The sequence below is a fragment of the Sorex araneus genome, chromosome 6 (assembly GCF_027595985.1).
Source record: "Sorex araneus isolate mSorAra2 chromosome 6, mSorAra2.pri, whole genome shotgun sequence".
Lineage (NCBI taxonomy): Eukaryota > Metazoa > Chordata > Mammalia > Eulipotyphla > Soricidae > Sorex > Sorex araneus.
The window spans coordinates 29,119,914-29,264,092 of record NC_073307.1 but is presented as its reverse complement, the minus strand read 5'-3'; the positions used below and the strand labels follow the sequence as shown (position 1 = coordinate 29,264,092).

General features: G+C 42.3%; 2 protein-coding genes across 12 annotated transcripts in view; both read left to right on the top strand.

Annotated features, from left to right (window-relative positions):
* LYRM7 (LYR motif containing 7) overlaps positions 1–38,634 on the top strand; it is a 63,164-nt gene extending 24,530 nt beyond the window's left edge. For 4 of the 5 annotated variants that reach the window (XM_055141963.1, XM_004609833.2, XM_055141965.1 and 1 more), the window contains exon 5: positions 1,182–3,358. In XM_055141963.1, coding sequence (XP_054997938.1) covers positions 1,182–1,252 — 71 coding nt within the window. In that variant the 3' untranslated portion in view covers positions 1,253–3,358. Of the gene's footprint in view, positions 1–1,181; positions 3,359–38,061 lie in introns of those variants that run through there. The other variant, XM_055141962.1, reaches the window with a different exon arrangement.
* A 15,619-nt stretch (positions 38,635–54,253) lies between these two features.
* CDC42SE2 (CDC42 small effector 2) lies at positions 54,254–143,296 on the top strand. Of its 7 annotated transcripts, none has more exons than XM_055142896.1 (7): positions 54,854–55,010; positions 85,622–85,708; positions 95,393–95,505; positions 114,975–115,309; positions 138,037–138,138; positions 140,411–140,530; positions 141,030–143,296. In XM_055142896.1, exons 4-6 carry the CDS (start codon positions 115,256–115,258, stop codon positions 140,507–140,509), a joined length of 255 nt encoding a protein of 84 aa, XP_054998871.1. In that variant the 5' UTR covers positions 54,854–55,010; positions 85,622–85,708; positions 95,393–95,505; positions 114,975–115,255; the 3' UTR covers positions 140,510–140,530; positions 141,030–143,296. The 7 variants fall into 7 exon arrangements, with proteins under 7 accessions (XP_054998872.1, XP_054998873.1, XP_054998874.1 ...); XM_055142895.1 differs by having other exon boundaries at positions 85,622–85,790; XM_055142897.1 differs by lacking the exons at positions 54,854–55,010; positions 95,393–95,505 and adding an exon at positions 54,254–54,371.
* The last annotated feature ends 883 nt before the right edge of the window (positions 143,297–144,179 follow it).

Here is a 144,179-nt window from a genome sequence, read left to right as displayed (position 1 = left end):
CCTTGAGCTAGAGCAGCTCCTCGGACTTTAATCATCTTTCACAACTATAATTGTTGTCTTAGGAATATTAGCAAGAGATTATTAAGAATTTTATTTCATATCACTGCAGTTCTCCTAGATATAGCTCGTCTATGAGAAGAAATATTGTCTCTCCTCCCAAGTTTTCTATCTTGAACTTTATCTCATTTGACACCAGCAAGTAATCTTATGTAGGACTAAACTTTCTTTTCTTTTGTCATGTGGTGGTTGCTCAACAATATTCCTCAGTGAGGCAATTTTGGCATTTTGAATAGAAAAATTCTTCACTCACCAGAACCATTCCATAGATCCCTGGTTTCTGCTCACTGAATTCCAGCATTATTCTTCATTTAGTGCAAGGACCCAAAATACTCCAAAGTGATAACAGTTGTTATGTGAAATTTGAGATTTTTATATAGAAAAGCCTTTTTACACAGTTGGTAGAATAAATTTTTCACTTGATGGCTTTCATTATCACGGGCCTGCCATTAGATGACTGATAATATGCTTTATCTGAATTTTGTTAAGTTCCTTAAGTATATTTTAGAAGTAAATGATAGCACTGTAGCACTATCGTCCCGTTGTTCATTGATTTGCTCGAGTGGGCACCAGTAATGTCTATTGTGAGACTTGTTACTGTTTTTGGCATATGGAATATGCTACAGATAGCTTGTCAGGCTCTGTGGGCGGAATACTTTCAGTAGCTTGCCAGACTCTCTGAGAGAGACAGAGGAATCGAACCGGGGTTGGCTGTGTGCGAGGCAAACGCCCTATCCACTATGCTATCACTCCAGTCCAGCAGTAAATGATAAAAGGTTAAACTGGTTATCTATGTTTTTATATAATCTGGAATGAGAATTATGTTAACTGTCTTCTTTTAAAATCATGGACCCCACATTGAAAGTTCACTGAAATAAGGTATACCTGGAAGACCAGGGCAATAATTTAAATGGTAGAGTACATGCCTAGCTTGTGTGAGGCCCTGTGTTCGATCCCTGCCACTGCATGACCTCCTGAGCATTGCCAGGAGTGACCCTATAAAATACAGAGATCTGGAAAATTTACCTTAAAATTAGCTCTTTTACTATAACTTCAGGGGAAATGAGTGTATTTGCATTCTTTTAATTTTAATGATGTTAATCATTCTTTTGTTTTCCTTTCAGAATTGGTTCCTAGGAAAGACCTTCTTGTAGAAAACGTGCCGTACTGTGATTCGCCAACTCAGAAACAGTGACTTTTCTAGGATAAAAGCAAGTCTTTGTACTTTTAATTTAAAAATACATAACTCTGGCAAAAGTCCTGGAAATGTGGAATTTTTTTCTAAGCTGACATACTGAAATGAGTGAATTAAAGAGTAGTTTTACAGTTAAATTTTACGTTTAAAAAGACATTGCTAAGAAATATAGTACTTAATGATTCTAAGGGACAGTAGATAAGAAGGCCACCTATTTTTATTGAAATTCAAACTTAAAAGTAAACTAAGTGCTCGGAGCTGGAGAGTAAAGTGGGTATGGCCTTGCCTTATACACAGTTGACCCAGATTCTATCCCCGACACCTCCTATTGTGGCCCAAGCCCCAACAAGAGTGATCACTGAGCTCAGAGCCAGAAGTAAGCCCTGAGCACCAAGGAGTATAGCCCAAAACCCAAAAACAAATAAATAAATAAATAAATAAAGTAAACTAAGTGCTCCAGGAAGTATAGTATAATCACTTTTCTTTGATGTTGGTTTTACCCTATTTGGTAATGCAGTGATTTCACAAATTAGTCAGTTTTCTTCCCTTGTGAAATTAATTATATTAAAATTATGATTAAATTGTTTATTCCCAAAACATTAAATTGGGTCAAAAATAAGTTCTCCACAGAAGATAGAGAGTGCTTTGTTTCTTAAAACAAGCACAAAAGTTGTTTCTGTAGCTAACAAGTAAAACTACACAGTATCCTTGTAAAGAAAGAAAAGGTCTTTGTGTTCCTGTAAAGATTTATCTTTGTGTTCCTGTAAAGACTGATTTTTAAATCAGTCTTCTGAGAAAAATATCAAAATGATTCAGGATATCTGTGGAGTAATTAAATCCTCATTTTTGTTTGCATGATTATTTTTGCTTTGGGGTCACAGTAGTGCTTTAGTGTGCAGGTCACTCTTGGAGGTGCTCAGAAAACCAGGTGATATAAGGGATTGAACTCAGATCTCCTCTCTGCAAAGAAGCATGTTAGTCCATTAAACTAGCTTTCTGACCCCAAATCCTAATTTTTTTAAAGGTATAGCCATATTACATAAAAAGTCTTCTTTGATTTAGTTCTACTTAGGTCACAGCTAGACATTATTGTACGGATGCAATTTATAGCTTTGTTCCCTTAGTTTAGACAAACTTAAATAGCTTTTCTTCTTGCATAAAACCCATCTCTGATGAGAGTGGCAATATCACAAACTTCTTGGCATTCTACCATCTAATGCTATGAGCTATAACAGTGTATTTAATAACTTCTGTTCCTCTTATCTATGCAACTTTGTCATTTTCTTAGTGAACAGCATATTCTTTCTCAATCACTTATCAGTTTCTCCATTTAATGATGACACAGGGTTTTTAATTCCTGTGGTTGTCAATGCATGCTCTGTTGGCAGAAATGTTTCTGTGCCCAGACTATCTACAATGTGTCATCTAAAAATATTTTTAAAAGATAAAAAATTTTCAAAATTATTTAGGAAAGTAAACATAACTGGAGACTGTGCTCAATGCCTCCCAATATTGTTGAGATTATTTAGTAGTCTATGAGATGTATTATGTGTGTTCAAAATTTTGTTAACTTTTCATTTCCCATGTATATTTCTTATCAAGGCATAATGAATGTATAAATTTTTAAACTTACTGTTTCAGTTAGTGTCTGTATTATAATGTTTTGAGAAATACTTTAGGCTGATTTCTTTTTAGTTTTTTTATATACATATGGAGGGTGGATACAAGAATTATCCAGAGCCTCATCCATGTGAAAACATGTCCTCTGCCACTAAGCTCTGCTGTGTGTATATGTATGTATGTATGTTAGTTTCCGTAGCTTTTTCCCTTTAATTTGAATTTTTCTTATAGCATTCTCTCTTCACGTTAATTTGAATATTTTACCAGACTTATTTTTTAACAAACTATAATTAGGAGCAGTTCAGATAATCCACATGTTTATCTCTGTCGCACTATATTCACAACCATGTTCATACTATAATACAATGGAATAAAGTTTCTGTGTGACATTTGAATAGCATATTTGACTATCAGAAAATTTTATAAACTATGGCGCCCTGTCCTGCTATTGTATGCATTTGTATTTTAAATGAATTTTTAAGTAACTGAGTGCAACAATTCATTTAAGTTTGAATACAACAATTACTTAAAACATTTCAGAAGTTCTTGACCCATTGCAAAACAAAGGCTTCGTGTCACTATTCTAGAGCGTGTGGCAAGTTGCTAATACTGCCTAGGGTTTATTTTGTAAACTACTTATAAAAGTTTTGAGAGTGATGATTATCTAGATAACTTCTCTCTGGAGCAATGTCAATATTAAGACTTTTTTATTTTATTTACTTGTTTATTTATTTTGGGGTTCCTGTAGGGCATTGCCCCAATCTAACATTTCACTTTGACTATGAAATCCAGTGAAAGTGGATTTTACAAATTCTAATTGCAGATATATGAGCTTAGAGGCCCAGCAAAACTTTATAAAACAATCTTTTGGCAGAAGTTAAGAGAGGGTATATGGCAGGAGAATCAGATTTGGCAGGCGTGTGTGGAAAAGGATTCTTCACTGAAGATTTGAAGCAAGAAAGAATATGACAGTTTACATGACACATAATTTAGAACAATTTAAGAGTTGAATTAAATTGTGCTAACTCAAATCTGAACTTGTATAAGTTAAACACAAGCAAACTTGTGTTTAATGGATATAAGAAATAAAACTAGGAGGGATCAGAGTGATAGTATAGCAGGTAGAGTGTTTGTCTTGCATGTGGCCGACCTAGATTCAATCCTCAGCATCCCATATGGTCCCCTGAGCATTACCAGGAGTAATTCTTTTTTTTGAATTTTTTTTTTTTTTTTTTTGCTTTTTGCACAGGGGTTACTCCTGGCTCTGCACTCAGGAATTACCCCTGGCGGTGCTCAGGGGACCATATGGGATGCTGGGATTCGAACCCGGGTTGACCGAGTGCAAGGTAAACGCCCTACCCGCTGTGCTATCACTCCAGCCCCAACCAGGAGTAATTCTTGAGTGCAGAGACAGGAGTAACTCCTGAGCATTGCTGGGTGTGACCCAAAAAAGGATTTAAAAAAAAAAAGAAAAGAAAAGAAAAGAAAAGAAAGGAAGGGAAGGGAAGGAAAGGAAGGAGGGAAGGAGGGAAGGAGGGAAGGAGGGAAGGAGGGAAGGAGGGAAGGAGGGAAGGAGGGAAGGAGGGAAGGAGGGAAGGAGGGAAGGAGGGAAGGAAGGAAGGAAGGAAGGAAGGAAGGAAGGAAGGAAGGAAGGAAGGAAGGAAGGAAGGAAGGAAACTAAGGAAGGAAACTAAGGACTGGAGAGATATCACAACCAGTTGTACACGCAGTAGACCCAAGTTCAACCCCAGCATCCCATATGGTTTGTCCCCGATCCACCCCCAGGAATAACCCCTGAGCATCATTGGGTGTAGCCTGAAAACTGAAAATAGAGAGAGAAAACTCTAGGTTCTTAACTGTTGGCAAAGTTTTACTGTGGTTGTTTTACTACAGTTATGTCTCATGCAACTATAAACATCTATGTAAGCATCAATGTTGCATTCAAAACATATGATAATGAGAATAGGTGGCAGAATTTCCATAGACAACAAAATTATTTAAGTGTAAACACAATGGCCATAGATCAATAAAGAAATGAAAATTCCAGATCATAAAACCCGGGTTGGCCACATGCAAGGCAAGTGCCCTTCCTGCTATATCATCACTCTGGCCCCAACACCCCTTAAGCCTTAATCTTTTTTTTTTTTTTAATTTTTTATTGAGTCACCATGTGGAAAGTTACAAAGTTTTCAGGTTTAAATCTCAGTTATACAGTGCTCGAGTACCCATCCCTTCACCAGTGCTCATATTCCACCACCAAGAATCCCAGTATAGCTCCACCCCACCCCCTCACACCCCTAACCCCCCCACGCCCCTAGCCCCCCCACCCTAAGCCCCCCCCCGCCTGTGTAACTAATAAATTTCACTTTACTTTCACTTTGATTGCATACAATATTTCAACAAAACTCACTATTATTGTTTGGAGAGTCTCTCCCCTAAAGTCAGACCTGCTGAAAAGGAAGCATTAGATAATTTGTTTTCCATTGCTGAGGATGAAGAGGTATGAGGTCGAGTGACCACACTTATCGGCCTCTCAGTTTTGGGTTTCTGTAATTTAGTATTTTAGTAACTAAGTCCAAAGAGATATCTGCCAGAAGTTGCATCGTTGCCAACTTGTACTTCTCAGTTACATTATATTCCACATATGAGTGCAATCTTTCTATGTCTGTCTCTTTCTTTCTGACTCATTTCACTCAACATGATACTTTCCATGTTGATCCATTTATATGCAAATTTCATGACTTCATGTTTTCTGACAGCTACATAGTATTCCATTGTGTAGATGTACCAGGGTTTCTTTAACCAGTCATCTGTTTTGGGGCACTCTGGTTTTTTCCAGATTCTGTTAAGCCTTAATCTTAAGGCTGCTATCTGGAGTACCTTATATTATAACAACAGTAATCATTATGACAGGGACTATTTGATCCAGAAGTTTCATATACTAACTTGTTCTTTACATAAAAATTTTGCCAACCTCTAAAGACAAATGAATTTACTGATATTAACTATACTGGCAATCTAGAGTGTTCAAAATTTGCCACATGATAATTATATAATTTTTTTGAAGATAGTTGTCCTTATGTACCTAGACTTAAAAGCATCACTTAGAAGTTTATCATCATCATCATCATCCTGTCGATCATTGAATTTTTTGAGCAGTCATAGTAACGTCTCCATTCGTCCTAGCCCTGAGATTTTAGACGCCTCTCTGTACTCATCCTTCCCAACGATGCCACATTGGAGGCTCTTTCAGGGTCAGGGGAATGAGACCCAGCTTGTTACTGGTTTTGGCATATTAATACACCATGGGGACCTTGTGAGACTCTCCCATGTGGGCAGGGAACTCCCGGTAGTTTGCCAGGTTCTTCCAGAGGGAGAAGTAGGCTATAAGATATCACGAGGCCACGAAGTAGCCACGCACTTCTGAGAGCTTGCTCTTAAGTCTCTGGATGCTGGCTGTTGATGGGATTCCATGGTGCTGGGGCAGTCCCTGGGTGTGACCGCCTAGCTATTGGGAAATGGGAAATCTGGGTGGAGGAGACCCAGTCCCAATCCGAGCAGGCTTGGAGGTCTCAGCCCCGGCTCCCACACACCTGGGTTCCTCTGCCAGTACCTTCATGCGTGAGGCTCGTCTGAACATGTGGAGAGAGGCCTTGAGCATGGCCGTGGCTAGGCTCTGGAGGTCTGCCAGGAGCGCTGCTCTGGGGGGGAGGGAAGCTGGAGCCCATCATTCCGAGGGGCTCTGGGGAAGACAGCCAGGCGCTCGGGCAAGAGTCTCTCTCACTTAGAAGTTATATTAACTCTCTCACTTAGAAGTTATTTACAACAAGTGGTGGTCAGTGAATAACAGCAATATGAAAAATTTCCCAGGGTCAGAATGTGACTCAGGTGGTAAATCACATACTTTGCATGTGTCAGATCCTGGCTTGGAGCCTCAGTACTTGTGTGGGTCAGGCATTGCTAGGGTGGTCCTGGTGATGACCTCCAGCGCTTCCAGGAATAGCCCCCCAAACAACTTTTCAATACCTTGGACTAAATCTTACATTCCATACTAAAGAAATCCATTTTGAAAATTGTATGGATAACACATAAAAGAGAAAACATTAAATCTCTTAAAGAAAACATTGAAGAATATTTTCATTATTTCTTATAACACAAAAAAAGTGTTATCAGTAAGGAAATTTTTTTTCTTTTTGGTTTTTGGGCCATACACTGTGGTGCTCAAGGGTTACTCCTGGCTCTCCCTCAGGGATTACTCCAGCAGTGCTCAGGGGACCATATGGGATGCTGGAGACTAAACCTGGGTTGGCCACATGCAAGGCAAACACCCTCCCCAGTGTACTATCTCTCTAGCCCCAAGGAATGATAGTCTTTTTTTTTCACTCCAGGCAGACTCAAGGGACCATATGGGATGCCAGGATTTGAACCCAAGTTGGCCGCATACAAGGCAAATGCTGTACTATCTCTCTAGCCCCAAGGGGAAAATATTAGTTGGTTGAACTGCATTAAATTTAAGAAGCTCTATTATGGCTAGGGAGATTGCTCAAAGGTTGTACACATGGTTTGCATGCAGAGAGTACTGCCAGGTGTCAGCAGAGCAGTTCAAATAAACCAAAAGAACCTCTGTTTTCCAGAGATAATTTTAAAAATGAGTATGTTGTGACTCAGTAATAGAGTGCATGCTTCATGTGTGAGGCTTCGGATACAGTCTCAGCACTAATGAAATCATGAGATAATAATTTTTGCTATACATTTCTAATTCATACCTAGAGTCTACAAATAATTCTTACAGAATATTAAATATATCAAGAATCAAATGTCCAAAATACTTGTATTAGGAGAGTGGGTATAAATTACATCAAGAGGGAATTTATAAAATTAAAAAAAAACTATGCAAAAACTTTTCAATGAGGGGCTGGATTAATAGCACAGCAGGTAGGGCGGCCGACCCAGGTTCGATTCCCAGCATCCCATATGGTCCCCTGAGCCCTGCCAGGAGTAACTCTTAAGTGCAGAGCCAGGAGTAATCCCTGTGCAGTGATGGGTGTGACCCAAAAAGAAAAAAAAAAACTTTTCAGTGAGAGTAGAAAAAGTACAAGACCATTTCAGCTGGAATTGCCGAAATAACCTCCACAAATGCAAAGAGGAAATGAATTAGAACTCTGTGTTCCCTAAGCATTTTAGAAACATGGAGTTGTTCCTTTGGCCACAGACATGGGGATCTAGAAGAAAGGTGATTCCGTAGATGTCATCAAGGGAATAGGCACAGTTCACAAAGGAATGCCCCAGGAGCGTTGCCATGGCAAAACTGGAAGGGTCTCTAGTGTTCCCAAGCATGCTGTTGGCTTTGTTGTAGACAGACAAGAAAAGGGCAAGACTCCTGCCAAGAGAAGCACTCTTAAGAGTCCCGGTAGCTTCCTGAGACGTGTGAAGAAAAATGATCACAGAAGGAAGGAGGTCAAAAAGAAAAGTCAGGGGGATCCAGTGAAGCACTAGCCTGCCCCACCTGGAGGAGCACACTGTGTGAGAAGCAGTGCAAGGAGCCTGAGCTCCTGGAACCCACTTTGCAGGAATTTCTAACATAGTCATGTGAAAATTTCCAAATAAAACACCTTTGAATTATAAAGAAAGAAAGAAACATCCCACAACTGCTGCCATGTAAACTCACTGGCCCAGATTCACAGACTCACCACAAATCTCAGATGAGATGGAAGCCAAGCCACTAAAATTTACAGGTATACTGGCCTTCAGATCAAAACTCTGGGGCACCCTTGGGAAGGGATTGAGCTGAGTCCCCGCCCTACCAAAGCCCCAGCAGCCGCACCCACACCCCAGGTCTGCCGCCGTGCCAACATCCCACCTCCACTGCTTCACCACGAATCTGTGCAGACATTCCAAAAGGACAAAAATTCCAGGTATACATTCAGCACTCGTATTGCAATCCATAATGCTCAAATGCGCAAAAGGAGAATGAGAGAGAGAGAGAGAGAGAGAGAGAGAGAGAGAGAGAGAGAGAGAGAGAGAGAGAGAGAGAGAGAGAGAGAGAGAGAGAGAGAGAGAGAGAGAGAGAGAGAGTGCCTGTCACAGAACAGAGGCAGGCAGTGAGGAAATTAGAAGGGAAACTGGGGACATTGGTGGTGGGAAATGTACACTGGTGAGGGTATGGGTGTTGGAACATTATATAACTGAAACCGAATCATGAACAACTGGGGCTGGAGCAATAGTACAGTGGGTAGGGCATTTGCTTTGCATGCAGCTGACCAGCATCCCATATGGTTCCCCGAGCACTGCCAGGAGTGATTCCTGAGTGCAGAGCCAGGAGTAACAAAAAGCAAAAGATAAATAATTTTTTTCAAGTGATTGAGTATAAATTATTTTGCAAAAAGAAAAATGCAAGTTTCCATAACAAGTATATGACATAGTTATGGAAACTTGGCTTGTGTCCTGAGTTTGCATTTTTTTTCTTTTGCTTTTGGGTCACACCCAGCGATGCACAGGGGTCACTCCTAGCTCTGCACTCAGGAATTACCCTGGTGGTGCTCAGGGGACCATATGGGATGCTGGGAATCGAACCGGGGTCAGCCGCATGCAAGGCAAATGCCCTACCCACTGTGCTATCGCTCCAGCCCCTGAGTTTGCATTCTTAACATTTGTGCTATTCTGCCTATTGAAAAAATGCCCCAAGATAAATGAAAAACCCCAGAAGGTTCTTCTAGCAACAAACAGCTTATATCCCCTAATGAGATATAACAATTTTCAAAAATTTTCTTTTACTGAAGTATTTTTGGACAATTCCATTATTCATTTTCTTGTAACAAGCAATATAAAATAAATTATTTTATGCCTGCTAAGGGGGCAGACTTGGGGGATGGGTGGGAAACTGGCAACAGTGGTGGAGGCAAGGCCACACTGGACATGGGATTGGTGTTGGAACATTGAATGCCTATAACAAGTATATTATGAGCAACTTTGGAAACCACGGTGGAGGGAGAGAAAAAGGGGGGAGGGGGAGGGAAGGCAACCTAGTAGCACACGCACACCAGAATAACTGAAATGTAAATGATAGATACCGAGGTCTGACAAAGTTTGTATGAAATATATGGAACTCCCGTTGAGTACTGACAGTAATGCCAAGTGGCTCAACTCTGGAAAGTTGTTTGGTAGTGTCTACTAGATAGGCACTTTGATCCAGAATTTGCATTCCATGGAATGGAACTATAGCGAAAGACATGCTCAAAGTTACGTAATAGTTGGGTTGGCGAAAAGGGCTGTTTTGCATGCTCTGCATGATGGAGGACCAGGTTTCAATCCCCAGTACATCAACATCTCACAGTAGCCCCCTATTAGGTATGGCCAAAAAATACCACAAACACATACGGGGCTAGAAAGATTATAGCAGCTAAGGTGCTTGCCTTGCACATGGCCAACTCAGGTTTGACCCCTGACACTGTAAATGGCCCTGCCAGGAGGGATCCCTGAACTCAGAGACAGGAATAAGCCCTGAGAACTACAGGTATGACCTCTCCAAAATAAAACAACTCCCCTTCCCCCAACACACACATATACAATGCCACAGCATTATTATTTGTATTACTCCAAACTGGAAATAAACTACGAGCATATTAATAATGTTCTGTATTTTGGGGAGGGGAGCCCACACCAGTCAGTGCTCAGGGCTTAGTCTTGGCTCCACACTCAGGGATCACTCTTGGCAGTCTCAGGGGACCGTATGGGATGCAGGGGATTGAATCCTGGTCAGTACGTGCAAGGCAAGTGCCTTGCTGGCTGCACTATCACTGTGTTCTGTATTGTTATGTAAGTGGAGATTGAACAGTCAAGTTTACTTTGTAAATATTCATTGATATTACATTGTGATTTGTGTGCCATTCTGTATGTATATTACACCACAATAAAAGTTTTATTTAGGAAAAAGCATTTATTAGAGTGTAATTTATATGAGGTATTAATCCCAGTGATTTTTACACCACCACATAACCCAGCTACACTTACTTGAAAAACAAGTCAAAAAAAAAAGAGCAGAAAAATTTTGTTATTGATAGTGGTGGATATAGTTTATGCCCATTTATTTGGTAAACCCATAAGCCTGTTATGTTTAAAATCTTAAGAAGCATTCTTAGCATTTAATTAATCTGGTTCCCTGACACATCTTACACATACACCCACATTTACTACTTATTCTTAATGTTCCCTCAACATTCTTTTTCTGAAGAATAAAGTTCTGGCCCTTTCATATATTTTGACAATAAAAAAAAACAACTGTCCTTTTTTTTCTTCCAGGGACTAGTGATTTGTTATTTTCCTCAACAGTAGTGAACAAATAAGACTGAAAAGTACAACCCAGTGAGGTGGATCATTATTGTCCTTAGAAGTTGGGTTGCAATCGTATCATTTGCAAAAAACATTTATGGCTTTTATATACATAGGTACAGGAAAAGAAAAATTGTGGGTTGGTAATTGCAGCTGTTATCTAGGTATCTATGGGAATATGTTTTTAATTGTTTCTTCTTTTGGTTCTCTGATTCCTCTCTACTTTAAATCAATATAGCTGAGTAATGGTTGATACAGGAATTACTTAGAGGTATTGAATTTCTGTAAATGTAAAATTTCAGCACATAATGCTCTGGTCTTGCATTTAATTATGTCATTTGTTTTGGGAATAACCCTATTTCTAGAATATTCTTGGCTTTTCCCTCAAAATATTTCCAAGCACTTATTTCCATTTACAGTTGCACATTTAGCTAATGTGTGGCTTTATGGCACCTTGACAGAATATCCTATTATAGAAGTACAAAACTAGGTAGAATGATAAGAGATAATAAATTATTTAAGATCAGAAAGCAAATCAGGGCAGAATGATTGCTGAAATTTGCTAGGATGAGCCATTTGCCAGATGGTATTTTGGTAAATTGTGTGTGATGGTCTGATTTTAGATCACAGTTCTTTACTCTTGTGCCCCTGCATGTCTGAACATTAATATCCGAGTTATATCCACTTGTTTGTGTATGTCTCCAAGACTGAATTGTCTCCATGAGCACCTACAATGAGACTGTGAAGGATCTATTCATTCTATCACCCAATGTATTTTGATTCTCCAGAGAACTAGAACTAATATATAAATAAGACATATATGCATATGTACATTTCTCTTTGGAATTAGAGGTCTTTTATGGAGACCAAGGAGTCCCATAGTCAACCACATGCAAACTGAAACATTGGGAAAGTGGTTGGTTCCATTCAGTCCCTGTTGGAAGGCATAAGAGAACGGTGTTAGGGTTGGGGAGTCTGCTAGTGTCAGTTCTGATCTGAATCGTGGAGACCAGGAGCATCCCTGTCCGAGTGCACGGGGAGGTAGATATTTCAACTCCAGGGAAGAACAAATTCACCTTTCCTCCACTTTTCTGCTCAGTGGATTGACTGGAGCCTCTCTACATTTATAAGGTGCTAAGTCTGATTCTAAGACTAATCTCTTTCAAAGACATCTCACAGACACACCCAGAAGTAATGTTTTCCCAGATATCTAGGCATCCTTTTGCCCAGTCAACTTGACACATTTACCAGCACACCCAGTCAAACCAATATTATCAGTACCCTCCTATATGTAAATAACAGCACTAGATAGTCTACAAAATACAAAATAAGTGAGAAATGTGACTCCTAGCCTCAGAGTCTATGATTAAATGCTCTCGTATGAGCACAGGAGTGTGTCTATATGTGGGGGAAAAGATATACACCCCCGAAAATGCCCACACTCCTTACCCAGAGGTTGATGTTTCATGGACTGCTTCTGTTACAGAGTGGAGAAACCTCATCCCTAATAGAATAGCCTCTGATTTCTTGGTTTTATACTTCTCCTCCTCTACAGTTTCTAGGGTAAAGAGGAAAATGTTTCTACTTACCTGCAAAAATGAATTATCTTAATTTTAAATCTATATGCATTCCCGTTTTTCTTACCTCCTGTCTTTTGTCCCATAGAGGTGAATTGCATAAATTTAATATTTCACCATTGCTATTAAAAAGTGTAGCAAATCACTGTTAATTCACATGAATAAGAAGGGAGCAGTCATTTAAATCAGTGGTAGTTCAATTGCTGGAGCAGGTCCACAAGTGTAAATGGTTATGAACCACTGCTTTAAATAACTCTATCTAAAGGAATTCACAACAACAATTGTGTAAAGTTATAATTTTAACGTGATAAGACAATTAGCAGTGTGGATAAGATTTCACACTCCAAACCTTCTAAACAGTTCTGACTCATAATAATTACCTAATGCTCACATGGATAAGTGCTCCCAGAAATTGCTTGAGTTCACAAGAAAGAGTAGCTAAGTTTTTCTGCTTGAATAGTTCCACAAAGACAAGAAATTCCCACTCAGTCAAATTTTACTTTGGGATAAAAAGGGATTGAATTTCATCATACAGGGCCAGAGAGATAGCACAGCGGGTAGGGTTCTTACCTTCCCTCCTAATTCAATCTCCTATGCTGCATATGGTCCCCTGAGCCTGCAAGGAGTGATCTTTGACAACAGAGTCAGGAGTAAGCCCTGAACACTGCCAGTGTGGCCCCTGAACAAAAATCTTCTCTTTTGTTTTTGTTGCAAATTTGGGAGTTGGGGAATACAAGTGTCATACATGCTGATTGTGGGACTCTCAAGGGTTGTATACTCTAGTTGAGTAAGTTTTTAGAAACCTGAAGCCCCTGAGTCTCGAGATAGAGTGTGAATAAGAATGTACTTTGCAGGGGCTGGAGCGATAGCGCAGCGGATAGGGTGTTTGCCTCTTTTTTTTTTTTTTTTTTTTTTTGAAGTAAATAGATTTTATTCAGAAGTTTCTGAGGGAGGGAGGAAGGGATAAGTGGGAGAGAGAATAGTAAGAATAACGCACTCAAGAGAGACCTCGGGCTTCTCCAAGGGTGGAGGAAGCTTTACACACATCCTAGCACTGGACACAAAAGCATGAAAGTACACATCTCAAGGCGGGAGATGCGGGCGACACATTTGCTCGGGCACCACATGTGCTCGGCCACATGGGCACAAGCAGCACATGGGCTCAGGCAGCATATGTGCCAGGGTGTTTGCCTTGAACGCGGCCGACCCAGTTTCAATTCCCAGCATCCCATTTGGTTCCCTGAGCACCGCCAGGAGTAATTCCTGAGTGCAGAGCCAGGAGTAACCCCTGTGCATTGCTGGGTGTGACACCCCCCCAAAAAAAGAATATACTTTGCAGGGGCCAGAGATAGTGCAGCATGCCTTGTCAATCCCTGGCACCCCATATGGTCCCCAGGCCTGCCAGGAGTGATCCCTGAGTGCAGGCAGGAGTAAGCCTTGAGCACTGCTGCGTGTGCTCTGCCAAGTATACATATTTGTGTGTACAGAAGGGTCACCTAAACACTCAGTGCCTAAATTTCCTGTGTAAAGAGGGAATAATTATCTCTACTTGTAATTAATGCCTTGTAATTTAGAACAGATGCTGATATGTTGTAAGTACCTTATATGTGGCTCTTATTGCATTATTGATGTAGCATTGTCATCCCGTTATTCATCAATTTGCTTGAGTGGGCACCAGTAACATCTCCATTGTGAGACTTGTTGTTACTGTTTTTGGCATATCAAATACGCCACAGGTAGCTTGCCAGGCTCTGCCGTTCGGGCGGGTTACTCTCGGTAGCTTGCCAGGCACTCCAAGAAGGACGGAGGAATCAAATCCAGGTCGGCCACGGGCAAGGCAAACGCCCTACCTGCTATTAAATCAAGAAGCAGTCTATTGCTAAAGAAAATATAAAAAGAACGGAAGCAGCAACACATCTGTGTGCTTGTCTGTACCTTCCCTCCGTGTGTATAACTGCAGACGAGGACCCTGCAGTCCTATTGTAGCCTCAGATCACACATTACCTCCTTCAGTCTGAGTGTTTTATCTCTGAAGCCTTCTTAACAAAATGATGTGTTTACTGATGTGGACAGAGAAAAACACAGGAGTACATGAGTACCCTAAACTTCTTATTTCCATCCCTAGCTTTTCCCTCAGGTAGACAGAAAGGACAGCCTGCCCGGCCTTTATCTGACAACTCAACTGATCACTGATTTTTACACTTTTTGCCAAGCTCTAAGTTTGTCCTAGATTCAAGTCTTCAGACTTCTCACCCTGACAGGTATGAGAAGTGTAAGCACTCAGTGATTTCTTAGCTAATGTAATTAAATAATTGTCACCCCATCCATTTGCTTAAAATAGATTATTTTCTCTTCTTCCTAGCACTGTTTCTTAGCTAATTTTATTGACTCATCCTTACCCTATCCACATACTTAAAATAGAAAGTTGTGTCTTCTTCCCTTCTAGTCTAAATGTAATTCAACTGACTGTAAAATGTAATTGCTTATTTTTTCCTTTTTTTCCCTTCTATTTCCACCTATCGACTTAATCAAATCCAAAGCATCTTCAAATCAGAGCTAAATGCCAGCGACCACGAGAAGACCCCATGGTTGGCCTTCCCTAAATATGTCCAGGACACACTTTCAGTCAAGACTCGGCAGCCTCCCTCCTGTGAACATGCAAGTGTCTGTAGGATATGGAATGACAAAAGGTGTCTCATAGCATCGGTAGCACCTTCAAAAGCTGAGTTCCCATGGATCTGACTTTCCATACTTTGTGAGCTGTGTGATGAAGCAGGTCAAACAAGCAATTTATCAGTAAGATATAAACCCCCCGCTACCTCCTGCCAGGTGCTTATTACCATAGATGAGCAATTTGTACTCAGCTTAAAGTCAGTCCCTCATTTCATACGCTGGATCCTAATCCCCCCTGCAGGAGTGCCTGCTTGCTACTCCACAAAATAATTTCTGTCAGTCTACAAGCATGATATTTGGGCATACTTTTTTTTTCCATTCTGAGAATTTCTTTTTGGGGTGGGGGGTAGATCATACCCAGTGGTGCTCAGGGTACCATATGGTGCCAGGAATCAAAATTGGGCTTCCTGCATACAAAGTATGCTCCAGCCCTTTGCACTCTGACCTTGCCTTCTAAAAATCCTTTACAGTTAACCCCCTTAACTTCTTAATAGCCATCTGTAAATTCTGTCTCCAGTGTTTGCCTTCCCATGCTCTTTTGAACCTCCTCCAGTAATGCTCTCTTTTTTTTTCTTTTTGGGTCATACCCAGCAATGCACAGGTTACTCCTGGCTCTGCACTCAGGAATTACTCCTGGCAGTGCTTGGGGGACCATATGGGATGCTGGGAATCGAACCCGGGTCAGCCGCGTGCAAGGCAAACTCCCTACCCGCTGTGCTGTTGCTCCAGCCCCAATGCTCATTTTTTAAGAGGGGGTGGTGTGGTGATAGTGTGGAGAGAACCTGGGGTGCTCAGGACTTACTAAGGACTTACTTATTCTGTGCTCATGGGTCATTCCTGATGTCCTTAGGGGACCATATGTGGAGCCAGGGATCAAACTGGAGTCGGTTGTATACAAGGCAAGCACCTTACTCCCTGTACTCTCTCTTTCTCTCTCTCTCTCTCTCTCTCTCTCTCTCTCTCTCTCTCACACACACACACACACACACACACACACCAGTAATACTGATTTTTGCTTATACCATCCACCAGAATTGTTCCTGTCATGTCTATCTTTCTGATGGTCAGTTCTCAGTTCTCGTCTTACCTGATACAGAATTTCTGACTTTGATCACTCTCTCCTTTTTGATGTGCTTTTCGTTTCCAAGACACCATACTCCTACTTCCCTGGGGTTCTTCTCAGTGTTTGACTAACTTGGTCTCTCCTCTCTTGGTTGGGGTTCCCCAGTTTCAGCCCTGGGTCCTCTCTCCTATCATTGATCACTTCATTAATATCTTCATCAATAATCTCATCTGTTCATTGGGCTGTGAATGTCTCTAATCTGACAACCCCAAGTATAGCTCTCAACTCATCTTCCCCTTGCATTCCTTACACAAATATCCGACTCCATTTATCCTCCGCTTTACAGATCTTGCTCTTCAGGATGGACCTGCTCCATCTTCGGACATTCTCATCTTAGCACCCTGAGTTGATGATATCTTTGTCCTCTCATCTGCTCTGGTTAAAAAAAATAAAATCTCAAAGTTAACTTTGACTCATCTCTATCTCTCACATCCAATTTATCAGAAAATTGTATTTGTCTCTCCTTTCATACATTCTTGAAGCTGACTCTTACCACCTACTCAGTTACTGCTCTGTACCGAGCCACTGGCCCCTCTCCTCCATCCCAGTAAACTCATTATCTTTATTCTTCTAAATTAAATTCTATAGTCAGTAGTCAGTGAGCTTTTATTTTTTTCTTTTTGGTTCACACAGAGTGATGCACAGGGGTTACTCCTGGCTCATGCACTCAGGAATTACTCCTGGCAGTGCTCGGTGGACCATATGGGATGCTGGAATTGAACCCGGATCGGCCACATGCAAGGCAAATGTCCTACCTGCTGTGCTATAACTCTAGCCCCAGAGTAAGCTTTTAAAATATAACACAGAGAGTTTTTGTTTGCTCAAAATCCTCTAGTACCTTCCTATTTTGCTCCAGGTAAATGGCAGGACTCTGAGATACGAAGTCTTTTGTATCTTGGTATCCCGTCATCTCTGCCTCCACCCACCTTGACTCACTGGCCTTGCTCTTCTAGCCCAGCATGCTCTCAAGGGACGACTTTGCTCTAGCTCTGCCTTGTGCCTGAAATTCACTTTCTCTTCCTTCTCTCTCCCTTCATGTCTGTCCTTGATGCTGGGGAAAACACCACTGCTCTCCTCGTGTATGGGGCCCTTGCACACACCCACTTGTCCTTACTCTTCTGCTCCCCGTTTTCACGGTCATCACCTCCATCTATAATTCACTGACATTTACGGTCCATTTCCCTGCTAAAATGCAAGCTGCTTCAGGACAAAGATTTATGATCACAGATGTGCTTGCAGCATCTGTCATAATGTACTTATTTGGTAAGTGGTTATTGATTTTACATCTCCTTTACTCTGATAAAGCCTTCTTAAGTCCTGTGATGGAAGAACTATCCTCCGTATTTTAGCATGAAGTGAGTCCCACACCTGCCACTGAACCTAATTTCACTGATTGAAATACACATTAAAGCATCTTCTAGGACTAATATTTTGGACTTTGATAGGGATTCAAATGGGTTGGAAAACTGGGTCAAAAAGAAGTGACTTATGTAGCTCCTGGAAGAAGCTCAGCATGGTAAACAAAATTCAATTTTCTAAGGGCTGAGATTTCAAGATTTCTGGGTACTGTACAATGCGTCATCCCTGCCTTCACACCACCTATGTGACCATCCTTATAGCTAGCACATATGCAAATGACTCGAGAGTGTGTGGCTAGTACTAAAGACTCCTTAAACTCTGTGGCACCTCCCTGCAAGCATGGACAAGATGTGAACAAGAGGATACTGGTTCTTTTTTTTTTTTTCTTTTTCTTTTTGGGTCAAACCCGGAGATGCTCAGAGGTTACTCCTGACTCTGCACTCAGGAATTACTCCTGGTAGTGCTCGGGGGACCATATGGGATGCTGGGAATCAAACCTGGGTCAGCCACATACAAGGAAAACACCCTACCTGCTGTACTATTGCTCCAGCCCTGAGGATACTGGTTCTTTTTTTTTTTTTCTGGTTTGTTTGTTTTGTTTTTTGGGGTTTTTTTTGCTTTTTGGGTCACACCTGGCGATGCACAGGGGTTTCTCCTGGCTCTGCACTCAGGGATTACTCCTGGCGGTGCTCAGGGGACCATATGGGATGCTGGGAATCAAACCCGGGTCAGCCGCATGCAAGGCAAACGCCCTACCCACTGTGCTATCACTCCAGCCCCGGGATACTGGTTCTTGATGCATTTCAGAAAATAAAGGTGAGTGGCCCCTTCAGGCCATGTGATGGGGCTGGGCCACGGCAGCCTGGCTGCACGGAATAGAGTGACTGTTGCAGGAGTAGGGGGAAGCATGAGGCTGGCACTGGGGCAGAACAGAGCAGAAGGCACCCAGGAGGATAGAAACTCAATGTAAGTCCAGTGACAGCATCTGGGCGAGCGGCAGCTAATGTGGAGGGACCAAAGGCGGGTGAGGGAGGTAGAGCTGTAATGCCCACCTAAGCCTGATGGAGAGGAGCAGGGTCCCAGTGTAACAACTTGGACAGACATTTAGAGTTTCTGATTGTTTGTTACTGTCCCAAAACATATGCCAGTAAAAGAATGGATATTTCTCAGAGGCAAACACAGAGTCTGTGGAATAGCAGGCATCAACTTCTCTCCACAGGTTAGTGCTGGGCCGCAGGGGAGAAAGACTGAAGAACTCTCCTGTAGGGGGATTTAATTACAAGGCAAATTGGATTTAAGGCCCTACTGGTCCTCTTATATTCAAGTTAGGGCATTGATGGGGAAAAGAGGGACTTGGAAAATTGGTGTGGGGGCTCTGTGGGCAGATTTAAATGAAATAGATTTTCGTGAAGTTTGTCCTTGACCTTTAAATTGTAAGAAGTTTTCTTCACTGTAGCAACTTTCCTTTTCTCTCTCCGAGGTTGGTCTCCTTGTGCCCAAATTGTCCCAAAGTATCTTTGCAGGAGACAGCAGAGTCCCCTTAGCATCTGTCCTGATCACCTGTCATGGTTGCTGGACCAATCACCAAATTTAAACTTGGCAGGTCTTAGGAAGTAGTTAGAGGAGGACCAAGAGAAGGAAAGACACACCGAAGGGCAAGATTCCTGCTGGCAGAAATGTGGGGCCTGACCAGAAGGACTGTACAGTAGAATTAATTCAGTGTGTCCATATGGGTGCACAAAGCAGAACTTGTGGATCCAAAGTGTTACATCAAGACACAAGAGCGGCTTCTCTGGAGCCAAAGAATGATAAGCTCCTAAGGTGGCGAGTTTCCAAGTGGCAGTGAATCACCAAAGACAAGCTGGGTGTAGTGCGTGTCATGGAACGCAAAACCCAAGTTGTAATAAAAATGAATTAATCTGTGACCTTTGATGTTTGGCTAGTTGCTTCTGGTTCCACTGGGTCTGAATTAGACGGGTCAGAAATCTTGTATAGCACAATTTGCACACGTAGGAAAACTCCAGGTCGTCTGAAGATCAGAAGTCTCATCATTATCACACAGAGGAGAGCCTGGGCCCCCCATCAATACCCAGACTGGAGCCAATGCATAGACTTAGTCCCCGAATAAAGCTGGTGTGTGTGTGGGGGGGGGGGGTCAGGTTCCCTGGTACACAGCCAAAAACGTGTCCTGTAAATGTGCCTCCTGAACATCCCCAAAGGTAACTGCACTCATTTACCAGGCTGATGTGCAGTTGGGGAGGCTGGAATATCCTAACGTTTGTGGTTTTAGGATTCTGGCTCAGAGAGAAGTCCCTAATTTCTAGAGGCCCTAAACACTGCAGTGGGGCAGCACCAGAGCAAGGACTTGTGGAGGTCAGGCATTGTTTTGGCGACTGAACTCGTTACTGAATAGCAAGCTCTATAGGTTTCTGAACTCACCCGTGGTATTTCTCCTGTTCTGACTTGCGTAATTGCAATAGACAGATACGGCAGCTGGCAGTAGCCCCACATTGGTTTCCGCCCTCAGAATAAAGGCTGTTACATAGAAACACCCAAATGGAAGTCACCACAATTGCCACTTCTGATGACTTTGACCATTTGACCCTACTATATTTCATTTTTTTAAAATCTCATGTTTTGAATAGATCTCGGTGTCTCTCCTCTCTCTCTCTCTCTCTCTCTCTCTCTCTCTCTCACACACACACACACACATACACACACACACACACACCATTTTTGTCTTAGATGAATAGAGCTAAACTCCCGAAAACAACCGTCACTTCTTAACAAATAAATACTTTGGTTTACATCTCTGATCAAATCCTGATGGACAGAATTACTAACTCAGACTATTTTAAAGCTTACCAGGACTAGTAACATGATTCTAGCTAAATATAGTTTGAAATATGAAATACGGCTGATGATTAAGTCAGCTCAGCAGCAGGTCAATCCAAAGGGAACACTCTGACCATCAGTCATATTCCTTTTTGTTTTTCCCAAGAAGATCCCTTTATAAGGTATGGACTCATAACAGAAGTAGGACCTTAAAGTTATAAAATGTAACTTCTCTATTTCATAGCTTATGATTGAGTGATTTTGTTTTATAAAATCAAATTCATGGAATTTAATGTTATTTGGGTATTTACTATTTCAGTCTCCACCAACATAAAGCACCTCTCCCTCTTCATCTCCTTCCTCTGCCTCCTACTCCCCATTTCCCTCTCCAAGTCCTTGTTCTGGGGTGGGGTCATGTGAGGATATAGCAAGAACATGACCATCTGCAAGCCAGGAAGAGAGCCTTCCCAGAACCATGTCAATTTGGAGCCTTGACCTTAGGATTTCAAACTCCAGAACTCTGAGAAACTGTAAGAAAATAAATGTCTGGGGGTAGGATGATGACTCAAAGGACTGGAGCACGTGCTTTTTAATGCGGGAGCCCTGGACTCATTCCTCTGCACCACATGGTCCCCTAAGCACCATTGGATGTACAGAGAGAGACAGACAGACAGACAGACACACAGAGACACAGAGAGAATACTAGTTGTTAAGTTATCTAGTCAATGGCATTTGCCTCCTTTTAATTCCTTCTAATTCATTTTCTCAGCTTAGCCTATTGCTCAGAGACTGTTAGTATAATGTACACTGGAAAACCGTGAGGAGATGCCTCAGTCCTATTTTTGTCTTCACAGGAAAACCTTCAAATATCTCATTAAAGTCAACATGATGTTTGCTGCAGTCTGTTGGATATCTTATATCTGTTATTGAACAGAGAGGCAAAAACTATGTACATCAAAAATAATTGATAATGTGAAGGAGCAAAAAAGATGCAAGTGCTCTTATTCAAAGCCCAGGAATGCCCTTCTTCGAGGCAGCGAGCTGGGCATATCTAGTGCAGCTGCTACTGCTTGTAAAGCCAGAAACAGAAGGGAAAAATGGTTTCTCTCCCTGTGATACCTTTTAAATCCTCACACTTGTTTTCCCTTCTAACCAGTCCCAGGGAAGGACACAGGAAGTAGAGCTGTCAGGCTTCTAGCCCTCATCCCTACCCCCATTATTAGAGAAGGGAATACAAGCACAGAAATGAAGCTGACAACTAAAATTTAAACAGACCTATACAGTATCCTTTAGATTAGTAAAGTATCTGTCACTTCGTAGTCTTCTAAGTGGTTTTTTCATGTTATTTGTTGAATCGAATGAGTAGCATTCTATTGAGTCTATAGACCCCAATTTCTTCATCTGTTCATCTATTGTTGGGTTGTTTCTAGGTGGACAATATGAGATGAACAGAAGTGTACATATATCCTTGCAGATTTGTGTTTTCGTGTTCTAGGGGTAGATGCCACAGAGGGAAATCCTGGGTCATATGGAAGGTCTATTCCTAATATTTGTTCTAAACCCTGTTCCTAAGATTATTCCTAAATTCTATTCCTCAATACCACTTTCCATTTTGTGGACTTATTATTCTTGTTCTGTCATTTAAAAAATTTTGTACCTTAAGAGAGTTTGGCATTTTGGGTTCTGAATTTTGAGTGCAAAGCTCAGGTGACTCTTGTGGAAGAAGCATCCTTATAGAGCAGTTAGATTTGCTCTGCCTGGCACCCATGGTGTTTTTATTGGGATTCAACAAGGACTTTAATATTCATGTATCAGCTGGAATTTCCCTCACCATAGGAGTAGAAGAAAATCAGATTCCACGTTGGAGAGACATTTAACTTTAAGTTTTGTTATCTCAGTAGGGGGGAGTTAGGGTCTCCATTCCACACAGAATAGCACTTAGGGCAAAATTCTTGGACTCAGTCTAATCTGACAAGAGTTTTTTATTCCCTTGCCCAGGGGATGAAATTCTTCCATGGATGATTGCTTTTTATGGGAAATATCAGTTCCATATCTTTGAAAGAGCCAACCAGTACAATATGTTATCCTGTAGTTAGAAAGACCCAGTTTCTGGTGATTATGGCCAACGTTTAGAAACAAATCCATCTTAGCTAGTACATTTTTTCCCTATGTAGGATTATCTTTTATTTCTAACAGCTGGGAATTTCTTATATGTTATTATTTTTAAATATTTCTCTGTTCTATGCAATATTTTTCTAAATTTAAAAATCCATGCTATAAATTGTTAGCTCAGCATCTATACTACTTTTCCATTCCATTTAGTCATTCATAAATATAGTAGTGTTGGCTTTATCTATTCCTAACATTACTTTGTCTGTTTATTTTGATCTGGTTATTCCCTTATAACCTTTCTCACCTCCATCTATCGTTTCTTTCCCTTTATGTTCTGTTTCTTCATACCCATAAATACATTTACAGCTCTCATTACCTGAACACTTTCCAAGCACTTCCACAAATATCTTCTCACTGAAATCTGACTACCACCCCTTTAAAATTTCAACCCTTTGGGGGCTGGAGAAAGAGTACAGGAGTTAACATACTAACTTTGCATGCAATGGACTGTGGTTCTTTCTCTGGCACTGCATGTGGTCTCCTGAGCACCATCAGGAATGATCCATGAGCACAGAGCCAGGAGTAAGCCCAGAGGACAGTAGGCTGTGACTCACACTTCCCTCCCCACAAATTTCACCCTTTGCTTTCCTATTCCTATTTACTTTCCCCCCCTACTTTAGCACTCATCTTTATTAAGCAAATTAACACTATTTATGTAGTTTTTTAAACTTTAGCTTTACCTAACATACTACATTCAATAACCGAGGTTGGGGGCAGGTGCTCAACCACCATTAAAGGATGGGCAGTAGCTTTAGAAAAATATTCAGAAAATAGAATTAAGGCTCCAGAGGGTAAGTACAACAGGTAGGCTCTTGCATGTGGCCAATCCTTGTTCAATCCTTGGTGTCACATATGCTCTTCTGAGTCCTGCCAGGAGTGACCCCTAAGCACAGAGCCAATAATAAACCCTTAGAACAGTAAAGGTGCCCCCCAAACCAAAAACCAAACAATAAAATCAAGCAAACAAAAGGAAAAACAATTAAATTCTGGATTCTCTTTTCTTTTGGCATCAATAACACTACCTTCTAAGTGGCAATAGTTGTGACAAATGGGCAAGTGTACAGCACTGTTGGGCACGTGTACAGCACGTGTTGGGCATGTGGAGAGCACGTGTTGGGCACGTGTACAGCACATTGTGGGCAAGTGTACAGCACTGTTGAACACGTGTACAGCACGTGTTGGGCATGTGTAAAACACGTGTGGAGCACTTGCACAGCACGTGTTGAGCACGTGTACAGCACATGTTAGGAAGTGCTTGGCACGTGTTAAGCACGTGTAGAGCACGTGAACAGCACATGTTGGGCACGTGAACAGCACATGCTGGGCACGTGTACAACATGTGTTGAGCATGTGTAAAGCACGTGTTGGGCACATGTTGAGCACGTGTACAGCACGTGTTGGGCACACGTTGAGCATGTGTACAGTACATGTCGGGCACATGCCAGGCACGTGTAGAGCATGTGTACAGCACGTGTTCAACGCATGTTGAGCACGTGTACCGCACGTGTTCGGCACGTGCTTAGCACATGTTGAGCATGTGTACAGCACATGTTGGGCACGTCCTGGGCACATGTAGAGCACGTGTACAGCATGTGTTGAGCACGTGTAGAGCACATGTACAGCATGTGTTGAGCACGTGTAGAGCACATGTACAGCATGTGTTGGGCACGTGTACGGCACGTGTTGGGCACGTATTGAGCATGTATTCAGCACGTGTACAACACGTTTTCAGCACGTGTTCAGCACGTGCCATACACGTGCTTGGCACGTGTTGAGCACATGTAAAGCACTGTTGAGCACGTGTACGGCACGTGTTGGGCACGTATTGAGCATGTATTCAGCACGTGTACAACACGTTTTCAGCACGTGTTCAGCACGTGCCATACACGTGCTTGGCACGTGTTGAGCACGTGTACAGCACGTGTTCGGCACGTGCTTGGCACATGTTGAGCACATGTAAAGCACTGTTGAGCACGTGTACGGCACGTGTTGGGCACATGTTGGGAACGTGCTGGGCACGTGCTTGGCACATGCTGGGCACGTGTACAGCAAGTGTTTGACACGTGCTGGCTCTTGCTTGGCACGTATTGGGCACGTGGTGGGCACGTGTTTGACACGTGACGGTCACGTGTTGGGCACGTGTTGAGCACGTGTACAGCACATGTCAGGGAGTGCTTGGCACGTGTCGAGTACGTGTACAGAACGTGTTGTGCACGTGTACAGCACGTGTTTCGCACGTGTACAGCACATGTTGAGCACATATACAGCACGTGTTGAGCACGTGTACAGCACGTGTTCGGCACGTGTTGAGCATGGGTACGGCACTTGTTGGGCACGGGTACGGCACGTGTTCGGCACGTGTACGGCACGTGTTCGGCACGTGTACGGCACGTGCTTGGCACGTGTTCGGCACGTGTTCGGCACGTGTACGGCACGTGCTTGGCGTGTTTTCAGCACGTGTACGGCACGTGTTGAGCACGTGTACAGCACGTGTTGGGCACGTGTTGAGCATGTGTATAGTACCTGTCGGGCACGTGCTGGGCACATGCTGGGCACGTAGTACAGCACATGTTCGGCATGTGTACAGCACGTGCTCGGCGCGTGTTGAGCACATGTTCAGCACGCGTTCGGCATGTGCTTTGCACGTGTTGAGCACGTGTACGGCACGTGTTCGGCACGTTTATGGCACGTGTTCGGGTGTTCGGCACGTGCTTGGCACGTGTTGAGCACTGTGTACAGCACGTGTTGGGCACGTGTTGAGCACGTGTACAGCACGTGCTTGGCACATATTGAGCACGTGTACAGCACGTGTTGAGCACATGTACGGCACGTGTTGAGCACGTGTACAGCACATGTTGGGCACGTGTACTGCACATGTTCGGCACGTGTACAGCACGTGCTCGGCGCGTGTTGAGCACTGTGTTCGGCACGCGTTCGGCACGTGCTTGGCACGTGTTTAGCACGTGTACGGCACCTGTTGGGCACGTGCTTGTCACATGTTGAGCATGTGTACGGCACGTGTTGGGCACGTGTATGGTACGTGTTTGGCACGTTTACGGCACGTGTTCTGCATGTGCTCGGCACGTGTACAGCACGTGCTCCGCGCCTGTTCAGCACGTGTACAGCACGTGTTCGGCACGTGTACGGCACATGTTCGGCACGTTTACGGTACGTGTTCGGCATGTGTTCAGAACGTGTACAGCACGTGCTCGGCGCGATTTAGAGCACGTGTATAGCACCTGTTGGGCACGTGTGCAGCACATGTTGGGCACGTGTACAGCACGTGTTTGGCACGTGTTGAGCACATGTACAGCACGTGTTCGGCACATGCTTGGCACGTGTTGAGCACGTGAACAGCACGTGTTGGGCACATGCAGGGCACGTGCACAGCAAGTGTCGGACACGTGCCGGGCTCGTGCTTGGCACGTGTTGGGCACGAGGTGGGCACTTGCTGGGCTCCTGCTGGGCACGTGTAGAGCAGGTCGTGGAAACGTGCTGGGCATGTGTTGGGCACGTGACAGTCACGTGTTGGGCACGTGCTGAGTACGTGTACAGCACATGTTAGGACCTGCTTGGCACGTGTTGAGCACGTGTACTGCACGTGTCCAGAACATGCTGGGAACGTGTAGAGCATGTGTACAGCACTTGTTGGGCACGTGTACATCATGTGTTGAGCACGTGTAAAGCACTTGTTGGGCACGTGTTGAGCACATGTACGGCACGTGTTGAGCACGTGTACAGCACGTGTTGGGCATGTGTTGAGCACGTGTACAGTATGTGTCGGGCACGTGCCTGGCATGTGTAGAGCACGTGTATAGTACGTGTTTGGCACATGTTGAGCACGTGTACCGCACGTGTTCGGCACATGCTTGGCATGTGTTGAACACGTGTACAGCACGTGTTGAGCACATTTACAGCACGTTTGGGGCACATGTACAGCACTTGCTGGGCACGTGTACAGCATGTGTACAGCATACGTTGTACGTGCTGGGCACGTGTTGGGCACGTGTACAGTAATATATTTTGCATTGTCTGTTATGAAGAACTGCTGAATACGCTTACAAAAAAAGTGTTCATATGGGAAGCAGTGTGAAGATTTTTCTATTTTGTAGGAGTCTTAAGACAGTCTATAGGAAATCTAACATGTTTTTGAAGTTTGGGTGATGTGAGCTTTGGTATATATGTCTGTATATATGAATATATGTATATATACATATATATTTTTCTCTATGATTTATTGTCTATTGTCTAAACCCCATCAAATATGGTGTGGTAATTATGGAGAATGGGTAGGGAGTGTCTTATGATGTGTCACGTGGCCACTTTTGCAGCTTTTGCGGCCGTGTGGCCCAGGAATATGCTCACTCATGTGAGGCTCCACCCAAGCATGTGGAAAGTGGCCTGGAGCGTGGCAGCGGTTGGGTTGTGAAGGTCAGCTGCCAGGTTTGGTCCCTTAGGGCGGGGAGGGCTCTCACCCACCCCCCTCTGGAGCAGAGTCCGGTGGTATGGCTATGGGGGCCTCATTTTATGCTCCCTTCTGGGAGAAGCAGCCGTGTGATCCAGAATTAGATTTTTTAAAATGATAATTGTGGGTAACATTAATGTCTTTCAATATTGATAGATAATTAGAAAGGAGAATTAGTTAAGCAATGTAATTAGCAAGTTTTGACTTAATGGTTATATGGAGAACACTGTACCCATAAATGCACAAAACACCATCATCTGGGGCTGGAGAGATAGTACAGCAGGTAAGGTGCTTGCCTTGCATGTGCCATACCCAAGTTCAATCCCCAGCATCTCATATGGTCTCCTGAGCACTGCCAGAAGCGATTCCTGAGTGCTGAGCCAGGAATAACCCCAAACCTAAACAATACAAAACACAGTCATCTTACACACACAACAAGCATTTCCAAAAATTTAAATGAGCAGGGCCGGGGTGTGTGATGCACCTGAGTAGGCAGGAAGCCTACTCAGATTGTCTCCTAACCCAGTAGAGAGGGGGTGGCTACAGGTTTCCTTATCCAGGAGGATGAGGGGCTGAGGACTATGCTCCCTGCCCTGAGGGTCTGGGTAGTAGCAACAATATCTACCAGACTTCAAAATCTCAATGTACACGAATCACTATGAAAAGGAAGGACTGGGTGATTTTCTTACCTAAAAAGCAAACATGTGAATGCGTATTTTGGGTGAGGGGCACAGGGTCACACCTACTCAGAGGCTCAGGGGTTACTCAGCTGGTTTCTGGTGACACTCTGTGACCATGCAATACTGGAAATCAGGCCTGGGCCTCTGTTTATGCATTTATTCCTTTGAGCCATCTCTCTTGTCTCTGAATATGTATTCTTGTTTGGATAAAGGTGGGGACTCAGAATTACAGTAGGGGGACCAGGCTAAGGAACAGGTGGAGCTGGTCCTACAATAGGAAACACAAACAGATTTTGGCTACCAAAGACATGGAATTATAGCCAGCTGATGGGATGATACAAATATCTGGAATGGCTTTTGCTGCTTGCATAAATGACCCAAGGAGAAAACCCAGACTGTATTAAGAAAATTATGGGAACAAGGAAGGAAGGACAAGACTATATTTCTTTCTAGATCTTTTCTCAAGGAGGAGGTTCCAAACTTTCTTGAAATTTCTGGGTACGAGTTTATTGTGGTTAACTCTTGGGGGTTGGTTATTTTATAATTTATTCATTTTTGGAATGTACTGTGCTAACTTTTCTTTACCAGTATCCATAACTGATAGGGATGTTCTGAGTACAGGACATATACATATATATATATATTTTTTTGCTTTTTTTGGGGGTCACACCTGGGGATTCACAGGGGTTACTTCTGGCTCAGCACTCAGGAATCTCTCCTGGTGGTGCTCAGGGGACCATATGGGATGCTGGGAATCGAACCTGGGTTGGCTGCGTGCAAGGCAAACGCCCTACCCGTTGGGCTATCGCTCCAGCCCGGTACAGGACATATTGAATAAATCTAGATTTATTCAGTGTAACTCTTGTTGGTGACTTCAGTAACAGTTGGTCAGGTTCATAGTCAAGAACCATTCCTCACAGGATGGTAAGTTAAAACAATATTTCATACCAAGAGGAAAAAGCAGTCCACAATTTTCTCAAATAAATTGATTATATGAGGTCTGAGCAATAGTAAAACAGGCATGGCACTTGCCTTGCATGCAGCTTACCTGGGTTCAATCCCTGGCACCCCACAGGGTCCCCGTTCCTGCCACCGCAGGGTGTGGCCCAAAGGCAAACAAAAAATATTGATTATATAAATTATTACATACATCTCTCTGTTAGTTCAACATAGGTAAAAGTTAGAATTGTTTGGGGTATTTATCACGGACCATGTAGACTTAAACAAGAGAGAAACTAATTGTTTATTTCCAAGTATAGTGGCTTCTAAATTTCTCTACATATTGTAATGACAAGAAGAATTATAAACAGCTCCAATTCTGGAGAACTGTTCTTAAATATAGTACTTGGAACTTTATCATTTTTTTCTGTCCCAACTATTAAAAGAATTTTTTTAATTGAATCACTGTGAGATGCAGTTACACAGCTTTCATGATTGAGTTTCAGTCATACAATGATCCAACACCCATCCCTCCATCAGTGTGCATTTTCCACCATCAATGTCCCCAGTATCCCTTCCGCCACCCCCACCCCACATCCCACCCCCTGCCTCTGTGGCAGGTACCTTCTTATTCTCTCTCTACTTTGAGCATCATGGTTTGCAGTATAGATACTGAGAGGCCATCATGTTTGGTCCTTAGTCTACTTTCAGTACACATGTCCCATCCCAAGCGATCCCACCAACCATCATTGACTTAGTGATCCCTTCTCCATCCCAGCTGTCTTCTCCCCCAGCACATGAGGCAGGTTTCCAAACTGTCCTGTCCCAACTTTTGTTGAAAGAAAAATTCCTTCAGGCAGGGATGGGACTCACGTGAGAGAGTATGTCTTGTAAGAATCAAGCCCTGGGAACAATCCCTGGCTCCCCACCCCACCCCACCAAACAGCACCAGGTCATCACTGGGAGTGACCTGAGCACAACCAGGAGTGTCCCCCAAATAAATATTCATTAACATAAGAATACATGGGGAGCTCAATCTCGCATGTGTAAGAACTTGGGTTGACTCCTGGTTCCCACCCATAGTCCCACCTCCAAAGAAGTGTATTATTTACTTTTTTTCTTTAATTAAAAATCTCATCTTCATTGTAATCTATCTTCACATTCAAATGACTTCAATATTATATATTTCACCTTTATTATACTGTACTCTCAGCTGGGTGAACGTATATCTGCAAAAATTTTGTCTAAGGGGCTGGAGTGATAGTACAGCAGGTAGGTTGCCTTGCATGCAGCTGTCTTGTGTTTGATCCCCGACATCCCTTATGGTCCTATAAGCCTGCCAGGAGTAACCCCTGAGCACTTCTGGATGTGGCTTCCGAAAACCACAGACCAAAAAATATTACTTTATTCAAGTACTCTTTGGTTTTATATTCCCATATTTGATTTCTGTTGTTTATTAGTGTTTCGACCATACTTACTCCTGACTCTGTGCTTAGGGGAGCCTGGGGATACACTTTAAGACTTATACTATTTCTACAGCCTTCTATTGCTTGCTTTTATATCTGAAAAGTGGGTTCAGATAGAAATCCCTTTATATCTCACTGGACATAAGATGTTTTTTAAAAAAAATCCTCTCACTTTCCCTTTGCCTTTGTTATTATCATGATTAAGAGTCACATGCACTTAGTTGTGGTTCTTTGTTTTTTTTTTTTCCCTTGGTCACACCCGGCAATGCTCAGGAGTGCTGTGGGGTCGGGGGTTGAACCTGGATCTACCTCGTGCAAGGCAAATGCCTACCCTCTGGACTATTGCTCCAGCTCCCTAGGTTGTGGTTCATGACTGAGGTTACACACTTAATTGTGGTGTCTGCACACATGCTTACCAGGGGCTGCTCTCTCAAGCTGTGCTCACACATGTGCAGTGCTTGCTGGGAGAGGTGACACACCTATCTCTGTGCATGCACATGTGTGCATAACAGTTTTATGTATGTATTATCATGTTTTACCGTAGGGGGAGAGGTTGTTTTGCTTGGTCTGGGTTTTAGGCCACACCTGGCAGTGGTCAGGATCTACTCCTGGTTCTGTGCTCAGGAGTGACTGCAGTGGCTCCCAGGAGGCCATATGCGGTGCCAGGGATCAAATCAAGGTCCGAAGCTTAAGAGAAGAGCCTTAATTCCTGTACTATCTCTCCGGCTCTGCCTCAGTGATTTTAATATTCATGTTTTTTGGATTACAGTGTTCTGTCACTGCACTCACAACCCTTTGTCACTCAAGAGTGCTCCCCCCACCCATCTTCCTCTCCCATCCCCACCCATCCCTGCCAGCCTCAGTTCTGTTGGTAGTAGCTTAGGGTTTATTTCCTTACTCAGTTCCCTTTGTTTCTTTATGCTCCACAGAAGAGTGAGATCACTCAGTATTTGTCTTTCTCCTGTCTCACTTTACTTAGCATGACCCTCTCCAGTTCCATCTAAATTGTAATAAATTATGAGATTTGCTCTGTATTCCATTATATATCTATAGCACAACTTCCTTATTTATTCATTTTTGTCTTGAGCAATTCAAACAACTTGGGTTGTTTCCAAATTTAAACTATTATAAATAGAATAGAAGAATTTCTTTAAAAAAAAATAGGAATGAGGGGTCAGAGCGATAGTACAGTGGGTAGGATGCTTGCCCAGCAGGCAGCCCACCCAGGTTCAATTTCTGGCACCTAATGATCCCCCAAGCTCCCCCAAGAGTGTTCTCAGTGCAGAGCAAGGAGCAAGCCCTAAGCACTTCCAGGTGTGGCTAAAAACAAAACAAAGTAGAAATGAGGTACCATGGTTCAGGGACAGATGCCTTTATGCACAAAGACCCCAAATTGATTCCTGACAATGCATAGTCCCCCTGAGCACCTCTGGGTATGGCTGGCCCCCAGCACCACTGTGCCAGAACAGGGACATATTGGTGGGATCAAGCATTGAACTGTCTTCTCTGAATATCACTGGGAGTAACCTGAGGGTCCCCTGAGCCTACTTGGAAGATCTACTCAGACCTCTCAAAATAAAAAAACTAGGACTTAGATAACAGTTCCCTACTAGTTTTTTTTTTGTTTTCCCCCTCATTTGGGGGTCACATCCAGAAGTTCTCAGGGCGTACACCTGGCTCTGAGCTCAGGGATCACTCCTGGCAGGGCTCCGGGGACCTTGGGTATACTGGGCATCAAATCCAGGCTGGCCTTGTGCAAGGCATGCACCCTACTTGTCTCTCCGACTCTCTTTCCTACTCTCTTTTTTCATTAATCCATATAAAGGAGGAGCTAATCAGTGTAGAAGCATAAGAACTGATGAGGGAATAAATAGTATGTAGAGTAGGTATTATGAATTCCATAGAAAATCCAAGATAATTTACCAGTCAACTCAATATCTGATATAAGACAAATATCAGTTGCTTTTTTGAAAAGAAAAAAATGTGTCACACTCAGTGGTACTGGGTGGTCTGGGGGCCAGTCCTGAGTTGCCCAGCCCAGCATACAGGCCTGCTGACTCAGTGCCCAGGCCCTGTATTGGGAGAACGAACTGGGGTGGGCATGCAGTGCTGGGGGTCGACCTAGGCATGCACTGTACTCCTTGAGCTAGCTCCCTGAACCATCAGTTGCATTCTTATAATAGCGCCAAACAAATAAAAGCAAACTTAGGAGAATAAGTCATGTGCAGAAATATCAGAAGGAGATAAAGTTTCTAGGAAATAAACAAAAGATATCCAAGAACAAGGAGTAAGCCCTGGGCACTGCCAGAGGTGGACCAGCCCCAACCCGCAAAAGAAACCCTTTATTTATTCATAGGGTTCTTTCCCATGGATGCTGTCTTCCTAGCCAAGCCTGAATTTTTTAAAAGAGGAAAACATCATTTAGAAAAAAAGCCATAGAGGGTGAGAAGGAGGAAGGGGACATTAAGACTCTGGGGGAAGGACTCTGACACTGGTGCTGGGTGTGGTGCTAAAGCATTGTGTGCCTGAAACTTTATCACTAATAATATTGTAAGTTATGGTGCCAGGGATACAAATTAAAATTTTAAGCAGAGCTGTGGGATAGGTGGTGGAATTGTGTAGTGTAAGACACTGGGAAAGAAAAGGCAGTATGAATTTATGAAAAATCATAAAGGAATCTTAAGTAAGTGAACAAAACTAGACTGTAAGCATTCTAGAAAAGGCAAAACTATGGGTACTGTGACAAAGATAAGGAGTTGACAGGGTTCAGGGAAGAAATAGAGGGAGGGGGGAATGAGTAGGTAGATCATGAGATTTTTTTTTAATGGGTGGCAGGAATCAGTGCTTAGGACTTAATACTGGATTTTTAATATCTTTTATCACTCATGGTGGGACTTGGGGGTCCATATGTAGTGAATTGGCTGTGTGTGCAAGAACAAGCATCTTAACCCCTGCACCATATCACCATCCCAGAACACGGGATTTTTAAGGTGTGGAAACTTCTGTATTAGAGTATGATGTTGGATTCATATCATTATACATTGGTCAAAAACCAAAGAATTCACAGTACAAAGGGTGAGTCTAATATAGACTGTGAACTTAAGTCAATAATATGTCACTGTCCACTCATCAGTCATGACACATGTCCCACACTAACACAAGATGCCACTAAAGATGGAGACTGCAAGATTGGGGCAGTCGCTGAATGGGAACTCTGTACTTTCTTCTCAACTTTTCTGTAAACCTAAAACTACTTTAAAAATTCCATTGGGTAGGAATGTGGTTCAATGGTTAAGTGGAGTTTATCAAGAAAAAAAAGTGAAAATAAGGCCAGACATAAGAAGATGGCTCAAAGATCATAAGTAAATGCTTTGCATGCAGAACCCCTAAATTAAGTCCCTGGCACCACATGATTCCTGGAGCACTGAACCAGGAGTAACTTAAGCACTGCCAGATGTAGCCCCCAAACCAAAAAGTTCAAAGATTGTGTTTTTGGGTTTTTTGTTTGTTTGTTTTTGGGTCACACCTGGCATTGCACAGGGGTTACTCCTGGCTCATGCATTCAGGAATCACTCCTGGTGGTGCTTGGGGGACCATATGGGATGCTGGGAATTGAACCCGGGTCAGCCTCGTGCAAGGCAAATGCCCTATCCACTGTGCTATCACTCCAGCCCCGTTTTTGGTTTTTGTTTGGTGCCTGGGGTTGTACCATAGTCAATGCTGCTCAGATACCCGGCATAATTGTAAATCATATGCAGTGAGGAGGATGCAAGGCAGGCACCTTAACCCTATGTTCTCTCTCTGGCTCTCAACAACTTTGCCTTTTGTTCAAATAAAAGTTTAATTATTTATTTAATTATTGTGTTGTCAGAGAATGAACCTTAGGACTTCATTCTTAGGAGGCAAGTGCTCTACTATCCAGCTGTATCTCTGGCCCTTTTCAACTTGGTTCTTCTTAATGTATATCTGCTTGTTTATCTGTGGGCCACACCCAGTAGTGTTAAGTGCTTACTCCCGGCTCTGCAGTCAGGGATCACTCCTGGCAGTGCTCAGGAGACCATATATGGTGCTGGGGAATGAACTTGAGTCAGTCACATGCAAGGCAAGAGCCCTATCCATGATACTATCTCTCCAGCCCAACCTACCCAAGTTTTTTAAAAAACTTTTCTCAAAATTTTGGACCATACCCAGAGTTGCTCAAGGACGACTCCCTGCTCAGTGCTCTGAAATGGCTTCTAGTTGTGCTTAGGAACCATATGGTACCAGGGCTTGAACCCTGGTCTACAAAGAATGCACTCCAGCCCATCGAGCTATCTCTCCAGTCACAAACTACGTTCTTAAAGCAACATGATTAGTGCAGTTTGTCTTGCTGCCCTGCTTACTATTATCTTCTAAGTAAAGCCAAACTCCTGCTTCCGACCTTGCCTCTTTCAGCAGAAGCAGAGTCATTTCCTCTCCTTGCCCACAGGCGCACTTCTCTAACCCTCCCCCCATCCTCTGCACCCTATGGGCCTTAATCTCATAGTCTTGATTTCATGCTTCTTCTTTCTGTCTCCAAACCTCATCTTTTTCATTCTCTTGATAATCCCTCTCAAGCATCTGCATTTAAAAAAAATCCTTCTTGAATCCTCATGAGTCAAAGGCCCTCCATGAGCATGATCTGAACTAGGCCGACTCGTTCCACTTCCGCTTCACACTAGACTGTTAGTGCTGGAGCCCAAGGTTGTGGGGGCAGCTTCTTGATTCAGCAGCTTCCTGACTAGCTTGAGAGCCAGAGTCGTAGGAGTTTGCCTGTGGCTGCAGAGCAGAAGTCACAGGCTGGCCTGAGGACAAGATAAGACCAAGAGTCTTACGCTGAAAGGAAGGTCCAAAACAGAGGCAATGAAGTTGCTTGTGGGCACAACAGGGAACGCCTGGGATGACTTTGGGGGCAGAAGGATGTCCATGTGGTGGCAGGTGTGTGGAGCCAGAGCCCAGGCACAGAGCGTTGCTGTTGTTCCTTGTCTCTCAGCCCAACCCCACCCCAACAGAAGTACAGCCTTTCCCACCAAACAACACTGGCTGTCTAGAGCAGGTTGGGAAGCAAATTCCCACTGAATTGAATCGAATCTATAGGTAGCCAGCAGCCCCTACACCCCCCCCTCCTCCACACACACACCCCAAGCCGGGCAAATGCCAGTGATGTGACTTGGGTATCATCTAGTTTCTTTTAATGCTTCACTTTATACTACATACCTGAGGGGATCCTACTTTTTTTCTATCTCGAATATACCTACTCTCAGGGCAAGATCTCTTGTCAGAATCAGTCAAAGAAGAGTCCAAAAATGTCACAGAATTGGTGGGAATTTTCAAGTGACTGCGGTGAATCCCGCTGATTTCCCACTAGTTCTGGTTTGCTCACATAAAGGAGATAGTGATTTGGGAAAGAAAATGAAAACATCATGTCAGATCCCAACAGTCTAATCCAAGGTCGTCAAAGGAAAAACAAAGTAAGTCTATCATTCTGTAGTGGCTACTTTTACAACCACCATGTTTTCTTTTGTGCGAGATGGGTTTTTGTTTTAACCTAGCTATGGAGATAAGTTTGTGTTTTAACCTAGCTGTGGTGGTTGCCCAGGATTATTGCTTTACTCTGACCATGTAGCACTGATTAGTGGTATGTTTGGGAATTTGAAATTAGAAACCCATGTACCACTACTACCCTGATTGAAGTGTGACTCATTGTAACTAAGAACTGATGGTAAAAAACAAAAGCAGGCCAAGCCATCTGGATCTGATATTTGTCAGAGTGGGCTGTCTGAGTGCCTGTGTTCTCATCCCTCTATAATTATCGATGTCTCACCTATCATGTTTATTTCAGTATTAATAATTTAAAGGAAAATTTGTTGAAATGTTTATTTAGAAGGCTAGTACTAAGTTGTCCGGTTCCATAGCCACCAGAAATCCATAGCCACCAGATTCAGGTCGCTATTGAGCACTTGGAACATCTTGTATTGAATTGAGTTGTAGTACAAGATACGTAAACTGGGTTTGAAGACTTGATTAAATAAATATATCTTTATATATCTATCTTTGCATTAACTATGTGTAGAAATGCAGTATTTTTAATAGCTTCACTGTATCACTGTCATCTCGTTGATTGTCGATCTGCTGGAGCGGGCCTAATAATGTCTCCAGTCGTCCTAGCCCTGAGAATTTAGCAGCCTTTCTGTATTCATCCTTCCCAACGGTGCTACATTAGAGGCTCTTGAGGGTCCGGGGAATGAAACCCATCATTGCTACTGTTTTGGGCATATGAATACGCCACAGGGAGCTTGCCAGGCTCTCCCATGTGGGCAGTAAACTCTTGGTAGCATGCCAGGTTCTCCGAGAGAGAGAACTAGGCTATAAGAGGTCTTGTGGCTGCATTTGCTTCCGGGAGCTTGGTTTTATAGTCTCTGGATGTTGACCGTTGATGGGATTACAGGGCGCCAGGGGCAGTTTCTGGGTGTGACCGCCTAGCTACTGGAAAATGGCGGATTTAGGTAGAAGAGGTCCAGGCCCAATCCGAGCAGGCTTGGAGATCTCAGCCCGAGGTTCCGCACACCTGGGTTCCTCTGCCAGTTCCTTCATGCGTGAGGCTTGTCTGAGTGTGTGGAGAGTGGCCTTGAGCATGGCTGTGACTGGGTTCCGGAGGTCTTCAGCTGCCAGGGCTCTGCTTGGGGCAGGGAGGGAAACTCAACCTGCCCCCTCCGAGGGGCCCCAGTGAAGACAGCTGGGTGCGGGGGATAAGAGTCTCTTACCCTTGGACTGAGTCTCAGATTATCAGCAATAGGACCCCAACATAGAAATTCTCAAAAAGGAGCAAATAAAGAAAAAGCTTCCCCCCAAAATTAGGTACAACAATGAAATAGTAAACTATGGCTTTAAGAAGTAACACAAAGGGCTGGAGCGATAGTACAGCAGGAAGGGTGTTTGTCTTGCATGCATCCGATCCGGGTTCGATTCCCAGCATCCCGTATGGTCCCCCGATCACCGCCAGAAGTAATTCCTGAATGCAAAGCCAGGAGTAACCCCTGTGCATAGCTGGGTGTGACTCAAAAAGAAAAAATAAAAAAAGAAGAGAAAAGAAGTAACACAACTCGGGGGGCTGGAGCAATAGCTCAACGGGTAAGGCGTTTGCCTTGCACGCAGCCAAACCGGGTTCCATTGCAGCATCCCATATGGCCCTGAGCACCGCCAGGAGTAATTCCTGAGTGCAGAGCCAGGAGGAACCTCTGTGCATTGCCAGGTGTGACCCAAAAAGCAAAAAAAAAAAAAAAATAATAAAGTAACACAACTCAAAAGTAAGTCCCAATCACATAGATAATTACTTAGAAAGCATTTTGTAGTGCAAAGAAAATAAAATTTATAGTTATCAGATTAAATCTTCTCCGCTCTGTAACTTCCTAGATATATGACAGAGAGCAAGTATAGAACTGAGGGCAACAGTAGTCCTAAACACTTTTAGAGAGAACAAGCCTAATGTATCTAAACCACATTCAAGTGCAAGTTCATTGCTATCTCCTTTCTTCTCCTGCTTGTTTCTTTTAGATTTTCTCATAGCCAGAAGGAAGAGATATCTGCATTGCCCGGGACCTCAGAGCAGAACTGATTCCAGCAAGAATCCTGAGGGACTGCAGGCCCTCTCGGCCGCCATAGCACACAGAAGTGCTTTGTGGTCCCCAGACCCATCTCCTGGTCTTGGCTTCAGAGGGCTGATGCTCCAGCCTGGCTGCAGCGCCCTGTCCTCCAGCTACCTGCGCCCAGGAGCCACCAGGGCCTGAGGCAATTAGCTTAATAGCTTAAGTTGATAAAATATGTACATAAAAATAATTTCATATTATTTACTGTTTATTTTTTATGTGGCTAGCAGAAAATTTATGCAGAACATGTGGCACAGAAGGCCTGTATTATGTTTCTGTAGGATGGTGTCATTATCCGTTACATGCAATAGTTCAAATTCTTTGAAAACATTGTAAGGGGTCGTGGAAAATTTTTTTATCTTGATAATGGAGAAGATGGTTCATCTATGATGCTGCAGACACTGAAATTTTACACAAACGATTTCAGATAATTATCCCTAAATCTTACTATGAACTCAGACAGTCCCTCACCCTATTCGTCCATTCTAGGCCATGGGTCCCAATGTGGAGTTCTTTGGGTAACCTTCTCGGTCCTATCTTGGCATTAAAATCACTGACAATGACCTTGTAGAAGGTGTGGTATTCTTTATAGAACTTCTCCAGCTCCATGTAGAACTTCTTAATTTCTTCTTTGTCATAGTTGGATGTTGGTACGTAGACGACAAAGATAGAAACTGCTGCAGTGAGCCACATCTATTCAAACATAAGCGTCCAATTTGGATTGTTAGGCATTCAAATGAATCAGTGCTCATGGCCAAGTTTGTGTTGACAAGGACACTGACAGCTCTACTGTTGCATATTCCAAAGAGCAGTTCATCTCCAGTGTCAAAAATGGCACGATGTGATCGATGCCTTCTCATCTTGGTCAATCCAATGAAATCACACTTGATCTTCTGCACTTGCACCACCAGGTTCTCAATGGATGCTTCCGATGCCAGTGTACGTGCATTAAAAGTGCAGTTATTGTAGTCCTTCTTCATTTTGGCAGCCTAATTCATCCCTGAGATTTTAATAGCCTCTCCTTGCTCATCCTTCTCAATGCTGCTGTACTGGGGGCTCTTCCAGGGTCACGGGAATGAGGCCCATTTTTTTTTTCTTTTTGGGTCACACCCGACGATGCTCAGGGGTTACTCCTGGCTCTGCACTCAGAAATCACCCCTGGCGGTGCTCGGGGGACCATATGGGATGCTGGGAATCTAACCCGGGTTGGCCGCGTGCAAGGCAAACGCCCTACCCGCTGTGCTATGCTCCAGCCCCTGAGGCCCATTTTTGTTACTGTCTTTGGCATATCAAATACACCACAGGTAGCTTGCCAGGCTCTGCCGTGCAGGTGGCATGTTGTAACCATCTGCACGCTTACAAACATGCCACACACCTGTGCATGGATGTGCTGCTCACGTACAGAAAGTACTGGCCAGATCGACACAGTTGATGCAAGGAGTCCAGCCCTACACCTGCCTGCATCTCTGGGAAGCACCTCTTGGTTCGCTCTTTGCCGGTTGTCACCGTTGCCACCCCCTCGCCATGATGAGGCAGTGAACCATCGAGGGAGAGTTCATCATGTTGACCAAGACCACTCATGGTAACTCGCAGTTCCAGAAGGCAAATCTAAATGCTGGACATGGGAGTTTCCCAGTGAACAGTTCCACAACGAAATCAACCACATCGTATCCAATCGATGGTTTTGCCTGACCAATGTTGCTATTGTTCCAAAATTCCAAATGGGGTCAGACCACCATCTCCTTCATGTGAAATTCTACTTCACAGAGCGGAGAGAAAGGGCTGCAAAGTTTAAGAAGAGAACTCCCAGAACAACTACCAACTGGGAGCTCTTTGGCACTGTTGCAGCAATATGGGAAGAAGTTTTCGTTGACAACATCGACAAGGAATACAATCAACAGGTTCAGCACCTCCATGATTGTTTGAGGAATGCTGAGAGTGAGAAAGCCACAAAAAAACGCCTGTCTTCAGAAACTCTTGAGCTAATTCGCCAAGGTGGTTTGGCGCGCGCCTCAGGCAATCACAAGCTAATGTCCAAGCTTGCAAAGCTGTGCAGAGAAGTGACAAAGGAAGACCTCAAGGAGAGAAGAGCAGCAGTGTTGGCCAGTGCAGCAAACCGGGAAAAGTATTCACAGTGCTCACCTATCCTTTGCCAACTATAAGACCAAGATAACTGCCCTCCAATGTCCTGAAGAATCTATCACATATTCCAGAAGGGCAATGAAAAAGGTTATCCACAGCTTCTATTCAGATCTCTTTGATTGCTACGTCCACCTGCCCACTTACCAAATTCCTCAGGATGGATATGTCATTCCCAGCATTCTCCCTTCCAAAATATGACACGCCATTTCATCGGTAAAGAGTGTATAGCACCCAGTCCAGACAAGGTCAGACCAGAACACCTGAAGAATTTGCCTCCGGTACTCATCAATACACTGGTTGGTCTCTTCACACGCTACCTGTCTGAATGCAAGGTTCCATCCCAATGGAAAACCAGCAGGACTGTTCTGTTGTACAAGAAGGGAGACATCCACAACATCAGTAACTATTGCCCGATCTGCCTGTTGTCCGTCGTCTACAAGTTATTCATTTGAGTCACCCTGAATAGGATTGGCAGAACACTAGACTAAGGGCAACCATTCGAGCAAGCCAGGTTCCAAAAAGGATTCAGCACAATCAACCATATCCACACCGTGACCAAGCTCATTGAGGTTTCGTGAGAATTCAAGATGCTGCTCTGTCTAACTTTCATTGAATTAAAGAAGGCTTTTGATTCTGTTGAGACTGAAGTGATCATCGAAGCCTTAGCCAAACAGGGCATTCAAACTCAGTATATAAGGATCCTCTGTGAGCTGTATTATGGATTCACTACCAGGATCTCACTTTCCTACAAGGAAGTGATCATCAACGTAAAGAGAGGGGTTCGGTAGGGTGATACCATTTCACCAAAACTTTTCAGTGCCACCCTCAAGAACGTCATGCGATGACTGGAATGGGAAGGAATGTGAGTGAAGATAGATGGTTGGCAACTACACCACCTCCACTTGACTGATGACCTCGTTCTAATAACACCAAACATTAGCAAAGCAGCACGAATGCTGGCCAGCTTTGACCGTGAGTGTGGAAAGGTCAGACTGCAACTGAGTCTCACCAAGACAATGTTCATGAGAAACAGAGTAGTTCCTGACATGCCATTTGCTCTCAATGGAACCAACATCTTCGAATGCAGCAGTCATGTGTACCTTGGTCAAGAACTCAACATGACGAATGACCTGGCACCTGGGCTGCGCAGGAGAAAGAGAGTGGCATGGAACATCTTTTAGAGCACTGAAGAAGTTGTTAAGAGGACGAAGAACCTCCGGCTCCAGGCACATCTTTTCGACTCTTCTTCACTCTTCCTGCACTAACATATGCCTCAGAGACCTGGGCCCTACGAAAACAGAATGAGAATGCTATTCGGGTCTCCCAAAGAGGAATTGAAAGAGCTATTCTTGGAATATCATATTTCACTCAAGTGAGAGAAGGAATCCAGAGTTCCAACCTCCATTGATGATCGAGAATCAGGGACGCTGTCTCATTTGCCAAGGTGTCGAAAATCAGATGGGCCAGACGCATAATGTGACTTGGAGATGACTGCTGGACTAGAGCTGTTACTGACTGGATTCCAAGGGATGTCAAAAGAACGCGTGGCTGCCCACCTATGAGATGGTCAGACTTCTTCGTCAAGACCCTGAACGATAGGTTTAAGGCTCTTCATGTTCCTGGAGTGAGCAGACGCCATTGGGCTACACTAGCATAGAACAGGGACAAATGGAGACATTACTGGTGCCCGCTTGAGCAAATCAATGAGCAATAGAATGACAAGTGATACAAGTGATATCTTACTATATATTGTTCTATTTTTAGATAAGTAGGGGACCAAAGAGGTCATGCAGCAGGCAAGGTGCTTGCTTTCACACAGTTGACTTAGATTCAACCCCTAGCACCCCATACGGTTCCCTGAGCACCACCTGGAGTAAGCCCCGAGCACCACTAGGTGTGACCCCAAAACAAAATAAGTTGACTGGGGTTCAGAGAGGTTAAGAAAATCAGGAAGCTCAATTCACAAGTCCAGGAACAGACAGCACCTGCAGAACAAACTCATAGCCAATTCTTTTACGAGAGAACATAGCGCTTCCTCTGTGCTTTCACACCTGCCAGAAATACTAGTACCACCCATTGGATTGTTGGGGAGGCCTTCCTGACTTGTCTTTTCAAAAGAAGTTCACACTTTATTTTTAAGCTAAATGAAACGAATATGGAAAGTACTCACATGCCAAATAACCATGCCTTCCCGTCTTCCCTTTGTGCTTGTCCTCTCCATACAGTCAATAAAGAACCAGGCTTCTCTGCTAAGGCCCGAGAACAGATCGTAGCCACTCGGGTTGACAACAGAATGGAACCCCAGATGAACAGAAGGCTTAAGGGCCACCTAGTAGCCTGTCTACAAAAGGGTTAATTCTGATCAGTGGTTGTGTTCCTTTTATATTGCTGTGCAACAAATCACAAACTTAGCATCTTCAAACAACACCCATTTATTAGCTCATATTATCTGTAGGTCAGAAGTCCAGCTTGGCATTGTGGAATTCTCTGGTCCTGATATCATGCAAGTGGCCTCAAGGAGACGCTTGACTAGGGATGGGAGGGTGGGGGTGCACGTGGGAAAATCTGTTTCCAAGCTCATTGTTCCTCTTGGCAGAATTCTGTTCCTTGTCAGGTATGAACTAGGTCTCTGTTTCCCTGCTGGCCGTGAGCCAAGAGCTGCTCCTCCACTGTTCCCTGAGGCTGGCTGCATTCCTTGTCAGGTGCCTCAGACCTCTTCAAGCCAGAGTGATGCCTCAACTCTTTTTCAGACTTTAAATGTCTCTGACTCTCCCCAGAGAGAAAAATCTCTGCTTTTAAGGACTCCCCATAGGAGGTGTATATATGTGTGTGTGTGTGTGTGTGTGTGTGTGTGTGTGGGTGGGTGGGTGGGTGTGGATGTGGTGTCAGGTATCCAACTCAGATCTTTCCACATGGGAAGCATGTGCACCACCATTGAACCACATCCCTGGCCCAGGTCATTTTCTGATAAGGACAACTATGATATATCACATAACATCATCATGGAATGATATTGCAACCTATTCACAGGTCTCAGGGATTAGGGCATATGGTATGTGGGGAGGGCATGAGTGATTCATTTTCAACAATGAGCCCAGCATATTCTCAGGAATTACACAGGGCAGTGGCTAGAGGGATAGTACAGCAGATAAGGTGCTTGCCTTGCACACACCAGACCTGTCAATCCCTGACACCCATATGTACCCTTGAACTCTGCCAGGAGTGATCCTTGAGTGCAGAGCCAGGAGTAACCTCTGAGTGCTGCTGGGTATGGCCTAACACCCCCTCCCCTACCCCCCCCTAAAAAAAACGAATTACACTGGGGCACATACCATTACCTTGGCCAAGAGTGAAAGAACAGAATTTCCTCAATGCTTAGCTAATTACAGGGGACTCAAGAGAGCTCTGAATCTCTGAGGCAGTTGCAATTGCAGGGGGGGGGGGGGGGGGCGGAGGGGAGGCGTAGGGGAAGGAATTGAAAGGATTCTAGTTTTCCACTTGACTGTTTTCCCTGACTTTTACCCTTCGTGGAAGCAACATGTGGGTCTCTGTGCTCTGGGCAGTGCAACATTTGCTTCCCACCTCCAGCAAACACTACCGGCCCCTGGCACTTTGAGGTGTGTTGGAGTTGGCTGGAGCCTTCCTGCTGGAAGCCACTGAGGTAGGTAAACTCCGGAGATGAAGTCTCACTGGGGCCCGCTGATTGGCTCCATAAGCGTTTGGTCACTGGTGTCAGGTCACTGCACTCTGGCAGCCCAAGGAATGCCTCTCCCAACCGCCCGCCTCTGGCTTGGTGCAGCCCTCTCCCTCCTAAACTTTCTTCCCACACTCTCCTACGCAGCCTGCCAATACCAGCCCGAAGTCCACTGCGGTTCCTGCTTTCCCAGGGAAATACTCAGAAATGTACTGATGGTTGATCCTTTGCCCACAAGCTTTGTGCTCCCTAAAGCGCCACATCCCCTTTATTGACACCAAGATTTATTTAACTGGGTTTCTGTTAGCGGATTCATTTTCACTTGAATAAATAGAGGCAACTTGGACCACCATCACATGTGGGAATACAAATTTACCTGCTGTCCCTATGTGTGTTAAGTATAAAAAGGGGTGGGGGGTGGGGGGAATTCTTGACCGCTGGTGGTCTGTAACGTGACTAAATCTGTTATTCTTCTTCTCTGATTGTCTTCCGGGGCATTTTTAATTGTATTTCCTATGTTGTTTCGTTCTGCTTTTGAGCTGAGGAGAACAATGCAATTGAGTCCCAGGCTGTGTGTTTGCTGAGCGAGGTTTGTGCTCAGTGTCCCTCTGGCATCCTTGCCCCCTGACCCTAGTGATTGTGTGGCCTAATCCCACAGTTTAGAGAACACTGCCAACGCCAACTTCTTGCCTTTCCCTCTGAGCCACCTTTTCAAACTAATGCAGACCTCAGTGATCCCCTCAGTGACAAAGGTGCTTGCCTTGCACTCGGCCAACGTGGGTTAGATCTCCGGCATTCCATATGATGATCCCTTGAGCACTGCCAGAATCCCAGAGTGCACAGCCAGGACTAAACCCTAAGCACTACCAGGTGTGGTCCCCAAACAAAGAAACAAAACAAAAGGCTGCTGTGTCTAATTATTCAGATGTTGCCGGGTGACGTTTCAGTTATTCAGATGTTGCCGGGTGACGTTTCATTACAGACAAAGACCATGTTTTAGACAAAGGTTTTTCCCACAGCACTTGGTATGCTACCTGGCAAACAGCGGACATTCAGTGGATATTTGAGGTTTGATGAGCACCAACGGTCAATTCTGGATGAAAATACGAGGCAATGTTTGAGTTAGGTTCCCCTTTCACCTTTGGATGTCTTAGTCATAGAAATGGACAACTATTCTCCTCTGGGTTACACATTTTTTTCTCCTTTCTCAATGTGTTCCATATGTCTCCTTATTTTTCTGTTTCTCCAAACCACATCTATAAGCTCTGTGTCTCATTATCTTATTGACTAATTTTTTTTCTTTCATATCTATATTTTTTTATTTTTCTTGAGGTATTGTGATTCATAAGACTGTTAATGATATTTTCTTGCACATATCATCCCATCACCACACCCACCTCCAGAGTGTCTGCTTCCTCCTGCGATGTCCCCAGCACCCCTCCAAGAAAGACCCTTACCTGCTTACCAGGTCAGTTCAGTTTGTAGACCATCTTGGTGACTAATTTGCTAAGATATTTGGTAGTTGCCACTAGGCTTTGTACTGACTGTGCCTTGTAAAATTTCTTTTTTTACATGGAGGTAGACTATAATACTTAATATTACAATAGATGCTTAATAAGTATTTTAAGTTAAATGTTATCTAAGTAGATGTGTTCACATTATATTGTCTTAGTGTGTCCTTGTTATTTCCTCAGGGGGAAAAAAGGGCAAAATCCCTATAGTAAAGTTTGATCAAGATTTACTAAATTTGGGGCTGGAGTGATGGCACAGCTCGTAGGGCGTTTGCCTTGCACGCGACCGACCCGGGTTCGGTTCTCAGCATTCCATATGGTCCCCTGAGCACTGCCAGGAGTGATTCCTGAGTGTAGAGCCAGGAATAACCCCTGTGCATCGCTGGGTGTGACCCAAAAAGCAAAAAAAAAAATAAAATGATTTACTAAATTTAGGGATTGGAGAGGGTAGTACAGCAGGTAGGATTCTAGCTATGCAAGCTGCCAACCTGGGTTTAATACATGGCAATCCATAGGGTCCCCCAACTATCACCAGGAGTAATCCTTGAATGCAGGGCCAGGAATAAACCCTGAGCACTACTCAATGTGGCTCCAAAACAAAACAACAACGAGCAGATATTACTGCTTGTTAACAATCTTAGAAAAGCTATAATTTTCATCCAAAATCATCAAAATGAAATATTGCTCCTGCTTTTCCTCCTTTTTTGTTAGCCTATTCAATTTTGATGTTCCTTTCTTTTCTTTTCCTTTTTTTTTTGAGGGGTGGGTGGTAATGTGGTGGTTTACTCCTGGCTCAGTGCTCAGGGATCACTCCTGGTGGTGTTTGGGGGATCATATGTGGAGCTGGGGATCTAACCTGGCTCTGCTGTGTGCAAGAGAAGCACCTTACATATTGTACTGTCTTTCCTGTCTAGAGATGTTCCTTTCAGGGTATAATTTTAGACCTTCTGTGCCCTCAAGCATTTTACACATACTTCTAATAAGAACAATCCAAATAATGTATCATCCAACCCTGGACACAAATAAGAACGAAGTGGGGGGCACACAAATAGAAATTAAGGATAACAAATGCCTCTGACAAACTAGGAGTCTCATCACACATCACTGAAAGCAGTTATTGATTAACTATAGTCTCTAATATTCAACTGTGATCTATGTTTTTCTTTGCTTCCTCTGTTGCCTAGTTCTGTGCCTGGCACGTGATGATGATAGGAGAAATGTTAGTTTCCTTTTTAAAATATTCATTTAATTGAATATTATACAATCTTGGTAAAGAACTCAAACTACCCCATTTGGGGCCTATTATCAGTAATTTTCTGAGTATTACAAATATAGGGCAATGAGTTTAATTATATGCTTGTGCAATGATAATAGCTAGCATTTACCAGCACTTAGCATGTGCCAGGCCCAGGGCTAAGAACTTTGCTTCAGTTCTGTGATTTCTCACAACGGTCCTCAGAGGTCGATACTACTATGGGACTTAGTAAATGAGAAGAAAAGGCAGACGTGGAAAGTTCAAGGAACTTTGCTCAAAAGTTATCAACCTAATTACGCAGCAGTTTTAACTCCAAACCCTAGCTCTATATTCCATCTCCCCTATATGTCAGAAACACATAAATGGAATTAGGGTTTGGAAATATTAATTGCACTTCCAGGGTGAATAAAGATAGCCACATTTGTGTGTGTGTGTGTGTGTGTGTGTGTGTGTGTGGCTAGGAACTGGACCCAGGGCTTCTGGCATGGAAGGCACATGCTCTATTATTGAACTATATAGATGGCTCAGTTTAAAAAAAAAATTCGGTTTTGGTGGTGAGTTTTGGGTCACACCAAGCAGGACTCAGAGTTACTCCTGGCTCTGTGCTCAGGAGCCATTCCTGGCAATGTTCAGGGGATCCTGTGCAGTGCCAGAGATTGAACTGCATACAACTGCATACATATGAGTTGGCTGCATACAAGACAAGTGCCTTAATCTCTGTACTATTTCTCTAGCCCTCTTAGAATATTTTAAGAGACATATTTATTTAAATATAAGTTTGTGTCAGGGTAGTAAGGCAGCTATGTGAGCTCATGAGTAGTTATAGAAATTGATTTCAGGGGTTCAACTTTTTCCACTTATGGCCCCTTTTCTCCCAAAAAGTGCACCAAGGGCAAGAACTGCAAAAACACCTCAGATTCATTGTTGATTAAAAAAATATATTGTGGAGCAGGATACCTACACACATATAGATGAATATGATTAAACTCCTGAAATTTCACAAAGGTGTTCATCAATGATCATTTAAAATAAAAAAAATAAACTCTTTCCTTACAGATATATAAATTTTAAAACATAATAGTTCCTGAGTGCAGAGCCAGGAGTAACCCCTGTGCATTGCCAGGTGTGACCCAAAAAGCCAGAAAAAAAAACATAATAGTGTAAATAATTCTATGATCATACATTTTTTTTAAATTTATATGAACTAGGCTGGGGTAGAGAGATAGTAGAGTGGGTAGGGCACTTTCCTTGTGCCCAGGTTCTGTCCCTAGCACATGATGGTCCCCTGCACCCTCCCAAGAGTGATCCCTGAGTGCCGAGTCAGGAGGAAGCCCTGAGCACCACTGAGTGTGACCCAAAAACAAACAGCTCTCAAACAAACAGCAAACAAGCAGATTTCAAGGCTACAAATTTCCTAAACTGCTGCCTCTCTATGAAGCTGTATATCATTCTCTCAAAACCTAATGAAAATCTAGGTGGATAATGTATTCTTAGTGATGTCTTCATTACATTGAACTTTTATTATATTCCTCCATTTTCTTCGGACTTGTGGAGTTTCATTTGATAGCTATGCTGTGAAATTATGGGATTTCCTTTGTGTGTGAGTTACTTTTTTTTTTTTTTAAATTGTTTTTCGAATCACACCTGGCTCTGCGCAGGGGTTACTCCTGGCTCTACACTCAGGAATCACTCCTGCCGATGCTCAGGGGACCATGTGGGATGCTGGGAATCGAACCCAGGTTGGCTGTGTGCAAAGCAGACACCCTACCCACTGTGCTATAGCTGCAGCAACCTCCCTTTTTTTTTTAAAAAAATCTTGCTGCTTTCAATATTCTTTTTCTTTTCTTGGGGGCAGGCGGGGGTGGGAAATGAGGACACACTGGCAGTTGTCCAGAATTACTCCTGGTTGGGCTCAGGGATCAAACCCAGTTCATCCACGTGAAAGGCAAGCACTCTACCCCCTCTGCCCTCTGCTTTCTCTCTTTTCGGCTATTGACATTCTTTTTCCTTTTTTTGCTTTTTGGGTCACACCTGGCAATGCTCAAGAGTTACTCCTGGCTCTTGCACTCAAGAACTACTCCTGGCAGTGCTCAGGGGACCATGTGGGATGCTGGCAATTGAACCCGAGTCGGCCATGTGCAAGGCAAACGCCCTACCCGCTGTGCTATCGCTCCAATCCCAACATTCTTATTATGTCGGAAGTGACAGAAATGAAGAGTATGGCAGGTGATAGGAAAAGTTCAGTAAAAATCCTCAGCAATAACAGCAGCTAAGGGAAAAAAAATCAGTGAGCTCTAAGATGACATGCAGGAGGCATTGAGAAAACAGCAAAAGAAGGGGGAAAGTCTGAAAAGAAATGAACATACCAGGGAACTATGAAATGAGTTCAAGAGGAAAATTATGAGAATCACCAGAGTCCCTGAAGAACAGGAGGCCAAATTCCATGAAGAAACACTAGTTAAAGAAATCAGAAGAATTTCCCAGTGTTGAGTTCAGCACCAAGAGCCAAGATGCTCAAAAAATCCCAGCAAAAATAGAAGTAGCTGGGACCCAACCGGGAGGTAAGGAATCTGCTTCCTGCTCTCAGAAGGCCCTGGGATTAACCAGGAGTTAATCTCACCTGAAAGGGTGGAGGAGCAAGCAGAGGGTCTAAGATGTGGAGGTGGGCCTGCTGAGATCTACATTGATCACTGTATCACTGTCACTGTCATCTCCGTTGCTCGAGCGGGCACCAGTAACGTCTCCATTGTGAGACTTATTGCTGGTTTTGGCACATCGAATACGCCATGGGTAGCATGCCAGACTCTGCCGTGTCGGTGAGATACTCTCGGTAGCTTGCTGGGCTCTCCGAGAGGGGCGGAGGAATCGAACCTGGGTCGGTCGCATGCAAGGCAAATGCCCGACCCGCTGTGCTATCGCTCCAGCCCCTACATTGATGATTTTTGGATTAATTTTTGCTTGTTGCATGTTCAGAAACCTTTTGTTGTTGTCAATATTTTTTGTGATATAGGTTCACAACTCACAGTTTAAGAATGTAGGTTCTGGAGCAAGGATTTGAGGCCTTGAGCCCTTTTGTGATATAGATGTGAAGTATTTATATATCTCTAAGCCACGGGATCCAACAGCACCATTAACATCGGACCCAACCATTAAACTTAAAAATGTAATAGTCAAGGGCCGCAGCAATAGTACAGTGGGTAGGTTGTTTGCTTGCATACTACTGACCCAGGCTTAATCTTTGGAACCACATATCACGTATCACATATAAGTGATCCTTGAGCATTGCCAGGTATGACCCCCAAGAACAACAATAACAACAAATGTAACAGTCAAAATGTCAGATTGAGGAGTGGGCTGGAATCTGGGATAAACATGGGAAGGCTGGAGGCAGGGGGTGGTGGGAGTGAAGGTAGAACCTTACATGCCTAAAAATACATGGTAAACAACTATGTAAATCATGGGGTCTAAAATTTTTTTAAGTTAAAAGAAAAGAATCTAGGGTTTAGATCAACATGTTGCTTGCATTTTGCTTTTTTTGTTGGGGGTGGAGGGCACACCCAGTGATGCTCAGGGATTTTCCTGGCAGTGATTGGGGGTTCATATATTAAACCTGGGTCAGCCTCATGCAAGGCAAGTGCCCTACCTACATACTATCACTCCAATCCACCTTGCTGTTTCTTTGTATTCATGTTTTTCTGAGTTCTGTTGAGATGATTTTCTTTGTCTGGACTAGTAAATTATTGTCTTGTTTTGGGGACTCACCTTTTGGTACTCAGGAGCTGCTCCCCTGCTGAAACCCGGAGCTAGATGCATTTGCTCACACCAGCCTTTTAAGCTTTCTCCTTGGCCTCCCTACTAGTAAGTTTTGTACAATAACAGCTGCATTAACTTAGATATTTTTTTCAGTGTACTAATGTAATGGACTGGAGCGATAGCACAGTGAGTAGGGCGTTTGCCTTGCATGTGGCTGACCCAGGCTTGATTCCTACATCCCTCTCAGAGAGCCCGGCAAGCTACCGAGAGTCTCCCACCCTCGTGGCAGAGCCTGGCAAGCTACCCTTTCACTGTTGTATTTTTTGTGATATAGGTTCACAACATATGCCAAAACAGTAACAAGTCTCACAATGGAAATGTTATTGGTGCCCGCTCGAGCAAATTGATGGACAACAGAGGACAGTGAAGTAAATAATTATCTGTTTTCTGCATTTCTCCTTGATTTGATAGGGTTTATCTTATAACCTTCCACCTGTGCCCCCTTTTTATCTTTTTTTAAAACTGTGCCTGACATGGGAGACAAGTGCAGTGCTGCTAAGCGACCACCAACCCCACCAGGTACCAATTTCAAGGCGAGAAATTGTAATTACAAATTATATACATATTTTATTTTATTGAATCACTGTGAGATAGTTACAAGCTTTCATGTTTGGGTTACAATCTCACAATGATCAAACATCCATCCCTCCTCCAGTGCACATTCCCCACCACCAATATCCCGGGTATACCACCCTTTCCCACCCTCCCCCTGCCTCCATGGCAGACAGTATTCCCCACACTCCCTCTCTACTTTTGGGCATTATGACTTGTAACACAGACACTGAGAGGTCATCATGTTTGGTCCATTATTACTTTCGGCATGCATCTCCCATCCCAACTGGTTCCTCCAGCCATCATTTTCTTAGTGATCCCTTCTCTATTCCATCTGCCTTCTTTCCTCCGCTCATGAAGCAGTCTTCCAGCTAGGGGGCAATCCCCCCTGGCCCTTGTATCTACTGTCCTTGGGTGTCAGCCTCATGTGATGTTAATTTATACTCCACAAATGAGCGCAGTCCCTCTATGTCTGTCCCTCTCTTTCTGACTCATTTCACTTAGCATGATACTCTCCATGTCTATCCATTTATAAGCAAATTTCATGACTTCATCTCTCCTAACAGCTGCATAGTATTCCATTGTGTAGATGTACCAAAGTTTCTTTAACCAGTCATCTGTTTTAGGGTACTTGGGTTGTTTCCATATTTTGGCTATTGTGAATAATGCTGCAATGAATATATAGAAAAACCATATTTTTATATTAATGAAATGCATTGCTAATGATTTTAAAAATAAAATCAGTCTATTTTATTTTATGAAAAGATTTCAAATTGCAAAATATAATTTAATGTTTTGATTTTTTGGGGGGCCATACTGAAAACAGAAGTATTCCAGGCTTACTTCTGTTCCTACACTCAGGGATTGTTTCTTGGCAGTGTTCAGGGGACCATATGAAGTGTTGGATAGCAAACCAAGGTTAACTGTGTGCAAGGGGAAATAAGTAAATCCTTGTACTATCTCTCCCTTCTAAATGAAGGGATAATTTACGACTAAACTATTTTAAATGATAATGCAAAGATATATTGCTGTAAATGTAATATTGAGAAATAATTACACACATTCATAAAATCAACATCTTTCCATTGAATGGAATTTTCTCCTTAACTTCTTTCCTACTGATAAGACAGGTGATGAATAACTGAAACTAGATATCAAAGTATTTGGTCACATTTTGTTATAAATAAAATCTAAAAAGAAAATCTGGAAATGTATACGTAATGAATAAAAAATAGGTATATAGCATGATGAGTATTTGTAATTCAGAGGAAGGAATGCAAGCACATACATTAAGTTCAGGAAATTTCTGCTTTTTTGACCTAGGAAATTTTAGAATTAAGATGCCTTTGATTTTCACACCAGAATCTTCCTCAAATGTATCAGATTATGCCTATTCAGTGAAGTAGGATACCAACATATCATTGATCCAAAATACTGCATTTAATGTCAAATTATCACCGTACTAGAAAATAAAAACGCTTAAGGCCAGAGAAATTGCTCAAAGGACTGGAGTGTATGTACAGGACATGGGGTTCAACTCTTTTTAAATTTTTCTTCAATGAAGGAAAATACTTAAATTTATTTGAGATAAATAAATTTATCTCAGAAGAGACAGAAATACAATTAAACTCCCGGTCTCCGGGCTGAGAACTCGGGGGCCTTCTTAGAGTAGGGGGCAGGCAGCCTCACCCCCTCTCTTCAACTCCTGGCACAGCACTATCTCCCTGAGCTTTAAGGGATATAGCCCTGGTGGTCCCAGCAATATCCGGGAAGCTCCTCTCCCCCTCCCCCCAAAATGCTTGACAGGAAGAAGTTCAAATTTAACTGATGAAAATTAGAAAAAAGAAGAAGTTTAAAATAAAGACACATCAAAATAAAGATACCATCATTTTTGTTTTTTGTCGCCTTATACTTTTTTATTATCTCACAGGGATTAAAAATCCTCTACTCTCCCCCCATTTACTCTAGACTCGGGAGAGATTAGCGGAACAAAACAGACAAAAAGCCCATCTTTAATGAGAAAGACAGACTCTAAATATAAACATACAAAATAATTGTAAAGATTGGTACAAGCTTCAAGTGTCAAGTGCCTTAAGAGGAAAAGAAAAAAAATAACCACTTAGGAAGAATTTAGACTTGGAGTAGGGTGGTTACAATTTTAAATAACATGTCAAACTAAGCATTGTGAAGGTGACATTTGAGCAAGGCCTTAGAAGTAGTGAAAGTGGGATGGGAGAGCTACTTTAACAGATTGGTGTGGGTGTTTTTGGGGGTGAGCCACACCCTGGTGCTCAGGGCTTACTCCTGGCTCTGTGCTCACTGATAACAGAATCAAAGATCACTCCCGGGGAGTTTGGGATGCAACAGGATAGGGTGAGGGGAGACCATAGGTGGTGCTGGGACTGAACCCAGGCTGCTCACATGCAAGGCAAGCCCCTGCCCGCTGTATATCTTGGGCCCCCAGGTGTGGGTGCTTTCTAAGCACCCCAGGGTCCACCCAATAGCACTGGGACCCGGTGCACTGCGCTGGAAGTAGTAGTAAGCATTGCGGGTATGGTCCAAAAAACAAAAATCAATGAAGGTGGACACAGGGCTTTTAGAGTGTTCCTGACAAAGGGAATGACAGTCAGAGGGACTTGCAGCAGCTGTCATGCATAAATCGGTAAAGCAACGAAGAATGATTGGAAAAGGAGTCAGCAGTAAAGAGAAAAGGCGAATCCAAAGGCTTCTGAGGTCATTGTACAAACCTCAGCTTGCACATAGAGTGAAACGGGGAGCAACTTTTTTTTTTTTTTAAAATCAGCAGATATAAGCTGATTTTTTTTTTTAAATCAGCAGATACAAGAATTTCCTTATAGTTGGAGATTCTTGTTTCTCCAGTAGAACACATCACTGTGGGGAGAGGAGCCATGTAGCAGGTCTGCAGAAAGTCAGGCCAGAGAAGATGGAAGAAACGTGGACAGATACTTATTTATCCTATTTATTTAAAAGGTACAACCAACAGGCTTCCTTGACAGATTGAGGTGGAGTAAGGAGAGGAGCCAACTAACTGGCAGAGCAGGGAGCAAGGACCGAGGCACCGTGCTGAGTTGCTTTTTTGAGCTGGGGTGAAACTCTCAGCGCAGGGAAAATAGAAAACAAGCATTGCGTTCGTGCAAATCGAGATGGGGAAGAATTCTACGACTCTATTCAAAGCGGTGCAGGCTCGAAAACTTCTGGTAGGCGTTATGGTGGAATGACATGGCTGCTAGGTAGGGGCACTCCCGTTTCGGAGACCTGGGCGGGGGGCGGGGGGATACAGAAAAGACACTAAAGGCGGCGCAGGACCAAGCGGGAGGACGCGATCGCACACTGCCAACGCCAGGTGGATGGCCTCAGCCGGCCTCCGATGGACGCAAGGACTCCTGGACGTTGACAAAGCAGAGTCTTTGCAGCGTCGCTCAACCGACGCCGACGGCTCGGAGGCGACCCTCGCGCGCCCGCGGCCCCGCTTCCAGCGCAGGCGCCGCCCGCTCCGCGCCGTCGGGGGCGGGGGGCGGGAGGTGGGGGAGAGGCGCGCGAGTCGCCGGCCGCCCCCCGCGGGCCCGGGGAGGGGGCTCGCCCGCTCGCCCGCTCGCCCGCCGCCGCCGGGTCGCCATCTTCCGGCGCGGCCGGTTCCGCCCCCGGCCCTCGGCGCGCGCGCCGCCCCGTCGCCCCGCCCGCGCGCGAGCCCGGCCGGGGAGGGCGGGGCCAGGAAGCGGCGAGCGCGCCGGGGAGCGCAGCTGCGGGCGTGGGGCCGGCAGGAGCCGCGGAGCCGGCGCGGGGAGCGGCAGCAGCAGGAGCGGCGGCGGCCGGAGCCGGAGCCGGAGCCGGAGCCGGAGCGGGCGCGGGCGGCCGAGACAAAGGCGACGGTGAGTGGCGCGCCTGCAGCGCGGGGGACCCTCCGCCGCGACCCTCCGCCGCGGCGAGGGCTCCGGGGCGAGCGCGGCCCGGCCCTGGCGGCGCGGCGCGCTGCGGGGAGTGGGCTGAGCCTGGGGCTCCGGCCCCCAGGTCTGGGGGAGGTCTCCCGGCGGGCCCCCCTGCCCGGGCTTGCCTCCCCCTCCATGCACGGCCTCGGCGAAACGGTTTGAAACTCGGGACGGACGCGCGGCTGAGGGAGCCCACCGCCCGCCTGCTGTAAAATGGGAAAGGAAGACCCTCCACCTCCTCTCCTCGCCCCCCCCCCCAACTTTGCAGGACGGCAAGTGGGGAGCGGCGTGTGTGTGCGTGCGTGCGTGGAGGGCTCGCGAGGGGCGTGCGGCGAGGGTCCGAGGCCTCCAGGTGAGGGTTTCCGAGGGGCGGGGAGCCCCGGACCTGGACTCTGGCCGCTGCAGGCGCCCGGCCGTTCCGTTCCTGCCGCGGGTCCTGCCGCCGTGCCTTTGGGGGGGCCCCGGAGGGAAAGCCCCGACCTCCTCCGGGGCGGGCAGCAGCGGGTCCACTCTTACAGGTTGTTTCACCCCCGCTCCGCCGGGCTCGCGCGGCGGTGATGGCCGGTAACGGGCCTGGTGGTGGGTAGCGGCTCGCCGGTGCCGCAGTCCTAAGCTTTGAAGAGCTGCCTGGATGGACGCACCGACCCTCGGAGCTGCTGTAGGTGCAACTCGGGTGCGGTTTTGCCCGCGGCGGCGATGATTTAAAACGATACCGTGGGAGGAGGGGGGGCCCGTGGGTGATGATGCTGCATTGACCAAACTTCAGCGTTGTGTGCCAAGGGCCTGGGCGTGTAGTAGCTGCTCAATAAACCATTGGACGGTCGGCCCGAATCCCCTGACGGGGGTCCGGGCCAGGGGGCGGTGGTAGTCAGCAAGGCTGATCTCACGTCTGGTCCGATGGCTCCGCTCAGTTTGGAGGGCAACCTCGTTGGCGAGACGCTTGTCATGTTTCTTGTTTACGTGCTATGTGTTACGGGCCAACGTACACATACTGTCGGTGTGTGTGTGTAGGGAGGGGGTGGGGGGGATAAGTTGTTATCGATATGAGCAACGTAGAAAGTGTGTTCGACATGGGCAGTGATTCATTTTAGCAAAGTTGGTGGACGTTTTCTTCCAGAGAAGCCTTGTTTCTTTTTTAGCCTGCTTTCAGAGAAGAACGGAGAAGATAAAGAAGACCTGCGTGAATTGCATTTTATTCGTTTGACCCCCAGCTTTCTATTTATTTCACGGGGGGCTGGGGGGAATGTTAGGTGCCTCTGAGGGACCCCTGTGCTTGAGTTGCTTACCAGAAAGGGAAGAGGGCTAAAGTTAGGGGGTGAAAGAAAGCTGCGATTGTATTCATGGAATTAAATTTCACCAGATATTCATTAAGCCTCAGTTATAAGTGGGACCAGTGCTTGGTGCTGAGTTTCTAGGGGGCGATTAGGACCCAAAATTATTTGAGCGTGAAGTTCTGTACTGACCAGTGCCAGCTTGATGCTGGGAGAGGCCGGTAAGCACCCGGAAGTCCAGCTCCCATCACAGCCGGTTTCGAGGTTAATAAGCAACTTTATGATGCTCAGATTATTGGGTTACATTTTCATATTGCCAGTTTAATAAGCGACATTTTAAAATGAAGGTCGAAGAGGTTTATCTAACCAGGTGTATTTTATTTCGACTTCCATACTGATGATTTTGATAATGTTTCTGTTTTCTGTAAGTGATCTTTGCCATACTTTTTCTTTTCTTTTCTTTTTCTTTTTCTTTTTTCTTTTTGGGTCACACCGGGTGATGCACAGGGGTTACTCCTGGCTCTGCACTCAGGAATTACTCCTGGCGGTGCTCAGGGGACCAAATGGGATACTGGGATTCGAACCTGGGTCGGCTGCCTGCAAGGCAGACGTCCTACCCGCTGTGCTATCACTCCAGCCCCCCAGCATTTTTCTAGTTAAAAAAATATCTGCAAGAGGAACAGTGGGCTCTTTTTTTTTCTATAAGAAGTGTTTTTAAATAAGGCATCGTTTTTTTTTCCAAATTAAGATTGGACTGCCTATTTTTAATTGTATTTACATAAAGTGAAAACAGTGGTTTGCTTTATTTGGTATCTTGATTGTTATAAAATAATGTCATTCAATAACTTTTGAATTTAGATGAACCCTTTTGTCTTACTGGTAGACTCATAACACCATACACATTATTAGATATGTGTAAGAATTTTCAGATTGTAGGCCTACTGGTTATTTGCTTTTTATGGTTATTCCTAGAAATAGGAAAGTAATTCCTCAGATTTTAGCAATAGAAAGTTTCTAATGGATTTTCTTCACATGTCAGCGTTTTGTGAGAGGAGTTAATTGGCAACTACTCCTAACAGTCTTGTGTCAGGGAGAAGCCTAAAGGACAGTAGTGATAATAAAGAACAATGCAGGCAAGCTGTGATATCTTGAATAAGAAATGCTTGGCATATTTTATTTGGATAAGAACTTCAGAGTTCTTGACAATCAATACTGAGATGTTAAAAGAAATTTTTCAAGTAGTAAAACCCACAACACTTTAATTTACATAAAATGCACTGTAATTACTGGAAATGTTTTTAAAGCATTTTCCCTCTTCTGGAATAATGTTTGGAGGCTAAATGCCAAGATTATCTCATTTTATAATTGTTGTAATATTAAAATACTATTGCTTTTTAAATTCTGGTATATGTATTTGTTGGTATTGTTCATGTTTTTGGTGTGTGTGAGACATCCTTTAGAATAATTTATAAAGCATTTCCTTTGTCAGATGTAATTACTAAGGCAATTAAGAATGATGCTGATAAGGCATGTAGCAGCTGTGTCCATTTTTGCCTGTATAGAAGATTGAGAGATTATTAGCATGTGTGGAAAACATTTCTAGTGGGTGGGATATAGCTGAGAAGGCAGAACTGCATGCCTTACATTCAGAGGCCCTGAGCTCAACCCCTGGCCCCACATGTCTATCGTGGTCACTGTCTTCCTGATCCCACTCCCTCTCCCCACAATTAGGTGTGTCCCTGGTGATCCCTGAGCTGTTCCACGTGGACTCCATAGCTGCCCTTGGGCCCCTGAGCCCTGCTTAGGAGACCCCTAGAAAAAGTTAAAAAATTTTCCCCAGAATTCTTTTTTTTTTTTCTTTTTTGAGTCACACCTGGCGATGCTCAGGGGTTACTCCTGGCTCATGCACTCAGGAATTACTCCTGGCGGTGTTCGGGGGACCATATGGGATGCTGGGAATCGCCCTACCCACTATGCTACCGCTCCAGCCCCTTCCCCAGAATTCTTTATGACTAACTTTTACATTTCCCTTTTTTTTTGGGGGGGGGGTGGGGCACACCTAGTAGTGTTTAGGGCTCACTTCTGGTTCTGTGCTCAGGGATCACTCCTGACTGGCTCCGGTGACCATTTGGGATGCTGGGGATTGAACCTAGGCTGCATGCAAGGCAAGTGCCTTAACTGCTATACTATCTTCCTGGTTCCTCATATTAATTTTTTTCTGTGTATGTGTGTTGTTGGGAATCTAGCCCAAGGCTAGTCCAAGTTCTGGGTTAGATTCCCAGCAAGTTTAGTACTGTACCACTGAGCTATGTCTCCAACCTCCTGATATATTTCTTCTCAGTTTTGACCATGGACCTATTTAGCTCTGCTTTAGGGTGAGGCTGGGATAGTTTGTTAAGGCTTAATGAGATCAATTTCATTTTTAGAGATTGGAGGGAGGCGCATAGGTTCCTGGGTCAGTGCTTGAGAATCATTTCCGGTGGTGCTCAGAGGACCATGTAGTGCTGGGGATTGAACCTGGGTCTTGTGTGTGCAAATTATGTGTTCTAGCCAGTTAAGCTTTCTCTTTAGCCCCAAGAGTTTTCCCCCTATAACTTAAATGAATATATTTTAAAAATATTTTACATTTTTCCCTAATCTCTGTGCTCATGAATTATTTTATCATTTTATTGAATGTTGAATGTTAGTACTATTTTAGATCTGTCTCAGAGTGGGATATTATGGGATTTTTAATTCTTATTTGAAAAGAACTTAGTGAAATGTGTTTATCCTTAAATAGTACAGGTGAGAGCATTCTAAAATTTTTTAAATCCTACCTGGAAAAACCAGGTTGTAATTCTTGGAATTTAGCCTATTAATAATTAACTTTATGCATCCTTCTACTAAGGTTCAAAGCCTAAGTATATTTGAACATTTTTATAATACTAGCAAATAATGGAGGGAGGAGGGTTTAGCTAAACCTGTTCCAATCCAAAAAGGATTTCTTGACTGAAAACTAAAAGACTTGGTAATAAATTATCTTTGTTTTAAACTGTAAAATGCCTCTAGGTGTACTTTAATCAAATTTTAGTATATAGTAGATGATCATAAAGCAAATCACCCTCTTCCCTATTAAAATACTAGATAACTAACTCTACATTCAATTTAAGTATCTTTGATTACCACATGATGAGTTCTGATATATTTTGTGTGGTTTACCCACTTGGAAATTTATGTTTATATGTCCTAATTTTTGTACGCATGTGTGTGTGTAGGGGTGCACTTCTGACAGAGGTAGGCCTGGTGCAGGCGGGCAGCAGTGAGGCCGTCTTCAGGGTGGTGCTCTAGGGCACAGGGATTAGCTTCAGGATTTCATACATGCAAGGAATGTGTTCTGCTACTTGAGTTTTCTCTCCGGGTGCTGTCTTTTCATGTAGTAAAGCAAACGTGATTTTTTAAAAAAAAATTTAGTATTGTATGTATTTGTGGAATGGCTGGGTATGTTCAATGGGTGGGACTCATAAGCTTACAGCTGAAAACAACTTTCTACCTTCAAACTTTCCCTAAACTTCACCATAGGTTGTCTTTCCCTGCTTTTCAGAATTTTAGGTAAACTAGTGGGAAATACCTCCTCCTCTGGGAAGCTTTTAAGCATCAGAACGTGCAGTTTTGTTTAATCCATCTTTAGACTCTTTTGCAAGCTTAGAACTGTTTTCAGATGAGAAACCTGCATTGGAGAAGTCTGGGCAGGCTGCTCTTTGCATTGTGTCGATTTCTCTTCCCTATGTTATCCCGATTTATCCCAGAGTTAGCTTAGTGGGGAAAGAGGTTTAGGGGGAAAGGTCTGGTTTTAATGTGGCTTTTACTCAGTGATTTGGCTTTGGTACCCTCTGAGTTGGGCAGATTGTTTAAAGCTGACTCCAGGAGTGCTGGAAATGGTTTTCTTGGGAATTTCATGCCTGGGAACTTTTAGCCACAGTTCCTATAATGTAGTTCTGCTCCTGTTCAATTTCCTTTCAGTTTCCCTCTTGTAAACGCTCACTTGGCACAGGGAGTGGTTTTGCTTTAATGTTCAAGGTAGTGCTATACCTTGTTTCATGCAGATCTGTCTAAACTTACTAAGGGTGGTTCATATAGCACAATTTTTCTGTTCCTTTGTTTTTGTGGGTCTCCCAAGTGGTGCTCAGGAGTCACTTAGCTGAGCTGGCAACTCAGTGCTGGGGCTTCAAGACAGATGTGAGAATGCAGCTGGTGCCTGGTCACCCTAGAACTACACCCAGAGATGCTGGCAGACCATGCAGTGTCCGAGATTGAAGCAGGATGAGCATTTTCCCTGATTCCTCTGCTACCTCCCCACACCCCATATAGTGCAGCTTTGAACCTTTCACCTGGCCCTCAGCACCCTGTCTTTCTGCTGTCAGGAAACCCCACTTGAAGAGTGCCTCTGTGTCTGGGACCTACCTTCATTGTTGCTATCTCCATTGACCCAGTTTTTTCTTCTCCCCTCCATGTCCTCACTGGATTATCCTGCCTTGAATCCATGGTCCACTTTTATAACCTCTTTCTTTTATAGTTAACCTCAGGTCTCTTCCTTTTATTATTGTCTCATGCTACCATGCTCCTCTCCCCTGCACCCATCTAGTCTAGCCTCCGCCTGGCAGGTCAGTATGCATTGAGGAAAATATACCCCTGCTGACCTGGTTTCTTTGGAAATTAATGACTGTTGGTCACAGGAGAGCCCTTTATGCTACCCATATCTTAATAATTCAGTTTATTTCTCTGGTTGAATCCTTCACTTCACACCTCTTCAGATTTGTAACATCTTCTTTCTCCTATTCACTTAAATTTTTTAAAAAACATTTATTTTTATTGAGTCACTGAGAGAGTTACAAAGCTGTTCGTGGCCAGGTTTTAGTCATACAGTGTTCCAATACCCATCCCTCCACCAGTGTGCATTTCCTACCACCGATGTCCTCAGGTTCTCTCCAGCTACTGCCCCACCCCAAGCCTGTCTCTATGCCAGGCACTGTTCTTTCTCTTTGTCCGTCTGTCTCTCTCTGTGTCTCTGTCTCTCCCGCCTTGGGACGTTACGTTTGCAGTACAAGTACAGAGAGGTTATCATGTTTGTTCCTTTACCTGTTTTCAGCACGCAGTTCACACCCAGTGTGATCATTTACAGCTGTCTTTGTCATGGTGGTCCCTTCTCTATCCCAGCTGCCTTCTCCCTTAGCATTAGAGGTAGACTTCCAATGAGGACCACTCCTCCTGGCCCTTGTTTCTACAGTAGTATATATCACTTTTAGTTGATGACCTTGTTTCCTCTATGTTAAAAATAAAGGCAATCCAAAAATTTAGGCATCTGCATACTCTGCATTTCTTATTATGCCATGGATTGCCTCCAGTCATGCTCTTGGTTTCATTCCCTTTTTCTAGTGAGAACATTGCTTCAGTGCTTGTCCCAGAGTTTCCCAGATTTACTTGGCCTGACACCTGCTTTTCAAAAACAAAAACAAAAACAGAAACAAAAAACCCCCCAAACTTCCCCTCCCCAAACCTTCCTTTAAGCAGACGAACAGAAGTGTGCCTCTCCTTCCCCGTGAAATTTTTTCCAGCATCATCCTCTCCTGTCCAGGGGAGCGGTATTGCCAGCTTTGGAAAACATTTGTTTGTCTCCTGCCTGCCAATGAGCTGTGGTCATCAGTTTCCACTAGTTGTTCCTATCAGCATATAGTTATGCTAGAACACCTCCCATCTTTCAAACAACCTTCCCCCGACACTACATCTTCAGCTGCTCCTTTCCAAAAAAAAGTTTATTTGTGGTTCCCAGTACTCCTGCTCTCTCTTGGATTCACTACAATCAGGCTTCCCCCCCCCCCCCCCTTTCATTCTTCGGTAACTGTTCTTGTTGGGATTACCAGTGACCTCATTGGTGACAAATTCCCTCGTCATTTGTTTCTCAATCCCAGTTTCATTGGATGTAGCAGCCACTGAATTTGTCGTGGCTGCTACATTTCTCTTTGAAACATTTCTCCCTTTGCTTCTGGGACACTGCTGCTTATTTTGATTCTTTTGCTGGTTGCAGTTCATTGCTCCAACTCCTAAAAAAAATACGGCAGTATTCCAAAACTCTATGTTTAGATCTCTTCTATATTTATATGTAGTCTCTTATGATCTCATCCTGTCCTCCAGCTAGAATTATCATGTATTTCAAACTAAAAATGTTATCTTTAGTCTGAATCTCTTTGCGAACCTCCAGACTTGTATACCCAACTGTCTTGTCAATATTTCCAATTAGACACTCCAAATTCAACATGTCAAAACTTAACTCATCTCCCTCCTCCCCTCCCCCATCCCAGTGATTGTCTCTAGTCTTCCTTATTTTATTACGTTCTAATCATCTGTTGCCTTTTCTCTGCCCAAAACCGGTCAAGCATGTCTCCTCTTCCTCTCCTTCCACATTCCCACATCTCAATCAAAATAATGTACCAGAAAAACGGTTCCTTGATCTGTTTTAAGAGGGCTGGAGTGATAGTACAGTGGTGGGGCATTTTCCTCTGTGTGGCCGATCCGGGTTCAATCCCCTGCTTCCTATATGATCCGCCGAATACCGCCAGGAATAATTCCTGAGTGCAGAACTAGGAATGATCCCAGAGCATTGCTGAATGTGACCAAAAAAGCTTTTTTTTTTTTTTTTTAAAAAAAGGAGGGCTGGAGGATCTAGCTTAGAAGTAGAGCATTTGGCTCCCATGTGTGAGGGCCCTAGGTTTGATCCCAGACATTGCAAAACCAAACCCAAATGATCTAAAGAACCAGTCTCTCTTAAGAATAATGGAATTTTAATGTGCTGTGTTCAGCTGTTGCCACTCCAGCAAACATCACTTCTACCTTATGTTATTTTAGTAGTCTTTCTTTTTACTTTTGTGTTGTTTTTAAATTTTTGGGCCACACCAAGTGGTGCTCAGGGCTTACTTCTGGCGCTGTGCTCAGGGCGCATTCCTGGTGGGCTTGGGGAACCATCTGCAGTGCCAGAGATTGAACCCAGGTTGGTCGAATGCAAGGCAAGCACCCTGCTTGCTCTGCTGTTCCTCTGGCCCCCGCAGTCTTTTTTTCCCTGATCTCCATGCTGCTTTCTGCTCTTTTCAGATACTAACCCATAAAACAATCAGGTTGTATTTGAAATTTCAAAATCTTTTTGAAATGAAAGTCACATTAACTTGCTTCTATGCTCCCTTCCTTTTTTAATTGTGAATAAAAGCCAGTATTTTAATTGTACCTACATGATTGTCTATTATTTAAAGCCTCCTACCTCTCTTATGACATGTCTACAATAGTTGATTTATTTCCTATTCAGACACTAGATCTTCATGAAGTCTCTTGGTCCTTCCAAGCCCAGTGTTCTTTCTTCATTCCTCTCCTGTGGTGCCGAGGGCAGTGGTGTGCTGGGCATTTGGTTATGGCCTTGTACATGCTAGTCTTGTGCTCTGCTACTTGATCTCTCTCATCAGAAGTCCCAGCCAGCCTTGTTTTAGCATCCTTAAGGAAAGAGTTTTGTTTTACTCACTACAGGATCCCCAGTATCCAAAAATTAGTGGCATATGGAGGTGGGTACTTCCACACATTTGCTAGGTAAATAGCCATTTTAAATTCAATCCTGGTAAACAACTTATATGCAATTATTTTCATTTAAAACCCTACAACTCTCTAAGAAATAAGAACAAATTTAGATACAAGAAAAGAAGATTCAAATGCATTCTTGTGTATGGAAAATGAAAATAGGCAGAAGTTCCTGAGGGATGGAAGAGATAGGATAACAGGGAGATGTAAGGCCAGTGAACTAGGGGAAAACCTGATTTGGAAGTAGGGTAATAGCACCTAAAAAATAATTCCCTATTTTTGGCATGCCCCATATTTCTTTATAGGCTATGTCTCTTGAATTCTGAGTGTTGGTGATTAACATGGTGATTGTTGGTGATAATTGTAACTTGGACTATATTATTCCATTTTTATTTGGGATTTGATCTCAAATGAGATTGGGAGCCAAAACTTAATTGCTTTTCTATTACTGAACTGCTTTTATTATAGAAAAGCTTTTAATTTTACTAAATGAACATAGTTTATCTGACTTAGCGTGCCTTATTATTATTGATGGAGACTCAAGAAGACGTCTCACAGTTTTAGGGAGGAAAATTCAGTGCATAAAAATGTATTAGAATGTCTCGTTCTTTCAACACTGCACTGTTGACTCCCTATCAAAAAAGGAGATGTATTTAAGTATACTATATTTCTATGGTAAGCTAGTAACTAGCTGCGTTAACATATACTACTCTATTGAGAAATAATGTGTATGTAAATGTGCTCAGAAGTGAAAGATACTTAAATATATTTAGATACAGTTTTAAGATAGCAATTAACAGGTATTAGGTGGGAAATGAATATAATAAAAATTGATAGGTGCACTTTGAGGTTTTTATTCTGAGAAATTACCATTTTATCTACCCTCCCCCTGTCCCACCCCAGACTAAAGGTATCATTTCCTATTGACTGATTCGTTGATTCATAGCTGTTAGGAGTGTTGACATATGTTTGTATATAAATCTGCAGTTTTTATAATATTCAAATAGAATTTAAACTTGGATGTGCTTGATACTTTATTTTAAAATGTTTATCTTTTTAAGTAATATCTGTAATCAGATTTGTTTTATCATAAGATTAAAATCTGACTTAAAAACCTTTTTTTTAGACTCATTTTCACCTTGGAGAATTTTGCCTGTATCTCAGCCTGAGATGTGTACTCTTAATATTCCTCTCTGGAGAAGCTCGTGTTCTCTTATATATGTTCTCTCTGCTATTTATTTCTCTCCACCATTTATTTCACTAAATAAATTTCTCTTAAAAACAGAAAACAAAATATTTGGGGAGCCTTCACATGCATTGCTCAGGGAACCCTGTTAACTGGGTCTGAAAACAGTGTTTATATTAGTTATGATTATTACAATTTTTTTGTTTGCTTTGGACCACATCTGGCTGTGTTCTGGACTTCTGACTTCTGGTAGTGCTCGGGATATAACAGAGGGTGGCAGAATGCAGAGCAAGTGCCTTAATGCCACTATTACAGTCTTTAAAAGTTTCATACCATTAAAATTTTTTTTTTCTTTTTGGGTCACACCTGGCCATGCATAGGGGTTACTCCTGGCTTTGCACTCAGGAATTACTTCTGGCGGTGTTCAGGGGACCATATGGGATGCTGGGAATCGAACCTGGGTCGGCCGAGTGCAAGGGTCGAGTGCTGGGAATCGAACCTGGGTCGGTTGAGTACCCTATCTGCTGTACTGTCGCTTTAGCCCCATAAAGTAATTTTGAATGACACACTGGCAAGTGTTTGTTTACACTTTCGGATTAATTTGTTTTGTACATTAAATGTTGTCTTTATTAGACTTTGATATTGACCTTTACCCCTACATTTACACACCAGATTCTACCAGGAATTATTCCTTCGAGCAGACACAAGAATAAGCCCTAAGCACAGCCATGTGACCTCAAAACAAGCATATTGCTTAACTGAATACTTAATTTTTTTCTTTTTTCTTTTTTTATTATTATTTTTTTTTATTTTATCACCATGTGGAAAGTTACAAAGTTCTCAGGTTTATGTCTCAGTTATACCGTATTCAAACACCATCCCTTCACCAGTGCCCATATTCCACCACGAAAATCCCCAGTATACCCCCCTGAATACTTAATTTTTAAATGTTATCCCAAAGCATGCAAAAAATATGGTTCTGAGGTTGTTGGTTTCCTACTCAGTGCTACTAACCCATTGAAAAATGATCCTTTTCTGGGGGCAAGAAAGAGTTTAGTACTTACTCCAGTGTGGGTCACTTGAACCAGGCCATTTCTTTTCTTTTTTAAAATTTTTTAATTAAAAATTTTTAAATTGAATCACAGTAAAATATAGTTAAAAAGCTTTCATGATTGAGTTTCAGTCATACAACGATTGAACACCCATCCCTCCACCAGTATACTTTCTCCACCACCGGTGTCCCCAGTATCCCTCCCACCATCCCCACCCACCCCAACCCTGCCTCTGTGGCAGACAATTTCTTTCTTACTCTCTCCTTTTGGACCAGACCATTTCTTACTTTAAACCTCTCCCTAGGTCCTGTGTAGCAACATAACGTTATTTCCTTTTTATTAAAAACACACTGTGACAAAGTTCATTACACAATTGTTTTAAGAATTTAGTGTTCCAACACCACCAGTGTGACCTCCTCTCCACCAATATCCCCTTCTTCATTATATCATATCCATATCCTTCTCAGTCCCAACCTGCCACCTTTGGCACGTAATAAAATTTACTTTATATTGCTTGAAGCTGGAGTGATAGCACAGCGGGTAGGGCGTTTGCCTTGCACGTGGCCGACCTGAGTTTGATTCCCAGCATCCCATGTGGTCCCCCAAGCACCACCAGGAGTAATTCCTGAGTGCATGAGCCAGGAGTTACCCCTGTGCATTGCTGAGAGTGAACCAAAAACAAAACAAAACAAAATTTGCTTTATATTGCTTATTCCAACAAAACGTTAACTGGCAAATAGAATGATCAGAAAAAGAAATCTGTAAGGGCCAATTAGATATTACTATATGATTTTGAGTATAAATATATTCAAAATTTTGAATATATAAATAAGAAAATTAAAACCATTTAATACAATATAAGGAAATGCCTATTCTCATTTACATATATATTTTCAACTCGAATCATTTTGTACTTGGATCTGGTTATGGTAATAATCATGTCTCACCTGTCATTGATAACATTTTTAAAGCAATTCTGTGTTAATGTATTTTGGAGTTTACATGGAATAGCTAAGGCCTACATATGTAAATTTTCCCCTTACACTTTATATGAACATTATGGTTTATAAAGTTTTTCATTTTCTCTCTATTAATTCAAATTGTTTTGTGCATAAACAGTAAAAAATAACTTGTCTTTACTGTAGAGATCCATGTGTTTTCATGGAAGGGTAGGTAAATATGAAAAAAGATAAGATCTTAGTACACATAATGTTTTGTGTCACTTCAGCAAATATTGTCATCATAAATGCATCACTTTTATTGCCTTAATATGGAAGAATCTTATTGGAAAGTGAAAGTTTTGTTTGACAGGACAAAGCAGTAAAGAAAGTTGTGAACAGTGCTGGAAGTGATAGCATAGTGGGTAGGGCGTTTGCCTTGCGTGCAGCCACAGACCGGGTTTGATTGCCAGCATCCCATATGGTCCCCTGAGCACCGCCAAGAGTAATTTCTGAGGGCAGAGCTAGGAGTAACCCCTGTGGATTGCTGGGAAGGAAGGAAGGAAGGAAGGAAGGAAGGAAGGAAGGAAGGAAGGAAGGAAGGAAGGAAGGAAGGAAGGAAGGAAGGAAGGAAGGAAGGAAGGAAGGAAGGAAGGAAGGAAGGAAGGAAGGAAGGAAGGAAGGAAATAAGGAAGGAAGGAGTGTGAGCAGAAATAGTGGTATATGTGGACAATAGAATGTTACAAAAGAGAGAAAGAGAGAGAGAAAGAGAGAAAGAAAGAGAAAGTTAGTTGTGAGCAGAAAAAGTGATATATGTGGACAATAGAATGTGTAGTCACCTGGAGACAAGAATTGCTTCAGTGGTGTTTCTCTTAGGAGCCTTGCAAATGTTCTCTACCGTAATTGTATTATATAGTTAAGGAAAACAGTACTTGGTTCTATGTATAGTGGCATTAATAGGGCAAAACGGGTATAGATAAGTTGATATTTTTTTCATTGGCCCCAAGTTTTATAAACATTTTAGAAGATGTATTTTTTTGTTCTTTGTTTTTCTGGAGGCCACACCCAGTAGTGCTCAGGGGTTACTCTTGGTTCTGCACTTGGGAATCTTTCCTAGCAGGCTTGGGTGACCATATGATATGCTGGGGTTTGAACCCAGGTGGGCCACATGCAAGGCACCCTACCCACTGTACTATCAGGTGGCCCCAGAAAGTTTGTATTTTTTTTTTCGGTTTTTGGGTCACTTCCGGCGATGCACAGGGCTTACTCCTGGCTCATGCACTCAAGAATCACTCCTGGTGGTGCTCGGAGAACCATATGGGATGCTGGGAATCGAACCCGGGTCGGCCACGTGCAAGGCAAACACCCTACCCGCTGTACTATTGTTCCAGCCCCAGAAAGTTTGTATTTTATTGAAGTTTTCATCTATCCAGATTATAATGATTTTTGTCATGTGTAGGAAGGAGGGAAAACAATTTTAAATTTTTTTAAATAACAATTTTAATTTTTTTAATAAAAAAATTTTTTAATTGGATCACTATGAGGTAGAGATACAGAGTTGTTCATGATTGAGTTTCAGTCATACAATGCTCCAGCACCCATCCCTTAACCAGTGTATGTCTCCTGCCACCAGTGCCCCCAGGTTCCCTCCCCACAACTCCTCCCCCAGCCTGCCTCTCTGGCAGGCATTTTTGTTTTCTATTTTTCTTTTTTCCTTTTAGGCACTATGGTTTGCAATGCTGCTACTGAAAGCGTATTGTTCATATCTCTTTATTCCCGTTTAGCACCTAGTTCTTGTCCAGAGTGATAATTTCCAACTACCATTGTCATAGGGTCCCGTCTCTATTTTAATTGCACCTCCCTCCCCTTTTGGCAAACTTCCTACCATGGACCAGTCTTTCTAGTCCTGTTTTCTACTGTAAAAGATTATTTTTTACTATAAGGATTCTAGTACTGGCATGGGGCAAGTGGTTAGGGCCAATGCCTAGTGTGCTCCTGACTAGACTTTCATTCTCAGTACCTCCTGGTCCTCCAGGCTCATGGCTATAGCCATGGAGGCCCCCAGACACCACCTGGTGTGGTCCTAGAGGCTGCCGGTACCACTTAGGTCACCCAGGTAAACCCAGCACCACAGGCCCTTTGCTCAGAACTGCCAACTTGACCAGCCAAGAATCTACAGCCTGGAGCCTGGGGCTCATGAACACCTCTTAAGGGTGGGGGGGAGCAAATAAAATAAGAATTCTAGTATTGGTACACTCTGTTCTGGAGTTGCTTGCATCTCAGCTCTGGGTATGAACTTTTGCTCTTTTTGGCACACTCCATCAGGGAGGGAGTTGGAGGGGGCCTCCATAGCCCTCAACTCTGCTTGCAACTTTTTCCATTTGTTTATGACTTGCCACTCGGTTGCTTGCTTGCATCCCATCCCTGGGTGCCTAATTTCTCTAAAGTACTTTATCTTGGGCTTCCCTCTGTTTTTAGGACAGAAGTTTACTTTGGTTTCTTTCCCTCTCTGTCCCCACCAACCTTCCTTCCTCCCTGCCAAGTATCTTTTGATAATTTCCCATCTCTTTAGAAGTATATTCTCCACACAAAAGAATTCTAGTATTAATGTATGAAGTTGATTTCCCTCCTCCCCCATGTGAAAATCCTTGTGGAAGAATTGCTGATGTATGTTGATGCATTACATCCCCTAGAAGACTCCAGTCTTATTTCTGTCAAGTTGGGCAATTTGAGTAGTTGATCAGGGTCATTTAGGTTTTTGTAGTTCAAATAAACTACTTAACACTGTGGTATCTGTTACCCATGGTAGTAGCAAAGTCCCCTGGTTTATTGTTCTTGAGCCAGCCCTTTGCTGCATATTATTTACTGCTTGCCCGCAAGTTCCTGCAGTCTCTTTTTGTAAGTAGCTAAAAGTAGCTGTTTCTCTAACCACGTGGTACAGTGCTACTTCCTGGATGTTGCATATATTGCTGAAAACATTTCTGGTGTGGTGAAGAATAAAAAAGCAGAGTAGCAGTGTGGCCTTATCTACTGAAAACTTATCCATTTGTTGTCTAAGGGGAGATTGACAGTCCATCCCTAAACATTTTTTACCCAGCGACTACATGTGAGGGATATATAAGTGCTTGTTGGAAGGTAAAGTCAATCTTTTTATAAAACTTTCATGGTAAATTTTTAGGCTTCCATTTTTGCATCTGTTTTGTGAACTGTTTTTTTTTTTTGTAAAAATAGTACAAGAAGCTTTGAAATTAGTCAAATAATAAAGCTATTACTTAGAGTTTTCTCTAATTTTTGAGAGTCAGTAAACATTGTGAAGTGGGCAGGGAAAGAAAATGGACTTTGGAATTAGGTTTGCCTCAGATTGAGCCCTCACTGTGCTACTTACAGGGTACATGACAAGATCTTGCCATGGGTTATTTTTATTTTCTCTTTAAGTCAAGGTAATTGGCTTATTTACCTTCATTTATACGATGGAGCCATATAATACTTGTAGGAAAAGTCATTGTTTAATTTTCTTAATATTGCTTTTACTCAGTATGGCTTAAAATAGCTCCCTAAATAACTTAGATATTTCATTTGGAAGTGAATTGTAGGGCCAGAGAGAGAGCTTAACAGTTTGGAGCACATGCTTTGTGTGCAGGAGTTTAATTCATGTTTAATTCATGGCACCTCATATGGTCCCCCACATATTATTGCCAGAGTTAGCCCCAAGCACCAAGCCTTGAGTCACCCTTGAGTATTGCTGGATGCTCCAAATAAATAGAAAGAAAGAAAGAAAGAAAGAAAGAAAGAAAGAAAGAAAGAAAGAAAGAAAGAAAGAAAGAAAGAAAGAAAGAAAGAAAGAAAGAAAGAAAGAAAGAAAGAAAGAAAGAAAGAAAGAAAGAAAGAAAGAAAGAAAGAAAGAAAGAAAGAAAGAAAGAAAGAAAGAAAGAAAGAAAGAAAGAAAGAAAGAGAGAGAGAAAAGGAACCGAAATATAGCCAGGAAACTGGACTGTAACCCAGGTGAACTCAAGTTCTAGTGCCCTTTTCACTCTGTCCATCTGGAAGGAAAATTGTTTAAACTACTTGAAAATGATTTCACTTTAAGGAAAGACAAAAGCTTAAGTATAAAGGGTTAGAGTGAGGAATTTATTATTCTCGCTCAACTTTGTTTCCTGGGAGATTAAAAGTTGTTTTTGTATGTGGTTTTGTGGTTTGTGTATATAAAGATTTTGAAAAGGCTTAGAACTAACTTCTGCAAAAAAAAAAAAGCTAAAATATGAAAAAGAGTTCAATTTTAATTACCTCTCATCAGATTTAACATTGAAGTGGTGATGCTAATTCACCATAGTTCAGTGGCACAGGTACTAAATATTACTAAAGGGAAACTCAGATCCCTAGAAACCTTTCCAAAACACTTTGGCATATATCAAAGAGGGGAGCCAGTATTTGTGTACCCCCATATTTTAAGGAAGGAGATTATTTTTCATTTTATGTTGTGGTTTTGTCTTTGTTTTTCTGACTCATACCTGATGGTGCTCAAGAGTCAGTCTCAGCAGTGCTCAAGGGACCATGCTGTGCTCTTGCATGCAAAGTATGTGCTCCAGCCTTTTGAACTCTTACAGCTCGTGGCTGATTTATTGAGAATCAATGTGATGCTATGACTTTTTATTTCTCCTCTTTGCTGTTGCAGTGGGGCTGGAGTGATAGCATAACAGATTGCACGCAGCTGACCGGAGTTTGGTTCCTCCACCTCTGTCAGAGAGCCCGGCAAGCTACCGAGAGTATCTCGCCCACACAGCAGAGCCTGGCAAGCTACCCGTGGTGTATTCAATATGCCAAAAACAGTAACAACCACTCTCACAATGGAGACATTACTAGTGCCCGCTTGAGCAAATCGATGAGCAATGGGATAACAGTGACAATGACAGCTGTTGCAGTGGCAAGGGGTTGTACAGGCTTGGTTGTGGTATTTACCAGGAATCACATGTATTGGTTGTGGTGCTCTCTTCATGTCCCAACTCTTAGAGTTGTCTGTTGTTCAGCAATACAGGGTTTTCTTGTTTATAACTTAACCATGCCATCTCTGCCAGCTGTTCCTGAATTACACACACACACACACACACACACACACACACACACTTCATTTTTTTGAGTAGGTTTATGTATAAAGAGAAGTCATCAGAAAGTACAAATGGTACATCCTAATTCTATTCCTCAGTTTTCCTTTTTTTTTCTTTTAATTAACTTCTTGCTGTCTTGTGATACACTTGTTACAATTGTAAGCCAATACTGATACATTGTTGGTTACTGAAGTTCACAGTTTGTATAAAGGTTCATTCTCTGTGTGGTATATTCTATGAATTTTGACAAATACATCATGACATTCATAATTATAGTGTCATACGTACTAGTTTTACTGCCTTGAAATTCTTGGGGTGCTTACACCTATTCTGTCCTTACTTCCACGTGCTGGCAATCATTGATATTTTACTATATCTGTTGCTTTCCCTGTTCCTAAATGTCATGCCATATATAACCTTTTGAGTGATACTTCTCTCACTTAACAATGTGCAGCTATAAGTTTGCTTCATTAAAAGCTATTGCTTCTTGGGGCCGGAGCGATAGCACAGCGGGTAGGGCGAACCGGGTAGGGCGAACCGGGTAGGGCGTTCGCCTTGCATGCGGCCGACCCGGGTTCGATCCCCGGCATCTCATATGGTCCCCCAAGCACCGCCAGGAGTAATTCCTGAGTGCAAAGCCAGGAGTAACCACTGAGCATTGCTGGGTGTGACCCAAAAAGCAAAAAAAATAAAAAAGCTGTTGCTTCTTAAAAGTTCAACTATATGTAATATGAACACTTTTGGGGCTGGGGATCTAATTTTGTTCTAGAGTGCTAGCCTTGCATGTATGAAGCCTTGGGTGTCATTCCTGGTTTCCCTTTTCCTCCATTGCCCGACAAAACAAGACAGTTCCTTCCACTGCGTGCATGGCTGAGGCATAGTGATGGGAGCTAAGTCTATAGCAGTGGATAAAGATCCCCAGTATCATTCTTGTTCTAGGCTTGAAACAGTCATATTTGGTACTCAGCCGTATTTCAAGGCAAGAAGTGCCTATCATGTGAAAGCCCTGCGCTTCCTTCCCTGTTGAAATCACTTGCTCATGACATCAATTGTGAGGGAACCACTGGTTCTCACTCCTGATTTACCTTTTTCCTGGATCATTACTCTTTCTCTGGAGTAATAGGAATGCACCATTCTGGTTCACAGAGCAGGCCCTGTTCTGCTGAAATACATCAACTTATAATAAATGGTAATCTTATTTCGGAGCTCTGTGAACTGCCCTAACAGATTAATCAAATCCAAGGATGGGCTTGTGGCAGTTTCTGATTTTGATCAGAAGCATCTGCTAGAACGAGTGACAGCCTGAATTTATGATTGGCACTCTAGGGAGGAGGGCAGCTGTATAGGATTGAGCCCTTTACCTGTGAACTGTGATGCATTCTCTCGATTCTGTTAGAATTGAATTATAGGACATCTAGTTGCTGTTGGAGAATTGCTTGGGTTGGAAAAAAAACACTTCATAAATGATGTCAGTCATAATTTACAATTCGCATAGCATAAAATCTCCCTTGCCCTCTTTCTTTCTGTCTTTTTTTCAGGGGGTACCCTCTGTGATTTTTTTTTTTTTGATGGAGCTTATTTTTGTTTTGGGGCCACACTCAGTGCTTGGTCCTGGCTCTGTTCTCTCATGACAGGGCTCAGAGGAATATATGTTTATATATGTATATGTGTATATATATCATATACATGTATATATACATATGTGTGTGGTGCTGGGGACTGAACCCAGGCTGGCCACATGTAAGGCAGCTTGCTATATAATTTTTCTGCCCATGTAAGTTATCTTGCAAGCGTATTTCCTTTTCTGCTCTTAAATGCAAAGACTCCTTCAAAGTGCTGATGTAGCAAGTGATCTCCCATAATATATGAAATGGTATAAACAAGGTACACAGTGAAATATTAAGGAGTTACCATTTGTACTTATGTACATTATATACCCACATGGTGTATGTATTACAATAAAGTTATTTCAGGACTCAGGAAAACATATAAGAAACTTAGATAATGGTTATGTCTGTATAGAGAGCATGAGTACAGAGAGCATGGATCAGAGAGTGAGGATAAATGTTTTATTTCTGGCTTTTTAATTTATGTGTATGTATTAGTAAAAATGAAGTATTAGAACACGAAGACTATCTGCCCACTTAGAATACGTCTTGGTAGGAGCAAGACCTTGATTAGAGCACAGAAACTGCCCTTGTTTCTGACGAGCAGGCTGTATGCCAACAGCCCCCACATAGGACCACTGATATGATTGGGCGGTGGATCATGATCAAAATGTGGATTTGTGTGGCTTTTTGCACTAATCTCATCCACTCAGAAGTGTATTCGTTTCCAAGGGCTGCCACAGTGAAGTACCACAGAGACATGTTACCTCAGTTCTGGAGGTTGGAAGTTCAAAATGGGGTTTACCAAGCCCTGCTGTCCTGGAAGGTGTTAGGATTCTGGAAGGATTCCTTCCCTTCTCTTTCTGGTTTCTGGTAGTTTTAAACTCTAGCCTCCTAGCTGTGTGGTCTCTTCCGTGCTTGTCCCGTTACCTTCACAGGGCTAACTTTTGATTGTATTGGAATCGAGTGCCCCTACTGTGTGACTTCGTTTGGACAAATTGCATCTGCAACAACCCTATTTCCAAATACAGTGATGCTCAGAGGTCAGAGGTCGTAGAGGTTAGGACTTTTTCAGCATATCTTTTTTTGGGGAGGGGGCAGGAGGGACAGAATTACACCCAAAATAGTCTTTCCCATTCTTCATTATTTCCCTAATATGGCTTTCAAATATGTAAAAATGTTTTTGAAAGATTGTATAGAAAGATAAATAACATTCTGCAAGGTATTTTTTTTTTTAAGGATTCTTATTGGGGTTGGAGCCATAGCACAGCGGGTAGGGCATTTGCCTTACACACAGCCGACCCGGGTTCAATTCCCAGCATCCCATATGGTCCCCCAAGCACCACCAGGTGTAATTCCTGAGTGCACAGCCAGGAGTAACCCTTGTGCATCGCCCAGTGTGACCCAAAAAGAAAAAAATTGTATTCCATAAACTAAAGACTTTTCTTACAGTGAAAAGACAACATCCTACCTCTTTGAATAAAATCAAACTTTAAAGTGCAGGGTACTTATTAAAGATAATGTGTTCATGGGGCCGGAGCGATAGCACAGCGGGTAGGGAGTTTGCCTTGCACGTGGCCGACCTGGGTTCGATCCCCGGCATCCCATGTGGTCCCCCTCAAGCACCGCCAGGAGTAATTCCTGAGCAAAGCCAGGAGTAACCCCTGAGTATCACTGGGTGTGACACAGAAAGAAAAAAAAAGATAATGTGTTTTCTTTAAATTTGTAAAACAAAATCATAGAGCCTCTGAAGTACTAGTGAGCTCATATAAATATGTAGACACTTAAAATGTGCTTCTTTTTTTCTTTTACTTCTTTGTGGTGGCCAGTGCTGGTAGTCGGTTGTCTTGCTCAGGCAGACCGTGCATCATGGGGGATTGAATGCAAGGTTCTTGCATGCAAAAATGTGTGCTCTAGCCCTTTTAGCCATCTCCCCAGCTCATGTATATATTCTTTTAAAATAGTCATACATCTTGATCGTGGGGTGTGTAATCTGAAGTGAACCCAGGACCTCATTTATACAGAACATGTGCTATACCTCTCCTGCTAGTGATCTGTGTTTTAGTTCAGCTGCTAGTCATACTTAAAACATTTTATAAACTTGTCGTAGAGTGATTTGAGTGATATTTAGTGTGACATCTTAAAAAAATACAGAAATCCTCTTAGTGCCTATGACCCTTAAAACTTGTAGTTTAAAAAAAAATTTTTTCCCCCCTTTTTGGGCCACACCTGGTGATGCTCAGGGTTTACTCCTGACTTTGCATTCAGGAGTTACTCCGAAAGTGCTGGGGTACTGGGGATTGAAACCGGGCCAGCCAGTTGCCAAGCAAATGCCCTCCCACTGTGCTACCTCTTTGGGCTCCAAACGTTTAGGTTTTGTTTTTTTTTTTCAATTAAAGTTTTATTACAATTTTGATTAGTTACATTAGTGCTAAAGTATATGATATTGATGTATAGTTATTTCACCCTACCATATCCAAAGTGCTCACAATCCTTCCACTTGTTCTGTGTTGCTGTAGTATGTTATTTTCTCTCCTCCCTCCACCCACCCGATTTGGTAATCAGTAAAGTAACAAAGTAACTCAAGGTCAAGGATTTGTCATTGTTCAGTATTTTCTCTTCCCTTATAAAACCTCTGGTGACCATGAATTCAGTTTCTAAAGAGCCTGGTAGCTATTGTGGAGGCAGTTATGCTTTTAGATGACTCTTCCTTTTTTAAAACAAATTATGTTCCTGAAATGGCTTCTGTTCCACCCGTTTTAACAACCCACTCTAAGCCTGCTTCCTCTTTCACTCCCTGTGTTGGAGGCTGTCATATCTTTCCTTTGAATTTTTTCCTAAGTAAAAAACTCAATTTCCTTAACTCTTGCTTATGTGGTAGTTTTCAGAGAGCTCACCTTTTTGCTGTCTCTTCTGTGGAAATACTTTTTAAAAATAGGTAGTCCTGAACTGGGGGCTATTTTCCTGAGATTTTGAATCTGAAATTCTGGATCTAAGTTAATCCCATGGTTCATAGATGCAGGCAGGATTAATAACCTGTAGTATAAAAACCCTTAAGTTTTTAATGTATCTTCCTATACAAGATACACAGGAAAAATAGATACTAAACATAGATTTGAGGACTTGGGGATGTTAAGAGGAAAGTTCTCCAGAGTTTGTCAGTTCATGAGAGGTGAATACAAGGATACTATGTAAGGTATGTGTGTGTGCACGTGTGTGTCTGAGAGAGAGAGAGAGAGAGAGAGAGAGAGAGAGAGTGTATGAGAGAGACAGAGAACACCAGAGAGTGAGAGCATATCAGAGAGAGGAAAGAACAAGTGAGCACCACTATTTTTCAGGAACTGAAGTTGGGAGTGATTAAGTGGCACGGTTACTGGGCATTGACTGGAAAAAGCACAGTGTTTTATTTTTGAGACTCATACTATTCCAAATGGGATTGAACTGAAGGATTTGACACTGACAACCAGTAGAGTACGATTACAGTATTTTTTACAGTAATTAAAAATTTTTTATTGGAGTTTTGAAAATTGAATTACAGTGAGATATAGTTACAAAGTTATAGATAATTGGGTTTCAGTCATACAATGTTCCAACAACAGTAATTTTTAGATGTGATCATTGTGCCTAGACTTTGACAGGTGGGTGAGGGGAGAGAAGAAACAGACTGGAAAGATAGTTGAGAGAACAGAATTGTTGTTGGTTATCAGGGAAGAGATGGAAGGAGCACAGTCAAGGATAATCCTTGGCTTGGGGAACGAGGTAGACAAAAGAGGGCATAGTGAAAGTAAATTAATGGGCTTGTCAGGAGGAGTGATGGGAAGTAGTTGCCGGCTTGAATTAAGGTGTAGAGGAATTCTACAGAGAGAAGCACAGGGGCTAAAATGAAAGTTGGAGAGCTTTAGGCTGGAGGTGGAGCTCTGGCTGAACAGGTAGACTTGGATGTCTTCAATAAAAGTATGGTAGTTGCTTCAGGAGTGATTGATGTAACCTAGAGGCGCATTAGGTTCATAAAAGGGCATAGGGTGTGTGTGTTGTGGAAAGCTTTAAAATTTCTTTGATATTAGTTTGAGTTGAGGGCCTTTAGTGTTTTGTATGGATTTTGGGAACCCATCGAAAGGGAAAGTCAAAGGCTGTTCTTATACCTTTGTATAGTAGAAGTAAAAATGAAGTGTGAACATTGACCTTAAATGATTTCCCTTACTTAGCTGTCACAGTTGGAGTGATAGCACAGCGGGTAGGGCGTTTGCCTTGCACGGGTTTGATTCCTCCATCCATCTCGGAGAGCCTGGTAAGCTACCGAGAGTATCCTGCCTGCACAACAAAGCCTGGCAAGCTACTCCTGGCATATTTGATGTGCCAAAAACAGTAACAACAAGTCTCACAGGTACCAGATGTTACTGGTACCCGCTCGAGCAAATCGATGAGCAATGGGATGACAGTGACAGTGATACAATGATCAGATATTAAGGCAGTTTTTTTCTAGGGGTTAAAATGAGCTATACCTATAGCCTAAAGGATTAAAATTTGAATTCATTATTGCTAGTGGTGATGTTAATTGTTCTCTAAGTTTTATTCAAAGATTTAGAAAGGACAGATAGGAATGGCACTGCTGAGACAGATTGGACCACAAAAAACCCAGTGTGAAGCATTGAGGTCTTTAAAATCCTAGATAAGGGAGATAAAAAGGGGGTGGGTGGGCAGGGCAGGAAGTGAGACTGGGAAAAGGGATGGTGCGTAGGAGAACTCACCAAAGAGCTAATGTCATAAAAGCCAGAACATTTTAGAGGAAGAGGAACAAAACAAAGGGGACTTTTAGAAAGTGTTTCAATTTTAAATAAGGGTGACCACATACTGGCTCATCTAAACTAGGACATGCTGAGATAATTTATCTCCTGAACTGGGACATACTGAGATAGGAGGGAATGGCTGCTCATAATTGCATTGTGGAAACCTGTATAAACCAGTACTATCATAAGCAGATAAGGAAGAATGGTTACTCTAGTTATAGTGTGTTTCTTTCAGTGGTATTGCAGCAAAATGGTATCAGTTTTTAGCTACTTTGTATTGTGCTAAGTAAATGCTTTATTCATTTTACTGCATTCTTACAGTAATCCTCTGAGGTATGTGGCATTCTCTTCATCTATAGCTGGTGAAACCGTATCTCCGGAAGGTGAAATTGCTTGCTTTCAAAGAGAATTTCAGTTCTCTTTGGCAGAAATTGTTTAATCCTGACCATAGACAAGACCCAAGCAGACTTTCTCCCCTCTTCCCAGCTTTTTTTTTTTTTTTTTGGTGAGTGGGTCTCCCAAACTGTGCTCAGGAGACTTGGCAATTCTTGGCTAACCAGGGCCACTGGTTCCATACAGGGGTCAAGGATGTGTTGTGTTTTATTCAGGCCCTTCGGTGCAGTGCCTAGGATTAGCAGGAGCACCTTGGTGGTGCTCAGGTGCCTCCATGTGCTGCCAGGGATCTATCTAAAACCAGCCACATGAAAGACGTGTCTTAACTGCTGTACTATTTCACTGTACTATTTTAGAAACGGAGAGTAGTGAATGATTTGCCTTAAGTCAACACATCTAGTAAATGGCAGAGCCAGAATTTAAGCCCAAGACAGTTTGGAGGCTGAAACGACAATACAGTGGACAGGGCAGTTGCTTTTGCATGTGGCCGACCTGGGTTTTATCCCAGACACCCCATTCCGTCCCCTGAGCCTGCCAGGAGTGATTAAAAACAAAAACAAAACAAAATCAAAACACTAAAAACAGTTTGACTCGGGAGACTCGATTCATGATTTTTTTTTTCCAGGAGTGTCTCCTTTTGTGCATATTTTTTTCTTTCTTTCATTTTATTTGGGGAGGGCTTCTTTCCAAATAAAAATAAAAAGGGGAGGCTTTGGGCCATACCTGGCAGTGCTCAGGGATCACTACTGGAGGGGTATCAGTTGTGTACAAAGCATGCACCTTACTCACTATTCTATTGCTCCGTTGGTCCTACGCTATGATAATTCAAGCCAATATCCATTGGGAGAAAGTGGAAACTACAAAAAAGTTACTGTAAGATGGAGGTATCTTGTATGTTGTTTGATCACTTTAAATTTTAGAATTGAGGTACTTATAAATAGAATTTTAAATGTAAATTCATGAATATCTAAGGATTGGAAGAATAATAAAATTGATGTAAATCAACTGTTTTGTGGGACTTCTGACTCATTACGCTAGCATGTTAACATCCTGATTGCTGATAACAGGTGTTCCAGGTGGGGCGTTACACCTGTAGGCTGCAGTGACTCAGAGGAATGTTCAAATCAATGGAACATATGGCCTCTACACTTTCTGCTCAGTTCTGCCAGAAGGGTGATGCACCCTAGAGTAATTTTTCTCCATGATTGCCCCAAAGTATGGGAAAGTAGCATTGTTAATTAATGTCTATAAAGATGTAGCTCCTTTTCACATAGCAGTGTGAGCAACTGATGCTGATTAATTTGGGGAATAGAAATTTCTGGGTAGATAGACTTTTGAAAATCTCTAAAGTAAAATTCAATTCAGCTATGGAAATAATGCAATTTGTTCTCTTTTCATTATAAATAACAGATGGAGATAGGGGTGGCATTTTATATGGTACAAAAAGCAGCAAGGCATGCCAACATTTAACAATTAAATTGGATCTAGTTTCATGATTTCTTTATTTTATGCAGAATTTGAAGTACATATTAGTAGTGACACTCAGATGAATGCTGATCAAATAAAATGATAAAATATTTTTTGGTAGACAAGTGGTTCAGTATTTTAAAACTAATTCTTAAGAATTAAGTGAAGAGTTAATCAGTGGTCTACAGATCATTATGTTGAAACCTACCACTAAATTTTATATTGAATTATACTAGTTTATAATGATGTTTTTGGCAAAAATTTCTTTGTAACCTGTAATTATATTTTGGTCCTTGAGAGATAATATACTCAATATACTCTTGAAAGAGGTTTTTGTTTTTAGAGACAAGGATGGTTGTGACTGTCATTTTCATTTCCATACTTAATGCATTGAAAGTTGAAAGGTTTCAGCTTTTCATTTAAATCATTTTTATTACCAATTATAAATATGCAACAAATTATTTTGTGTTAAATTAACTGCATTAAAATGTTGAGTTGGATAAGTTTTGACACAGGTATGTATATGTACATTGATTTGTGTATATCTTGAGTGCTGGCTATATTTTTGAATAGATAAATATCATAAAATTTGTGTTTTATGTTATACATACTCACCTGTGAAGCCATTATTATTCTCAAGATGATGAATGTAATTGTTACCCCAAAAATTTCTTTTCATCTTTAGAGATTTTTCCCTTTTACCTATGCAATTCCTAGGCAGTCAGCTGGACTTTCCCTCACTAGAGATTCTAGAATATCTTATGCTTTATTTTTTTAATGGGACTGAAGTAATAGCACAGCAGGTAGGGCATTTGCCTTCCACACAGCCGACCTGGGTTCGATTCCTCTATCCCTTTCTGAGAGCCCGGCAGGCTACCAAGAATATCCCGTCTTCACTGCAGAGCCTGGCAAGCTACCTGTGGCATATTCGACATGTCAAAACAGTAACAAGTCTCGCAATGGAGACATTACTGGTGCCCACTTGAGCAAATCGATGAGCAACGGGATGACACTGCTACAGTGCTATATGGGGCCACTCCTTTGGTGCTGGAGCTTGAGCCCTGAGATACTAGAAAGTTTTGTAAATCAGCTTTTTTGTTGTTTTTGGGCCACACCCGATGGTGCTCAGGACTTAATCCTGCCTCTGTGCTTAGGAATCACTCTTGGCAGGCTCAGGCGACCCGACCTCATGGGGTGCCGGGAATTGAACTTGGGTTGGCCATGTGCAAGGCAAGCTACCTGCTGTACCCCTACTCTGCTGTATGTTCTTTTGTATGATTTATTTCACTTAGCATACTTATTTTGAGATCAGTCCATGCTGATGAGTGTGTAAGAGCTAATTTTTGGGGTTGTGATTAGTGCATTGAATGATATTTTAGTTTCTCTTATCCATTCACCTTTGATGGACAATTAAGTCTGTATACTTTTGGGCTATTCCTAACAAAACTGCTATGGTCTTTTGTTAGGCATACACTATTTTCTCTTATGCAAACATCTAGAAGAAATGGCTGGGGTATGCTACAGATGTTTTTAATTTGGCAGGGAAGGGTTACCCAGTGGTGCTGGTGGCCAACAGGGCTATACGAGTAGTACTTGGGAGGCCGTCTGATTCCAGAGATCGACTCTGGGGCTCTGTGTTTTCTAAAATGGTTATGCTGTGAGAGTTTCAGTTGCTGCTTAAGAGTTTCGGTTTTCAGGTTCTGGAGATAGTACAGTGTGTATAAGGCACTTGTCTCTTATGTAACTACTTTGAATTTGATCCCCGGCACCACACCTGGTTCCCCCCACAGTCAGGAGCAAACTCTGGGCATAGTTGGGTGTGCCCTCCTACCCCTAAATCTTTTTCAGTTTCTGTTTCCCTTTGCCTGTGCTTGTGTTTTTTGCATGAATGGTGATGTTGAACATCTGTCCATGGGCCTATTTGTTACGTGCATATCACTGGTGAAGAGTGTTCAGTGCACTCGTCCCTTTTTAAAGTTGGGCTTTATTATTACTGAGTTTAGAAAGGTTTATCTGTATTCTAGATCAAGGTCCATTTTCAGATAACAATGATTTTTCATGTTTTGTAGGTCATTTTTCATGCTGTTAGTAGTTTCTTGCAGAGGTGGATCCGAAGGTCTCCTGAGCTTTCTTAGGGTGACTCTGGGCCAGGTCACCACAAGGCCTAAGCAGCACCAAGTCCATGGGCCCTAGCACTGAATTGCTGGTCTAGTAGCAAGAACCAACTGCTGGAAGTGGCCCTGGAGCACTGCATAGGAGGCTTCCTCAACAAAAACAATTTTTTTGCCCAAGATTTTAAGGTTTTTATTTGTTGTGAGAGTTAATTTTGCATAGAGTGTGAGGTATAGATATCCAGTCATCCCAAAACTGTTTGTTGAATTGCCTTTGTGTCTTTGTAGAAAAATCAGTTAGATTTATTTTTGGACTTGTAATTTTATTTTAGGGCATTTGCTTTGCACGCGGCCCACCTGGTTTCGATTTCTCCATTCCTCTTGGGGGGCCCGGCAAGCTACCGAGAGTATCCTGTCTGCACAGCAGAGCCTGACAAGCTACCTGTGGCGTATTGTATATCCCAAAAACAGTAACAAGTCTCACAATGGAGCCGTTACTGGTGCCCACTCAAGCAAATTGTTGAACGGGACAACAGTGCTCTGACAGTGCTGTTTTTTGGGGTCAGGGTTTACTCTTGGCTCAGAAATTACTCCTGGTGGTACACAGGGAACCATATGGGATTGGGGGATATGACCTGGGTCTGCAGAGCAGATAATAGCACAGCAGGTAGCGTGCAAGGCAAACACCCTATCTGCTGTGCTATGGGCTCGGGCCCTGTAATTTTATTCTTATTGATCTGTTTGTCAATGCCAGTATCTCACTGTCTATGTAATAGTTTTATAACAAATACTTAAGTCAGATAGTATAAGGCTTACTATCTATAAGTATAAAAAAAATTATAAGTATAAATATAAAAAATTATTTTTTAAATTGTTTTTAGTAATGTATTATCTTTCATTTCTGTATGAGTTCTATTTTGTTGGATTTGAAGCCATACCTGACAGTGCTCAGGGCTTACTTCTGAAGCTGTATTCTGGGATCACCTGGTGGACATGGGATATATATGGGGTGCTGGGGCCCGAACTCACATACAAGGCAAACAGATGCCTTACCTGCTGTACTGTTGCTCCAGTTGCTGTCATTGTATGAGTTTTATTTCTGTTTATTATTTATTTTTTAATCAAATCACTGTGAGATAGTTAGAAAGCTCTCATGTTTGAGATTCAGCCATACCATGATCCAGTGCACACTTTCCACCACCATATCCCCAGAATATCATCCCCCCCTCCCCCAGTCTTCACCCTGCCTCCATGGCAGGCAATTTTTACGTTTTGCTTGAATTTTTGAACCACCATTTAAGCCTGCCTGCCAGGGGCATGTGCTAGATCATTTATTGTCCATTGCTCATTTTGAATATCTTGGGTGCTGTGCCGCACACTTCTGGAATCCTAGATTGTAAATGATTGGATTCCAGAGACATTTCTGTAGAGCACTAATCCATTTTGGGATTCAGTTGGATGTCTCTGGACCAGGGCTGTTGGTGCGCTAAGATGGTGGCCGGAGGCACCTTGTGGGTGTGACAGCCAGGCCGACCAGCCGGAAGGACAGCCGGCGCCTCTGCCGCCATGCGGCATGGAGATTTAGTCCTGGGACCTACATACCTGGGCCTTGCTTGTGGAAGCTCTTGGTTGCCAGGATTCCATCTGGAGTAGGTGTGTATGAGTTTTAGAATCCATTTGTCAAGTTTCTGTTCCTGGAGTTAGGGAGAACTGACATTTAACATCTTGAGTACACTGGTTTATGAATACAGTTTTGTCTCTCCCATTTGTCTTTTATTGCATGTTATTTGTTAATCTTAATTTTATACTTTCTGATAACATGAAATTTTAAAAATTGTGCTTCTGATTATTTGAACAATTCTGTAAAAACAGTTAAATTTTGAGTATTGATTTTAAATCTTGCAGTCTTGCTAAATTTATTACTTCTCATCAGCTTTTTTCTTCTTACTTTCATTCTCAGATTAGTTATAATGTCCAAGTTCATTGTCAGTTTAGACTTAAAGATGACATGTAAGCTTACAGAACTTTGCACGAAATGATGTCTGCCCCCATCCCACGCCCCCTTGCCCCCAATATATTTTAGAGAATCAGCTACCTGGGTAATGATTTGGGGAGGATGAGAGAGTATATGTGCTAAGGAATTTGAGGTTGGTTTGAAGCTTGAGAATGAACTACATAGATATCTGCAGTTTATTGAGATGAGGGAGACGGGAAACTGGATTTGGGATTATCGGTTGATTTGGAAATGTCAGATTTTTGTCTATTGCTGTTGATAGTATTAAGTGCTTTATATGTTTGGATTCTTGTAAGAAGTATGTCTTAGATTAAAGCAAGTCTGAGATCAAATAGCTAGTTATTTGCAGAATTATAATCTATATCTTAAACCCTCAACCCCAAAGGCAATGTTGTTATCTCCATACTGTATTATACCCTCAGTGCAGAAAAATATGCTTTGCTTCAACAGTAATAAATGCCCTGTGTGAGCTTTTGTAAAAATATGGCCGAGTTTATAAATTCAGATGCAAACTAGGTCTAGATAGTTAACTGAGATGGGTTATAAGAGTGTTGACAGCTATGGACAGCTGCAAAACCCATGCCCCATCTAAAGAATTAGCCTCTAATTAGTTCTAACACATTGTTGCCATGTGGAATGTGGGCCCAGAATTGCCAAATACTTTGATTTTTTTTCTTTTTAGGAGAGAACAGAAATCTTGATTTTTGTTATGTCTTCTAACTTAGAATACAGGCAGAAATCTAATACGATGTATAGGTCAGCCCAGAGTGAGTCCAACAATGTTGAATGATGCCCATTGGGAAACCTTTGGTAAGAGTTGCGTCTGGTGTAGTGTGGGTGCTATAATAAATATATGTGATGGGAAAAGGTGGTAAGTGTAATCATCTTACAACCATTGAAATGTAGGTTGTTTAGTTTGAACATGGTCCTTAGTGGAAATGGTATTTGGTTCAGTTTTCTTAATTACAGATGAGGGGAGGGTGAGTTGTTCCATGCAGCTTTTTGCCTCCTAACTCTATCCTTTCATTTGCAGATACCGAGACAGTTGGAAGTGTGTATTTTTGTGTGAAACCTTGAACCCAAATGAAAAGAGACCTTCAGGGAACAACTTCTACTGACAGTGAGTCTGTAGTCATCTGTGTGCTTACTGTGGACTGTTCTCAGCCCAGAGATAGCTGAATGGGTGCTGTTGGCAAGGAGTGGTGAGTCTGATTATCCTCGAAGGTGATGTGCCTAAACTGTCTTAGCACTGATCTGATTACTGATCTAATTAGTAAGTTCATTTTTGTATTTAGAATGGCAACAGAGATTGAAGAGAATCTTTTATCTCCAACAGTGTTTAATGTATGATTGCAATTTGACTTTCTTCTTCCATTAGCTATGTCTTTTCCTTTGTGTGTGTCTGTTTCACATTTATTTCTTTTTTTTTTTTTTTTGCTTTATGGGTCACACCCGGCGATGCACAGGGGTCACTCCTGGCTCATGCACTCAGGAATCACCCCTGGCGGTGCTCAGGGGACCATATGGGATGCTGGGATTCGAACCCGGGTCGGCCGCGTGCAAGGCAAACGCCCTACTCGCTGTGCTATCACTCCAGCCCCCTCACATTTATTTCTTTCCCAGTATAAATCATTCCATCCTCCAAGATCTGTCTTCATTAAGATATTCATTCAATACTAGAGAGTGATGGTTCTGATAGTGACCAGAATCCATTCCAATGTTGATGATGGTCGTTATCATTTCCTTGATTCGTTTTGGAAGTGATTGTTTCAGGAACTGTCATGAGATCCAGTTTGGGCTGTTGATAAGTAAAAGGAAAGTTAGTGGGAAAGGCTTCCTTATTTTTTAGAAAGAAAAGGTATTAGACTGGGGGTGTGATTCAGAGATACAGCAGTTGCCTTGCATTTAGGAGGCCCAGGGTTTTATTTCTTCCCCAGGGTAAGTCAAACCCAGGGCCTTGCACATGGTAGGCTTGTGCCCTCTCATTTGAACCATGTCTTCTACCCTATTTCCAGGTATTTAAAATTTTCTGCTTTTGTTTTCTTGTTGACCCACTCCCTGTCCCTGTGAAACTTGTTCTCCACATTTTGGCTTTTTAAATTTCCTTTTTGTGGTTCATTTCTAATTATATAGTATTTTGTTCATTTGGTGCCAGGAATTGGACTTGGATTAGCACTGGTCCTTAATAACCTATTTTAGCTATAATGATAGGAAAACATCTTATGAATTTCAGATACAGAAGAATACAGGGAAAATATATTTAGTATAAACAGGTATAATTTCCTGATTTTGTGGTCATGTTGATATTCCTTTTGTAGGAGACGGTGACACCTGTCCGTCAGAAGATGTGCAGGGGTTACTCCTGGCTCTGCACTCAGGAATTATTCCTGGTGGTGCTTGGGAAACCTTATGGGATGCTGGGGATCAAACCCAGCTTGGTCTCATGCAAGGCAAACCCCTTACGCGTACTATCTCTCCAGCCTCCTCATGTTGATATTTCTGATCCTACCATTTTCCCACTTGGACTTGAACCTTGCTACTGGTACCAATCCAGAAGCACTCTGAATATTTATTTACTTTCCCCCCTGATTTTAGGGATTATATCTTACAATATTAGTAATGACAGGATTTCATGCATAAATCATCCCAATACAAGCGTGTCTGCTTCCTTTACCATATCCCAGTGTGACCCCTGTTTCTCATCTAATTCCTTCCCTCCCCTAACCATCCCCCACAGTGAAAAGGTTTTATTTTCTGTTGCCTTTGGGGATTTGCTGTTTTATTCTGTATTCAGTACCTGCTGTACTGTCACTCCAGCCCCTGTACCATAGTTTCTTTATCCAGTCATCTCTTCTTGGGTCCTTGAGTTTCCAGATTTTTAGCTACTGTGAATAGTGCTTTGATGAACATAGGAGTGCAAATGTCTTTTCTGCAGAGTCTTTTGGCCATTGGGGTAAATGCCAAGAAGTGAAATTGCTTGATCATAGGGAAGGTCAATTACTAGTTTTATTTGATGTATGTCCATACTGTTTTCCAAAAGTACAGGACCAGTTGGCATGGGGACTATGGTCCAGTAGTGAATGAGGGTTCCTTTTTCCCAGCATCCATGTTAATACAGGTTTTGTTCTTTGAAATGTGTGCCAGTCTCACTGGTGGAAGATGATATCTCCTTGTTTTGATTTGCATTTCCTTGATGATAAGTGATGCAGAGTATTTAGCATTTATTCATATGCCTTTTGGCCATCTGTATATATTTTCTTTGAGGACATTTTTACACATCTCTTTTTTGGTGATGATTTTGTTTGCTTGTTTTTTGTAAAATACCTGCTAGTGCTTTCTGTATCCTTGACATTAACCTTTTGTCAGATGAGTAGTGGGAAAATACGTTCTCCCAGTTGTGGGGTATCTTTTTATTGTGGTCATCATTTCTTTTGCAGCGCAGAAACTTCTTAGAATGATGTAGTCCCATTTGTTTTAAAATTTGCTTCCGTTTTCTTGGCCAGTGTCACTGAATCTTTGAAGGTGCCCCTAGCACATAAAGAATAATTCAGATATGAGTGAGAGGATTTTCATATTAAAAGGAGAGTAATTTGAATTGGAGCATCATTCCTGATGGTTCTGGGTTTCTCTAATTCTGTTCTGTATACTTTTGTAATGAAGAATCTTGGGAGATTTTCAGGAACTGGCATAATTGGCATTAATTCTCCTGATTGGGTACTGGGGACCTATTTGAGGTTAGCCAAAATACCAGACAAGTGCTGGACCCCCTGTACTCTCTCTTTGGCCCTAGCTAAAGGTATTTTTTGAAAGTCCAATAATTTTATGATTTTAAAGGGATAAAAACTGATATTATCTAGTTGTTTGGTTACTGATAGAGTATAAGTATCTGGAAATAATTGCCTTTGGAGGGGCAGTGCTGTGCTTATGTAAATAGAATTGGTGGCCTTAATATCAGGCCCACTGAGCAGCTAACCGTAGTATAATAATTGTTACCACAGCAGCTGGCGTTTATTGTAGCTGTTGATGTATGTCATCACAGTAAAGGCCATGATTTCCATGAAGTAATCATATAAGCAGCCCTTTGTGGTTTTGATTAAACAGTGTTTTCTGGGCAGCTTGAGAAAATGGCTCAGCTTGTTTTATGCTATAGAGACAGAAATGACATTTTGTAAAAGAAGAGTCTTTTAAAATAGATTTCTGCTTTGATGGGCTCGAGAGATGACTGAAAGGACTGAGCACTTACTTTGCCCAGTTCAGTCCTAGACCTGCCTGGTTCCCTGGGGTCTTGCAGAGCCAGGAGTTGCCTCTGATACTGCCCGGTGTGGCCCTACAGCCATGCTTCATTTCCCCCTACCGTCCCACCCCCCAAATTAAGATTTCTTTTGAAATTCTTGAAATCACATGGAAGGTACTTATTTTTATTCATTACTACCATTAAATAATTGTGGGTGCTTTTGATACACAAGTCCACTGAAGGATGCTTATGGAGAGGTAGTGCTGGGCTGCAGGTAAGTGGTAGAGTTATGCTTCTAGCTGGAGCTCTGAGCTCAGTCTTCTGCATCCCCCCCCCAAAAAAAAAACACTTTAAAATGATTTTTTAAAATTTTGCTATAGAAAATGATACAACTGAAATAATGTTCACCTTCTGTAGCACTGTCTTCCCGTTGTTCATTGATTTGCTCGAGCGGGCACCATTGTGAGACTTGTTACTGTTTTTGGCATATTGGATATGCCACGGGGAGCTTGCCAGGCTCTGCCATGCGGGCAGGATACTCTTGGTAGCTTGCCGGGCTTTCTGAGAGGGACGGAGGAATCGAATGGCCACGTGCACCCACTGTGCTATTGCTCCACCCTTACTGCGCTCTACCTTTGTGTAGATAATAAAAAATTTCACCCAAGATCATATACCTATGTTGCTGCTATATTTCTGTAATTACATATATTTTTATGACCCATAAAAATATAAAAGTTCAGTGGTATCTTTACTCTCATTGGATTTAAATGCCAGATAAGGAACCTTGAATAAATATTACTTCTTAAATATTGACCAATTTTTTCATGCTTAGTAACTTACATTCTTAGACTTCCAAGTTATACATCTCTTAACTTTCACAGATATCAAAGACAGATTTCAGGGACTGGAGCAATAGCACAGCGGGTAGAGCGTTTGCCTTGCACGCAGCCGACCCGGGTTCAAATCTCAGCATCCCATACGGTCCCCTGAGTGCAGAGCCAGGAGTAATTCCTGAGTGCAGAGCCAGGAGTAACCCCTGTCCATCGCCGGGTGTGACCCCCCAAAAAAGCAAAAAAAAACCCAAACAAACAAAGACAGATTTCAGCTGTCTTTGCCAGTAAAATAAGCCTTCCTAAAACAAATAATTCTAGAAGTTTAATAAACTTAGAGTGCCTGAAATTTTCTTATTTTTTAAGAAATGATAATAGACACCCTCAATAATTGCAGTTATACTTAATGAAACGTGTTTTATGACTGTTATCTTTAGGTTCAGTTCAGTTTTTTTTGGGGGGGGAGTTACCTGGTGATGCTTGGGAATTACTATCAAATGAGTGCTGGGGGACCACGAAGTGTAGGGAATTAAACATGGGCCTCCCACGTGCTTAGCCCTTTGAGCTATCTCCCCAGTCCCTTTTTTTCATATTTCTGTACTTTTCATAGTTAAAGATTAATTCATCCCAAAGGGAACAATTACTATTTTATGCCAGCAGAGGTACAAACCATGATATGAGTACAGCTATTTGGGTCAGAAACTATAGAGGTGCTGGAGAGATCATACAAGTTTAAGGTGCTGCATGCATAAATCCTTGGCGCCTCATATGGTTCTCCCTGAACCCCACCAGGTGTGATCTTTGAGTGCAGAGCCAGGAATAAGCCCTGAGCACTGTCACATTGGCCCCAAAATGAACCCCAGTAAAACAAAACAATTACAGAATAAAAATTAATTTCTGAGCAAAATTTTAAAAAAAGGAGAGAGAAAAACTGTGGCACTTTTGAACTAGGGTGCCTGCAGGACTGAGCGAGCCCTTGTCATGATGAGAAATTTCTTGGGTGAAGTTCTGATCCCCATTTGCCAGGACTTTGCAGCTCATTCCTTTCTGGTTTTGATTATTTTGCAGTGCTTATATTTTTCTGAACTGAGGTTATTTAGAAATGACCTGGGGGTGGATGGTTAAGAATCTTTCCAAGTCTCACCTAATTTTTCTTCCTGGTCCAAGTTTTTAGTTCATCCTGGTTCCCTCACTCTGAAGTACACTACTCATTTTAGGTTCTCCTGAGGCACTTAATTTAGCCATAATAATTCTTCGGGATGGCGTGGGGGGACTGCTTCCAAACAGTGCTCAGGAGGTGTGTATGTTGGGGGAGGGGTTCAGTGATTCTCTACCAGTTGGTTTATTGATTTTGCACGTGGGCCCAATGATGCTTTACTGCTCAGGCCCTGCAGTATTTGGGATACCTGGGCCACTCAGGTGGTACTGGGGGACCTCCAGGGGTGCACCTCATGATGCTTAGCACTTCATGAGAACTATGTGGTTCTAGGGATCGAACCTAGGTTGGACACATGCCTAGCATGTACCATACCTACTGTGCTATTTCCTCACTTTATCAGCTATAGTTCTTATATAGAAAGTGGTTTGAGAGTGATTTTTGTCTTTGAGAATAGCGTATTGTCTCTCACAAGGAGAGATTCAGAGATGCCTTCTAGATTCAGTAATCTGTGTAATGGCCCTACTTTTTTCTATCCAATGACATTCCTAATTGAACCCACATTGCTGGTTCTCAAAAAAAGATTACTAAAGTGGGGTGATAATATAGTGGGTAGGGCATTTGCTTTGCACGAGGCCGACCTGGATTCGATCCCCTGCATCCCATATGATCCCCTGAGCACTGCCAGGAGTAATTCCTGAGTGCAGAGCCAGGAGTAACTCCTGAGTATCGCCGGGTGTGATTTCCCCCCCTCCCAAATAAAAAAGATCACTTAAGACAGAATTACCCAAGACCTCAAAGAAAGTTTTTTGTTCGTTAGTTTTTGGGCTACAGCCACAGTTCTCAGAGGCTACTCCAGGCTATGCACACAGGAATTACTCCTGACGGTGCAAGAGGGACTGTGTGAGATGCCAGGGATTGAACCCAGGTAGACCTCTTGCAAGACAAGTGCCTTACCCTCCTGTACTGTCTCTCCAGCTCTACCTCAAAGAAGGTTTAGATAGGGACTCAACATTATGATTCAGTATCTGAAAAATATGATTTTCCTTCAGTGTATAGTAAAAACTGATCCCAACAAAAATACCAGTAGCACTGCACTGTAGCACTGCCATCCCATTGTTTATCAGTTTGCTCAAGCGGGCATCAGTAACATCTCCATTGTAAGACTTGTTGTTATTGTTTTTGGCATATCGAACATGCCACAGATAGCTTGCCAGGCTCTGCCGTATGGACAGGATACTCTTCGTAGCTTGCCAGGCTCTGAAAGGGATGGAGGAATTGAACCTGGGTTGGCTAAAGTGCAAGGCAAACACTGTACCCACTGTGCTATCATAAGACTTAAAAATTTTAGACTAGGCAGGATTGATAATACAGAAAGTAGGGTGTTTGCTTTGTACCTGGCAGATTCCGATTTGCTCACATACAGTACAAAATTTTCTAGTTGGTACTTGTTTAAAACATTTGTCATAGACCCAAAGATATGATTCAAGTTATAGACACGTGCCTAGCATGTGTGTGAAGCTTTGAGTTGTATCCTTGTCACTGCTTGCCCCCCCTCCAGCACTGAAAGTGCCCCTGTCCCCTACCACAACTGACACATCCCTCGGTATCGCCCCTAGTAAAGAAAAATTGTTTATCTGTTAGTTTTATCTGTTAGTTCTACCAGAAGAATGAGACTCACCTCCAATTACATTAAAGATTTTGGGGTGGGGAATCTGGAGAGATAGATTAGGAGTTAAGGTGCTTGCCTTGGATGTGACCGACCCTGGTTCAATTTACAGTACTGCATATGATTCCCCAGTCGTTGGCAGAACTCGCCTCTGAGCACAGAACCAGGAGTGTACCCTGAGCACTGCTAGGTGTGGCCCCGAAACCAGGAAAATCCATCATTGTTATTTTAGTTAGATTACCTAACATGCAATGTTTCTTTGAAAAATTGTTTCTTAAAATATTTTATTACTGTGACTTGCCGTGTATATACTTGTATATTCAAATCATCAAAGGAGAGTGCCCTTCACCACCACTCACACAATCATTCGTTTCTGTTTAGCTGTGAATAGTTGTCCCAGGGAACAGACTAAATTATACATAGTCCTGATGAATTTTGTTGCTAGCTTTCACTTTTTTTTTGTTTATTAAAATGCTAAGGTTCTGCATCATTGTTATTAGAAATTTAACAATGTACAGCATCTAAAATATTACATTTCAATAGAGATCTCATTTTTACTTTGTAACACAGAATTTGACTGCAATTTACTTGTAGTTGAAATTGAAATGAGTTATACCTTCATAGTACTGTTATTTTTGTATTAACTTTTCTCATAAGACAAAATTGAACTATAAATTACCTTTCAAGAACAGGGTCAAATGATGATTAAGGATTTTACTCAGAACAAAAGTACATGAGATCTTCTAGAATATGAAGAAGAGTGTATGTTATCCTTAAATTTTTCTGGTCTTTTCCAGGAAAATTTTGGAATGAGTATTCTACAACAAAAGTAAATGTACTTTAGTTACTTGTAAATTATTATGCATATGCCTGTTCTTACAGTTGTTTATTCTTCAGAAATATTACTTAAAAGTATTGGTATCTCAGTAGAGGATGTTGGGAGGACCCATTCAGGTTGGAAGATGCGAACTGACAGTAGACTATAGACCGAACATGAAGGCCACTAATACCTCTATTGCAAGCTGCAACACCCAAAAGGAGAGAGAACAAAAGGGAATGCCCTGCCGCAGAGGCAGGGTATGGTGGTGGGGGATGGGGTGGTGAGAGGGATACTGGGATCATTGGTGGAAGTGAATGGGCACTGGTGGAGGGATGAGTAAACGATCACTGTATGAGTAAAATGCAAACACAAACATTCATAAGTTTGTAACTGTACATCACAGTGATTCTCTAATAAAAAAAAATTTTTAAAAGTTTTGGTATCTCACTACCAGTATCCAGCTATAACCTATAACTTTTTAATAACTACCTAAGTTTTAGATTCGTAACTCCTTTATCACTTTTTATTTGAATGTTTAAGGCTGACTCGCTGTATGACTGTGTGTATATGTGTGCTGGTAAAGAAAGAGCCAAGTGGTGGGAAGGACTGGAAAGGGTGGGGGCTTAATCCTCACTGAGTTGTGAGGAGAAGATAATGAAATCCTTTATATCCTTTTCCATAAACCTGCATTTCAAAGACTTAACATTTTAATAAGAATTGGTTGTGCAGCTGCAACCTTGGCAACAAGGCCTAGGAGCAAAGAATTGCGGCAGCATTCCAGAAATCGAGACAGGCAATGTCTCATGTGCAGCTGAGCTAATGAAATTGATAAAAATACAAAACACATAGTAGAAATAAGACCATTACTTTCTTTGGCATAGTAGATGTAGAAATTTTTCTCGTCTTATTTTATTATTTAGAAGGTTCAAAAGCTGTCATGAAATGCTCACTCTGTAAGAATAGCTACATTTATTCCCCTTCAGTATAAAAGTACCCTAACAAGTATTGGAAGGTAATATTTATATGAATTACATCATTACATAAAGCATAATTGTTGTTGGCTTGTTCTTGGTGAAGTCTAGACATTTTAAAAAAAATAAGTTGACTAAGCTTGTCATACTTTAAAATATAATTATAAACATTTTATTAAAGTGTTCTAAGTAGCTTAATTTAAATTTCTCATAGTTGTTGGGCCCTTTAGATGCCTCCAGCGATTCATGCAGGAGGTCTGTGTTTGATATCCTTGTTCCTGTCAGATCCCTGCCCCTGCAGGGGGTCTCCTGAGCACAGAGGCAGGAGTGATCCCTGGAGCCAGGAGTAAGCTCTGAGCACAGCCCAATCCCCCTTTTCCAAAATCCACTAAAAAAACAAAACAAAACACTAGTAATTATAAAAGTTGTTAAACATACTCTTCCTCAACACTTGAAAAATATTTTTCTCTTTAAATCATTATTTCTGTCAACATATTATGTATTTAGGTATTTGCTTCCTTCTGAATCAGTTGGAGTTACTTTTGGATTTCCAGAATCGATACTATAAATGTAGAGTAAATAAAACAACTGTTTGGAAGTGCTGTCAATTAGAATGATTACATGTTATGGAAACAAGTCCATTCGGTTGGCCACATCCTTGCCCTCCTTGCCCCGTCACTTCTACCTCAACTTTAGTTAGTTATAACACATCTTGGCTTCTTTTATCTTTAATTCTGGGTAAAGTCAGTTCATTTTGGAAAGTGTTCTTTTTGTTTTGGGGCTCACCCGGTCACCCGGTGGTGCTCAGAGCTTACTCCTGGTTCTGCACTGAGGGATCACTCCTGGCAGAGTTGGAAGGTGGGGGCGGGGGGCATGTAAATTGATCCTGTGCAAGGCATGTGTCCTACCCATTAGACTATCTCTCCAGTCCCCAACTCTTTTCCTCCTGAAAAAAAAATTTTTTTTTCTGGAGCTTCCATTAATCTGGATTTCTACTTGTCATACTTCTACTTAACTCTCCTCATAGTTCTTGATGCTAACCCCACTGTGCAGACTTGGATCCTTTCATCCAGTCGTTCTTTATCAGTCAGTGTAACTTGTTTAATGTGTTGTCTCTTTCACAGTAGATGACTATTTTGGCTTGTAACTTAATGATCCCTTTGGGAAGGTACTTTCCACTTAACTCGAGAGTAAACCGAGGAGTGGCCAACAGCCAGGTCTTCGCTTGTCAGTGCAGGTGAGTGTAAGGGGGGGGAGGGAGGAAGGGCTTGAGACTCGGGTCACTCTATCCGAGTTGCCGTTCGGTTCTCCTGTTGACATCTGCCGGCTGCACTAAGGCACCTTGGGATCAGGGATGAGTTTTACACTCTCAGAAATAAGCAGTGCTTCCTCAGGGAGGTTGTTGCTCACTTAGATTGTTCATTTACCCCCACCTGCTCTGTAAGGGTCGTTTGGAGGGTGGCGTGGGGCTGGGGCTACTCCAGAGGAGTTGGGCCTCTGGCCACCGTTTGCATGAGCTTCCCCTCCGGGCTTTGTGCTGTCCTTCTGTCCTGCTGACAGACTTCTCTAGGCCGCTCACGTTTCTGTCATCAAGAGGTGTCTAGGGAAAGGCACTGGCAGACTTCTAACAAGCTCTTAGGCAATTTAACTCTCTTTAACTTCTGCCTGGGCAACCTTTTACTCCTGACTGGGTTGCCAGCTTCCTCTCAGACGGTCGAGATTTTTTAAGAAAATTACCCTCAGCTTTTGTTCTTTTTTGTTAATTCCTGCTATTATTGTTTCTCAAATCCAGATATACTTTTCCCCCCCAGGTTTAATTTTGAAAGAAGGCTCCCAAGGTCTGTAATAGTTACTTCATCACCCTGATGGGAATAAGATGACCTCATCTGAGTGAATGTAGTTGATACAAAAAGTTTTTTTAATGTTTTACCTTTTTGTTTTGTTTTGTTTTGGTGTTAGAGGCGCTACTCATGCCTGGGTGAGTAGAGGTCACTGCCAGGCCTTGTTGCTGCGGGGACCATATGATGCCAGGGGTCGAATCTGTTCTGTGCGCCAGCTCACTAAGCTTTCTCTCTGGCCCCAAAGAGTCCTTTTAAACACATGGAAGGGCTGCTGGAGCCATAGTATAGCCAGTTGGGCCCTTGATTTGCACATGGCAAGCTCAGTTTTGATCCTGGGCATCCTATATGATCCTCCAAGCTCTACCAGGAGTGATCCCTGAGAGCAGAGCCTGGAGTAAGCCCTGAACACCTCTGGGTGTGGCCCCAACTGTGGCCCTTCATTCTGGAAAATCTTGAGTTGAAAGCATATACATACAAAAATATTTGTGCACTCTTAAAATAATCATGTATGGGTTCTAGTTGTCTTTTTCTGTTTAGCAAACGACCTTAAGCCTTAGTGGCTTAAAAAAACATTCAATATTAATTTTGAAGGCCAGTAATTTGAGCAGGCAGTTTTTCTCTTACACATGGTGTTAACTGAGGTCTTTCAGTGATGTCCTTGTTCAGTGAGTCTTGGCTGGACTGGAGGGTCCTAGGCGTTTCTTTACCTTCCTGTTGTGCAGATTGGGAGGCTGGCTCAGATGGGTCTGCTAATCCTGTGTCTGGAGTCTTTCCAACCATAAGGATCTTAACAATAGTTTGACTTCTAAGCAGAGGGCAAAAGACATTTTATAACCTCATCTCACCTTTGACACTTGACTTAAGCTTTATTCTTTGGTCAAAGAAGTCAGCTAAGGTTGCTGAAATCAGTGTAGAAAAATTTTCTCTCCGAGTTGGAGAATAACCAGGAATTTATAACCATCTTTTTTAGCACGTAAGGTTATTAGAATTTTGTATTATTGAGAGTTGATTTTAGGAGAAAGTCATTAGAAGCTTGTCAGTATTTTTTTTTTTTTTTTTGCATCTGAAGGGAATTCTCTTGGGGTAGAGGGAGATCATTTTTAAAAATGCTTTTTCCTACTGAACTGGTTCTCAGCTGGGGAGGGCCCCCTCCTAGGGACAATTAACAAGTGACTAGAGATGAGGTGAGGGGAGTGTATCTGCTGGGTAGAAGCCAGGAGGACACTAAATAGCCAGCATTTCACAGAACATGCCCATTGCCCACCCTACCCCCAGTTAGTCCCTCTATTTCAAAGTATCTGTGGTAGAGAATCCTGGTCTAGCAGTATCTAACAGAATTGGTTTTTTTTTTTTTTTTTTGGTAAGAGAAAATTGGTTTAGAGAGGTGACTAATGCCACTCCACTTAACTAATAAGTGGTAGAATTCAATTTGTTAAACAGATTTTCTTTTAGTTGCATTGTTAACAATCTAATGTAAATTGCAGGCATACGAACATGGTAATCACGTACCTTTGCACTACCTCCTGGTCACCAAAAGTCTCAGTCATTACCTAAGAATTGACTACTTGGACCTTCAGCCTCTTACCTCTTGGATAATCACTAGTTTTGTCTCTATATCTGAGTTAGGTTTTGTTATTTCTCCAGTTTATTTATACTTCACATATGAGTAAATTTGTATTATTTGCCTTTATTTGACAGCTCACTTAGTACATAGATAATTCCTGAAAGAGGTTTTTAAGTACATGTATTTATACCATTTTAAAGGAAAATCCATTCTCATTTATGAACCCCTTGGAAAGAGGCTAATTTTGTCTCTTGGGTATTGTACTATATCTTCAAAGGGATGTCTTCAAAGATATATTGAATATATCTTCAAATTAGTGTTTTTATATTCTTAGAATAGATGAAACATTAGGAATAGGTGAATAATTTGGTATTTATATTTTTAATTTTTAGGGAAATCTTCATACAGTTTTCTTTAGTAGCTGCATAAATTTATATTCCCACTGAATACAGAGTTTCCCTTTTCTCCATATTCTCTCCAACATTTGTTGTTTATCTTGTTTTGGGGCCATACCCAGCGATGCTCAATCATTACTCCTGGCTTTGCACTCAGGAATTACTACTGGCAGTGCTTGGGGAACTGTAGGGGAAATTAGAGATTTAACCCGGGTCAGCGTTATGCAAGGCAAATATCGTCCCTGCTGTAGTATTGCACCAGCCCGTTTCCTGTCTTTTAGTATGGCTGTTCTGACTGAGGTGATATTTCACCGTGGGTTTTGATGTGCATTTCCCTGATAATTGATGATGAGTGTATATTTTATGTGCGTGTTTGCCATCAGCATGGCTTCATTGTCTGCTCATGTCCTCTGTCCTTTTTTGAGATTAGCAATTAGATTTCCATGTATTTCGACAAAAAGAAGCACTTTAAAAAAAAATTCAGTATGTAAAAACTTCAACTTAGTAAAAAATTTCCAAAAATTTAAATTTAAAGTATTTGAATATTAGCAAAATAAGAAAAACCACTTGTTATTCATTCACTTTATGGTGCTTACAAACTTAACTGCTGTGCTCACCAGGGGCTATACTTTAATTGCAGTGTTTGGACTTAACAGGGTTTGCACTCATTTAATTGTGGTGTTCTTACATTCTGTTTGTAGTGATCACGGGGTCATTGAGGTGTCACTTGTATTCACTGGGGGTCTGATTTTTTGGTTTCAGTGCTGTGCACAGATGACTGTGTGCCAGCGATTGCACACACTGTTGTAGTACCAAGGATCCCAGATAACAGATCCCAGATAACAGAGCAGCAGGACTGCCCTTGGCGTATGTGGGCAGCACTGGGTGCCCAACTCATGGTCTTGTACTTGCAAGGGCGTTTTGGCCACTTAGCCTTCTGTATCTAGGGTGTTTTTTGTTTTTTGTTTTGAGTGGCCAGGGGGATTGTTTTAAAATTTAGTCTGACTTGAAACACCAGACCACACTGTTTTCTAGAAACCTTTGTTTTGAAAGGAAAATCTAAACTTAACCTTGACTTGATTCATCTTCTTATGAAGGGGCTACAAACTGTTGTTATTGGTATGACCCATGATTGACTCCAAGAGCTTATTCCTTTTGAAAAAAGGGTTTGTGTGTGTGTGTGTATGTGTGTGTGTGTGTGTGTGTGTGTGTGTGAGAGAGAGAGAGAGAGAGAGAGAGAGAGAGATGAAATGATCCTTATTCCTTCCACTGAAGTTCCACTCCGTTTAATCACACAAAAAAAGACTTCTCTTCATTCTATCTGCTTTCTCCCCTTTACCTCCGGTAATCACTATCATTTTCACTGAGTGTAGGATTTTTTTTCTCTTTATTTGGTTATTCATACTTCACAAATGAGTGAAGATATCCCACAATCAGCTTTTATTTCCTTTATTTCCTTGATCATTTCGAAACTCATCTATTTTTATATGCAAAGGCACAATATCATCCATTTTTATGGTAGAGTAGTGTTCTATCAAATATATATGCCAGTTTCTCCCTCACACAAATGGCTGTCCTCAAAGTGTACTCGTGACTCTGTTCAACAGTCATTCCTACTGGTGTTTGGGGACTATCTGGGGTGCTAGAAATTAAACCCAGGTTAGCAGTGAGCAAGGCAAGGACCTTACCCACTGTCTCTCCAGCTTCTGTGTGTCTTCTTTAGAGAAGTGTCTATGTCTTTTACACATTTCTTCATTTATTAGACCACATTTGGCAGTGCTCAGGGCTTTTTCCTGACTCTGTTAGGGATCACACCTGGCGAGGCTTGGAGGACTGTATGGGGTGCCAGGGATTGGACTTGGGTAAGCTGCGTGCATGGCAAACACTTTACCCACTGTACTATCTCTCTGCCCTGTGCTCATATATTTTTTAATTGGGTTGTTTGTTGTTTTGCTGTTGTTGCTGTTGCAGGAATTCTTTTCATATTTTGCATGTCAGTTTTTCTTGTCAGATGTATGGTGTACAGATATCTTTTTCTGATTTGGTGTTTTTTGGTTTTTGCTGTTAACATTTTTTCAGTTTCATGTAGTATCTTAGTTTTTACTTTGCTTCTCTTGTTAATGGAATCTCAAGTATATCTCTAATGTAGAAATCCTGAAGTATGTTATCTTTTTTATGAATTTCATAATTTTCAACTTAATACCCTTCTCTTCATTTTGAGTTAATTTTTGTGTGTGATATAAATATTTAATTGGGGCAAAAGAGATGTAGAGCAGATAAGACTCTTGGCCTTGGATGCAGCTGACTTAGGTTGATTACCGTATGTGGTCTTCTGAGCCAGGGGTGATCCCTGGGCACAGAGCCTGGAGTAGGTGCTGAGTATGTCCAGGTGTGGCCTAGAAACTATAAATAGTCATCTAGTTTTGTTTTGTTTTTGTTTTGTTTTAGATGTTGGCTGTTCAGTTTCCAGTGGTTGAGGCTTTCCATTCTCCATTGTAGGATTTGGGTTCTGTTATCACAGACTTAAAGTCCTTCTATATGTGGATTTATTTCTGTTCTCTGTTATATTGGTCTGTGTGACTGTTTCTGTTTCAAAACAGTTTTAATTACTGTTCCTTAATAACATAAAGTCGGAAGCCTAATACTCTTATTCCCCTTTTTCTTAGAATTATTTTGGTTTTTGCAGTCGTTTTCTACACAAATTTAGATTTGTGTGTAGTAGTTCATTGAAAAATTCCTTTGATATTTTTGATAGTAGGAGTCTAATCAGGTATGATGAGCATTTTGTTCCATTCTTGCAGTCCATGAGCATAGGTTGTCTTTCTATTTATTTGTGTGATTTATTTTAAAACATTGTATTTTGCAGTGACAAGTATTGAAACAAGGATCTTAAGTACAGGTGAGGCACCAAGCCACATCCACGCCCAAGTACCAGGCCACCTCCAAGTCCCCATCCCCCTGATTTCTCTTAGGTCTTTGACCTCCTTTGTTAGGATTGTGCCCAAGATTTTTTTTTCTCTTTTGAGGTGTGTGTATATGTGTGTATGTGCAATTATAAATGGACTTGTTTTCTTAAATTTTTTTCTGCAAGATGATTCAAAAGCTGAGCGTTAAAAGATTTATTTAGTGCCTATATTATACTTACACAAGCAGTCACATTACCACTGAATAGAAATATAGTTTGATTTGTATATAACCAGCAAGATATTTTTATAGTGTTTTGTACCCACTACTTCCATGATGCACGGGTCGGCCACGTGCAAGGCAAACGCCCTACCCGCTGTGCTATTGCTCCAGCCCACTGTCCTCTCATTCTTTAAGCTTATTTTAATTCCTGTCATTACTCCTTTTGCAAAACAGACTGTGACAGCCTGGTCTGGTGGTAACTAGGTGTGGAACAAATTCTAAAACGTCAGTCTCTTAATTCCTGTCTTCCAAGAAGAAGATAATACTAAACAAAATTTACTGTATTGAAATCTTTTTGTGCAATTAATAACCAGTAGATGAACTAAGTTAGAATGATTTGGAAAAGTGATGAACTTTCTTATGCTTTCAATTATTGTGTGCCATAAATTATCTGTACATTTAAATCTGTATTTGATGAAAGTATGTCATTTCAGTCAAGGAATTCATTTGGCTTAAATAAATTGTTTATTTTTTTTTGTACTCTGTTAATACTGACCTTGCTTTATTTCTCTTTTAAAGACAAATTTTAAGAAATTGAGTCATTTTTTGGTAGATTTTCTACGTCATCTAAGAAAGGGAAACTTACTAGAAAAACATTAGTCCTGCCATGTAAACACCAGAAGTTAAGTCTGGTTAGGTTAGGTCTCTGCTGAGCGGAGGGAAGGAAACCCTAACCACATAGCAATGATAATTGTAGTAACAATAGTGTATTTGTTCTTTTCTTTTAATTTGAATAAGCCTAAGTGTGAATCAAAGCAAATTCTATTTAATCCTCACACAGATATTTAAACAGCTCCCATTTTATATATTGGCAAATGGAGGCATAGAGATTAAGTAATTTGACCAAAATCATACAAATGATGAGTAAAAGAATTTTGAGGGGGGGGGTCCGAGGGGAGTGTGGGGCCACACCCAGGTGTGCTTAGGGCTTATTCCTGGCTCTGTCCTCAGGGATCACTCCTGGTAGGTTGTTTGGAACACCAAATGGGCATGCTCTCTAGCCCCTGGAATCTGGGACTTTTGTTTGCTTTGGTTGTGGGGACTACACCTGCTGTTTAGGGACCACCTAGGAGTATAACCTAGTGATGCTGAGATGGCCTTCAGTGCTGGAATTAAACCAGGTGAGCCATGTGCTTTACCACATAACCCACAACCTGCGCTCTTAAATCCAGTATCTGAATTTAGACTTGTCTTAATTTCGAGTGCATGGAAACAACTGTGGCATATTGCCTTGCAATTTTGCATCTTCCTACTGATGTGTAACCTGAGTGTCTTTGTAGTTTGAGAATTTCAAGCCAAGAAATGAAATTAAAACTTGCATCCATGATGGTCACTTTGTAAGATATGTAAGCAATGACAAGTTCAAACTGTTCTTAAAGGATTCTTCCGTAATGGATAACACTGGACTTGCACAAGAAAAATACTATCCCAATCAAGATGAATTTGTAATCAGACATTTACCAAAAGAAAGTCCAACAAGAGGGTGAGATATCATACACTCCATTAAGACTAGTCAAAAAACAAGGTATTTCATGGAATAATTGCAAATGCAGTGTAGCATACATCTTTTTTAAATATCCAAGGAAATATTAAGAGGCTGAAGTAAGTAAATTTATCACTGTCACTGTCATCCCGTTGCTCATCGATTTGTTCAAGCGGGCACCAGTAACATCTCCATTATGAGACTTATTGTTACTGTTTTTGGCATATCCAATATAACACGGGTAGTTTGCCAGGCTCTGCCGTGCGGGCTCGGTACTCTCAGTAGCTTGCTGGGCTTTCGAGAGGGGCGGGGGAATCGAACACAGGTCAGCCACATGAAAGGCGAACGCCCTACCCCTGTGCTATTGCTCCAGCCCAAGCAAATTTATGAACAAAATTAAATTAAAATATTTTAAAAGTAAAATTATGATCACTGAAATTAAAGTCAGCTGAGGGAAATTAAAAGTAAGTTAAATAACAGTAAAAGTTGAGTATAACAAAGTAAAAGTTAAATAACAGTAGGAATAGTCAAAATCTTAAATCAGAAACTAGAGTTCCTAAAAAATTTGAGGTAAATACAAAATATATCTTCAGACATCCAAAGTGAAAAACAAATTTATACTTGAAGGACAAACATTAGATTGGTGGGGGGCTGGAGCAATAGCACAGCGGGTAGGGCGTTTGCCTTGCATGTGGCTGATCCAGGTTCAAAACTCAGCATCCCATATGGTCCCCCGAGCACCGTCAGGAGTAATTCCTGAGTGCATGAGCCAGGAGTAACCCCTGTGCATTGCCGGTTGTGACCCAAAAAAACCAAACAAATTAGATTGGGGGGGCCAGAGAGATAATATGGCAGGTAGGGAACTTCTCTTGCAAGCGGCTGACCCAAGTTCAATCCCTGGCACCCCATTTGGTCTCTAGAGCCCACCAGGAGTGACCCCTGGATTCAGAACCAGGAATAAGCCCTAAGCACCGCTCTGTGTGGCGCCAAACCAAAACAAACAAAAATTAGTTTGGCAGTTGACTACTTACCAGTAACAAGAGTCCCGAACAACATCTGCAAAGTAGAAGGGAAAGCTTTGTTAGTCAAGAATTCTATACTAGCTATAAGTAAGCAAGTATTTTATTTTTTTATTTTTTATTTTTTTTGCTTTTTGGGTCACACCTGGCGATGCACAGGGGTTACTCCTGGCTCTGCACTCAGGAATTAACCCTGGCCGTGCTCAGGGGACCATATGGGATGCTGGGATTTGAACCCGGGTCGGCCGCGTGCAAGGCAAACGCCCTACCCGCTGTGCTATCTCTCCAGCCCCAAGTAAGCAAGTATTTTAAAGTGAGAAGCAAACAAAAAATTAAAGAAACTACTGAGAATTTTGCCACTTGCTGACTTAAAGGTGTGTGTTGAAAACAGTTTCTAAAATGTTTATGAAGAAGGAAGAGGAACTTTAAAAAATTTGGTGATCAAAGAAATTCGTAAATATTAAATAATCATCATTGTACTTACTATTTGGGTCTCAAAGAGGAATCGAAAGAGCTATGCTTGGAGTATTATGTTTCACTCAAGTGAAGAAGGAATCCGGAGTTCCGACCTCCGTCGATGATTAGGATCAGGGACGCTGCCTTGTTTGCTGTTGAAAATCAGATGGACCAGACACGTAATGCCATTTGGAGATGATGCTGGACTAGAGCCATTACCGACTGGATTCCACAGGACATCAGAAGAACGCCTGGCCACCCACCTATGAGATGGTCAGACTTCTTCATCAAGACCCTGAACTAAGGGTTTGATACTGTCGCTCCAGCCCAGACACATCTTAGTGCTCTATATTCAAACTAGCAATTAAATGCCAAATGCAAGAATAGAAACATTTTTTTCTTGTCCCTCCTGACCATTCCCCCTCTTATTTTGAAAGAAAAGAAAGAAAGAAATACTTCAGGGGCCTTACAGTGGGTAGGGCGTTTGCCTTGCATACGGGGCATTCCATATGGCTCCCCGAGCAACGCCAGGAGTAATTCCTGAGTGCAGAGCTGGGAGTAAATCCTGAACATCACCTGGTATGACCCAAAAAGCTTAAAAATAAGAAATTAAAAAATTTTTTAAAAAAAAACTTCAAAATTTTTACAAAATATGCTGAGGAGGATGGAAAAAATAGGACCAAGATTTGATTCTCAGAAACAAGAGGACCATCACCTAAGAGAGGAACTGAGGGCAGAGCCTGAAGAGAAGCTGGTCAGGACTGAAGTAAGGTGCTAGAAAGATCAGACAAAAAAAGAATGACCAGGCAGGGCCAGTGTGGGTAAGGCATTTGCCTTGCACTTGGGGTTTGATCCCTGGCATCCTGTATGGTTCCCTGAGCCCACCAGGGGTGATTTCTCAGTGTAGAGCCAAGAGAAACCCCTGAGCAACTCAGAGTGTAGTCCAGGCCTCCTTCATGTCCCCCCCTAAAAAACCAAAGCAAAACAAATCCCAAGAAAATGTGATTTTATATGTTCACTCTTCTGTTCAGGTATTTAGAAAATACACGTCTTTTATAAATTCAACTGTAGTGCTTCACAGTTTGATACAAGTACATAGTAAACACTGGGGAGATGAAAAGTCTCAGTTACTAACCTCAGAAGCAAACAAAAGATTATACATGAAAGGATGGGCAATTCTAGTATATTAAATCATTTCAATAGCCATAATTCTGGTTACTGATACAAATTAAAAATTGTACTCATTTGGAAAACTGCTTAACAGTCTATTAGGAAATTCACACTGATTTGAAAAATAACCCGGCAGTTATGTTCCTAATTTACTTAGGAGAAATGAACACTTATGATTTTGTTTTCTTTTTGATTATTGGGGGTGGGGGGCAGCAGGGGCCACACCTGGCGGTATTCAGGGTTTACTCCTGGCTCTGCACTCAGGTGCCCCAGGAAACATAGGGTGCCGTGGATTGAAGCCAGGTCTGCTGCATGCAAGCAAGCGCCCTACCCACTGTCCTATTACTCCAGCCCCAGAAATGAAACTACCGTCTACAAGTGCAGACAGAATTTGTATATGGCACCTTTCACTTTTAATAATAATTAAATAAATTGTACTAAACTCAAACTATGGGAATCTGCCTAGCAACAAAAAAAGAATGATTAGTAGAGGCAGTGTGGAAAACTTACTGACTGAAACTCAAACATAGTCAAAGAAGCCAGATGTAATATAAGTACTTACTGTGAGATCTCATTTACAAATTATATGAGCGACACTGATCACATCTATGAAAAAATTTTCCTCTATGTCAGTAATTGCATGCACTGTTCTCTGTGTCTTATTTTATAATTCAATTCAGGGAACAACAGGTTTCCTTTGATTAGCCACTAGAAAAGTGGATGTGTTGTTAAGATCTTAGCTTGAAAGCTCTTCTTCGTATGTATGCTAAACATATTCTTGTCCCACAGGATCCACAGTCAGCATTAATCTTAGTAAACTAGATTGAGAAAGATTTAGTGCCGGTGCAACCATAAAGAGGTTTTATTGATAATTAAAACTTGGTAATTGGTGAATAATTTCTATATTTCTGGTAGAAACGTGTGTGTGTGTGTGTGTGTGTGTTTGTGTTTGTGAAGTAAAATAGCTTTTCTGTTTTGGGGCCACACCTAGCTGTGCTCAGGGATTGCTCCTGACTCTGTGCTCAGGAATGCCATATGGGGTGCTGGGGATTGAACCTGCCTGGGTCATCTGTGTGATGACCTTAAGTAAGGCATTTAAGTAAAGTAAATGCCTTACTTAACCTCTGTGTTCTCTCCAGCCCCGAGGTAAAATAATTTTATTAGAGAAATTTGCTTAGAGAAATGAGAGGTGAGCAAGAGGTACCTGTTCAGGGGAGAACACGGGCTTCTCTGGGAGTGGGGGTAGAAAGGAACCGAAACAGCCAAATCTGTGTCTTTGATAGAACTTAAGTCCTCTGCTCTTTTTCAATTTGCCTTTCTAATCTCTTCCTATTTGCAATACGTTCCCTAAAGGTAACCACTAACTTTCTATACTAACTTTCCATACTTTTCTTTTTTTCTTTTCTTTTTTTTTTTTTTTTTGGTTTTGGGTCACACCCAATGCTCAGGGGTCACTCCTGGCTCTGCACTCAGGAATTACTCCTGGCGGTGCTCGGGGGACCATATGGGATGCTGGGATTCGAACCTGGGTCGGCCGCGTGCAAGGCAAACGCCCTACCCGCTGTGCTATTGCTCCAGCCCCTTCCATACTTTTCTTGCTTTACTTTTATACGTGTATTCACATCTCTAAACAAAATAGTTTAACTTGATTTAAAAAGTCACATAAATGAAATCATCCTACGTATATTCACTGCCTCCTTTTCAGTGAGAATTATTTATGTGGTGTGAAGCTATAATTTACTTTCATTGTGTGGAGTATTATTTTACATATTTACACCACGATCCTTTTTTTTTCCTTGTTATACTTTTAGGCATTTGCTAAAAGTTCATAGCTATTAAAAACTACCTGTTTGGTTGGGGCTCACTTCTGGTAGTCCTTGGGGATGAGGGTGTGATGTGTGGTGTGTGTGTGGCATAAAAAATTAGGGTGTCTTAATCAGTATAACTTTGTAACATGTAGCGTTTCTTCAAGTACATCGTTTAATTTTGTCCTCAGTTCAAACCTGTGAAATTGTCATTAACTGCTGATAGTTTGTCACTTTGTTAAAAATTAATGATATACCAACTGCATAGGTTTGTATTTTAAAAGTCTAAACTCTAGGATTGTGGTTGCATTTCATATAAGCTAAGCAGGCTCAATGCCTCAAATTGATGTAGTTCAGATTTTAAAACTTTAAGATCTAATAATATGCTTTGTTGTCTTGATTTTTTAAATCAAGTCTTTATAATTACTTCTTTTGGGAGTTAACTCAAGAAAGCAATTTTATTAAATGTGAGTAAGGTCCTAGAACGTACATTTAAAAAGCTTCAGTACCAAAATATTGTGGGTTGATAGGTCATATCTGTGGCATTTGTTTCGGGTGTGGAAAATAAGGAGAGAAGGACACTGACGGCATTTAATATTTTTTATTTGAAAATACTGCTTTTATTTATTCATGAAAACTCTTAAGTCAGAAATCAGAGCTTTTAGGAGGCTTGGCCAAGTTACTGAAGTAGCCTTGGATCATTCACTTTATGCTTTTGTAAAATCTTACTTTTTAGGAATCCAAGACTTTATGAAATAATCTGTGTTGCTCTAAATCAGCCTGACCATTGTGTGTGGAATATACTGAGCTTGTTTTATGCCAAATTCATATTTTGATGTTGTTGCAAAGGGACACCCCTTTTGTTATCTGAGGAATAAAAAAAAAGTATAGGATTTTAAAAATGGACATTTAGAGCAATTTAAGCTTACAAAGTGGAAGCAACTATTAGTATGTTATTAAAGCAGTGTTAAAATTTTATGTGAAAGAGTTTGTACTGTTTGTCATGTTTTAAGATAAATGTTTTGAGAAAAATTCTAAAATGGAAGTTTGTTTAGAAAACCAGAAAGGAACTTACATGTATTGGTGTAATGTGGCCTATTTGAAACATTTTTTGATTTATACATTTACTTAACAAAATTCTGTGGCGGTGCAGACATCCCTTTATTTGAAAATACTTTTTACCGGGTCTCTTATGTAATTGATAATACTTAAATATTTATATTCTTCTAAAAATAGATGGCATGAATTATTGTACTTTAAATGGCTCTTTTTCATCTGAACATTAAGAAAGAGGACATGTAGCAGACATGAAAGTGGGAAGCACATGGCGGTGGGAAAATGTGTATTTTATAATGTGTTGTTACATCTGAAACTTATAAACCAATTTTATCTAAAATTGTTAAGAGCCAGTATTATCTAAAAAATTTGCAAAATAAGGAATGGTTGCTCTAAATGAAAAGGAAATATGAAATGATGAAAGTCAGTGGTGTGAAAAACCACATTGATGCTGATGCTGAAATTTGTGTTTATTAAGCTGCATACAAGTACGAGCCACCAGTGGTATGCGCTGATGTCAGCCTGGTAAACAGAATGTACACTTGAAGAAATGTAGGGGGCCAGGCATGCAAGTGAGTGGCAGAGCACTTATCTTGTTTGTATGTGTAAGAACTAGGTTTGGTTCCAGGCACTTAAAAAGAAAAGGAGGAAAAAAATGAGTATGATTAATTTGAAGGTGATTTTTGGTAAAAGTAAATTATGAATAAGATTAAAATTTGCTGCCTTATATACAGATGGGAAATTCATGATGATGGAATAAATCAGAATAGTTTTAGATTGGGAATGTCGATCAGGGTATCACTGTATCACTGACATCCCGTTGCTCATTGATTTGCTCGAGCGGGCATCAGTAACTTCTATGGTGAGACGTGTTGTTACTGTGTTTGGTATAGCATATATGCTGCATGTGTGACTCTCCCAAGATTGACCTCTCACACAAGAAAACTGAAAATAACCAGTAGATTAAAATACCAGGTTTTTAATTTAGTAGATTTGGAAATATGTGAGTAGCTCCGTATCTGTGTGTGTTGTCACAGTAATAATGAGCATAAAGAATTTTCAGTTTCAGACAGAGGCACATTTGTTTTCAAAGCATTGGCTAAAAAGAGAATTCATTTAACCAAGGTAGTTGATTCAGAGTCAATTTAAGGTTATTAAATAACACTGAAATAACATTTACAATATTGTGAGTTTAACCTTTTCTGTTTATGTTTTTGCAAAGAAGATTAGAGGAAATAGTCAAACATACTGTTTGAGTATAAGCCTGGACATACTTACGTATTTCTGTGGACAATGCCAGTTATAAGACTGTCACGTCTTTGTTTTAGAGTTTGGGTGAGAGAGGAGTGTTTATCCCTGCTCAAAAGCAAGCATTCCAGGTTCAAGATTTTAACTGTGGCAAAAAGTCTTTCTTCTGATCTTCCTCTGTGAACTCTTTAATGTTGAAGTGCATTTTCTTGTAGTACGACGTTAGTAAGTTGGTCTCTGGTCTCTAGAATCTGGATACCAAATTCTTTATTACTTACCCACATTGTGTCATTGCCATTTACATGCGTTTATCTTTACTGAGCATCTTCAGCACAACCTATAAACAGCTGCCATTCCTGTCTTGCCAGGTTTAGAGCCATTGATTTGGGGGAAGCCAAAGGGAGAATTTTTTATTTCATGCAAAGTTTTTTTTTGTTGTTGTTTTTTTGCTTTTTGGGTCACAACCCAGCGATGCTCAGGGGTTACTCCTGGCTTTGCACTCAGGAATTACTCCTGGCGGTGTTTGGGGGACCATATGGGATGCCGGGGATCGAACCCGGGTCGGCCGCGTGCAAGGCAAACGCCCTACCCGCTGTGCTATTGCTCCGGCCCTTTCATGCAAAGTTTTGTAAATTTTGTATGTCTTAAAACTTTGTCATATAGTTGTCGTTGATTTATACTTGGCATAGATAGTAAACGCATGGCATCTCTTTCAAAAATACATAAGTAGGGCAGGAATGTGGCTTAGGGGTAGAGTAGCACATGCAAGACATGTGAGGTGTAGGCAAGCTGTATAGTGAACAGCCTGAGCAGCATCGGGTGTGGCCCCGGTAACCCTTTCTCTGCAGCCACAGATTGCAGGTGTGGCCTCCAGGATGGCAGCAAGGACCAGGGAGCTATGGCTCGGAGGGCTGGTGCACATGCTTTGCATAAGGGGCCTCAGGTTTGATCACTGATACCTAGTCAAACCCAAAACACAACAACAAAGTATGGATATGATATTTATATTTACCTTACAGGACATTAATATGTCTGAGTGTATCTTTGTTCTTTGATCTCATTTTAAGGATGGGTATTCTTGGTTGCTCTGTCTTTCTACACACACACACACACACACACACCCTCCCTCTTGACTTTTTTTCCTTCTTGGGTCTATTCCTCTCACAGAGCTTGGGGCTCCTTTCTGGTAGTGCTCAGGGATTGAACATGCAACACATTTTTTTTTTTGGCTTTTTGGGTCACACCCAGCGATGCTCAGGGGTTACTCCTGGCTTTGCACTCAGGAATTACTCCTGGCGGTGCTTGGGGGACCATATGGGATGCCGGGGATCGAACCTGGGTCGGCCGCGTGCAAGGCAAACGCCCTACCCGCTGTGCTATCGCTCCGGCCCCGAACATGCAACACATTTTGAACCATCTCCCAGCCCTTACCATCTTGTTTTAGGGTTTTAAAATTTAGGGGACTTGGCCACTCTGAGCAGCACTCACCAACCCAGGGCAGATGGTTCAAACCCAAGGCCTGGTGATGTGGAATTGCCAGAACCCAGAAGCATATGGGTCCACCAGGGCCATACCTGGCAGTATTTAACTTGCTGTATGTTGCTAGGAATTGAACTTGGATCCTTGTTGCATGCAAGGAGCTGTTTCATTATCTGCCCCTAGGTTGACATTTTTGTTTTTGATTGTTGTTGTTCTGTTTTTATTTTTATTTTTCAATTACATAAAATGCACCTTTAATGTTCTACGACCCCACCCCGTACGCTTTCCCTCAGGTAATGTAGTTCTATTATCAGGTAATGTAGTTTTATTTTGGTTTATCAATTTTGTATCAAAGTATGGCATATATCAGTATAATCATCCAATGCCTGTGTTTTCCCTTTTGGTTTCATTTCACATAATCTTTAAATTCCTTTCACTTTGCTCCTAATGGCCAAATTGTCTAAGTGTACTGTATCTGCTTTGTTGCTTCCATATTTCTGCAATTGTAAATAATGCTGTAGTAAACATGGCTTGGATATAACTTTTCATATTGTTTTTCTATTCTTTGCATAGATTTCCAGAAATAGTGTTGTTGGATTTTATAGTAGCTTATCTTCAGCTTCAGAATCTGAGGAAGTTCCATACATTTTCCAAAGTTACTGTACCATTTTACATTTCCACCAACAATCTTTTTCTTACAGGTGTGAGATGGTATCTTACTGTTTTAATTTGCAGTTTCCCTGATAATCAGTGATGACCAGCACCTTTTGATATGCCCCCTTAACTTATTTTTGTTCTCTGCTTAAATTTCCCTGTCCCCCACCTCCTTTTTGATCATTCCTAATTATGGGGGCCATACCTAGTGGTGCTGGGTGCAGGAGACGCTACCAAGACTACTCTAGGTAGTGCTCGGGAAGATCAATTCCAGGGGATCAAATCCAGGCCCTCCCAATGAAAGTCATGTGTTATAACATTTGGCTGGAGCCATACACCCAGCGCACCTACCCAATTTTTGTTCATATTTTCACTGTATCACTGTGTGACTGTTGTTCATCAATTTGCTCGAGTGGACACCGGTAACGACTTATTTGTTGCTATCGTGTGCTAGTGTAGCCCAATGGCATCTGCTCGCTCCAGAAACACGAAGAGCATGTTGTTGTTACTGTTTTTGGCATATCAAATACATCACAGGTAGCTTGCCAGGCTCTGCCGTGCAGGAGGAAAAGTAAATAAAATTTAAAAAAAATAATAAAGAGGTTGCATGGCTGTGAATGCAGCTGTGTGCTCTAGGAAAAATTGAGTCGTTCTCTTCCGGGAGCTTTGTTTTATAGTCTCTGGATCTTGGCCGTTGATGAGATTACATGGCGCCAGGGGGCAGTTTGTGGGTGTGACTGCCAAGCTACTGGGGATCTGAGTGGAGGAGGCACAATCCCAATCTGAGCAGGCTTGGAGATCTCAGCCCCAGGTCCTGCATACCTGGGTTCCTCTGTCGGTTCCTTCATGGGTGAGGCTTGTCCGAGTGTGTGGAGAATGGCCCTGAGCATGGCTGTGGCTGGGTTCTGGAGGTTTTCAGCTGCCGGGCCTCTGCTTGGGGCAAGGAGGGAAACTCAACTTGCCCCCCTTCAAGGTGTCCTGTGAAGACAGCCTGGTGCAGGGGCAGGAGGTATTTGTTCGTATTTTACAAAAGTGTTTTGGTTTTACTTTGATTTGGGTCCGCAGCTTGCTGTGCTGACTGCCACACCCAGAGGGCTTTTGCCTTCCTCTGCGCTCAGGGGTCCTTCCTGGCCAGGCTTGTTGAGTACTATGGAGGGCTGGGGATAGAGCCTAGGTCTGCCGTGAGCAAGGCAAGCACTCTGTACTATGTCTCCAGCCCGTAAGGAATATTTTTTGGGGGTAGGGCACAGCTGACTGTGCTCGGGGTTTACTCCTTGTGCTGGGGTCACTCCTGGTGATGGGGAGGACCATATGTGGAATTGGGGATCAGACCTGGGTTGGTCAGGTGCAAGGCAAGTGGCCTGCCCTCTGTACTATCTTTCCAGCCCTGAGTTCTTTATATTTTAGGTATCAGCCTCTTATCTGCTGATTATATGCTCTGCAGCTATCATCTTCATTAATTAGGATTTTTATTGTTTGTATTTTGCTGAACAAAACCTTTCAATTCAATGTAGTTTATTTCTCTTGCTGTTGGGGGCCGACCTCTCAGACATCTTTAATGCTGATGTGTAACCTTCGCCTTATCATCTATATATTTCATGGTGTTGGGTCTTAAGGGGTGTTAGGATCACACCCAGCAGTGTTCAGGGCTTACTCCTGGCTTTTGTGCTCAGGGATCACTCCTGGTGGGACCCGAATCACATGGGGTGCCGGGATCAAACCTGGGTCGCTAGTACAGGGCAGTTTTGTAATTGCTGTGCTGTGTCCTTTTGTAGATTTTCTTTGTCTACACTTTGCTACTCTTTGTTTAGATAATGTTTGTTGATTAGTTTCCTCCTTTGCTTTATTTCCTCTGCTGCTCTCTCTGAAGTTTGATGTGTCATTTGCTAGGTGTTGCACCCTTTGGTTGTGGTGCCTGTCCACAGTATTTGAGGTGCTCGAGGCTGTCCCGGTGAGGGCGTTCACACCCGGCAGTGCTTAGACACTATTCCTGGCTCTGTGCTTAGGTCTGCGCCCAGGGGACCATAGAAGCAGGTGCTGGGACTTGAAGTTAGGTCAGCCACATGCAAGGCAAGTGGCTTCTCCCAACTGTTTCTTTGGCTAGGTGTTTATATCAACACCTAGATGCTGTTCTGTAGAGTTGTTGCTTATGATACTGCTTTTCCTGGAATTTGACACGTATTGCTCAAATTATAATGTGATAATAGACTTCTCTCTTCAGAGCTGTGCAGCTCTCTACTGGATGTCCTTGTTTGATGCTTGTAGTGGGCTGCTTGCTGTGCTAGAGATCCCCTGCAGTGTAGCATGAGGCTAAAGGAGAGAGATTGCCTTACCAAAACCTTAGAGGGTTGGAGAGAGAGTACAGGTAGGGCTCTTGCTTTAAACTGGACTGACCGTGTTCAGTGCCCAGCACCCTGTATCGTCCCCTGAGCGATGCCAGGAATGATTCCTGAGCATGGAGCCAGGAGTAACCCCTGAGCACCGCCAGTTGTGCATTCTTTGCCCTCCCCCTCCCTCATCAAACCTTAGATACACAGGTAGGACTCATGGTGATGGTTAGTGAGGAAGACTAGAATCAGAGACCATGTCATCTGAATTTCCCTTCTTTTTGCTTCTTACCATTGTTACAAAATAACCTACTTCATGAATTATGGAACATGTGTGATTAAGTTTGGCAGCCAGAAAGAAAATATAGGCTCTTTCTTTGTCCAGCTCTGGATAGAAAATCTCCTGACACCCATTCTAATAGAATTAGCTCTGTTGCCCATGGCAGGATGTAAAGTGACTTATAATGCATTCCAGTTATGGTGGTGTCAGGGAGCTATTACAAAAGGAGGCGTAACTTAATCCCATCAGACTTTCCTATATAATGCTGATTTCAGTGAAGGTGAGAGTTCTTTTTTAATAGTTACTAATGAATTATAATTGCTTGATTACCCAAGTAGGGTTGAGTGTTACGCCAGTTACTACCTGGGTTGTCTCTGAGAACAAATGCATTAGATGAAGAAATCTTTGTGAAAATTTGAGTGTTCTCTGGATTTGGAGTTTATATGGCAATCATGGCATTTTAGTTTGTGATTAAAATATTCTTATTAAAATAGCTCACACTTTTAAAAATTATATAATAGGCTATTCCATGAATGCATTTGGCTTTTTTTTCCACTGTTATATTCCTTACACTCAAGTAGTGCTAAAGAAAGTAGAAAAATTCAGTTTATTCAAGTCTTGATTATTTTTTCATTGTTTACATTTGGAGAAATGTAACTTTAGATAAATTTTACTGAAATCATAGACCAATGAAAACTTCTGAGGATAGTAAAGTAACTTGTTTTCTTTTCCTTTTCTTCTAGGCTACTTGATACACGTCTGAATCAAAATACAGTTCTTAATACCTTCCTTGTGGTTCAGAAGCAAGTCTCTATAGCATCAGAAGCAAAGAAGGGACTGACTTATTCTTTATGAAATTAACTGTACACGATACACCAAGAGACAAAACAGCACAGAGAAGTAATAGAAGTTTTTTTGTCATCGTTGGACATTCATCATATTGAGGAGCGTGTTTTGTAAAGCTTCCCAAGTTGAGATCTTTGGAAACTTCATTGGTGCTCATTTATATCTGGGACTATTAAGCATGAGTGAATTCTGGTTGTGTTTCAACTGCTGTATTGCAGAACAGCCGCAGCCTGTAAGTATGAAGCAATGTGTGGAGGTTGGGTGGGGTGCTTATTAAAACAAACCACTGGTTCTCAGGGAATCAGGATCTTCTGAGAAGTTGCTCACAATACAGTTGTTTTGGACATTTTGTGTTTCAGTACCAATTCTACCACCACTATCACCTTCCCTCCACTATTGTTCCCAGATCCCCCCCCCGCCCCGCCCCCCCCGACTGCCCCCTTAACAGGCACAAAATAACTTAAATTGCATGTTGCAACTAAATGACTAATGGAATTACTGAAAAAATACTTAAGTAAAAGAAAACTTGTGAGAATTGTTCTATTTCATAATGGGGCCATTAGGTCCTTGTCTGAGGGTTTACTAAGCTGTTGCTAGTTGAGCCTTCTGTTTCGATTTTGCTTATCGAGCTTCCTGGGCATCTCATTTGCTGTGCTCCGACTGGGTTGTCATTATTGTGGAATTTGGAGGTCTGTGTGGCTCTGTGTGACTGCTCACTGTAGGAGCTCCAGGGTCGGTAGGACTCAGATGGGTTTGGGCCTGCCTCCTTGTCAAGGACGCCCCCGAGTTTTCAGCCTGAAGACTGTTGTACCTGAGACTTTCGTCAGCTCAGCTTGTCGCCTTTTCTGAGATTGGTGTGAGGCTAATCTGTCTCTGTGGTGGAGGCTGTGGGATGTTGGGTGTGGCTGCTGGGGCTTCCAGCAGCACGAGGGGTGGCGGGAGGCTGCCCGTTCCTACTCGGAGTAGGTCCCCGAGTTTCCAGCCTGAAGACCAGTGTACCTGTGACTTTTCACTGGCCTGGCCTGGCTTCTCTACCGAGATATAAAGATCATGGGACTGTGAGTCAAGGCTGTTTATGTAGTGGAGGTTGTCACATGGCATTTACGTAGTGTAGGTTGTCACATGTAGGTTGTCTCAGAGTTTTTCTAACGCTCCTCCCCAACCCTCCCAGGCAAAATTCTTTGTAATGTTTTGCTTTTTTTTCCCCCCTTTTTTGGGCCACATTAAGCTGTCCTTGGGACTTACTCCTGTTTCTGTGCTCGAGGATCACTCCTGGTGGGCTCAGCGGACCATATGGGGTGCCAGGGATCGAACCTGGGTTGACTGCATTCAAGGCAAGCTCCCTCCCCGCTGTACTATCACTGTCCCCCTACATATTTTTTAAATGACTACTCTTTGATGCCTGGTTCCCAAAGGGTTGAGGAACGAAAAGTAAAGATGATTGGAAGAAAAGGAACTACTTTTTTGTGTGTTTGGATGGGAGGCACTCCCAACTCTGCCTCTGGGCTTACTTCTGGCTCTGTTCTCAGGGCTCACTCCTGAGGAGGCTTAAATTCCTAGGCAGTGCCAGGAATCTAATTCTAGTCAGTCGTGTGCAAGGAAAGCGGCTCACCCATGGCATCTATCTGTTCCCAAGGTACTACTTTTTAAATGCTCTAGAAATTATGTCAGAGAAAGGGTTTTTTTTTCTGATTAGGAGAGCTATTTGGAGGACAGGTTACACTTTGCAACAACCCTCTTCTGGTGCCCTTGTGTCTTTGAGTTTCTCTAAAAGATTTCTGAAGTAGGTCTGGGGTGCCCAGTTCTTTGTTATTGTTGTTGTTTTGCATCACACCTGTTGATTCCAGGCTTTAACAAAGGACTCATGAAGGCAGAACATATGCTTGGTCACATTGAAGGACCTTCTGGCCAGTGAGATGTCGAGTTCTTTCAGTTGTATTAGAGCCTTATGGTTGTGGTGGTAGTGTATTAGGGGAAGGTAAATTATATTGTCCTGTAATACAATGTATTGTCCTGTATGTTAACAGTCTCTGAATCCTAATCTATATTGTCCTGTATGATTAGGGTTCAGAGACTGTTTGCACCCTGGCTGTGTTGTACATAAGTGCTTCCTAGGTTGTTTTTTGTTTTTACTTCTTAGTTGAAGCATAAAGGCTTGTAGAGAGCGTTGGAGTTGGGTATTTCCCCTCCACGAGTTAGTTTCTGGCAAAATTCAGTAGAGTAGGCACTAGGGGTAATTTCTTTGGAAGGTTGTCTTTGTGAACATAGAATGATCAGGCATGTTTTTAAGTGACTACCCTTTCCTCTCTCCCTCTCTGCTGAAGCACAGAATTGTTTTGATTCTTATTTTGAGAACGTGCTAGATTTCCTGGAGTTAACCTTCAGATGGCTCCTCTAAGACTGCCACCCCCACCCCCTCGCCCCCCAGCCTCTGGGAGTTTTTACAAAACTCTCAAGACTTGTCTATACAGATCCACTAATCCTCCAGCAATTTCATCAATTATAGTTTAGGGGCTCCTACACTGGTTCTGGGTGTCCAGGAGATTTCTACTCATGGCTTTCTGCTCAGCTAAGTTATGATTTTCTGTGTCTTGCTGTCTCTTCAATTTGGTGAGCAGTGGGTTTTCTGTAATACAAGTTCCATAATGGAGCTAAGAAGATTTGTTGGATTTTCATCCTTTCAGCATCTTTTCTGGTTGTGTGGACAGTGGTAGCTTCGAAGCGTCTCAATGCCAGACCAGAAATTCATAGTCATATAGCTAAAAAAGTGTGATACTAGATTAGTAATTTAAATAAGAGCAGAAGATTTTGTCATTATAAATTTGAGGCATTAGAAATACATTTTCTGGGGATGGAGAGAGAGTACAGTGGGTGTTATGCTAGCCTTGCACACTACCGACCCTGGTTCAATCCTTCGCATTCCAAATGATTCCGAGCCCCACCAGAAGCGATTCCTGAATGCAGAGCCAGGAGTAACCCCTGAGCACTACCAGGTGTACCCCACAAAACAAAACAAAAACATTTTGTTACAGAAAGGATTTGCAACTTGAGTTTTGTACATACATGTGCTGTTGGGGATCAGACCAGTGCTTCATACATGAAAAACACAGGGCCTGCCACTGAGCCACTACAGTGTTACCGTTTAATAGACACATTTGTGCAAATATTCCAAAGAATTCCATGGGCATCTGATCTCTTAGCTTTTTTTCTGAGAAAAGTGACACAAAACTTATGGGGCTATACGTTTTCTGTCATGGAGAAAGAGCTTGCATTTTCAGCGCTGGGGGCACAATGAAAGCAGGTGCTCTGAAGTTTTCTGTGTCTTTGCAGTTCACAAACACAGTTCCTTGCAGTTCTGTTCGACAGTATCAGGAATGTCTTATTTGAAAACTGCTTGGTCATCTCTGAAGTTTCCAGAGTATTTACTGAGATGAAGTGCTGCGTGCCTCCTCTCCCACTCCGCCTTCCCACCCTCTGCTCCGGCACATTCCTTGTGTGAGAAAGGAACAGCCCAATATTGGGAAGAAAACAAAGTGCGTTTTTCTCAGTAGTAGCATAAGAATCATACTTTCTCTTCCTACTCCTTCATTTCAGCACAGTACAATGCAGACTATCAGAGTCCCACTTTTTTGAGCGGTGGCAGTTCAAACCTTTAAAATGCTTGAGATACATAAATGCCGTAGTGACGTTGTCACATGTAGCTAAGTAGATGTGAAATAGCTAATGGTTGCTTCCTTGCTCTTCATAGCATTCTTCACCTTGTTATTGGAATGCTAGCAGATTTGTTTTTTTTTTTTGGGGGGGGGTATGCGGGTGTTGAATCCAGGGCCTCATACGTACAAAGCCTGTCCTTTGCCTCCTCATCTCTGGCCAGTATAGGTAAACACAATCTTCCTACCTACCCCGGGTTTATTGAGCCTTAATTTGAATAGAAAAATGTGCGATTTGATGAGTTTGTAATTGGTGTATGTATACACTTTGCTACAGTCAGTATTAAAAAAAAGTGTTGATTTATAAAACAAAACCTTAAGCCAACCACTTTTTAAAAATTAATATGACTGCATGCTCCATTTAATATTTTCCTACAAGGTATTGATTTTTGGGTAATACTGTTTGTCTCAGTGCTATTTTAGACAGTCATCACAGAGTGCTTGTATTGTAATAATAACAGTATTTCTTCAGTGACCCAGGAATTGAGGAGACCACTGAACAAAACAGATACTGTTTCAGCCTCTGTAGTGGAGGAGATTTTGAATGAATTGAAGAACATAATCCTTTTTCCAGTGGTATGAAGAGACCAAACGTTACTGCATGGGAGACCAAACACCAGAGTAGACTGCTGTCACTGAATCCTTCGAAGCATGGGGTCTGTGGCAGCTAATGGTTATGCTTTCTGCCATTCTTTGTTGTTCTGATGTAGAGTTGTTGTGTTTTTAAATTTTTTAAAATTTGAATTACTGTGAAATTGCCAAGGGTTCTAGGGTTCTAGGAAGTTTAAGGTTCTCCAAGGGAAATGGTTAAGGAATTGGAGGTAAGTAGGCACCTAGAATTGTCAAAAGAGCTTACATATTCTGAAAAAATATTGAAGCCATGTAAGCTATGATGCAGTTGTCAGGAGTGGCCCCCTGGTGCCCTGAGTACTGCTTAGGAGACAACTTGCCTCCTCCAATTAAAAAAAAAAAAACAACGTGGCTATTCCTCCAAGCAGAGTGGATGAAGCAACAATTCTGTGAAAGGTGTTCAGAGGAAACGCTAGCTGAGGGTAGTCTGTGATAATGGGGGTATATGGACATGTCACAGACAAGCCCTCTTTCTCATCTGCCATGCTCCACGGGCACACTGCAGGAAGCTCTCAGATGGCACACATCCTCTTCAACCTGTTACCAGGATTCATCTTTTACACACTCTAGACAAAGTGGCAGTATAGTCACGATGTCAACTTTTCCCCCTTTAAAAACAAAAATGCAGCGGCCGGAGATACAGTACTAGGGTGAGGTGTTGGCCACCCTAGTTGCAAGTGGCCAACCCTATGTTGGGGTTCTGTCGCTGGGACCCCATATGTTCCTCTGAGCGCCACCAGGAGTTATCCATGAACACAGAACCAGGAGGAAGCCCTGAGCACCTCCAGGCGTGACCCAGAAAAAGAGAATAAAAAGAAAAACACAAGTGCAAGTGCTATTGATTTAAGTTCATAACAGAATTTCATTACAGAACCACAATCAGAAGCTAGCTGATGAACTTAATAACAATAGAAAATTACTCTTCCCACTTGAGAAATGAAACATATCCCTTCCTTTTAGGCAATTCATAGGTATATTGCTAAGCCTTGAAGTACCTAAGACTTCCCTGGAACTGCCTTTCCTGCCTCAGTCATAGCCACTCATGGTCAGCTCTCTGGGATGTAGTGGACTGTATCCCTGTATACTCAAAAAAATTATTTTTTCGGAGCAGGGGCCGTACCCAGCTGTGCTTAGGGTTTTTTGCTTCTGGCTCTGTACCCAGGGATCACTCCTGGTGGGCTCGGGGAACCATGTGAGGTGCCAGGGATTGAACCTGGGCCACCTTCCCCGCAAGGCAAGCACTTACCCATTGTGCAGTCACTCCGGCTGCCTCACCCTGTATACTTTTGTTCATTGTATCACTGTCGTCCCATTGCTCATTGATGTGCTCAGGCGGGTGCCAGTAACGTCCCTGTTGCCTGTTGCGTTCAGGGTCAGGGGAATGAGGCCCATTATTGTTACTGTTTTGGCATATCCAATACGCCACAGGTAGCTTGCCAGGCTCTGCTGTGCGAGATTCTGCATCGCTTTCTTCAGTGAGTTTTGTTTTATAGTCTCTGGATCTTGTCTGTTGATAAGATTACAGTTTGTGGGTGTGACTGTCACACCCACACTTTCCACTACTGGAAAACGGGGGATCTGGGTGGAGGCGGCCCAGTCCCAATCCGTGCAGGCTTGGAGATCTCAACCACGGGTCCTGCATACCTGGGTTTCTCTGTCAGTTCCTTCATGGGTGAGGCTCGTCTGAACATGAGGAGAGTGGCCTTGAGCATGGCTGTGGCTGGGTTCTGGAGGTTTTTGGCTGCCGGGGCTCTGCTTGGGGCAGGGAGGGAAACTCAGCCTGCCCCTCTTCGAGGTGTCCTGGTGAAGACAGCCTGGTGCTGGGGCAGGAGATTCTGCCGTACTTTTGTTAGTTTTTTTTCTGGCCTCCCATACTTGTGCTTGGAAATTTGGAAATGGCTGCATCCTGTGGTGCTTGGGAGAACATATGGCAGTGGGAATCAAACTTGTATATTCCTGTGTACACCGGGCATGTTCATTAGCATGTTCTTTTTGTGGTATCTCCTGGGCCCTCCTTGTGCTAGGGTTTTTATCCTAAACAGAAATCCATTAGTTCAAGGATTTTAACTAGATCCATGTTGATACAGGTAGCTCTGCTTTCAGGAATTACTCCTGGTGGTGCTCAGAGGACCATGTGGGTTGCTGGGGATCAAACTCGGTCGGCCACATAGAGGGCAAACACTACCCTCTGTACTATCGCTCCGGCCTCTGAACTTCATTTTCAAAGACTTGCTGTTCCTTGTTTATCCATGTATACCCTTTGACACACTCTCTGGGCTCTTAGCAGTGTGGGACTGTTATAAACAGTTCTCCTTTGTGCCTGTGGTTACATGTTGCCTGGTGAACTCGTGCTTGAGTTTTATAGGATTTTATACCTGCAAGTGAAAGTACTGACTCAAAGTCTAAGAATGTTGACTGTCGTCATACAAGACCAAATTGTTTTAAATTTACTGTTCCCAATTTGAGTGTACTCGTTGATACCTGGCAGTGTTAGACTTCTGGATTGTAAGCAGTCTGGGGTGGATGTAGTGGCAGCATCTTTTTCATGTTTAACCTTGGATATGAAAGAATATAAAAAGGTCTGAGTTTTTAACTTTTAGGTTGTGACCCTCAGTTGTATATTTTAATTGTATTTCTTGAAATTAAATGCCGCAATTCAACTCTTCAGCACTTTTTCTATTATGTTTTATTATTAATGTCGTATGTACTATTCTTTGAGAGCACAGAGAAATATAAAAGTTCTAGATTTTTCTTTCACATTCCAAATCATTTTATGCCCTTTTTCGGTTCATGAACCATGTTCCTGACCATGAATACAGAACAGCCAAAGCACATAGCTCTGAATTTAGGATTATATTGTCTTCACTGTGATAAATGTAAATTTCCAAGAAAGGAAAAGAAATTTGGAAATTAAAAAAATATATATTATTACCAGGAAGGAATGAAACAAACGCATTGTAGTTAGGACCAACAGACATACCAGATGTTAAGGTGCTTGCCTTGTGTTTGATGACTGACACCATAGTTTTAGGGCTAGGGGTGGGAGTGTTGGTTTGTGTCACACCTGATAATGCTCACGGATCATTCCGTGTGGTGTGGTACCAGAGGTTTGAACTGGGGGCGGCTACTCGCAGGGCAGACTCCAACCCTACCCCTTACATTGCTTCTCTGACTGCACATGCCGGTTTACTTTTTCACACTAACCCTTTTAGCTTCACTGGCACTGTAGGATTTGGCCTGGGGGTAACCCCCACCCCCATCCAAGCACTGCCAGGATGATCCAGGTAAACCCCAGCATTGCAGGGTCCAAGGAGCACCACATACATTCTCAGGCTCTGCATGAAGCTGGCCCCAGGGTCCCCTTAGCACTGCTCGGGAGACCCAGTCAGCAAAAGGCAGAAACCCCATTGTAGCCAGATAATTGGGGGCAGGGGGAAAGTATGACGAATAAGCCTCAGTTCTTTTTCTCTATGCTCTTTAGCAAATAGAGTCTGTTCTTACGTTCAGAATGAATATCTTCATCTGGGAGGTCCTGTTAGGCAGTCAGTGTGAGGGCCTATTAGCTCACAGCTTTACATGAATACCCAAACATTTCTTAAAAGATCTATTGTTTGCAAGTCATCTGACCACATCTGGGAGATTGTTTATTTAGAAAACACAGTCTTCAGTTACAAGTGGTGTCATTTGTATGAATGGTGTGAAAGTCTGCATCTTCTCATAAGATGATAAATTAAAATGGCCAAAGTAAAGGCACTTATAAAACACCCATAGTATGCTTTATTTTGTTTTACTTATTCATGGGTTTTACATACGTAGACACAGCTAGAGAGAAAGGATTAAGTCTTTGTTTGTTTTGCATTAGTGTGGACTGATTCTCACATGATTTTGGTATATACAAATAGAAAAGAAAGTAATACTCTTAAGAAGCTCATTTTTAAACTTTAATTTAAAAAGTTTTATTCATGGGCTGGTATTGCACCACACCCTTCTGTGCTCAGGGGTCCCACCTGGCAGGGCTTGGGGGAACCATACATAGTGCTGGGGTCTAACTCAAGGTTCTTACTGGCTGTACTGTTTCCTGGCTGTACTGTTTCCAGTCCCAGTTTCACTTATTTTTTTATTTTTAAATATTTATTTATTTGTGGTGGGAGACACACCTGGCTGTACTCGGGACTGCTTCTCGTTCTGCACTCCAGAGTCTCTCTTGGTAGAACTTGGGAAGCAGCTAGGGTGCTGGAGACTGAACCTCTTGGCCATGCTCAAGGCAGACTCCCTATCCACTGGACTGTTGCTACAGCCCCAGTTTTATTCTTATAAGGGGGGGGGGGAAAGCAACTGAGTACATAAAGTCTAGTACTATCCATTGTTGAAGAATAATAAAGCATGCAACTTTTGTGTAATCTGTGAGTAAGGAGAAATTAGATTTTAAATTACTTTAGGAATTTAATACCACAGTGGCATTTCAGGAATTATGGGACAGTGTTGATGATGTATGTACTGTACTAATAGTTTTGGAAGCTCCTATTTATTTATTTATTTATTTAGTATTTATTTATAATTCTGGATTTGGAATCCTTGTCCTCACCCATGCAAGGCTTAGAGTATGTTGCGAGCCACAGTCCCAGCCTGAGGAGCTGTTTTTAAGAATCTGTTCACCTGCTGTGTTATACATGGTGGAAGCCCCCTTGTTTGAGAGCAAGGGAATGATGCCTGAGAAGAATAACCAACCCCTTTAGACTCTTCACCACAGAGCTGAGGTCACCAGAGGAAGGGAGGGCGGGGGGAGGGGGGGTGGGCCGTAAGAGTCGAGGGAGGACATGGGCCGAGGTGGGGGGGATGTATTGTTTCTTTCTTCTGTGGTGGACGTGGTCTGGTAACATTTACATTTACGTTAAATGTTCATATAAACATTTACAGTCTTGTAAACCAACGATGCCTCAGCTAAAAATAACAAAACCATTCTGTTTTTCATCTTCTGCCTTAAACTTATTTATAATGGGAAGAAAATAGTGCAGTTCATTTTTATAGCAGCTCAAATTTTGTTTAAGATCTCAGCTGTATCTTTCAGAGTACCAAGTAAGTACTCTACAGTTCGGTCTGGTTTCTTATCACTTTTATACACAATAAAAATTCTTCTGATATTTTAGATAAGATATTTCTGCTGCTTATGTGTTTGCTTTTATCTACTGAATTTGCCTTTAGTTTCTTGAAAAAAATTATTTCTTATGTGTAGATTACCTCTGTTTTAGCAGGTGATGGAAGGAATTATCAAGCAACATTATTTGTTTTGTTTTCACTTGTGATTTTTCTGTTTTTATTTGTGAACCAAAAGTAATTTTCATATAAACTTTAAGGCAGAAGATGGAAAAACAGGCATATAAATTTACAGCTTTAGTCAGATGCTTCGCTCATGCATATTTGGAAATTGTGCTAAGAAGTTAACTAAATCGAAAAGTATGGTTAATGAATTTATGATTGGGCCTTTACAATATAAAAGACTGCTTTTCTAGTATATGTTTTGTTACACTTTAATGAAATGGAAATGAATAAATAGGTGTAAAATACATTGCTAATAAGGCTGTGGTGAAATCAGTACTTCAACATTTTGAAAATGCCCTCCCTGACAGCAAATACTAATTATTACCTGCCATTTTTATAAATCTTAGCTCCTTCAGATCCTTTCATGTATATATTGATGGCATACATACTTGTCATTCTTTTGCCTCCCTTCCCACACTAAAAAGCAACCCCCCCTAAGTATCCTTCACTCTTTGTTGTTGTTTTTTGTATTGTTGTATTGCCTGCCTGGAGGAGATTGGGGTAGGGCCTCTGTGGGATCTGTGTGTTCACATATCTCTCTCCAGTGTCCTGGAAACGGTTTCACTGCCAGTCTCTCATCCAATCAGAACCTCCTCTGCTGTAAACGAAGAGGTACAAGATGCCATTTTTTTTACCTACCTGAAGGACTAATAAAATTGCAAAGAAACCTACCATGATTGCACTTTCAGTAGTGCGTAGTGATTGAAACTGATGTCAGTTTTAGGACCCCCTACTATTAAGGATAGCTAGCTGTGAAAAAGCAGATAAGTTTTTCACTTTTCTACCCCCTTCATATGAGATTTGGTTTTTTTTTTTTTTTTTTTTTTTGCTTTTTGGGTCACACCTGGCGATGCACAAGGGTTACTCCTGGCTCTGCACTCAGGAATTACCCCTGGCCGTGCTCAGGGGATCATATGGGATGCTGGGATTTGAACCCGGGTCGGCCGCGTGCAAGGCAAACGCCCTACCCGCTGTGCTATCTCTCCAGCCCCTGAGATTTGGTTTTAAATGGACTTTTTATAATTATTCCAGTAAGGGTTTGAGTTATATTTACTCAGCAGTTTAAATTATCAATATTTACTTGGTTTGACCTTATAAGATTAAGCCTCTCAAATGGAATGATGACACCTATTTTCTCATTAGAAGCAGATAATAGATAAGTGTATTTAATAACATAATTTATGTAAAGTGCTTAATACATTACCTGGCACTCATGTTTTTGTTATGGATGTTGAGTTGGTAAGTTGCTTTTTCCTCATGTGAAATTATGTTTGTTTTTTGTTGTTGTTTTTTACTTTGTTCCATTGGTTATTTTTCAAGCATGTTCTATTTTAAAGGAATAGGACCCCCAAAGCTTGATCTCTTAGAGAAGCATTTTGGTTTGGTTTTCAGTTACTAGGAGAGCTCTAGGTGTCTAATGAGCGGTCGGTGAATGGCCTATGCGTGTATGCACTCACACACCATAGCTCTTCCTGGAACCCTACTTTACATGATACTAAAGGGTTCAAAACCAAAATGGTACGATAAGAGAAATGGGAGAAGGTAAATGATGAGAGATATTTTTGAAAGATTGATAGTGATAATATGCAGAATACAGCTACAACATAAGTTTTTGCAGTCATCACTGCAAGCCTGTGTTCGGTTGGTATTTTTGCTTCCAGTTTTCCTTTAGGTGCTTTGATTTATAATACTGTTAATGGAGTTTACGGCCGTGTTTCAGCTCCACACCCACCACTGTGGTCAGTGTCACTGCCAGTGTCCTATGGCTACCCCCGCCTTCCTCCCCCATGCTCTTTTTTCAAAAAAAATGTAATTATAATTTGGATTACATGTTTGCAAGTAGTGCTAACTAACATTTACAGTTTTTATGTACACAGTTACCTCTCAGCACCAGCATGCCCAAAACCTCAGGTTTTCTTTTTTTTATTTTCACTTCTTTTAAACACCAGGGTTTACAAAGTTATTCATGATTTGTTACAGGCATTCAGTGTTCCAACACCAATCCCAACACCACTGTCACCTCCCATCCACCATTATCTTCATTTTCCCAACTACTCCTTAGGCTTATCCCCGAAGCAGGCCACAGTAATTTGTTTTTTAATTGCTTGTCACCACTAAATGGCTAATGGAATGATCAAAAAATATTTCAGTAAAAGAAAATTTGTGAAAAGTTGTTATATCCCACCATCAGGACTTTAAATCCTTGTGTCTGAGGGTTTACTAAGATGTCGTTGAAAGTTAATGTTTTTGTTAGCTGAGTTTAGTTGGCTTCCATGTTATATCCCCATCTAATCTGGTGTCCTCCTACCAGGGTGTAAGTATTGTAGAGTTTTTTTTTTTTTTCTTTTTGGGTCACACCTGGCAATGCACAGGGGTTACTCCTGGCTCTGCACTCAGGAATTACTCCTGGCAGTGCTTAGGGGACCATATGGGATGCTGGGAATCAAACCCAGGTCGGCTGTGTGCAAGGCAAATGCCCTACCCGCTGTGCTATTGCTCGAGCCCCAAGTATTGTAGAGTTTGGAGATGTTGTGCAGCCACGATTATGGCTGAGCGCTCCAGAAAATCCAGATTATTTAACTGGGCAGGCCAGAGGGGGACATGGTGGAAGCATTTGGGTTATGAGTGTGATTCTCCTCCTGAGGACTGGATTTATCTGAGAAATTTTTGTGGCTAGTAGATCTCTTTCGAGATTTATTTGTGAGGCTCTGGAACGGGGCTGGTAGATGAGCTTACATGGCGGTGGCAGAGGGACATGGGTCTCAACTTTTTCTTGATGTTGCATTCAGTTAATTTTCCCAATCCTCACCTGGCCCCCAGTCCAATTTGGTTTTCTCAGTTCTGCAATCCAGGGCCAAGGATGGAGTATCACTTAATACCTTTGATTCCCTTGTGTTTCTCTATATACAAAGGATGAATGAAATCATCCAGTGTTTGCCATCTCCCTTTTGACTGCCTTTGCTTCAACATGAAACCCTGTAGTTCCATCCACGTTGCGGTGCACTGTATGCTTTCATCTTGTAATCTTAGTTGACTCCAACTTATATGCCTTCGTTTAGGCCATCACCCCTCTGACTGGCCCGCAGCAGATCCTTTCCAGGAGGACCGACTAGTAGAGAAGGCCTAGCACCTTTGTGCTTGCTCCCTGAAACGTTGAAGATGTCTCCCTGACACCCCATTTTTGCAGTATCTAACTCCTTGCATGTCTTCTTGTTCCTTAACGTGAGTCATGGATTCCTGGCTTCCGTCTTAGGAGATGGGCGTCTTTGCTGGTTGTATCAGCTCACATTAGCACCTGTGGGTTGCCTGCCGCTGGCTTTTTAAAACATTCTGGACCTGAAACTCTGTGAGGCCTCAGGTCTCTCCCGTTTTTGATTCATTGCACATAGGCGTTTTACATTTTTCTGATTGCAGGAGTTTTTTCATTTAAAGGAAACCTTGTCCTCAGCTTTCAGTTCATCAGCTCAGCTTCGCAGCCATGAGGAAGAGAGTAGTTCTGCTTTCGTCCCTTCCAGAGTAGGATTCTGGCCCAGTTGAAGTCATGTGCATGCCCTTGTGGTCAGGAATGAGTCCTACTGTGGTTGGCAGCCCACTGAAATCATATGGTGGGTCAGGAAGGCATGATTTCCCAGAGGAAGGGAAGGAGGCTGCTGTTTCCAGAACAAACAGTATGCAGGGGGAAAGGCCTCTCACCAACATAGCTATGCCTATTTATGCAGAAGGAAAGTTTATAGCTATCAACCATCCTGGTCAGAATGTTAAAGCATCACCAAATCCCTTTAGAATGATAGAAAATGTATTACTGTAGTAACCGTAGTACTGTAGTACTACTACACCATAGTAAAACACAGTGTGTGTATTACTATACCACACCACTGGTTGTGGTGCACCAGACATTCCAAAAGGCATGCAATCAGTGTTGCACTTGGCATTGAGCGGTGCCAGTGTGGGACTCCTGACCTTGTGCCTTCGGTGCAGATGGATGCTCCACCATTGAGCTCTCCCCAGATCCAAGGCTTTTCTTTTTTGATGACTCTCGAGGAAAAAGAAAACTATATATCAGAAAACCAGGTTGTGGCTGAGTGGTGGAGCAGGTGCTTTGCATATGTGAAAACTTGGGTTCAGCTCCCGGCACTCCATTGATTTCCCAAGCACTTCCAGATAATAGCCCCCAAACAAAAGGAAAACTTTAAAAAAAAATATGTCACGAATCACTTTGTTTAGTAACAAAGTGCTTGTTCTTTTGGTTTTGCGGGCCATTGCCAGGGTGCTCGAGGGACTGCTTCTGGCTCCTTTTTCAGAGAACCGTATATGGGGACTGCGCCTGGCCTCCTGCAAGCACAGCATATGGCCTGGCCTGTTGAACTGTCTCTCTGGCCCGATAGCATTGTTTTTCAGCAGAAAAACAGTTTGACCTAATGGCTTTCCAAATAATGGAAAAACACAAGAGTAAAGCTTAAGGAAGGGCATCAGGTGAACACGTGGGAGTTCGTAGGTAAGGATTTGAGCAATAGCCAAGAGTTATTAAGTGGGAGTTGACCAGATTTGAGGGGACTGTGAAAACATCATGCATTGTTCAAGTTTTTATTAGCAAATAAGCCCCTGATTAAAGAGCCTGCAAGTGTGTCTGGCATCTAGTAAGCACTCAGGTATTTCCCATTTACTACTACTTATTAAATATTCAAGCTGTAAATATTTAGACCCAGTGTTTCTAAACCATTGAACGATCATTTCACTCCAAGTTTTGCTAGACAAGCACATTCCAGGTCTTCCCCAAACCTGCTGTATCTGAAATTCTCTAAGAACAGCTCAGCAGCGAGTGTTTAACAAACCCCTGGGGATCCTGATGTGTGCCAAAGTTTGGGTATCATTGCTGTTGAGATTCCACCCAACATGAAAAAGAAAACAGTGGTGATAGTTGAGCATCTCTGTGGGATGGCATTACCTTTGAGCAAAACAAATTAGACCACCAGATAAGTAATTTTTGTGCAAAAATACAAACTCCACTAGGAGTTTACATGAACATTTTTCATATGTACCAGGTACTTGAGAAACAATAATGATGTTGGATATGACAGGTTTTTGATTTTTTTTTTTTTTGCCACACCCAGCTGTTCTCGGGGCAAGACAGACCACAGGGGGAGTCAGGAATTGAACTCTGGTTGCATGCATGTGCCTTACTGTTGTGCCATCTTTCTGGCCCTAGTTTTTGTTTTTCATTTGTTTTTGGAGAAATGAGGTAACGCTATTTCTTTAAGAGTTCTTTATTCATTTAATGCTATTCTTTATCTCCCAGAGTATCAGACAACAGCTGTCCATTGTGGTCATAGAACACTTGGTATAGTGGGAAAGTCTGAGTGGGCAAATTATAATAGTGTTTTCAGTGTGGTCATTGAAATCTTTGCTTAGACTATGCAAGAGTTGGGAACCAGAGCAGTAGCACAGCAGGTAAGGTGCTGGCCTTGCATGCGGCAGATGCAGGTTCAATCCCTGGCATCCATATGGTCCCCTAAGCCCACAAAAAGTGATCCCTGAGGGCCGGAGTGATAGTACAGTGGGTAGGGGGTTTGCCTTGCACGCAGCGACCTGAATTCAATCCCCAGCTTCCCATATAGTCTCTCAGGCACCGCCAGGAGTCATACCTGAGTGCAGAGCCAGGAGTAATAATCCCTGAGCATCTCTGGGTGTGACCCAAAAAGAGAAAAAAAAAAGTGATCCCTGAGTACAGAGTCAGAAATAAGCCCAGAGCACCACCAGGTGTGACTCAAAAGCCAAAACAAAACACCCAGAAGTCACAACAACAGAGTTTATATTTGAACTGAATATTAATATTAATGAATTAGGCAATTGCCAAGTGGGAAGAATTTTGGGATAAGAGTGTCTCATATTATGTGTGTACATAACAGGTAATGTTTTCTTTTGTGTGTTAGTGAAGCCCCACTCGGAAAACACTTCAAAAGTCTCATGCTTTATACACATGTGCACACACACACATATATACATACATACACTTATATGTATGTATGTATGTGTGCATGTATGTATTTTTGGGGTTTGGGGCCACACCCAGCTGTGCTGAGAACTTTCAGCTAGTTCTGTGCTCAGGAATCATTCTTAGTGGTGCTCAGTGGATCATATGTACGTGTGTGGGGAGGGGGAATTAAACCTGGATTGGCCACATGCAGGGTCTTATCTAGTGGATTATCATTCCATCTCTCTGGCCCTGTTTTTTTATGTTAACTTAAAACAATTTTTTAATTTCATTTTGGTGGTGGGTCATAGGAACCGCCTGTGGTCTAGGCACTCTAAGCAGCTCTTACTCTCAGGAAATTACTGTGAATGCTGTGATGCCAGGCAGCATCATAGGAAAAAAAAAAATCACTACTTGTTTTTAATATATCTGATACCCAGGTACATTGTAAATATTTTTAAAAATTACCTTTTTTCCAGAGGCTCACAAGCATGCTGGTGTTTGGTACTCTAAACACATCAGTAAAGTTTTTTCTAGCTTCTCTTAGCCAAGATAAATAGAGCTAGTTTGGTTCAAAACAACATGGTAACACTATATGTCCTAACAACTGAATCCCATTAGAACAACAAATTAACCCACTTTGGGCTGGGAAAGTGGCTCCAAAGGTGAAGCATGTGCATTGCACCTGGATTTGATACCATCACCACGTGACCCTCCTAGCAACACTGTCCCACAACATACACAAAATGGGAGAAAAATATTTTGGTTTTGTTTTGGGGCCACACTGGGTGGTGCTCAGGGTTAACTCCTGACTCTGTGCTCAGAAATCACTCCTAACGGGACTCGGGACATGTGGGTGCTGGAGCTTGATCCTGGGTTAGCTGTGTGCAGGGCCAGGGCCTTCCTTGTGGCGTTAATCTCTCCAGCCCCAGGAGGTCGCCTTTCTTCATCAGTATTTGTAGTGCAAGGCACGGTATTACTACTGCTGAGTGTTTGAAAAATTCAGTCTTCAAACTGAATGTAATGTTTCTACATTTATAAATTAATTCATTTAAGGAACATAAGTTGGTAAATTACTACATGTCCTGTATGGCTCTTCCTTTATTGTCCCACTTTTTACACTCTTAGTAAGAGCACCCTGGTGAACCAGGGAATTCATAGCACCAGGCTAGAGGCCATTGAGAAGTCAGGCTGGAGTTAGTCCAGTGAAAGGGCAACAGAAAAGATCCTTCTAGGGAAGGGCAGGGAACTTATTTAGGGAACTGCACGCAGCACATGAGACCTTTGGATGCCAGGAAAGAAGTCAGAAAAGATGATTTGGAGAGATAAATACATAAATTCATAGATTGTGGTGTTTGGAATTTATGCTGCAAGTTCAAAAGGTTTGAAACTGGTGAGTGATGAGACTGGAGTGATAGCACAGTGGGTAGGGCGTTTGCCTTGCATGCGGCTGACCCAGGTTCCATTCCCAGCATCCCATATGGTCCCCCAAGCACCGCCAGGAGTAGTTCCTGAGTGCATGAGCCAGGAGTAACCCCTGTGCATCACTGGGTGTGACCTAAAAAGAAACTCCCCACCCCCCAAAAAAAAACTGATGAGTGAGGTGATTACTTTTACACTCTGGAAAGGGGTCTAGGTCCAGGGTAAGGAATATTAGGAGGGGGGAAAAAGGTGAAATTGGGAGCAAGGATATTAAGGGAACACTGCAGTGGTTGAGGACTTCAATAGGGTAATGAAAGGGATGGCAGACTGAACAAGTAGAATCCTTTGGCTGTGGTGTCATTTGTATGACAATATGAGGGGGGCAGGGTAGGGGGAGGAGGAGGACAGGCCTCAAATCTGGCTTGATGTTCTTACTGACAAAGGCGTGTACCAGCATAGGCAGCGAAGAGAATGAGTGGGATACAGAAGTAACAGGATGAACTGGGTTTTGGTTCATAGAAAACTCAGCATCCCATTAACATTTGCAGTCTCAGGTCCAGAAAAGAAGAAACAGATTTACTAATTGTCAGCATGTGAGGGGAGGGGGAGGGAACTAGTGTGTCCTGGAACATGGTGGCCTCAGTGGAAGAAACAAAATCCAAAGAGTGGGCAGAGAGATCAGAGGTGCCAGCACAGAGCAGGCTGCAGGATTAGCCGCAGAATCATCTGCTCTCGGAATTTAAATCGGTGTTTGCTTGGGAACATATAAGCTGGGGACCAGTTCTCTTGTGCGGACACGGTGTAACCACATCCATCACGCCCTCCTCTGCTTTGAGCACTCCTCCCTCCCCTCTGACTGGGAGTTTCGGCTCCATTGGCAATGGGTGCGCTTGACTCAAGCAAGATATTCTGTGGTGAGAGGCTTGTTCAAGGCCGGCGTGGCACTCACAGGAGATTTCCACAGACACCTGGAAGTGTTCCTTGTTTTATAGAACAGGCTACTCCCCACTCCATCATTCCGCACAGGTGGAAGGCCTAGACGTGCCCGAGCCGTGTAGCCACAGCTCGATGTGTAGGCAGCAGTGATGTGAGGTTGTGTGTGGGGGAGGGTGTGTATGGGACTGAGAAACTGAAGAGAAGCCAGAGTGGAAGCTCCAGTAACCTCACAGATAACCTCCCCAGGGAGCCTCTGTGTGTGTGTGTGTGTGTGTGTGTGTGTGTGTGTATGCGCGCAGGCACCGGAGATTGGCATGTGCTGTACCTTTGAGCTACACCCCTAAACCAGTTTTTTTGTTGTTGTTGTTAGCTCTTTTTAAACAGTACATATGTAATGTTGAGTGCATGAGTGATGGTTATTTCTAACAGTATTAAATAGGTAACTGTCCCAGTAATATGTGGCAGCTTGGCAGTATATTTTTTAAAAGTCTAAACTACATCTATTTGGGGAAGAAGACAGGAAGTGGGTGGAGAGTAATTTTAGCATTGTCAGACATCAGAATACAGAATAAGAAGATGAAATTCTGTTGGAATCAGACATGAAGTGGTTTGTACTTGTCATATCATTTTGACATACAGTATATAGGGCTTTTTTTTTTTTTTTGGCTTTTTGGGTCACACCTGGCGATGCATAGGGGTTACTTCTGGCTCTGCACTCAGGAATTACTCCTGGCGGTGCTCAGGGGACCATATGGGATGCTAGGAATTGAACCCGGGTTTGCCTCGTGCAAGGCAAACGTCCTACCCACTGTGCTATCGCTCCAGCCCCCAGTACATAGGTTTCTATATAAAAATCGCAAGAGCCAGAAGAAGCTAAGTACATTAACATTTTAAAAGCTTATAAAGTGTCAAATATACACAAAAATAGAGGGGGACCCCATCCCAGTATGTGTAGTACCCAGCTTTAATGGTGATCAGTATGGGGAGGGACCTTCATTTCACAAATATTAAATTCATATTTGTGAAGCTAGAGCATCACATGGCCGACTGGTCTATCTATCCAATGCTAAAGATTTAATTTTTTTAGTCTTACCATCCTTGTCCTCACCCTTCACCTTCATTGCCAGCCACTGATCAACATTGTCACTATGTGTGTTCTAGAGTGCTATAAGTAGAATCACTTGCTAATCCACTTTTATGTCATTTCTTTACATATTGAGTATATTTTTAGCTCTTTAACATCTAGTGTCATTTTTAACCCTTTCACCGCCCTGTAAGTACAAACACATTCTAACCGTTATTTTCTTCCTACTTGCATGTGCTCAGACATTTTAGCTCATGTTTAGTAGCGATTTTATGGTGGTGGCACATAGTTACAGAGAAATGTCATGGAAAGAGACATTTTCTTCAATCCCTTCCCCTCTAACACAGCTTTTTGTCATTGCCTATAAGAAGTGTATCGTAAGGAAGATGGCAACAGTTATTCAGACTTAATAGATTCCTCAGAAAGAGCACTGTGTTTCCAGGAAAAAAAAAAGACGGTGACTGCTACTGCCAACAGTTCATACACAGCAGAGTGCACCATTTCCTGTTTTTTGTTGCAGAGGTCACACTCTGGAATTCCCCGTTGGCCCACGGTATAAAATCCATTTGCTCTCTTACATTTGAAGCACTACAGGCCAAAAAAGGGTGTATTTGTTTAGTGTCTCCATGTTATACCAGAAAGTAATGTTTTTAAAAAGTATTTAAAAGTATTTAATTACATTTGAACCTTAATGACTCTTGATTTCTTAGTTAAAAACGTTCTTGGGGGGCTGGGTAGTACAGCGGGTAGGCACCTGCCCTGCAGTGAGATGGGTCCAATCCCTGTCCCTGTCCCTACACATGGTCCCCCAGGCTCCAAGAGGAGCCATCCCTGAGTGAAGAGCTAGGAGGAAGCCCTGAGCACTGCCCAAACACTGTCGCTTAGGCAGGAGGGATAGTACTGCAGCTAAGGCACTTGCATTTTGGGCCACCAGCCCTAGTTGTTCCCTGACACTGATGGCCCCCTGCAAAAATAAAAAGGAGAAGTGAGTACCTCAGTCTCTCTCCCAGCTTCTCTGGAACTTTGTAACCTTGATAATCCTTTTTCTTTGCGTTCATTCTCCGTATCCTTTTACTGGATTCTTCCTCATCAGGAACTAAGCATAATCTTTTCTCCCCTTATGGAAACATACTTCAGTCTATTTTTACTTCCCCTTCTTTCTGTAGTTTTTCTTCTCCTCTGATTTTCTTCTCCCTGTTAAAACAAGACTGGATCCAGAGTTGTGTGATTGCCTTGTTCCCCTACACCCCAGGGGAAACAGAGACCCGCCAGCTCCCCTTGCCGTGTCTTCCTTCCCCAACGCTCCACAGCACACGCTGCTCACCGGGGCGCACCCTTCAAGTTGCTGGATTTGTTCTTGTCTCATCCAGTGTCTCCAGCTTCCCTGCAGCCTTAGAGTTCTGTGTTAGCTTCTTCCCAGGACATCTCACAACCTCTGACAGCTTATTATACTGTGATTTGACTTCTTAGCCCTATTGCTTTTCATCTCTGCTTTATTGCAATCAAAATAATCTCCTTTCACCAACATTGCCATAGTAGGGGACTGGAGCAATAGCACCAGCGTATACCGCTCTGGTCTTGCATACGGCCACTCCGGTCTGGTCCCCGGCACCAGGGGGTGGCCAGAACCCAAGAAAATCACTATAATAACTATCGCTGTTGGGTCGTTCCACCGTGTTTTCCACCTGCAGCCCTCGGGAAGTATCTTTTAAAACCAACTCTCTCTTTAAAAACCTTGCTGCTCCTCCTTCGTTATTCGTGAGGGTCTGGTAGTGCCCTCGTTTCACAAACGTGGGCTCAGAAACATCCATTTGGGACTTATTTTGGGAAACGCTTCTGGGAGAGATGGGTGGCCTGAGGACACTGATGACTCGACTCCTGTTATCTTCCTGCAGTGAGTGAAGTTAGAATAAATCACTTCACAGGAGATGCGGGCCAAGTGGAGCGCTGCGCTCAGCCCCAGACACACCCGTCCGGGGGGTGGGGGGGAAATGATGCAGATTCAGAACTGAATGAAGTTGCTTCTGCGTGCTCATAGTGCAGGGATGAAGAGTAACCTGGAAGTGGAGCTTACTCTCAGAAACATCCATCCTCTCCTGCTGAGGCCAGCGGCAGCCTGCGGGCCCGCCGGACCACTGTCGCTGGGGCTGACCTGTCTGAGCGAGCCTGATGAGTGTTTCAAAGGAAAAACTGGCTTCTCTCTTTCAGATAGGGCAGGGGACTCCTAAGCAGGGAGTCTGGGGCCACCAGGGGCACCCCTGGTAGAACTGGGGCTTTACATATGCTCTTCAGCCTTTGGACTCTTCCTGACTCCAGCTTCAGGCTTCTTTTTTGGATTCTAATCTTCTACGATAAAAACCAGAGGTAAAAGGGTTTGGGTGATAGCACAGTGGGGAAGGTGCTTTCCTTGCACATGGCCAACTTGGGTTTGATTCCTGGCATCCCATCTGGTGTCCCGAGCACTGCCAGGAGTGATTCCTGAGTACTCAGCCAGGTATAGCCTCTGAGCATCACCAAGTGAAGCCCCAAAACCAAATCAATAAAAAAAAGTCATAAGTAAAATAATGTACATTGGCTTCTGAAAGTAATATGTGAACCCTGCTTTTGAAGCTTTATTGGAAAATCATGCTCATATCCTAATACACTGTCATTAGGATCTTACCATATTCTACTAGAAGTAGACACAAAATGTTATGTGCAAAAGTAACCTAATCAAACAAGTTCAGACTCTGCAATAGTTTTGGGGCAAAGTAATTTAAGGAACATAAACTCTACCCTCCACAATCCCCCCACTGTTTTGATTTTTGCAATTTGTTGTCTGCAGTCCAAAAACACAATAAGATATTTTAAGACTATATTTATGTAACTTACTAGTTTAGGTTTTGTATTCTCCGTTGTGACTCTTGTGCTTAACTTATGACAGACTTTATCAGTCAGTCGGTAGGTGAGAAGCACTGCATACAGGGTTTGGTACTGTCCTTGGTTTTAGACAATCAGTGAGGTGTTGGGACATGTCCCCAACGGGAGGAAGGGAGTTCTGTTAGAGTGGGACACTCTGTCAGCTGTATGCCCATCTCAGACTTTTTTTTTCTTTTTTCTTTTTTTTTTTTTTTTTTTTTTTGCTTTTTGGGTCATACCCGGCGATGCTCAGGGGTTACTTCTGCCTCTGCACTCGGGAATTACTCCTGGCGGTGCTCAGGGGACCATATGGGATACTGGGAATTGAACCCCAGGTCGGCCACGTGCAAGGCAAATGCCCTACCGCTGTGCTCTCGCTCCAGCCCCATCTCAGACGTTTTATTATCTAAGGAATCATAAAACCTGGATGCTCATTTAAGAGAACTTTCATTTCTGTAAAATGTCAATCAGTGAAAATCAGCAGGGTACAGAAAATACCTCTATCTAGTGGGGCAGGATTCCCCAGACAGTAGCTGCAGTTGCTAGGAAAGCCCCCCCCCCCCATCCTGTGGGAGTTCAGTAAGGGCCAGCCTGACTGACAGTTTCATTCTTGGCCAGAACATGGTGGGACCAGCTCCTCCTGTGCTGAGAGGAAGGGGTGTAATCTGAGCACTGTCAAGGTAGAATGTTGACGAAGTCTAGAAAATAAGGACAATCAGAAGGGGTGTACTCCGATCGTACTGTATTCCTTGCTAACTGACAGTGATAGTGACATCATTTTACATTTGTCTCATTTTGTTTAAAGAGTAAAACCAGATTTGTTAATATTACAGATGTGTCATCTTGAAAGGTAATTGTGATAGTGCAAGAGCCGGGCGTTTCTGTATCCTGGCTGGTTACTGAAGTCATTCATCGCAGAACATATATCCGTCAGAACTGTTTTTTTTTTAACAAGACTACTTATCAACACGCTCTTTTCCATATTTTAGAAAAGGCGCCGGCGGATTGACCGAAGTATGATTGGAGAGCCCACGAACTTCGTGCACACGGCACACGTGGGGTCGGGAGACCTGTTCAGTGGGATGAACTCAGTAAGTGGGGCTGGCGCGAGGCGACATTGTGAATGACGACTCTAAATGTATTAATTATGACCTAGGGAAGAAGCATGGAGGGGTGAAAAAAATGAATCACGAAACTGTAATCTTATCGTATTTGTCAAATTCTTTTTCTCTGTCCTATACTAAAATGTCTTGTAGCTACCACTCTCCTTCCATCCCTCCCTTCCTCCCCCATACTATAAAGAACTGTGAGTGGAAGTTAATATCCATAGCCCCTGACTTGGAGATCAGCCCTTTCATAACATTTAGACTATTTCTTTTTAATAAAAGTTATTGGACTTAATGAAAAAAATTTTCATTGCATTTACCTTATAAATGTTGACTTTTATGAGATTAAAATGCTTGTGATTTGTTCATGACTGTAATATATGCTCATGCTTTAAGTGGAGGATTACAATTTACACATATTCCTTGTGCAAGGCTGCAAAAAGGATTGATTCAAAAAAAATTTTGGCCCACACCCAGTGGTGCTCAGGGTTTACAGTGATGGTGCTCGATCCTAGTCTGCAGACATGCAAGGCAAGTGCCTATACCATCTCTCCAGCTTCTGAAAAAAAAAAAACAAAACAACATTTTTGCTTTTGAATATAAAGTCTCAGAATAAACTTTAGACAGTCTCAGATGAAGTTTTTCAGTCTTTAATTTTCATCTAAGAAAATAAAAAGCAATAATCTAGGGATTTTATCAGGACCCTGCCTCCTTTGGGCCATGAAAGAAGCCCCTAGGTACTTCCCTCAGCTCTAAAAAGTAAACATGTTAGGTGATGTGTTTCTGAGTTCCTTAGGGCTCTGAAGGTGAATAACGCTTTCTATAAACAGAACTTTATGATTCATTAGGTACTCACTGGACAGCACTAGTGAAATGCTTGAGAACAGACTTTTAAAATAGGTAGGTGGGTTTCCTGGATACAGCAAGCCCATTGTCACTTGAGTTACTAGGTAAGCAAAGGAATGACATTTGTAGCTTCCTGGAAAGGAAACAACTTGATTGTTTGAAAGTACTTCTTTCAGCTATCCTTTTGTGGAAATGTACAAGATGTCAGTTGCTATCAAAATAAAATTCAGTATCTCTGTTTCCTGGATCAGTATGGAGTGAAAAGAAAAGGAATTGACTGATTCTCTGAGTATTATAATACATAGATAGGATGGGTAGTTCAAATATTAAATTTTAAAATTAAATTTGAAAATTTAATGGAATTAAAAAATAACTCCCGGTGCTATCGCGATAACACAGTGGGGGAGGGAGCATTGGCCTTGCATGCATCTGACTCAGTTTGACTCCCAGCTTCCCATATGGTCCCCTAAGCACTGCCAGGAGTAATTCCTGAGTGCAGAGCCAGGTGCAAATAGCCCCCCCCCTCAAAAAAAATTCCTAAAACTCATCTTCCCTATTTCAAGTGTGAGGGGGATGGGTGCAGCGTTCAGTGCTTTGGCCCAGCAGTGCTCTGCTGGGGACTCAACACGTGTCCTTGTGCATGTACCCCCACTTTGGTTTTTCCAAAAAATATATAGGGGCTGGAGAGAAAGTATGGCAGGTAGGGCGCTTGCCTTGTACCCAGCACCCCATATGGTCCCCCAAGCACAGCTAGATGTGGCACAAAAATAAAAATATAAGTATAAAGGAACAAGTCCTAAGTGGAGAGGAACAAACAAAAAATCTTCTTTTCATATGTTTCAGAATTTTCTTTCAGATTCTTACCTGGCATATCAACATGAAAAGCCTGAACGTTGTATATGACTATGGCTTCTCATCCATTTAGATGAAACTTTAGGATCATCTCTATCTAGTAAGGGGAAAGAGGGGTCCACATTTGTCTCCAGCTATCCCCAAACCCTCATAGGCCACCTGTAATTCCAAAGTACCATTGATCTGACTTGCATGTAAGTCTGCTCCAGTCTACAGTATTGACACAACAAAGTTGATCCTAAGAATGCCCAGGAAACAGCACTGCAGTACTGAATGGGGCCGTGGCTGGTAGGGATCCCTCGCCTCCTGTTTAGCAAGGTCCTTGATACTCCGTATTCAGTCGCAGCTATATAGTCTCAGCACCAAGTGGTTGGGCTGCTCAGAGATTCCAGACCATTTTGTTTTAAATGGAAGGACTGAGACTTGGAGTTGTTTTTTCTCTCATGGAAGCTGGCATTGTTTTTCAAATAGGCCAAAATTATCTATAAAAGCTAACATATGGTTTGATGGTAAACTATTTGTTACCAAAAATCATGACTTTGTTTTGATCATGTTTCAGGTTAGCTCCATCCAGAACCAGATGCAGTCCAAGGGTGGCTATGGGGGTGGCATGTCCGCCAATGTGCAGATGCAGCTCGTGGATACTAAGGCGGGATAGCGCCGGTCACCCCCCCGTTTGGTGAGTATGGGAGCTGCAGGCCACACACACGTAGTGTGGGGATGCAAATAGTTTTCTAAAGAACGGAGAGGGTGAGGCAGCAGCCCAAATGGTAGGCACAAACCTAGCACACGTGAGGCCTGAATTAGTCTCCAGCACAGGTGGGGAAGGCCTGTCTTAGTGAATTGGGAGCCCGTTGGAGTAGGACAGAATTGTTATAAGGCTGAATCTTTCGAGTGATCATCAGGCCAGTTACATTTTGAGTATTAGTTTTTTCCTTATGAGGAACTTTAAATGCCGTAAGGCATAAGAGGCTTCGATTGAGATTTCAATAGCAAGATTGACCTCCTATGTGTCCTTTCAACAAGAGGGAAATTGATACTCCAGTAATTTCATATTGATTTTTATGTATAACACTAGTATTTGCATACCCAACCCTTCACTGTAAAGAAAATCAGCTTTAAGAAAGATGAACTCATAAAGTGTAAAAATAATCTGGATTTTTCTTTTAATTTTGTAGGTCATTAAGAATTTTTTGTTTTCCACTATTCTTTTTTTTTTTTTCTTGTCTTGTGATTGCTTTTCTTTTCAATTACACAAAAGAAGTGTGGTGGCGTCTTGTTCAGCCCGTTGTGATTCCTCCAGTGACACGTAACTGTTCGCTCCGAAGCTGCGCATGTCAGATGACCCTGCAGTTCCTCCAGCTGCCTGCATGCCGGGGACTCGTCGACTGAGTTCTTTGGATTGTGGCTTAATTCTCAATTTTTAGCAATATGGATCTAATCATAGCATGATCTTTTTCGTGAATGCTATTTTGCAATTTTTTTCATTTTAAATATTTCCACCTTTAGCCTTATGATTTTACTGGTAAGCAAGGATCTGATATTATTTGTAATCGGTCACATTTATGTATATTTTGGAAGGTATGAGACCCACAAGCACAATTGGGATTCATTGGAAACTTCAGCAGAAACGGTATCTGCATGCTTTATGGAGTTGCTTCCTAGGGGGGTGGGGATCGTGCTGCTAGTGGAGACCGTTTGGAGCTGTGCACACCCTGTCGCAGCCTAGAGCTTATTTTAGAAGTGTGGATCTCTGGTTTATTAGAATTATAATAAAAACCGCTTGCATTCATAAGGCACTCATTCTGTTGTAAATGTTCAGTGTATTTATTTTGAGAGCAAAGACCTTGTAAACAGGTGTGGCGATGTGACTTCATGCTGGGGTAATTCCCGCAGCCAATCTGTGTACTCATTCTATTTTTGTTTTTATCTTATGTCTGATACTCTGTCATCTAGTTATTTCTAGGAGCAGTCTGTTGAACATTTGGCCTGCACTACTAACTGCAGACTCGAGTTGTTGGCCTTTCCATAGTCTACATATTTTGGGGGCAGTGGGAATTGGCAAGAGCAACACACCTGAATTCTTGCCAGTGACACAGCCTGCACCAGACTTTCAGGGTGCCGGTGAGAATCCTTCGCTCAGGTTCCAAAATATGTTTGTTCTTTACCATTGTGTATAAATGCTGCTTCTGCCCCATTGGGGTATGGGTGTTTAGGCAGTTTGTGGTTTATATTATTAATGTTTAAATCCTATTTCCATCTCAGCCCTGTCTGACTTCTTTTCCTAGGAGTTATATTTCACGCAGTAGATGGGGTTCAACTTAAAGAGCTACAAGGAACTAGGTAGTTTAATAAAGAAAAGAGTGATCATTTCTCTTACCCTTTTCCTTAGTCCTCAGGTTTTTATGAAAACAGGTTACTGAAGAAATATTAGTAGATTTATAGAGGAAAAACATGAGAGTAATAATTATTCTTTTAAAAAATATTTACCCAGTACCATGAGACACTAGATTACTCAATGCTTGTGTTTCTATAATTTTGAGTCTTCATAGGTGTCAGTCCTAGAGAGAATCTGTCAAGAAAAAACATTTGGCATTTCAGGAGTCCAATGCTTAGTAATCAAAGTCAGCAGTTTAGACTTGAATTCCTCTGTTGTCATTAACTCAACGTGTAGCAACTGATTCATGCAAGCTCACAAAAAGACAGATTGGAGCTGCTTAGCACTGATGCTGTGTAGTCTACTTCTATATTGACTTAAAATTAGTACAAGCTTTTATACTTGTCATGTGACTCCCAGAACAAAGAGTACAAGGACCCATGGTCCCTGCTCCAAATCCTCTAGCGAGCACTGGAGTTTCCGTGGAAAGCCAAAGGCTGCTCTCTTCAGCCAGTGACTGTCTCAGTAGTTGCAGCTGCCACCGCCACCAAGAAAGGGGCCAGTAAACTTTTTTAAATTTCTAAGATTTTAGCCTAGAATATTTTTTAGGGAAGCTGCATTCCCAAGTAAGAATTGTGCCCTATGTATTTCATTTAAAAATTGAAGTTCATGGGATTTTTCCCATTTAAATTTTATTCGATTGTTAAAAATTAAGGGAAATGAGTAAGCTAATGACCAGGTGCTTTCCTGTGGTATGGGTATGAAGTAAAATAAGCATAAAGCAGAAATGGTAACTGGGTTCAGCATTTCCAAAGCAGCATTATTTGTGGGCCTTTGAAAATAATTTGAGTATATTAGCTTCCATTTCTGCAAAGTTTGCCTTGAGTTTGTTTAAATTGACTTATGCTCAGCAACCAGAAGAGAAAAATTGACATATTTTTATAATATAAACATACATTTTTTTTGTACATTGTGTTCATTCTTGAATAAAGTGAGGTCAGTGTTGGCTTGTAGATATTAAAGAAAAGTATTGATTTTTGAGTCAATAAATGTTTTCTTTCAATCTGGTTTGGGTTTTTGTTTTCTTTGAAGTATTTACCGGAAGCAATTTACACCAGTATGACTTTTCTCTTTAAAATAGGATTTGAATAGGGCTGGAGTGATAGCACAGTGAGTAAGGCGCGTGTCTTGCTTGTGGCCAATCTGGCACCTCATATGATACCCTGAGCATGTCGCCCCCCAAAAAAAAGTGTAATTTAATTACATATATTATTAAAATTATAGTATATATACACACTTAAGAGAGAACAACCTAATATGTTTTAAAATTTGAGAATTCTGTGCTGCAGTCACATTTCAAGTGTTGCTAGCTGTAAGCTACCATATTAGATGGGGAATTTTGGGAGAGTAGTTCAGTATCTCTGATACTCCTCAAATGCACCTGCTTACAGATTCTGTATAAGATCTTGTGCAGAGTTTGAAGAACGACCACCAAATATTGTAATATTAGAAAAAGTTATTTCAAAAAGCTTTTGCTTGAATCTGTCTTCATCCCATGACCAAAAGCTCTAAGAGGAAATTAGGTTAAAGGGCAAATCAAAGTCCTGGCAGTCCAGTAGTAAGACATACCAATAAGAAGGCATGTGGAAAACAAAATTGTGCATTTATCAAGAACTTTATTTTGATTACATCTTCAAAGGACACAAGAACCCCAAAGTAGAATATATTTATAAAGTATCAGAAATGTAACTTGCTAAACTTGTGAAGATGCAAAATCTACAAGATTGAGATAAGAAAATGACATCCCCTCTACTTTAAAGCAACTGAAATTTTACCTTTAATTTAAATGCCCATCAGAGTCTGATCAGACATCTTACGCCATTCAGTGACTCTTGTTAATCTATTTGGCACTCTCACTTTTATGCTTTACAGGGGGGTTCTGTTGCTCCGC

What these genes read in the sequence shown, in the direction of transcription:
- CDC42SE2 (XM_055142897.1), top strand. Translation starts at nt 115,256, where the DNA reads ATGAGTGAATTCTGGTTGTGTTTCAACTGCTGTATTGCAGAACAGCCG. An exon ending in TTGCAGAACAGCCGCAGCCT is followed by an intron (nt 115,310 to 138,036) that starts GTAAGTATGAAG and finishes TCCATATTTTAG; the next exon opens with AAAAGGCGCCGGCGGATTGA. An exon ending in TGTTCAGTGGGATGAACTCA is followed by an intron (nt 138,139 to 140,410) that starts GTAAGTGGGGCT and finishes ATCATGTTTCAG; the next exon opens with GTTAGCTCCATCCAGAACCA.